Source organism: Pan paniscus, chromosome 1, assembly GCF_029289425.2.
Source record: "Pan paniscus chromosome 1, NHGRI_mPanPan1-v2.0_pri, whole genome shotgun sequence".
In the NCBI taxonomy this organism is placed as follows: domain Eukaryota; kingdom Metazoa; phylum Chordata; class Mammalia; order Primates; family Hominidae; genus Pan; species Pan paniscus.
This window is the reverse complement of record NC_073249.2, coordinates 106,738,215-106,882,393: the sequence shown is the minus strand read 5'-3', so window position 1 is coordinate 106,882,393 and position 144,179 is coordinate 106,738,215. Positions and strand designations below refer to the sequence as shown.

Sequence of the window (144,179 nt, the reverse complement as noted above, 5' to 3'; positions counted from 1 at the left end):
TGAACAAAGCAGACAAAAGACCCTGCCTCATGGAGTTTACACTCTAGACAGCAAACGAAAGGTACACTACATAGTGTATCAGATGGTGGCAAGTGTTATATAGACAATGAGGCAAGGAAAGGGGGCATGGGGCAAAAAGCAATTTTAAACAGGATGATCAGGGAAAGCCTCATCGAGAAGGTGACATTTGTGCAAAAATCTTGGGATATGAGAGAGCAGCCAGACACATATCTGAAGTAGAACATACCTGGTGTGTTCTAGGTCAGCCAGGAAGTCACTATGGAAAGAGCAGAGTGAGAAGGCAGAGAGAAGTAGGATGAGATGGAGAAAGAAACAGAGACCCAGATTATACAGGTTCTTACGAGCTTTTGGAAAGACATGGGCTTTTATTCTGATGAAGATGGGAAGGAGTGACATTATCTGATTTGCATTTTAGCAGGTTGCCCTGGTTACTGTTTGAGAATAAATGCAGAGAGTCAACGGTGGGATTAAAGAGACTAGTTTGGAGGAAAAAATCCAGGAGAGAGATGATGGTGGCCTGGACCAGATGATTGTAGCAGTGGAGGTGTTGAGAAGTGACTGGATTTTGGATGTATTATGAAGGTGGAAGAGACAACATTTGCTAATAGATTAGATGTAGAGTGAAAGGGAAAGATTCCTCAAGGGTGTTGCCAAGGTTTTGAACCTTAGCAATGGTAAGAATATCGTTGCCACTAACTGATATGAGGAAGGCAGTGGTGGCAACGTGGGTCTGGGAAAGAGGATAGGAAGTTTAATTTTGATTAAGTTTGATTAATATGATATCTATCTGCCTATCAATTTATAATTTATCTATCTATATATCTCAAGTTCAAGGAAGAGATTCATATTTACAAAGGAAAAGAGAGCAGAGAATGGAACCCTGGGGATTAGAGCAGGTTATAATCAGCGGAAGGAGACAGCAACTGTGCGGCCTGTGAGATAGCAGGAAACCAGGATTGTATAGACTCCTGAGAGTCAAGTGAAGGAAACATTTCAAGAAGTGTCAGTTATTTCAGCTGCATCAAAGGCTGCTGAGAGGTTGAGCAAGATGAGGAGTGAGAATTGATCATTGGACTAGTAACATGGAGGTCAGTGATGAGCTTGATAAGAACAATTTCAATGGACCGGGGTACGGTGACAGCTGACTACTAAGGTTTAAAGAAAACAGGAGGAAATGTAATCAGTGAATATAGACAATTCTTTTGAGTTTGTTGCAAAAGTAGGTGTAGAAAGGAGGAAGTGTAGCTGGAGGGGGCTGTCACTCAAGAGATAATTTTTTTTTTTTTTTTGAGACAGAGTCTCACACTGTTGCCCAGGCTGGAGCGCAATGGCACGATCTTGGCTCACTGCAACCTCGGCCTCCCAGGTTCAAGCAATTCTCCTGCCTCAGCCTCTCGAGTAGCTGGGATTACAGGCACCCACCACCAGGTCTGGCTAATTTTTTTTTTTTTTTTTTTTGGTATTTTTAGTAGAGACGGGGTTTCACTATGTTGGCCAGTCTGGTCTCGAACTCCTGACCTCTTGATCTGCCCACCTCACCTTCCCAAAGTGCTGGGATTACAGGCGTGAGCCACCATGCCCAGCTGAGAATTTTTTTAAATGTGGGCAGTATTATAGCATGTTTATATGCTGATGGGATGATCCAATAGCGAGGGAAATTGAAGATGTGAGATAGAGAGGGAAGACTTGTGGAGAAATGTTGAGTAGGCAAAAGGAGATTGGACTTGCAGCATGAGTGCAGAGGCTGGCCTTAGAGAGGAGCACAGGTGAGTCATCTGTAACAATACCAGGGGAAGCCAAATTTACAGGCACAGATGCAGGTAGGAGGTAGAAGCAATAGTGGGAGAGTATGGAAGATGTCTTCTCATTGTTTTCATTTTCTCAATGAAATAGGAAGCGAGACCATGGGCTGAAAGTGAGAGGAGGGGAAAAGCATTGGAGCTATGAGAAGAGACATCCCTCCCAAGGCTATTGTGAGCCTTGTGACACAAGTCCAAGACCTTGCACATAAGAGGAGGTACTTAGAAATGTGAGTGCCTTTCCCTCTAATTGAAAGAAATTATACTACTGTCTTTGTCATTGTTGTTCACAGGAATGTTTTATTTATTTCTTTGTTTATTTTTTGAGACAGGGTCTCACTCTGTCACCCGAGCTGAAGTGCAGTGGCACGATCACAGCTCACTGCCTCCTCAAACTCCTAGACTCAAGTGATTCTCCTGCCTCAGCTTCCTGGATAGCTAGGACTACAGGCATGCGCCACATGCCCAGCTAATTTTAAAATTTTTTGTAGGAACGGGGTCTCAGCTGTGTTGCCCAGGCTGATCTTGAACTCCTGGCCTCAAAGCAATCCTTCTGTTTTGGCCTCCCAAAGTGCTTGGATTACAGGCATGAGGCACCATATCCAGCCTCAGCCTTATTTCTTAAATTATATATGTTGTTTTTATTATTTATCATTATAATATTTATTTCCCAGTATATAAAACTATGGAAAATGCAGAAAAGCATAAAGAAAAAATCACTTATGCCATTTCCACAAAGGAAACAGCTATTAAGTTTGATGTATATCCTTTCAGCCCCTTTTTCTATAAATATACATTATATATATACTTTTAAAAATATTTCCTTTTTAACTTTACATTGTATTTGACTATTTTCCCACCTCATTAGGTAGTGTCCAAAAATACGATTTTTAATGTCAACACAGTATTTCATTATTCAGAAGGTACATTTATTTTAGACTTTTCTATTTTGAACATCGAAGTTAATACCAATTTTTCACATGTATAATTAACACTGCAATGGACATCCTTACAGAAATCTTTGTACTCTGATGAGTTTTTAAAAATAAACTCGTAGAAATGGAATCACTGAGCCAAAGGGTAGAGACACTTTTGAGGCTTTAAGGCTCTTGATAAGTGTTACCAAACTGCCTCCCTTCCAATGTGTGCTTCTCCCCGCAGCATGAGAGTGCCCCGACACGATCATTTTAAAGAACTTCACCAAGTCAGTGTCAATTATTGTTTTAATTTGTATTTCCTTGATGACATGAATGTAAACTTTTTTCCATATGTTTACTTCATTTGCATTTCTCTGGAATGCCTCTCTGCCAGGGAGCTTGGCTTGAAGAAAAGCCTCTCAGTGGAAATGCTTTTGAACCTGCTGGATTTGTCTGGGCTGAGCCCTTCTGGGACATTCCCCTGCACAAGGACCCCCAGCTCCAGAAAGCATGTGTGAAGGACTGTGACAAAATCCTTTGGCTAGATGACTCCTTTCCTTGTTCTTCAGGAGCCTCCTCCAGCCCCTTCTTGCCCCTAGATGGCACCTCCATATCAGGGTGACTTCAGTTACTTCTGTTTGGAATGCCAAACCCTGGAGACCAAAAGTCCTTTTCAGTATTCCACAAAGAGGATTTCATCTCATCTGCGACCTGGAAACAGGAGGTGTCAGGGGAGCAGGGATGAATCTACAAAGGGGCCGTGTGCTGTTGTCTCCTCTACCTTGCTGCGTAGGGCCTGAGCCTCCACTGGTTTCAAAATTAAATATTCCTTCTCACTCAATGGAAGGAAACTGAAACCACTGCATCGTTAGCACTGGGTTTGTAAAAATGCTTCTCCCCGGAGTATCTTTAACATTCATTTTATTTTGTTGAAACCCAGCTTGTCCTTTTTTATCCAGAGCAGCAGAGACCTTCTGAGCAGAGGCTTTAGCCAAAAAAGGAAGATATTCTGGCAAATTTCTAGGGATAGAAAAATTCCCTTTTCAAGCAGCTTATTTTGTTAGAGATGCTTTCATTCTTGCTCTGCCTCTTTTCACACACGCACATGCACACATATACACAGGCACCACCATCACCACCATCACTACCACCGCATTCATTCCTCCACACTCACCACACCACACTACAAAACACACACTACACAACATGCACATGCTCATCCATAGAACCCAGACCCCACTGTACATGCACACACCATACACACACAGCACACTTGACCTGCACAACACAGCACATTTGTACATCACACACTGTACCACACATACACACATATACCCCTCACACTCAGACCACACCACACTGCACATGAGCACACACACACCATACTCACACACAAAACACACTTGACCTACACAGCAACTCATACCACATCTCACACACAACACACGTGCGCACACACAGACACCATCACACACTTGACCCGCATAGCACACCCACATGACATCACACACACACCGTATTACTCATAGACACACTCGCCTCATCACTACCACATCCATAGCCCCCACCACATACTCACATCCCTTCTCCCCCAGCCTCTCCCCCATCCCAGCCTTCCATTCTTGCGCTTTAAAAACCAGATGTGGTTCTGTGACTTCCCTGAAGACGAAAGGGATGTACACTGCCCTGGCTATTTTTCCTGTCCCAACAGGCACTGAAGCAGCCCAGATGTCTTTCTTCCTGCTTGTGAAGGGTAGGGGGAAGAGGCAGAATATGCACAAGCCAGGGTTCTGGGATGGATCAGAGCATTAATTAAAAATTAGTGAGTCTTTCGTGAGGCAATCACTTTAGGCCAGAGCAAGCCTTGGACTGAGACCTTCTCCCTGCTTGCTCATTAAGATGGCTCATGGAACTGGCAATCTGGAATAAATTGAGTCCAGGGCAGATGGTCAGAGCTAGACAATAAGAACTTCGAAGCATCCACCCTTCTAATTTTCCTCCACATTCCTCATTTAAAGATAAAGAAATTTTAAAAATAAAGTCTCAGAGGGGAGGGATGAAGGAGCTCCAACCATCCAGCTCTGCTAATTAGAAAGAGCAAATCTAATAAAGGTTGATCATCAACTTTACAAATTATCTGTAGTCAAATTTTTATGCCGCAGTAGTTTCTCCATTCCCACCCCTCCTTCAGAGTCACTCTCCTCTCCCACCTAGCCAGAGTAGTCTCGGAGATCATGGCTATTTTTAATACCTGTCTGGAAAAACATAACTGAGAAAGCAATTCTGCTGCAAACTCTCCCAGTTAGGCCATCCACAGCCAAGTCCAGGTGACTCCCTGAGCACCTGTGCATTGGTGCTATCCATCCCACTCTGTCCTTCCATCAGCTTGGATGCTTGAAAACTATTCCCTCTTGCCTAGAGGTGTCAAGTTTGAGTTACTAATACTCAGCTATTTCAACCATTGAAACATTGCCAAGTGGCAGTAAAGGTGGTAGATCATAGTGGTTAAGATCTTGGGCTCCGGATTCAGTCTATGTTTGGATCCTGGCTAGAACACTGGGCCTATCGACCCTGAGCCTAAGGTCTCTCATGTATAAAATGGATAGTAGGATTCACTTCATAGAGAAGGTGGAGAGGAGTAAATGAGGTGATGCACAGTGCCTGGCGCATAGCAAGGCTGCAAAAAATGGCAGCTACTATTACTATGAAGGCTTCCAAAATACCTGATGGATGAGCTCACTCTTCTAGAACGTTTTGTTGCCCTGATAGTGCCCTGCAACCAGAAACACAGAGGGGAGATTTTAGCAGCATATTTTTGAAAGATGAACTGCTGTTTCTGAATTGTAGTGAGAAAACAGCAGGCTAGTTGAGAGTTTTACTCCACTTGTTCTCAGCATCAGTGATGGGGGTCATGATAATGAGTGACCACGTTGTAATCATGTCCTTGCCCTTCCCATAGTCACCCTCATGAAACCCCCTTGTCTATTTCGCTTGTTCACCCATCTGGAAAGAAGTCTCCTTCTCCTTTGTATGAAATTGGCAAGTTATTATTAGAGTAATAATACCTGTTATTACCAGCCAATCTCTCTTTCAATAGTAAATTATTATTATACACTTGGCTAAAAAAGCCTGTGCTGTTGTAATTTGTAAAGGCCAGATTAAGCAGAACAATAAAATTCGAAGTAATAATAATGACATCTTGCATTTCCACGGTACATTTATTTTTCAAGTACATAGTATGTCAGCAAGCTGCTCTCTGACCTCCCCTGGCCAAGAAATCCTGGCGTGGTGCCTTTTATTCTGTTTGGAACCCTAAGTTTTCAGGTCACATGTCCCCTTGGAAATCTCTGTGCACTGCATCCTCAGGCTCCGGTGACAGCTGTGCCAGGCAGAGCCAGACCTGGTGGGAGGAGGTGTAGGGGGAACTGTTTTTCTGCAAACAGGCACCCCTGACCCCAAAGAAGCAGCTTCTTTATTGTGGCCATTTATTATTTACAAAGCACTGCAGGTGTACACGCACTTTATGAGACACAAAGACAAGGTCCCTGCCCTGTGTACTGAAAGGTTTTATCCTGCATTTCATCTGTCTGAGCTGAGGGGTGGGAATGCAAGGCAAGCGGGCGGAAGATCCAAGAGCGATGTCTGGGACGTCAGAGTGGAAGGAAGGATTTCTAACGAGGAATTTTAAATGGGGAAAGTCAGAGCAGGTGTGTGCAACTCGCAGCATCATTCCAGGATCCAGAGGAATCTTAGTGATATCCTGTGTTCCAGCCCAGGGAAGACAAATTTTGCCCCAGTGCCTTTGAACAGTTGGACTGGAATAAGGCCAAAGACTAGGAAGAGACAACAAATGCTCTCCCAAGAGCCTCTTAAGCAGCATGTACCTCCCCTTCCCCAACTTTCCTGAAAGTTATCTTGTTTTCTTTTGTGTGGGGGAGTGACGGAGGTAGGGAGGACCATTAGTCAGTCTTTTTTTTTAAATTATTATTAATTTACTGTGTAGCTTTAAGCAGATTTGTTTTCCTTCTCAAGTAGGGTAAATTTCAGGCTTTTTCGACCCCTAATATTTAGCTACCCCCTACCACTGGGCAATTACTCTTCCTCTATCTGTATCTGTCTCAGCCAGGCCAGCCCTAATGGTGCTTCCCAATCCCTGTACGTTACAATCACCTACCTGCCTCATTCTTCCACCTACTGAGAGGCAGGCCCTGGCCTGAAAAGATAAACAAGGTCCTTGTCCCCCAGAAGCAATAGAGAAATGGAAATGAGGATGTGAAGGGCCTCACAGGGAGTCTGGGGCCAATGCTGCCCTCTCCTGCAGGAGGAGATAGGTGGTTTGGTGATATGAGCACAGATTCCTTCAGGACTTTCAGTCATTCACTTGGAATGTTCTTGGGTTCCCACCATCTAGAACAAGGGCTGAAATTCTAGGAAGGCTTAGAAATCCAGCCTTGCCCCCAGGATCGGCAAGAACTGATCACGTCCTTGGCGTGGGATTCTTCCTGCTCAGAGCTCAGGGCTTAGTCTAATACCAGGCAAGTTCTGCAGCCAGAAACAGATATAAATTTGGCTGAGTAGCATGAGTGAAAATAAAATAGATTCTGTAATGTACCAAATATGCACCAGATGGCTCTACTTCCTACCAGCCCTGTAAAGCTGGTTAACAAAGCCTACTGCCCTCCTTCATCGCCATAACGATCTTCATCATCTCTTATTAAAGCCCTCTGGTACATGGTGTTCTGCAGAGCCCTCCAAGTCTGGATATCAAGCTGAGAATATCTCCTGCCTCCCTCCTCTTTGCTTCCCAAGTGTGTCTATGGTCTGGGTCATCATTTCCTCCATAATCCTCTCTCCCCTTGCCTCACTCCATTTCCCACCACTCTCACCTGTTTTATCTCCATCCCTTCCACTTTCCAAGCCAGTGACTCTCAAAGTCTGGCCCTTACACCGCCTGCATCAGAATCATCTGGGGAGTGTGTTAATGGTGCAAATTTTTGGGAACCCTTCCACCCCTATGCTAATTCAGAGTGCCTAATAGCAGTCTGCGGGCATTTGCATTTTAACAAGTTCCCTGCTATGGAGTTTGAGAAATGCCATCCTATACGCTTTCTTTCCAACAAGAGTCAAAGACTTAGTCTTCCAGCTTCCCAGTGTAGAGTGGTACAGACCAGAAGTCAGCCCTAGAAGGGACACCAACAGTGATGTACCAGAGCTGGCTTGTACCTGATTGCAAAAGTAAAAATTTCAGGAAATTAGAAAGCTGGTTGTTAAACCATTGGTAGCTTGAAAGTTAGCCACGGAAGGAATATTTATACCACAGAAATTATCAAACACTATTAATCAAGGCTTTCACTTCTTTTTTTCACTGGAAACATTTCAATGATTATTGTTGAGCACACACTTTGGAAATTTTTTACTTCAAATGACAACAAGTTAAATAAGTGTTTGTAATATACAAAGAAAATACAACCAAAAGTAAAACTTGCTTTAAGTGTGCCTTGTGCTTAGACCAGTGTTCTCCCCCCTTAATATATCTTTATTTTTGAGCTACACAAACACACTTAAGACTTTGATCTTCATAGTATGGCATTTAGGAAATAAAAATATACTCCCACCTTAAAGAAATAAAAATGTTGTGCATGATTATATGCCAAACAAAAGAGAGAACGCTAGAATACTCCGATGGTGCAGGCATCATTAAAAAGGAAAAGAAAAAGCTTGAGATGCTCATTAATTCTCTACGTTTTAAGGAAGCAGATTGTTGACCAAGTTGCTTAAAAGCCAGAAAAATGCTTTCTTTCTTTTTTTTTTTTTAAAGAAACAGTTTACCAGCACCCCACTGGACACCAAGTATCATCCAACCCCACACCGTGATTTGCAGATGAGAGCACTGAGGCCTGGAGAGGTGAAGGAACCCATTCGAGGTCTTGTGACAAGTGAGAATAAAGTCACAGCTAGAATGATCCCTGTTCCAGTGTGCATGACAGCCCCATTCCTTTTTCATAAGTGCTTTGCACCTGTTGGGAGGTTGGTTTGGAGGAATTCTTATACATAGTTGACTTAAGTGCCTGTTACTCTGTGAGTCGGGGTTGATTGCAAACCACAGATTCTGACTCCCCCAAGCAGAAAAAAATTCAGTTAAGAGTCTCACTGAGTTCACAGAGTAGAAGAGAAAGCTAGAAACCAGACTTAAAGAATAATTGACCTAGGGCAGCTCAGGATTCCATGGGGCAGGAATTAAGGGGTGGTTTCCTTAGGGAGATGCTGCTGGGTTGAACCAACTCCAAACTCTTCTTTCCAGCCTTGCTTCACTCAGCTCAAAATAAGAAGTCCTTGAAGAGAATCTGAATGCTCTTGGGTCCCATGCTCACCTCTTAGCCAGGGCCAGACAGGTCACATTGATTAACACCCCCAAGACTGCACAGAATGGGTGAGAGGGGATTCTCCAAGTAGAAATCCTGCTCCATTACAATAAGAAGAGGAAATTGAAGCAGGTAGCCAAAAAACTACAACGGCCGTCTATGTGCTTCAACACAACAATGAGCTCCAGGGAACTTGGATCAGGATCTCCACCCTCTTACCCCTAATACCCAGTGTTACGCTTTATGGCCTGGGCACATCCTGCCTTTGTTTGCTGCTGGGATTGGGAAACCTGACTTGGGCTTTCTAATGCTTAACTGTAAGGGTTCCCAGTCATCTTCTGTTCACCCTCTGTGGCCTCTCTTATTGTACTGACTACCATCTAAAGCTAATGATCCCCAACTCCGTTCCAGACCCATAGTTTGGGTTTCCCAGTGGGCAGAGCAATTTCTCAGGTTCAACTTTCCCTTCCTTCCTGCTGCCACTGCCTTAATTCAGGTTTGCGTCATTCTCACTTGGTCTTTCACACCAGCCTCTGGACCCTGTCTCCATCTTCATTTTCTTTCCTATCCAATCCACCCTCTACATAGCACCAGGTAATCTCTTAAAAACAAAAAGATCACATTACTCTCATCCTTCAATGACATCCAATGACCATAAAAGGCTTTTGTGATCTGATCTTGACCTGTCACTCTCAGCCTATCTGCCCCTCGCTACTGACACTCAGCCTTTGCCTTTACCACATGGAGCCACTCCGCAGACCTACCAAGCCTTTCCCACTCTCATCCCTTTTCACATGCTTTTCCTCTGTGTGCAGGGCCCTTCCTCAGAAACTTTCCCCAGAAAGTTCTCAAGCATCCCTTATGATCCAGAGAATAAGATAGTAAATGCGGGCTGAATGATAACACTTTAGGTGGGTGGGACAGGTGGAGACTCCCTTGGCGAAGTTTTCTCTGACCTGCTGTGTTAGGTTTTATTTCTCTGTCCTCTGTGTTTTCACAACTCTGTTCATAAAGTTCATAAAGCCCATATTCCATTCTAATATATGCATTTGCATGTATTTTTCACCTCATCATGGACACTTATCAATGTTTTGGCCACCCAGAACCTTTTCACATCTTCCTTATGTTTGGGGAATTCTGTTTTACGAATCCCCACATCCTAACTTAGAAGGCAGGTACTCACTCTCCCACCTTCCTTGCAGCTAGGGCACAGCTGCATCAGAAGGACTCTGAATCAGAAGCTAGCACTGCAAAGCAGCGAGAACTGGGAGGAGTATGTTCTGGCTAAGATGGCTTGTATCTTCCTCAATTTCAGAAGATTCTGATGAAAGCATCTGAGGTCCCACACAGGCAGGGTCACCAAGCTGTGTGTCTGTGCTGACAGGGGGGCCAGCATAGTCTCTTCTAGACTATTCTGCAAAGTGTTTTGAGGCATTATTCCTAGCTTCATAGCTTCCCGGAGTTTTTGTGACCTAATATTCTTTAGTAAATTCTCTTTCTGCTTAGAGTAGCCAGACACGGTTTCTGATATTTGCAACTAGGAATCTTTGAGTCTGAAAGACCTTCAAGAGTAGGGCCCACAGCTTGTTTATTTCTTTATTCCCCACACAGTGCATGGCACTGAGAAGCTTCTCTCCACATGTTTGCTGAATGAATAAATGAGGTTGCTTATCAGCAGTGCTTGACTTGACTTTAAGAGCTGCAGGCTGGAGTTTAAGGGCTGACCATAATGCCTATGTTACTTGGGTCAGAAATCTGAGTCCTACATCTCATTTCAAGGAGCTCAGGAATGTTCCAAGAGAAATATTAAGCAATCTTGAAGATCATTTTAATTTTTATGTATAACTCCTTTTCTGCTTGACTTTTCCATAAGGCTCTTATACTTGGAATTTCATTTCATTTCATTTTTTAAACACCACTATGTTTCTGCCTTCTTTTTCTTTCTTCCCCACACAGATTAATGGAAGGATTAAATGAATTTCACTGCCCCAAATGTAAAACCATTTCTCAGACAGAGTGTGGGCTGCCTGTGTGCCATCTCCTCATGAGGCCTTGGAAATGATTTCTTTTCTTTGCTAGTAGCAGAGCAGAATGGTGAAGGCCTTTGATTTCATAAGGTATTTGGTAGAGTCTCACCTTACTTCCTCAAGGACAAGATAGAAAATTGTGGCCTGAATGATAATGCATTAGGTGGATGGGAGTGGTGGGAATTCCTAGGCGTCCACCAAAATCTCCTCCCCTTCTTCTGTAGGAACGGCAGTGGAGCTGGCCCCTGGCAGCTAAGCTGCCCTGCCTTTCCCACCTTCCCTATGGTGTGGCGCAACTTTGTGTCTAAGTTCTCCCCCATGTGCTTGTGAGCAGAAGTGATCCATGCCCCTGGCAGGCCAGCACATATATCTCCTCCACTTGCTCCTCTACACTCTTCTCCCGCTTCCTACTGGTGGGAATGGTGACCAGCAGAACCACTCACAAAGCCACATGCTGAAGACAGAAGAGCTGCCATCAGCCTGGGTCCCTGGCTAATGGTGGGAGGATGGACTTCTGCCAAAGTGGGGCCTCTCCAGACTTTCATGTGAGAGAAACATAAACCTGTATACCAGTTAAGCCCCAGAGGTGCTACTGAACTTACTTACTAAACATACTTTCCTTTAATGCACGGAGTTAACTGGTGTAACAGCCAGATCCAAAGAATAGTGGCCAATACTTCAACATCAGCCTGGAAGGCGAACACTAGCAGCCTGCCATGGGGCTCTGTCTTTGATGCTGACACAGGTTATTTAAGCAACAACTCAGACGAGGCTGTGGAAGATGTACTTCTCAGATTTAAAAATGACACAATGCTGAGAGGGATAGCTGGTCAAATTTTAAAAGATCTCAACAAGCTAAAAATAACAAGTGATATTTTCTAAGCATTTAATGTAAGCCAGGCTCTGGGTTAAATGCTTTCCATACATGATCTTGTTTAATACCTATGATGATCCTATGATGTAAAAATGTTATCTCCCTTTCCATGATGGGAAAACAGAAACATCAAGAGATTAAGTAACAAACTGGTAAATGATAGCACTGGGATTTGAACCCATACTCTGTGGTCCTAACCACTTTGCTTAGGGTGGTCCTGGGTCTAGGTTTGTTTGGACAGTCCTGGTTGTGTCTGTTGTCTCAAAGTGATTGTTGATAGTATTAATAGCACCTGTTTTCAATCTTAAAGCTGTCACAGTTTGTATGACAAATTATATGATCACTAGTGATTCTGCCCAGTCTAAACCCTGTAAGATAACATTCAAGACAAATCTCTATGAAGCTCCATATATCAAATGTTCAAATATGGAAAATCCAATGGAAGGGGTTTATTTTCTCTAAGATTGCATTGAGCTAATAGTATGATGAGACTTTAAAAATGGCACTGGGAATTTACATATCATCATTAACAGGTGTGGTGAGCCCAGAACCAGGTACAGATGGTTCTATTGTGCTTGGTGCTGGACAGGCTACAGCTAGACTGTTGAGATCCTTTCAAGGAACCATATTTTCAGAGAGGTGAACAATCACAAATGGAGCACATTCAGGGGATGATGTGCTGGTGCAATATCAGGAAACCAAGTCATATGAGGACTGGGTAAGGGCACAAGGGATTCTTTGCCTGGAGCCAAGCAGACGTTAGGGACATGTGAGCTGTCCTCATATATCCCAATGGCTGCCATGTGGGGGAGGGATCAGGCTGATGCCAGGGACTCCAGATGGCAGATCCAGGACTAGGTGGAATGACAAGGAAGCAGATTCCAGCTCAATTTCAGGAAGAACTTTCTAACAATCTGAGCTGTCTGACAATGTGCCCGACTTGCAAAGGATGGAGCAGCCGGTCCGTGGTTGTATTCAAGCCAAAGCAGGCTAGACCTCAATCAGAGATGTAGTAGTGATGGCACCTGCCCTAGGAATGGAGCTGAGCTAAATGACCTCTATGTTTCTTTCTCAAATCCTGTTATTCCAATAACAGTGATAAAATCAGATTGTGGACACAAGAGAGGGCACAGAATTTATTCAGTGTGTGAGTGGAAGAACCAATTACAGCCTAGATTTTTTAAAAAGCAAGTAGACGGCGCCCTAAATCTGTGCTTTGAGTGGCCCCATGGTCTGTAACAGGCTCCGAGTTACCATGGCCTGCTGAGGCAGGCTGGGGACTTGAATGAAGCTGGTTAGGGATGATTCTGTAAGTAGGACCAGGAGGTAGGGATTGCATCTCAGCAGCCAGATAGAAGAGCTCCTGGGTCTTCAGGGCCCAGGGGAGCTGAGAGAGGAATCCCTGATGTACTGTTGTATAGGAACTGGGAGAAAGAGGTAGAACCAGCATTGTAGCACCTGCCTAGAAAGAGCCAAGTGCTCATATTGCCCTCCCTGCTGGAGTTGCTAGTCCCCTGATTTCTTACCTAGAGCAAAGAAACTTATATTCACTCACAGCTAGGTGCCAGTCACTGTGCTGAGGGCTGAGGATTCAGTGGTGAATAAGGCAGAATTTAAGGTGTTTTCTTCATTGCAAGTAACGACAACAACAAGCAAACCCAATCTCATTTAAGTATAAAGGTAATTGATTGATCTGTGTAATTGACAAATCTAGAGGTAGCTCTAGTTTCAGGCAATGCTTGATCCAGTGCCTCAAATAATGCAACCAGGACTCCGTTTCTTTGTCTCCATTTCTTAGCTCTGCATGACTCCCTTGCAGGCCAGACTCCACCACCCCAACCCTCACCTCCATTGGTGAAGATGTTAAGCCCCTGAGTTGTTACTGAACTTACTGAATACACTTTCCTTTAATGCACAGGGTTAACTGGTGTAACAGCCAGATCCAAAGAATAGTGGCCACTATTGCAACATCAACCTGAAAGGGGAACACTAGCAGGATGCCACAGGGCTCTGTCTTTGATGCTGACACAGGTTATTTAAGCATAACTGGAAGAAACCTTGGCTTTCTTCCAGTATCCCAAGAGGCTACATGTGCGGCAGGGGAGAAAGAATCCAGCACTCATCTTTCCAGGCAGAGCCCTGAGGTGCAGCCTGATTGGCCTGGCCTGAGTCACATGTCAATCCTGAGCCACTGTGACAGGGAGAATGGAGGTAGGGTATGCCCATTAACTTAAGCTCTGCAGATGGAGTTGGACGTTAGCGTCAGTCGCACACAAACCACATGGCTGAAATAAAAAGGAAAGGAAATTTAGTAAACTCTTTCCAGAGGAGAGGAGGTAAGTGCTGGGCTACAGATACCCAACATGCATGGTTCCTGATCTCAGGGCGCCTCTATGAAAGTACAGGTAATTATGAAGGCAAGCTGGTGTTCTCCTGTTATACAGGAAGTCCTGGGTGCCAGTGGAGCAGGGAAGTACCTAACCCACACAGGGGGTAGTTAGAGAAGCCTTCCCTAGGTCAGGAAGTGACATTTACAGAGACCTGAGCATTAATAGGATTTAACTAGCTGATCAGAGGGAAAGAATCTTCTTGGTAGAGGCACAAGCATGAGCTAAGCCAGTAGGTGAGAGAGCATGACAAATTCAGGGACTGAAGGGAATTCAGTGTGGCAGGAGCGAGGAATACTGGGAGGCAGGTGCTCCAGACGGGTGATATTGCTGTCAACTGCGCTGACAAGGGAGAGGAGGCTGATTGGGAGCTGGAGCCTCATTTGTCCATGAGCCTGCAGCCAGTGGCAGCAATGGGGCTGAAAGCTCTGACTGGGGGAGCAGCCCTGACTCATCCTCTCACTGTCCCTCAGAGGAGGGAGGAGGACAAAGTGTGGGTGAGCATGGGTGAGAAGGGCAGAAACCTGGGCTGCTCAAGTCTCAGCAGGGTCTCTGGGTAGCCTCAAGCTAAATGTCACAGTTTTGCCTAAAGGTGGCTTGAGATTAAAGTTTCTGTTAAATTGTAGACTACTGTAGAGGTAGGCGCTGCATTAATACTTGTCACTAGATCTTGAAGTGTGAGACAGGATCGCTATCCTAGCCTGTACATTAGGATTTCCTAGGCAACAGTTTTAGAAATAGTCTTATGGTGACTATGACACTATGGTGGTGAGGCCCGTGCCCCGCGGGTGCTCCTGTGCGCAGCCTGCGCGGACAGCCACTGTCTGGGTTGCTTTATTGCTGGGGAGATAGTGTGGGCTGCAGGGTCAGAAAACTGTGGGCTTAAATCTCAGCTCTTCCATTTGTTGTGTGAGCTCGTGTGGGTTTCCTGGTCTTACCAAGCCTGGTTTTCCTCCCCTGTAAGATGAGGATAATGATAGTACCCACCTCATGGGATCTTTGTAAGGATTACATGAAATTATGTTTGTAAATTGCCTAGGATATAATAAGCCCCCCAAGTGGAAAATACTATTATTACTGTGTTACAGATGACTTCATCTTTACGTACATCCAAATGCTGTTCAGTCACTCGCTTATTCTGGTGACATCCACTGAGACTCTTTTAAGTCCCAGGCACTGGGAATAGAGCAGTGAACAAAATAGACAAAAGTCCCTCCCCTTGTCAACCTTACCTTCTAGTCAGGGAGGAGGACAAGAAGCAAACAAACAAATAGTAGACCATTTCACATAGGGATAAGTGGTATGAGGAAAATAAAGTAGAATAAATGGAGAGGGCTGAAGTACAGGTGGACAGAAAAAGCCCCATGGAGGAGGTGAGAGCTGAGCAGACCGGAGTGATGGGGAAGGAGGGCCAAGTGGGAACAGTGCACAGGGCAGGAAGAGATTCAGCATATTTGTGCAAGAGCAAGAAGGTTCCTGCGGCCAGAGTGGCGTGAGTCAAGTGGATGGTGGAATAAGCGGCAGGAGAGTGAGGCCGCAGCCAGCTAGTGAGTTGCAGGTGTCACTCTAAGGTGTGATAGAGGGTTTGGAGAGGGAAGTGATATGCTCTCGCTTATATTTTGTGAGGACCACTGTGGCTCTTATGGGGAAAATTGACAAGGGGATGTCATCCAGGTGCATATGAAGGATGTACATGCCTTTGTTCTACTCTTGGGGAGAGAGTCAACCTCCAAATGGCCTCAACCATCCTCACCTCCTGGAATTCACACCCTTCTGTAACCCCCTCCCTTCGAGTGTGGGCTGGATCTAATGAGTTGCTTCCATCCAATTTAATATGGTAAAAATGATGGATGTCACTCCTAAGATCAGATTATTGAACGTCTGACTTCTGCCTTGCTGGGTTTCTCTGTTATCAGCTGCCCCATGGAGAGGTCCAAGTTGCAAGAAACTGATACCTTCAGCTAACAGCCGGTGAGGACCTGAGGTCTGTCAACAGCCACCTGCGTGATCTCGGAGGCAGATCCTCTTCTAGCTGAGCCTGGGGATGACTGCAGTCCTGGCCAACGCCCTCATGACAGCCTTGTGTGAGAGACCCTGGGCCAAAGGGATGCAGATAAGCCACACTTGGATTCCTGACTCACTGTGAGACAACGTTTTGTTGTTTTAAGCCACTAAGTTTTGGGGTCATTTGTTCCATAGCAGCTGATAACTAATACACTTGATAAGAGTTAGTAAAAATATAAACCCTGTGTAGCCAGTCAGAAGCTTGAGAATTGCAAAAAGATCACTGCATTTTCTCCTTAGACATGTCAAGTCTCACTCACCTCCTTCAGATCTTTAACCAAAATTCATGTTCTCATCAAGGGCTTTCTTGGCCACCCATTATGAAATGGCAAACCATTTGACAGTTTCTTTCTTCAGTTTAACGTTTGTTGAGCATACACTTATGATTGGACCCAGGAATCTCAATTCCAGATATTTACTGAAGAGAAATATAAACGTATTTTTTACACACTCCTGAGCCTTCCAAGTAGCTGAGACCACAGGATGTTCACCACCACACCCTCCACACTCTCCTGCTTTATTTTTCTCTTTAACACTTGTCACCATCTAGTATACCATATATCTTATTTACTTTTTTGTTTTTGAGTCAAGGTCTTGCTCTGTCACCCAGGCTGGAGTGCAGTAGCATGATCACAGCTCACTGCAGCCTCTACCTCCTGGGCTCAAGGCTCCAACCCCAGCCTCTGGAATAACTGGGACTATAGGCACGTGCCACCATGCTATTTTTTTTTTTTACATATATAGCATTTTAACTTTTTTATTTTTATTTCTATTTTTATTATTTTTATTTATTTTCATAGATCTTTGGGGAACAGATGGTGTTTGGTTACATGATTAAGTTCTTTAGCTGTGATTTGTGAGATTTTGGTGCACCCATTATCCAAGCAGTGTACACTGTACCCAATTTGTAGTCTTTTATCCCTCACCTCCTTCTTACCCTTTCCCCCAAGTCCCTAAAGTCCATTGTATCATTCTTATACCTCTGCATCCTCATAGCTTAGCTCCCACTTATGAGTGAGAACATACGACGTTTGGTTTTCCATTCCTGAGTTACTTCACTGAGGATAATGGTCTCCAATTCCATCCAGATTGCTGCCAATGCCATTATCTCATTCCTTTTTATTCCTTTTATGCCATTATCTCATTCCTTTATTATATATAATTATATATGTAATTATATAATTATATAATTATATGTTATATAATTATATAATTACATATATTTATGTAATTATATATAATATATAATATATAATTACATATATATTTTTATATATATACACACACACACACACACACACACCACAATTTTTTTTTTTTTTTTTTTTGAGATGGAGTCTCACCCTGTCGCCCAGGCTGGAGTGCAATGGCGTGATCTCGGCTCACTGCAACCTCTGCCTCCCAGGTTCAAACGATTCTCCTGCCTCAGCCTCCTGAGTAGCTGGGATTACAGGCGTGTGCCACTATACCCAGGTAATTTTTGTATTTTTAGTAGAGATGGGGTTTCACCATGTTGGCCAGGCTGGTCTCGAACTCCTGACCTCATGATCTGCCCGCCTTGGCCTCCCAAAGTGCTGGGATTACAGGTGTGAGCCACCGCACCAGGCCATACCACAATTTCTTATCCACTCATTGATTGAAGGGTGTTTGGGCTGGTTTCATATTTTTGCAATTGCGAATTGTGCTGCTATAAACATGCGAGTGCAAGTATCTTTTTTGTATAATGACTTCTTTTCCGCTAGTTAGATACCCAGTAGCAGATGCTGGATGAAATGATAGTTCTACTTTTAGTTCTTTAAGGAAACTTCACGCTGTTTTCCATAGTGGTTGTACTAGTTGACATTCCCACCAGCAGTGTAATAGTGTTCCCTTTTCACCACATCCGCACCAACATCTATTTTTTTTTATTATGGCCATTCTTGCAGATGTAAGGTGATATCGCATTGTGGTTTTGACTTTCATTTCCCTGATCATTAGTGATGATGGGCATTTTTTCATGTTTGTTGGCCATTTGTGTATCTTCTTTTGAGAATTGTCTATTCATGTCCTTAGCTCATTTTTTGAAGGGATTTTTTTTTCTTGTTAATTTGTTTGAGCCAGCTGATTTTTATATTTTTTGTAGAGATGAAGTCTCATCTTGTTGCCCAGGTGGGCCTCAAACATCTGGGCTCAAGCAATGTGCCTGCCTCTGCCTCCCAAAGTGCTGGGATTATAGATGTGAGCCATTGCACCCGGCCAATTTACTTATTTTGTTTATTGTCTATCCCTCCCTCACCTCATCCCCTCCAGCAGGGATTTTTGACTGTTTTGATCACCACTGTGTTCCCAGTGCCTAGAATCATGCATCACATAGTAGGTGCTCAGAAACATTTGTTCCCACATCGACTGCTGTGCCTGAGCAGGCAAGGTAGGAACAAAAGGAAGGATAGAGTTGGCTGAAGACTATATTATTCTGTTCAGCAGTTCTCTACTTACACAGAGAACAAAGAGCATCAATCAAAGTGAACCACAGTGTCTGGGAGGCAGCGAGAATTCCAGAACATAGAATATGAGCAGCAAGAAAGAAAGCGCAAGAGATGAGAGAATGAAAGAGAAGCCGGAAGAAGCAATATCTGAGGGCAGGTGCTGCCACAATGAACAAAGTTGCCCTTTTGATGCATGTTGGGCTAGTGCATTTAGCCCCCTGGCTACCCTCACTGTGGCTGAATGTGATCAGTCCTTGGAGTTACTCCATGGGATAAGTGGTGTGTTTGTGGTATTATGGCAGCTCATGCATCTTTGAACTGGCTCCTGTGTTCTGTGGTATGTGCTGTATCATCTAAGCCCTCTTCCTCCCTATTTCACATGGAAAAATCAGCTCTTTCTCTTTGAGAAATAATGCAGGGGGAGAGAAGAAAAGAAAAGCGAAGCATCTTCCAATGGAGCTAGGGAGTAAAGCTTTAGATTCTTAATCTTTGGTCTTTGGGGTTTGTTGTTGTTGTTGTTTGAGACAGTTTCACTCTGTTGCCCAGGCTGGAGTGCAGTGGCATGATCTCAACTCACTGCAACCTCTGCCTCCTGGGTTCAAGTGATCCTCACACCTTAGCTTCCCAAGTAGCTGGGACCACAGGCACTCAGCACCACACCTGGCTAGTTTTTTTTTAAATTTTTTGTAGAGATAGGGTCTCACCATGTCGCCCAGGCTGGTCTTGAATTCCTGCACTCAAGCAATCCTTCTGCCTCAGCCTCCCAAAGTGCTGGGATTAGAGGTGTGAGCCACTGTGCCTAGCCTCTCTTTGGTCTTTTTTTTTTAGAGGGAGTCTTGCTCTGTCACCCATGCTGGAGTGTTGTGGTACGATCTCGGCTCACTGCAACCTCCACCTCCTGGGTTCAAGCGATTCTCCTGCCTCAGCTTCCCAATAAGTTGAGATTACAGGTGCCCGTCACCATGCCTGGCAAATTTTTGTATTTTAGGGGAGACAGGGTTTCACCATGTTGGTCAGGCTGGTCTTGAACTCCTGACCTCAAAAGATCCATCTGCCTCCGTCTCCCAAAGTGCTGGGATTACAGGCGTGAACCATCACGCCTGGCCCTCTTTGGTCTTTTGATTGATCACTGTTGGCTTCCACTTTGGGGATGGTCATGCTGACTTTTCCTCCATGAATGATCCTGGTAAATTTTTCTTTGAGCTCTTTAAAAACCAATTTCCCCATCCCACAGCATCTATTTCAGAGAAGGCTGCTGCCAGCCTATGGAGTGTGTAAATTCAAAAAGGATACTCCTTGTGTGGACACAGCTTCACCAGCACATGGGTTGGTGGGAGCTGTTGCCTTTGTGCAAAGAAAAGGCATTCCTTCCTGCAGGACTGGAATTCAGCCCCACTTGCCTCCTTGGCTGGGCACCTTTGCACAGTGTATAAACTCGTGTCCTTACATAGTGGTCTTCTAGTCAAGTTCTTTCTAGTCATCAATTGTAAACATAAAATACCTATAGAGTAAAGCTCTAAAACCAGCCAGGGCCAAAGGTGTATGTTGAATGGGGTTGTGCCAGAAGTTCTAGGATGTATTTCTAGATTTCCAAAGCGAGAAGATGAGATTCACTCCTGAAGTAATTCTCGCTACCAAAAGGAGCCAGTTTCCAGCCCAGCCCACCAGCAGAGGCAATTGAGCAGAGGCAAGCAGATGCTGATGATGGAGGAGATCAGCACATTCCAAGTAGAGAAAGGAGCCATTTTTGGGTTATAAGTAACTGACAGCAGGCATTTTGCAGAGCACTTTGGATGAGGCAACCTCCCTAGACAGCAATTGATGTGGCCTTTGTTATTTAAAAATCTGAACTTTGATAAATTACAGTTGTAGAGATTGAGAATTCTCTGCAATTAGTAACAAGATCCTTGATACAAAAAAAATCCATACGAACCCAGACCAATATGAGCCAAGAATTAGAAAGAATGGAAGATACATGTCAGCTAGACTTGGGTAACATAAAATCAACACACCCATCAATTCTTTAGTTAGGAAGGCGTGGAGGTCAATATCAGAATTCAGCAGCAATTTTCCAAGTTAACAGTACAGTAGATTTTAGGCAGTCCTCATTACATAATGTGAGACTCAGCCATTCTCAATTAACCTTTGTCTTATCTTTATTAAAGTCTAAATTAAAGAACAATTCTCAGTATTTTCATAAATGGAATCTGACTGGGAAAAGAGTCCCACCTAACTACTGCTGACAGGATCCCGGTGTCCAGAGTGGGCAGGGCAAATCTCACAGCCTCCCTTAGGGAATGCCGCCTCTGGCAGCCTTCTCCCAGGCCAGAAGGGCTGCACATTAAAGTGACACTATGCATGGCTGCTAGCCAGGCTAGCTTTCTTGTAGCAATCTGTGTGACAGAGTTTCCACCAAGTTGTCTTTTTGTGTACCTCATGGCATCAATAATCCAGCACATTCCTCCTTGTATCTTGCAGCTTACCTTGGACAATCCCTGGGAGCCCCATTGCTGCTACTGAACCAGCTCCCCATGCAGGTTCATTTTTGCTTTGTCTCACCCCTCTAGTGCCCATGGCAGTTGGGGTGGGAGGAAGGCAAGGACTAATCACATTTAAGTAAAAGCTATTTTGATTCTAAGAAGGGAGAAGGCAGAACCAAATTGCAGCATTTTTTTTTCTAGTGGTAAAATTTGTCTTCACTGCCTTGCCCATACTTCCTCTAGTCTGCCGGTAACAATCTCTTTTACTCTCATCTCCATGAACTTCCCTTTGACTACCCAAGACCCCTGGCTTTAGCCTGTTTATCTTCATAAGATTCCATGCCTCCAAATTATATCTCATCTTCCTTCCATTTTCTTATGGTAGGTGTGGGGAAAGCAATCTGATTAAACCCAAAACCCTCACCATTGAGATTGGTGAGATTTTGTTTGAATAAGCCATAAGCTCTCTGTCTCTGCCAGCAACATGAAGAGCTTTTGTGACTACTGTGGCACAATTTTTATACTCAGTACAATGTTGGCTATGAAATCTTTGCATTATTTTCTTTTTTGTGTATAATTGAAAATAAGCATTTTTAAGACTGTAATTTCAGCTGCTGCTCACTCCCTCTTCTCTTCCTCTCCCCTCTTCCTACTTCTGCTGTTCCTTTTTTGAAAGAAATTACTCCATGTAGACTTTTCTTTTGCCATTTATTCTATGTGAGAGGGGTTTTGAGTGGGGCAGAGAGACAGGTGAAGTTTAAGAAAGCAGGCATTTGTCATTACACTGGGTATAGCCATGGGAGATTTTTTTTCTGGTGTGTCCAACCTGGAAAAAGGCTTGAGCATTATTGATTTAAGGGAGGGCTTCTGCCCACAAATACCTCCTCAGTACCACTTTAAATTCCACCAAGTAACTTTTGACTTCCGGACATTCCTAGAATTAGGTTCTGGGACTAATTACTGCCTCTGTGTTCCCTCCCTTTTTTTTCTTTCATCTTAAATGACAATAACTCAGCTCAAGTTTTCTGGTCCTTTCTTTTTTTTTTCTTTCCTTTCTGTTTTTTTTCCATTTTTGAAATTTGTGGTAAAAAATGCATAACATAAAATTTCCAATCTTAACAATTTTAAGTGTACTGTTGTGCAATGAATCTGTAGAGATTTTTCATCTTGCAAAACTGAAACTCTACAATCATGGAATGATGCTAGTAATTCCTCTTTCCTCACCACCCTCGGTCCCACCCTCTAGCAACCACCATTCTACTTTCTGTTCCTAAGAGTTTGACTACTTGAAATACCTCATATAAGTTGAATCATATAGTATTTTTCTTTCTATAGCTGGATTATTTCACTTGGTATAATGTCCTCAAGGTTCATTCACACTGGAGCGTGTGTCAGAATTTCCTTCCTTTTCAAGGTTGAGTAGTATTTCATTGTATACACGTACCACATTTCTTTATTCTCCCATCCATGACATTTGGGTTGCTTCTACCTCTTGGCTATTGTAAATATGCTGCAGTGAATTTTGGTGTGCAATTAAAATATCCCGAAGGTAAAAAGAACTGAGGATAAAGCTCCACTTTGCCACAATGGAAAAAAAAAATCAACTGCCTACTGTGTCACTCACTTAGGAATCTACTTGCTAGTATGAAAGTTATTTTGCATAAAATTATCTATTAACTCAAAAAGCTTTCAGCTCTATTTAAAGCTTCACTTTAAAGTTTGACTTTGTTTTTAGTCCTTCAGAAGTTTTTATTATCTGAAAGTATTCAGAAATGTCTCCATTCATTTGAGGTTTCTAGAATATCTTATTCTTGAAAAAGGGTATCCTATAATTCACAACAATATGTGAGTGACTGTTGAACACGCTGCCTACCCAGCATTAGCTTTTAAAACCAGTGTATTTTTTACTTGGTGGAATTGGAAGTAGGTATTGAGGAGGTATTTGTGAACAGAAGTCTTCCCTTAAATCAATAATACTCAGCCCTTTTTCCATGTGGGAACACAAGAAAGAAAATCTTCCATGGCTGTGCCCAGGGTAATGACAAATGCCTGCTTGCTTTAACTTTACCTCTCTCTCCCACTCAAAAAAGTATAAAAAAGAATACAAGTGAACACAGTGTGTGTTGTTATAGGGATAGCCTTGAATTTTCTCTTGCTTATTTTTATAAAAAGATAAATCATTTGCAAACTCCAGTATTTTAACTATTAACAAAACAAGTTACTTGCAACACACCTCACAAATTATTCACCATGCCATTGTGAGCACATCGTGGTTGAGAACATTTGTCTTAAATGGTGGCATTCAGCCTATTCCACATACCTGTGTATCTAGCCTTGGAAGAGGCAATGAGAGGCGTGATTATGGTTCCCTAGCTCCTTCCTTCCAACTAGGGAAAGGCAGAAGAAGAGAAACAGAGCAGATCGGCAAGCTCCTTTGAGGAGCCAGGGGTCTCGAATGCATTGTTAGGCTGCCTGCAACTTCAGTTATTTTGAGAACCGTAAATGACAAGCCCAAGTATTCAAAGTTGGAGTCATGGGGCTCTTGAGGATGCTGAGACAGTTGAGCTAGCAGAGTGCTGTGGTTAAAACACGCACTTTTGTGTTGGACAAATGTGGCTTCAAGTCCAAGCTCTGTGATTTCCTAGTTTTGTAAACCTTGTTGAGTTATATAACCAGTCTGATCCTCCATTTTTTCATCTGTATAATGGGCTTGAAGACATTCTATTTGAGGAAATCTGATGTTTCATCTAGTGGAATCCCTTCTCTACAACTTTTCCTGTAGGTAACCCATTCCATGGGGTTCAAATGGAGCTGACATCCACTTTATTCTCCCAGTGACAAGGGCGGCATGTGACCCAGGTACATCCAATCAGAGTATTTCATCCCCCAACCACCAAGGCTGATTCAAGAAGGAGCATATGACCCAAATGGGTCAGTCAGTTCTTACTGGTGGGGCTATCAAGAAAGACAGATTCTTTTCTACTAGAGCTGCTAAAATGGGAGCATAGGAGTCTGGGGGTGTGGTTAGCTATCTAACCTACTATGTGAAACAGGCTGTCCAAAGAAGGGAGCCAAGCAGAAATAAGCAGAGGTTAACACAGAAAGAGAGAGCCCTAATGAAGTCATTTGATTTCCCGGTTCTTGCGATGTCTGAAAGCAGATACCTTTCTGGATGTCCCAGCTTTCTGAGCTAATAAATCCCCCCTCCCTTTTTTTAAACCAGTTTCAGCTCCTGACATTTGTCACCTAAAGTCTTGACTAGCATACTCCCTCAAGGTTGTTGGGGGAATAATGCCAGTAAAGGGATTTAAGGTTGAGTCATGGTGTTACATCTCCCTTCCCTAAGACAAAGTTGGGGAAGGCTGGGCCTCAGGCATCCACGCTAAAGTTGGTAGAAGCCAGAAAGCTTCTCCTTCTGGGTGTTGGGCTGGGAGAGAGGGAAAGGCAGAGCCACAGACTCTTTCCCGATCTCCCCTTGCTCCATCAATGTGCATTTGATCCCAGAAACACTTGTTCTGGAGGGCAAAGTACCACTAAGTATAGCTCTTTGAATATACAGGGTTAATTTACTTGCAAGTGTTACTTGATTTTTACATTAAACTCTACTTATGGAACTATTGAATATTAGAGCTGGGAGGTACCCTACAAGAGGAAATATCTAGATTGAACCCTTCAGTTTCACCCCCTTGTGGACAAAAGGAGCATTGGGTGAATAACCTACTCCAGGTCTTGCAGCCAACTAGCCAAGGCAGGTCTGTATCTAGTCTCCTGATTTCCAGTTCACTTCACCATTCAGCTTCATGGTCAGACTTTGTATTTTTAGCTTAGTCATCTGTCTCACCCTAAGAAAAACCAGAGAAAATCTGGCCAAAATACTTAATCCCCTTCCTCCCTTCCTTCCTTCCTTCCTTCCTTCCTTCCTTCCTTCCTTCCTTCCCTCCTTCCTTCCTTCCTTCCTTCCCTCCTTCCTTCCTAAGCAACTCTCCCATTGTCTAGGCACAGCCTATGAAAATCTCACAATTGGAGATTGTTTCCTTGCTCTTTCCCCACCTTCCTATACTTTTGGGGAAGGATAAAAGATTAAGACACTTAATAAGAATAGGTTTCTTAGACATCTTCCCTGAAGATGCCTGGAAGGGAGGTGAGAGGAATGATTCCAAAGAAGGAGAAGGGCAGAGATGGAGAGGGCTCACAGAAGGCACCCATTGTCAGCTTTGCCCCTTGGACAGGCGGAAATCCAGGCACCACCTGTATGACACGCTCTAGGACTCAAGCCCTGGCTGAACCTCTAGCTGTGGCTACTCTACTCTAGCTGGGGAGCTCCTCTATTCAGCAGTGGAATGTCAGTCATCACACCGGGGTGCCTCTCTGAAAGGAATGCACCCTCAAAACAAGCTGGGACTCTTCTCAGCCTCACATCCAGCCTTCTCCTCCCTCTCACAGAACACCCATATGGAACTGCAACCCCTAGGTGTGCTTTACTCACAGGCCAGGCAGAGTGCTGCCCTGTCCTTCTCCTGGGTGTTCTGAGTGCATGGCCAAGTCCCCACCTGATGCATGGTGGATTCTCCTTCCCCTCCCCCTCCTCCAATCTCTGCCTCTCCTCTCTTCTCTGTCCCTTTCTCCCATGGTTCTCTGGCTCAATCTTCTTCTGCTCCTCTCACTTCCCTGGCTTTTTCTCTCTTCTTCTTGGTTTCTCCCTCACTTCTTTTCTTTCCCCTTTTCATTCTTTCTCCCTCTCCTACTCTCCCCTCCTGCTCTCTACCCCTCTTGCTTCTTGTCTTGCTTACCTGGTCTAGTTGGCCCCATTATTCCTGGGAGGTTAAGTCACATGGAGGCCAATGTTCTAAAGTTAGAATTCCCAAAAGGTGATCTAGTGACCAAAATTCCAATAATTGCTAATACAGGTTTCATGTGTTTAAAAAGTTAACAAATCATGAATTATCAAATTTAGTGGGTAAGAATTGAAATTCAAACTTGGATGTGCAAGAACTGTCATATTGCCTTATTTTCTTAAAGTCAAATTGACTGAACCTGAACCTCCAACCCACTGGACTAATGGAAAATCTATCCTCAGCTGTCACTGAGGGTTCCTCTGATCCTGCCCTCCCCCTCCAGGGATATGACAATGTACTGAGGTATGACACAGAGTGGGACCCTCTGGGCTCAGGATAGAGTGGCATCAACAATGGTCTCTTGGTCCAGGCCTGCGTGACTGTGTGACGGGGAATGGTTCTGCTGAGCTTGTGCCAGGGTTGGGTTTGGGGAGCTTTGCTGAGGCTAGAGACTCAGTACCTGGTGCCCAGCTTCTTCACATGCCCCATCCGGTCCTGACAGCTCCACAGGGGCCCTTTCTGGTGCCAACTTCTCCCAGAACCCCCCAACTTCTTCTCCCTTTTCATCTTGGAGAATTTCTAACTCCTCTGTCTGCTTTTGCCTTCCAACCCCACTCTCTACCAGGCAAAAGCACTTGCCCATTTCCTCCCCCTCTGGGAGGATCGAGCAGAATTTCTCCCAATCAAAGACAGGAAGGGTGTGTCAAAAAGTGACTACGTAGATCCTACAAAACAAATCTCTCAATCAAGAGGGCACCAAAAAAAGACAGGAAACTTTCTCAGAGAGAAAATATTGGGGAACAAAAACTACAGTGAGAACAAAATGCAAAATATAATCTCAATAAATTGCCTAGTCATTATCAGAGCTGCTGCACATTGTAAACCTCCAGGAGACAGATAGAAAATAAAGCCTGTCTTGTGTGTATATGACCTGGGAACTACTTCTCTGCCCAGCATCTCAAGGATTTGTTCTACAGAACATAGCTTGGGAAATTCTGCTTTAGAAGATGGCTGTTAATAGTTCCTAGCTCTGGCCTTTGCCTCTCAGTGTGGACCACTGTGTGACATTACCTAGATGACACTTGGAAGGAGAGAAAGATGCTGGAGTGTAGTGATGAGGGCATGGGCTGAGGGTTCAAATCTGGCTTAGCTTCTCTGAAGTTCAGTTTTCCCATCTACAAAATGGGATTAGTAATAATACCTACTTAATAGGATTGTGTGAAAGTTATACAAGGTTACGTATAGGAAGCATCCAGAACAGTTTTGGAATGTAGCAGATAGTCAACAGTTGTAGTTACAGGTGTCCTTGCAAGCACTGTTATCAGTCAGCCTGAATCTGAGGGGTCTGTGAACATTGGTGTGGCCCGTCAAAGTGGGCTTCAGAGACATTTATTTGGCAGGGCTGAGGAGTGTGAATGGGGCACAGAACCTGGAAGCTGGGAGACAAGTTATTTGGAGGAAGGATGAGGGAGGAGGGGAGCAGCATCTTTTCCCAGCAGAGCTCCTCAGTGTGCTGCCTTTCCACAATTTAAAGTAGTCTGTTAAAATAAATCAAAAAAGTAATCCCATTTACAACAGCCACAAATAAAACTAAATAACTGGGAATTGACCAAAGAAGTGAAAGATCTCTATAATAAAAACTATAAAACACTCATGAAAGAAACTTGAAGAGGACACACAAAAAAACGGAAAGATAGTCCATGTTCATGGACTGGAAGAATCAATATTGTTATAATGTCCACAACACTCAGTGCAATCTACAAATTCAATGCAATCTCTATTAAAATCCCAATGACATTCTTCACAGAAATAGAAAAAACAATCCTAAAATTAACATTGGACCACAAAAGACCCCGAATAGCTGAAGCTAGCCTGAGCAAAAAGAACAAAACTGGAGGAATCACTTTACCTGACTTCAAATTATGCTACAGAGCTATAGTAACCAAAACAGCATGGTACTGGCATAAAAACAGACACATAGACCAATAGAACAGAAAAGAGAACCTGGAAACAAATCCACACACGTACAGTAAACTTATTTTTGACAAAAGTACCAAGAATATACACTGTGGAAATGACAGTCTCTTCAATAAATAGTGCTGGGAAAACTGGATATCCACATGCAGAAGAATGAAATTAGATTCCTATCTCTCACCATATACAAAAATAAAATCAAAATGGGTTAAAGACTTAAATCTAAGACCTCAAACTATGAAACTACTACAAGAAAACACTGGGGAAACTCTCCAAGACATTGATATGGGCACAAATTTCTTGAGTACTACCCAACAAGGGCAGGCAACCAAAGCAAAAATGGACAGATGGGATCACATCTAGTTAAAAAGCTTCTGCACAGCAAAGGAAGCACTCAACAAAATGAAGAGAGAACAACCCACAGAATGAGAGAAAATATTTGCAAACTACCCATCTGATATGATTTAGCTCTGTGTCCCCACCCAAATCTCATCTTGAATTGTAATTCCCATGTGTTGAGGGAGGGAGGTGATTTGATCATGGGGCAGGGGTTCCCCCGTGCTGTTCTCGTGATAGTCAGTGAGTTCTTACGAGATCTGATGGTTTTATAAGGTGGTTTTCCCTGCTCTTGCTTGCTGTTTCTCACCTGCCACCATGTAAGATGTGCCTGCTTCCCCTTCTACCATGATTGTAAGTTTCCTGCAGCCTCCTCAGCCATCTGGAACTGTGAGTCAATTAAGCCTCTTTCCTTTATAAATTACCCAGTCTCAGGGAAGTCCTTTATAGCAGGGTGAAAATGGGCTAATACACCATCTAATAAGGGATTAATAACCAGAATATATATGGAGCTGAAACAACTCTGTAGGAAAAACTTCTAATTATCCAATTAAAAAATGGGCAAAAGACTGGAATAGACATTTCTCAAAAGAAGACATACGTATGGCAAACAAGCATATGAAAAGGTGCTCAACATCACTGATCATCAGAGAAATGCAAATCGAAACTACAATGAATATCATCTCACTCAGTTTACATGACTTTTAACCAAAAATCAGGCAATTACAAATGCTGGCAAGGATGCGGAGAAAAGAAAACCTTCGTACATGGTTGGTGGAAATGTAAGTTAGTACAACCACCATGGAGAACAGTTTGGAGGTTACTCAGAAAAATGAAAATTGAGCTACTATATGATCCAGCAGTCCCACTCCTGGATATATACCTATAAGAAAGCAAATCAGTATATTGAGGAGATATCTGCACCCCTGTTTGTTGCAGCTTTGTTCACAATAGCCAAGACTTAGAAGGAACCTAAGTGTCCATCGACAGATGAATGAAGAAAATGTGATACTTATACACAATGGAGTACTAGTCAGCCATAAAAAAAAGGGATCCTGTCATTTGCAACAACATGGATGGAACTGGAGGTCATTATGTTAAGTGAAATAATCCAGGCACAGAAAGAAAACATCGCATTTTCTCACTTATTTGTGGGATCTAAAAATCAAAACAATTGAACTCATGGAGCTAGAGAGTAGACGGATGGTTCTCAGAGGCTGGGAAGGGTAGTGGAGGCTGGTGGGGAGGTGACGATGGTTAATGGGTTAAAAAATGTTAAAAAGAATGAATAAGACCTAATATTTGATAGCACAACAGGGTGACAATAGTCAATAATAATTTAATTGAAAATAACTAAAAGGATATAATTGGATTGTTTATAACACCAAGAATAAATGCTTGGGGGGATGGATACCCAATTTTCCATGATGTGATTATGATACATTGCATGCCTGTACCAAAATGTCTCATGTATCCCATAAATATATATACCTACTATGTATCCACAAAAATTAAAAAAAACAATAATAGTGTGTTAACAAGGCTGCCTCATAAGACTGATTAAACAGAATAAAAATAGGTCTTGGAGTGAATGCAAGACCCTGAGACACTGACCCATCGACTTTTATCTTGTGTTAAAACATGATTTCACTGCTGTGGAAGGCCACTGAGACATTTAGGTGAGGGTTTCTAAGGATCTGAACCAGAAAAATTGGGGGAGCAGAGAGAGATATCTCCAACATCATAGAATTAGAACCTTGCCATCACCTTGCCCGCTGGCCTGCACTGCTCCTCTTCATCCAAGGAGGATTCCACCCGGCTCGGCTTCCTCCAGGTGGACCATGCAGCTGCTCCTAGTGGCAGGAATTGGACTAAGACATGGCTCAAGGCCGGCAATGGGTAGGGATGGGGATCTTATTTATTTTAGTATCCCTTACACTTATCATGGGCCTTTTTCCTCCCTATGAGGACTTGGTGAGTCCATGCTGAATGGACAGGCATGATCCTCTGCTTCGTCATGGCTCTTGCTCCCAGGGCTGCAAGGCTGACAGACGAGGCTGGGGCAGATGTGGGCAGCTCTCACAGAACAGCTCCCACTGTCTCCTCCAACCCCTCCACAGCTGGCTAGGGAGGCTGAGAAACGCGAGAACGCCAAACCAAAGTGAAATGGCTGCTCTTGTCCTCTTCCCGCTCTCTCTCCACCCACACTGTCTCTGTCTCCTCGGTTTCTTTGCAGCTCAGATGAGTGGCAGTAGGAAGAGGATCTTGCTTCCAACATGAAACCATTTTCACAGGCACAGCTGGTGCTGTGCTTTGCCCCCTCCTAATGTTGCTCCAGGAGCAAAGTGATTTCAGCTGCGGTATTAGAAACAGGCTGTTGAGTAGTAACAGCACATTAATCTTGAGCATGTGCAGAGGTACAAGTGGCAGTTGTGAGCTGAGACGTCTTATTTGTATAGAATTGAGGTTTGTGACAGCTTCCTCCCTCCATCACTCTTCATTCACCTTTGACATGTAGAGCAATGTGGGGCTGTCTTCAACAGCTTGGCAACTATGACAGGCTCTATAAGACATAGGGTAGTGCAGGGTGGCAATGGTGTCTTGGAATCATCAAATCATGGACCCACAAGACTGTGATTTGATGAGGCTTTGGGTATGGGTCTATCCTGGAGCCACCTTTTATGGTGTGGCCCTGAAACCCAAAAGTAGAAAAACTCAGGAAGGGCATGGCACACACAGCACCAGGGCAAGGAGAATCCAGGGTTTCTGACTCCCCCCTGAGTGCTTCCCCCACCACCACTAGAATTTCTTCCCAGCACCTGTTGTAGTCTAGAATCTTTTCACCTGAAATCTATCTGCAGGAGGGATAGAGCCCAGCGAGTCAGCTCTTCCTGGGGCTGGGCTGCAATGAGTTTCCAGGAATCCAGGTCCAGAGGACTGGCCTGCTGTGGAGCATCTTGCGTGCAGCCTGTCCATGGGGCCTCACTTACTGGCTGGCAGGACCCCTTCTGTCTATTAACCCTACTCCCTCCTCACCTCTCCTCCAGTTCCCTCCTCTCCTCTCTGCCTTCAAGAAGGGACACAGCTCCACTCCTGATGGGCAGGACCAGGGCCCTGCCTCAAAAAGCAACCACTCTTAGAGCTGCAGGGAGCCTCAGAGATGATCCAGTCCAGTGATATGGGAGGACACTGAAGCCCAGGGAGACCAGTATAAAAGCCACACAGCTCAGTAGCATCCAGGCTGAGATCAGAACCCAGGACTACTGACTCAAGTCTTAGAGGCCTTCCCTCCCTACCCCACAACCTCATGGAGAAGACATAGCATACTCTAGGCAGGGTTCCTCAGAGCAGGACCTATGGACCAGTTGGCTTCAGAATCCTCTGGGAAACTGTTTAGAACTCAGGTTTCTAAGGTCAATTTCAGACCAACTAGATCAGAACTGGTGAGGTGGGGGTCCAGGAAACCACTTCTTATCTACCACTTTCTTGGAGAACCATTGGGGCATATGTCACAAGTAGTGGTGAGTGGTGTTGCAAATAATTGGTTACTAATAATACTTAAAGCATCCAATTTGGGGAGTGATTTAGTTTTTGAATAGAACAGATATAATAGCCTGGCTCTCACACACTTGAATAATGATCAGCTTCTTTGACCAGAAAAGGGAATGGCACGTGCCCCAAAGTCTGACTTTTCAGTGCACCTGTAAATGTGTCTTGCCAGTGACCTGATACTTTATTTGTGTTTAGGCCTCCCTTAAGTGAATATTTAGTGGGAGAAACTTGAGTGCACCAGCTTTGGAGACAGGCAAATCTGGGTTTGGATCCAAGCTCTACCATTCACAATCTGTTGATCAAATCTCTTGACTTCTCTCAGTTTCAGTTTCCTCATGTAAATTGGAAAGAATAGATCCTACCCCTTAGAGTTTCTATGAAGGTTAAATTAAAACATACTATTGTATGTGTTTTGGAACAAAATTAATGTGTAGGCATCCACAGCTCTCCTGTGGCCTGCAGCAGGACATTTGGCCATTGCTTTCCCCCTTTCCTCTCTGAGGAGAAACAACCCACATGGCTGGATTCTGGAAAGGAAGAACTGCATTCCCAGGGGTCTGTGCTTAACACAGTGCTTTCTTCTCAGTAAGCGCTCAATAAACAGAAGTGACAACATTACTCCCAGCCACTGCAATCTTGACCACCTCTCACCTTTCCGCAGCAGCCTTCAGTGAAGCTGGGATCCTCTCTGCCCACCCCCCACCTTCCATCACAGAAGATTCTCCCCAGTCCTGAATCCACTTTAGTGAGAACACAGGTAGGGCAGGGTGTCAGGTGGAGGCCGGCTTCGGAATAGATAAGACACACCCCTGGCCTTTGAGAAGCTTATTTTTCAGGGGAGAAGGGCTGCTAGGCCCAAACACTTATGCATCATTACTTTAATGCAATTCCACATCACTCACTGGTACATCGTCCGCTCTTCTCTAGTATGGATGGCAAAGAGATAGCAATTCCAGCAGCGTGTTTGTGGATTCCAGGGGGTTGGCAAATTTGAATCCCACAGATACTTCTCTTCTCCATTCCTGCCCCTCCAGCCTCATCTTACTCCAGAAGTGTGGTTACCTCCCGATCTAAGCCACTTAATGGGCAGCTCTTTGGCAGTTCCAATGTATCGACGTAGGCAAGTGTTCACTGATAATGACTCACAGTGAGAAACAAATTTTTCTGTTCACTGCACATGGGCCTGGTTAAGGCCTGTAGCATCTGTGATATCTCTAGAGAACATAAGCCAGGCTGGGGGCCTTTCTCAGTATGTCAACTCCTCATAAATAATGGGTGGCGGCCCAGTGGGGGCCACTGTCCTTATTAACCTACTCCCCATTGTCACTCATGGCACAATAAAGAAACATATTCCAAACTAAGAAACTGAAATAATGAGAGATCTAAATATGAGATCGATATTCCTCAAAGCACTTGGAAAGGGAGAGGCAACAATGGCCTTGTGATTGGACCAAGAGATTGGGGAGTGCCTTGGTCATACGCAAGTCCCCAGTTTTGGTTTCTGATTGCAGACCTCAGAGAGAATCCTTTTAAAAAGCAGGTGCCCCTTCTGCTCCCCATATTTTGCAGACAGTGCCTTTGACTCCTATCTGCAGCCCTCCCTCCACCTGTCAGCAAAGGAGTTCATTAGCACTTGCTTGCAAGACCCACATCAAAGATGGCTCTAGCTGCAGTTTGTAGGAATCAGGTTGCCTTTAATTATCTATGACCTCAGGGTGGGTCCTTGGGACATGGACAATTTTTTAAACTGCAGTTTATCTAGAAATGGCTGGATGACTACAGAAGACCTGTGAAATTATTAAAAACAATTTTGGTGATGGAAGTGGTGTTGGGATGAGGTTAAAGAAATGTTGAATTTTTAATCAGTCTTAGCTTATTTTTTTTTAATCCCTTGGATGTACAGAGACTCATAAGTAGGGGCGACTCAGATATGCACCTGATAACGGCAGGGAGTTGGATTTGGATTCACGTCTTGCAGAACTGACTTGTACATTTAACAGGAGACAGGGCCACCCTACTTCCAAGCAGTAAAAAGACTTCACACGGGGCTTAATTAAGTTGTACTTTTTTTTTTTTTTTTTGAGATGCCGTCTCACTCTGTTGCCCAGGCTGGAATGCAGTGGCGCGATCTTGGCTCACTGCAACCTCCTCCTCCTGGGTTCAAGTGATGTGGTGGCTCAAGCCTGTAAGTTGTACATTTTTGTTGACATTTCCTCCTCCAAGAACCAACTATATGGCTGACCTGGCCCAGCCTGCCCCTGCTGTGTCTGGAGGGAGAGTTGGGGACACATTTCAGAGGAACCAAAGCCCCCATCCACTTACCCCCACACCTTTTCTAATAACATGTCACAAATGCCCCCTGGAGAACTCGCCCTTCTGTCCTCAGCAGCCTCCATCAGGTTAAAACTTCACAAACTCCAGGAAGCTTCCCTGCTGGTCCCCTAAGCCTTGGAAGTCTGGGTTAGGTACCTCTCTTTGGTGTTTCCTTAGCACACTGAGTTCACTTTTAATGGTTGTATTTAACAAACACTTGCACTGCATAACACTTGCTAAGCACTTTTAGAAATGTTTCCTCATTGAGGGGGGCGGTTCCAAGATGGCCGAATAGGAACAGCTCGGGTCTACAGCTCCCAGCGTGAGCGACGCAGAAGACGGGTGATTTCTGCATTTCCTGCTGAGCTTGGAAGAGAGTAGTGGTTCTCCCAGCACGGAGCTTGAGATCTGAGAACAGACAGACTGCCACCTCAAGTGGGTCCCTGACCCCCGAGTAGCTTAAGTGGGAGGCACCCCCAAATAGGGGCAGACTGACACCTCACAGGGCCGGGTACCTGAGGATCCTGAATGTTAGAAGGAAAACTAACACACAGAAACGACATCCACACCAAAACCCCAACTGTACATCACCATCATCAAAGACCAAAGGTAGATAAAACCACAAAGATGGGGAAAAAACAGAGCAGAAAAAAATGAAAATTCTAAAAATCAGAGCGCCTCTCCTCCTCCAAAGGAATGCAGCTCCTCACCAGCAATGGGACAAAGCTGGAAGGAGAATGACTTTGAAGAGTTGAGAGAAGAAGGCTTCAGATGATCAAACTTCTCAGAGCTAAAGGAGGAAGTTGGAACCCAACGCAAAGAAGTTAAAAACCTTGAAAAAAGATTAGACGAATGGCTAACTAGAATAGCCAATGCAGAGAAGTCCTTAAAGGACCTGATGCAGCTGAAAACCATGGCACAAGAACTCCGTGATGAATGCACAAGCTTCAGTAGCTGATTCAATCAACTGGAAGAAAGGGTATCAGTGATGGAAGATCAAATCAATGAAATGAAGCAAGAAGAGAAGATTAGAGCAAAAAAGAATAAAAAGAAACAAACAAAGCCTCCAAGAAATATGGGACTATGTGAAAATACCAATCAGGTACATCTGATTGGTGTACCTGAAAGTGATGGGGAGAATGGAACCAAGTTGGAAAACACTCTGCAGGATATTATCCAACAGAACTTCCCCAACCTAGCAAGGCAGGCCAACATTCAAATTCAGGAAATACAGAGAATGCCACAAAGATACTCCTCGAGAAGAGCAACTCCAAGACACATAATTGTCAGATTCACCAAAGTTGAAATGAAGGAAAAAATGTTAAGGGCAGCCAGAGAGAAAGGTCGGGTTACCCACAAAGGGAAGCCCATCAGACTAAAAGCTGATCTCTCGGCAGAAACTCTACAAGCCAGAAGAGAGTGGGGGCCAATATTCAACATTCTTTAAGAAAAGAATTTTCAACCCAGAATTTCATATCCAGCCAAACTAAGCTGCATAAGTGAAGGAGAAATAAAATCCTTCACAGACAAGCAAATGCTGAGAGATTTTGTCACCACCAGGCCTGCCCTAAAAGAGCTCCTGAAGGAAGCACTAAACATGGAAAGGAACAACTGGTACTAGCCACTGCAAAAACATGCCAAATTGTAAAGACCATCGAGGCTAGGAAGAAACTGCATCAACTAACGAGCAAAATAACCAGCTAACATCATAATGACAGGATCAAATTCACACATAACAATATTAACCTTAAATGTAAATGGACTAAATGCTCCAATTAAAAGACACAGACTGGAAATTGGATAAAGAGTCAAGACCCATCAGTGTGCTGTATTCAGGAAACCCATCTCAAGTGCAGAGACACACATAGGCTCAAAATAAAGGGATGGGGGAAGATCTACCAAGCAAATGGAAAACAAAAAAAGGCAGGGGTTGCAATCCTAGTCTCTGATAAAAAAGACTTTAAACCAACAAAGATCAAAAGAGACAAAGAAGGCTATTACATAATGGTAAAGGGATCAATTCAACAAGAAGAACTAACTATCTTAAATATATATGCACCCAATACAGGAGCACCCAGATTCATAAAGCAAGTCCTTAGAGACCTACAAAGAGACTTAGACTCCAACACAATAATAATGGGAGACTTTAACACCCCACTGTCAACATTCAACAGATCAACGAGACAGAAAGTTAACAAGGATATCCAGGAATTGAACTCAGCTCTGCACCAAGCAGACCTAATAGACATCTACAGAACTCTCCACCCCAAATCAACAGAATATACATTCTTCTCAGCACCACACCACACTTATTCCAAAATTGACCACATAGTTGGAAGTAAAGCACTCCTCAGCAAATGTAAAAGAACAGAAATTATAACAAACTGTCTCTCAGACCACAGTGCAATCAAACTAGAACTCAGGATTAAGAAACTCAAAACCGCTCAACTACATGGAAACTGAACAACCTGCTCCTGAATGACTACTGGGTACATAATGAAATGTAGGCAGAAATAAAGATGTTCTTTGAAACCAACGAGAACAACACACCAGAATCTCTGGGACACATTTAAAACAGTGTGTAGAGGGAAATTTATAGCACTAAATGCCCACAAGAGAAAGCAGGAAAGATCTAAAATTGACACCCTAACATTACAATTAAAAGAACTAGAGAAGCAAGAGCAAGCACATTCAAAAGCTAGCAGAAGGCAAGAAATAACTAAGATCAGAGCAGAACTGAAAGAAATAGAGACACAAAAAACCCTTCAAAAAATTAATGAATCCAGGAGCTGGTTTTTTGAGAAGATCAACAAAATTGATAGACTGCTAGCAAGACTAATAAAGAAGAAAAGAGAGAAGAATCAAATAGACGCAATAAAAAATGATAAAGGGGTATCACCACCGATTCCACAGAAATACAAACTACCATCAGAGAATACTATAAACACCTCTACGCAAATAAACTAGAAAATCTAGAAGAAATGGATAAATTCCTCAACACATACACTCTCCCAAGACTAAACCAGGAAGAAGTTGAATCTCTGAATAGACCAATAACAGGCTCTGAAATTGAGGCAATAATTAATAGCTTACCAACCAAAAGAAGTCCAGGACCAGACTGATTCACAGCTGAATTCTACCAGAGGTACAAGGAGGAGCTGGCACCATTCCTTCTGAAACTATTCCAATCAACAGAAAAAGAGGGAATCCTCCCTAACTCATTTTATGAGGCCAGCATCATCCTGATACCAAAGTCTGGCAGAGACACAACCAAAAAAGAGAATTTTAGACCAATATCCCTGATGAACATCAATGCAAAAATCCTCAATAAAATATTGGCAAACCAAATCCAGCAGGACAACAAAAAGCTTATCCACCATGATCAAGTGGGCTTCATCCCTGGGATGCAAGGCTGGTTCAACATAAGCAAATCAATAAATGTAATCCAGCATATAAACAGAACCAACAGCAAAAACCACACGATTATCTCAATAGATGCAGAAAAGGCCTTTGACAAAATTCAACAGCCCTTCATGCTAAAAACTCTCAATAAATTAGGTATTGATGGGACGTATCTCAAAATAATAAGAGCTATTTATGACAAACCCACAGCCAATATCATACTGAATGGGCAAAAACTGGAAGCATTCCCTTTGAAAACTGGCACAAGACAGGGATGCCCTCTCTCACGACTCCTATTCAACATAGTGTTGGAAGTTCTGGCCAGGGCGATCAGGCAGGAAAAAAGAAGTAAAGGGTATTCAATTAGGAAAAGAGGAAGTCAAATTGTCCCTGTTTGCAGATGACATGATTGTATATCTAGAAAACCCCATCGTCTCAGCCCAAAATCTCCTTAAGCTGACAAGCAACTTCAGCAAAGTCTCAGAACACAAAATCAATGTGCAAAAATCGCAAGCATTCTTATACACCAATAATAGACAAACAGAGAGCCAAATCATGAGTGAACTCCCATTCACAATTGCTTCAAAGAGAATAAAATACCTAGGAATCCAACTTACAAGGGATGTAGAGGACCTCTTGAAGGAGAACTACAAACCACTGCTCAACGAAATAAAAGAGGATACAAAGAAATGGAAGAGCATTCCATGCTCATGGATAGGAAGACTCAATATCATGAAAATGGCCAGACTGCCCAAGGTAATTTATAGATTCAATGCCATCCCCATCAAGCTACCAATGACTTTCTTCACAGAATTGGAAAAAACTGCTTTAAAGTTCATATGGAACCAAAAAAGAGCCCCCATTGCCAAGTCAATCCTAAGCCAAAAGAACAAAGCCAGAGGCATCACACTACCTGACTTCAAACTATACTACAAGGCTACAGTAACCAAAACAGCATGGTACTGGTACCAAAACAGAGATATAGACCAATGGAACAGAACAGAGCCCTCAGAAATAATACCACACATCTACAGCTATCTGACCTTTGACAAACCTGACAAAAACAAGAAATGGGGAAAGGATTCCCTATTTAACAAATGGTGCTGGGAAAACTGGCTAGCCATATGTAAAAAGCTGAAACTGGATCCCTTCCTTACACCATGTACAAAAATTAATTCAAGATGGATTGAAGACTTAAATGTTAGACCTAAAACCATAAAAACCCTAGAAGAAAACCTAGGCAATACCGTTCAGGACATAGGCATGGGCAAGGACTTCATGTCTAAAACACCAAAAGCAATGGCAACAAAAGCCAAAATTGACAAATGGAATGTAATTAAACTAAAGAGGTTCTGCACAGCAAAAGAAACTACCATCAGAGTGAACAGGCAACCTACAGAATGGGAGAACATTTTTGCAATCTACTCATCTGACAAAGGGCTAATATCCAGAATCTACAAAGAACTCAAACAAATTTACAAGAAAAAAATCAAACAACCCCACCAACAAGTGGGTGAAGGATATGAACAGACACTTCTCAAAAGAAGACATTTATGCAGCCAAAAGACACATGAAAATGGCTCATCATCACTGGCCATCAGAGAAATGCAAATCAAAACCACAATGAGATACTATCTCACACCAGTTAGAATGGCCATCATTAAAAAGTCAGGAAACAACAGGTGCTGGAGAGGATGTGGAGAAATAGGAACACTTTTACACTGTTGGTGGGACTGTAAACTGGTTCAACCATTGTGGAAGACAGTGTGGCAATTCCTCACAGATCTAGAACTAGAAATGCCATTTGACCCAGCCATCCCATTACTGGGTATATACCCAAAGGATTACAAATCATGCTACTATAAAGACACATGCACACATATGTTTATTGTGGCACTATTCACAATAGCAAAGACCTGGAACCAACCCAAATGTCCAACAATGATAGACTGGATTAAGAAAATGTGGCACATATACGCCATGGAATACTATGCAACCATAAAAAATGATGAGTTCATGTCCTTTGTAGGGACATGGATGAAGCTGGAAACCATCATTCTCAGCAAACTATCTCAAGGGACAAAAAACCAAACATCGCATGTTCTCACTCATAGGTGGGAATTGAACATTGAGAACACTTGGACACAGGAAGGGGGACATCACATACCGGGGCCTGTTGTGGGGTGGCGGGAGAGGGGAGGGATAGCATTAGGAGATATACCTAATGTAAATGATGAGTTAATGGGTGCAGCACACCAACATGGCTCATGTATACATATGTAACAAACCTGCAAGTTGTGTACATGTACCCTAGAACTTAAAGTATAATAAAAAAAATTATTCCAAAAATAAACAAATAAATAAACAAACCTAGCCTGCATTAAAAGAGCTGTAGCCGTCTGTGTAATTAAAGCCTTTAATAAATCAATTATTCTTTCTGAAAAAAAAAAGAAATGTTTACTCATTGAATCCCCATAACAAACAATGAGGTAGTTGCTATTATTATGCCTATTTTATAGATAAGAAGACAAAGGCACGCAGAAGCTAGGCAACTTGTCCAAGGTCACACAGCTTGTACGTAGCAGGGCCAGAATTCAAACCGACCAATCTTGTCATAGATTCTGAGCTCTTAACCACTATGCCATACCATATCTACCATGGCGCCTAATGTTTTATAAAATACTCCTTTTATAAATTTTTCTCCCTCACAACCCTATGAACCCTGCGAGGGCTGATTTCAGTACCAAGTGCACAGTAGATGCTCCAAAGCTTCTGGGAATAACATGCCCCATGTGAAGTCCTACCCTGAGTCAGGAAGGAGCACACAGCATCCGGTCATTTTCCCTTGGCACCAAGAAGGGAGCTGTTATGGATTGAACTGTATCTCCCCAAAATTCATGTGTTGAAATTCCAAGCCCTAGTACCTTAGAATGTGGCCATACTTACAGACAAGGCTTTTATAAAACTAATAAAGTTAACTGAGATCATTATTGTGAGCCTTAATCAAATATGATCTGTCTTTATAAAAAGAGAAAATTTGGACCCAGACAGGCACACATAGAGGAAAGTTGATGTGAAGGCACACAGGGAGAAGATGGCCATCTACAAGCCAAAGAGAGAGGTCTGAAACAGATCACTCCTCACAGGCCCCAGAAGGAATCTCCCAACACCTCAATTTCGGACATCTAGCCTTTAGAACTATGAAACAATCAATTTCAGTTGTTTAAGCCACCAAGTTTGTGTGGTACTTTGTTACTGCAGCCTTAGCAAACTAATACAAGGACTTAAAATGAGTAGAGGGGCGGTAGCCTCAGGTCAGGATCAGCAAGGTTGTCTGGTGGTAAGGACTGTCCTCCTTGTCTTGTGCTGACTTGCCTGGCTCCTGCCTGCTGCCCTCTCCCCTCCCCCATCTGTAGGCTCAGCCCCATTCCTGTCCTGGGAAGAGAGAGCACAGGGACTCCTGAGCTGGCCTCTCAACAGTGCTGCTCCTGGGCTTTCTCTGTCTATGTGCCTCCGTCACAGGCACTGGACTGTTGCCAGACGATGTGTTGTCCTTCAAAGGATACCAGCTTCCGGCCACCCTGGGTTCAAACCCCAGGGCCGGCACTTACTATCTATGCAAACACGGGGAAAGTTTTCGGGTCAGCCTGAGCCTCAGTTTCTTTTCTGATAAATGAGCATAACCCTACTTGCTCATAATGGTCAGGTGCTGTTTCTCAACTGCCCATTCCCATCAGCACTTTCAATTCCTCTGAGGACACCACCTCTTTCCTATTGGAAACATTTTTGACAGGGTTATAAATGAAGGTGACCTGCCCTCCCCCAGCCAAAGGGGCCAAGAACCTTAAGTTAGGTCAACTGGACTCCTTTTTCCTGGACTTTGAATCTGGACTACAGTCACACATGGATGGAAATGACCAATGGATGGTGGCAGGTGGGTGCATGCCTGCTCCCTTTTGCCTGGTCTGAGCCCTGCCTGGATGTGTGGACTCTGTGAATGCCTTCTTCTCCCTGCCCAGTCGTCACCTCTGGACTTTGACCCAAGCCGACTTGGCACTGGGCCTCTTTGGTCTGGTTAGGTCTGACACCTTGACTCCCGTGAACTTGTACCGCTTTTCGTCTATACCACCAACCCCAAGGAGTGACCCTTACTGTGGATCCCTCTGCTCCCTGACCTGCTCTTGCTCCAGACCTCCAGTAGCCAGCATCCTGTTTTCTAGGCCTTCTCTATCCTCTCTTCCAGGAAGTGTGTCCTGCTGTGTTCTCTGAGTTCAAGGATATATGAACCGAGGGGCCCAGGGGTCAGGGGAGAGGCTGAGCAGAGGAAAACTATTGGTGCCACTATTATGTGTCTTATACATTCAAAGAAAATACAACTTAAAAGGAAAAAAACTCCCCTACATTAAAAAAAAGTTTGAAACTGTCATCTTGGACCTTTCTGAAGCCATCAGATTGTTTCTGTAGCCCTCTAGCATTCAAGAGTTCTGGTTTGTTCAGAAGTCAGTTTACTTAATATTTCCTTAGTGCCTACTCTGGAAACTTTAAGCCCTACTACCTTGCAATGTGGCCTTACTTGAAGATAAGTCTTCTGTGCCAGGCACTGTGTGGGGTGCTGGGGATTCCAGATAAGGAAACCGAGCCTTTGTCCTCAAAATGCTCAGGAGCTAGCATATTGCTCCCCAAATTTAGTGTGCATACAAATCACCCAGGGATCTTTTTAAAATGCAGATTTGTGTTGTGCAGATCTGAGTTATGGCCTGAAATTCTGCATTTCTAACAAGCTCTTAGATGATACTATTGCAAGGTTTTATAGTATTGTTCTCAAATGGAATCAGGAGCCCCAGGCTATTTCGGCCCATGCTTCAAACAATCTCAGTGCCTAGGCCGCGATGAAATCAGAGTCTCTCCTGGAAGGATCCAAGAATCTTTAATTTAAAAATAATCCTAATGATTCCAATTAAGAACAGATTCTCAATCTGTAGCCAAGATTAAGAACCACTGACCTATAGGAAGAGACAGACTATATTAGTTTTCCAGAGATAAAGTGACAAATTGCCACAAATGTAGTGACTTAAAACATCACAAATTTATTATGTTATAGTTCTGGAGCTCAGCAGTTCAGAATGGGTGTCACTAATTCACCCTCATTAAAATCAAGGTGTTAGCAGGTCTGCATTCCCTTCTGAAGTCTCTATGGGAGAATCCATTTTCTTGCCTTTTTCAGCTTCTAGAGGCTACTGCATTCTTGGCTCATGGCCCCTTCCATCTACTCTGATGGAGCCTTTATCACATTGCATCACTCTGACTCTCCCACCTTTATTTTTGATTTATAAGGACCCCGGTGATTACATTCGAACCACCCAGATAATACAGGATAATCTCTGATCTGAAGATCAGCTGATCAGTAATGTAGTATAGCATGTTTACACATTCTGGGGATTAGGATGGGGACATCTTTGGTGGGGGTAGGGGCTATTCTGCCTACCACAGATATTGAATAAGTAGCACAATGTGGTTCTGCCTTGAAGAAGATATGCACAGGTGCTGTGGCTCTTCCCCAATATTGGGAAAGGGAGAGGAAGAGGGATGAGGAAGGACTTTCTGGAGGGCACGCAGTGATGGACATACTGGCTCTAGAGAACTGGTTGTCAAATTTCCAGGAATGCTACCTAAAATAACCATTTGTTGTTTGAAATCAGCCATGGGAGGAAGATTTATGGCATGGAAATTGACAAATGTGACAAATTAGGGTTTTTTTTTTCCTTTCCCAGAGAGCCAGTTGTTAAAAATTTATCAGCACACTACTGATGAGGTGGCCCCAGAGCTGAGTCCTAAAAGAGTAAACATTAGCCAGATAGATAAGCCATTCACCTCTGAAATATGTCTGCCAGCACCAAATATAATGTAAGCTGCCACTGGACATATTCCAAATTTCAGTATCTCTAACACAGGGCTTTTCAGACTTAATGGGCACGTGAACTACCTGGAGATCTTGTTAAAATGCAGATCTGATTCAGGAGGTCTGGGGCGGGGTCTGGTAATCACAAACTCCAAGGTGATGCCCATGATGCTGGTCCAAATACCACACTTGCTTGGAGCAGCAAGGCTCTAGAGCACTGGTCTCTAAAAGTGATCATAAAACAATTCATTTGGATCAAGACGAGAAGATTCTAAAAATTTTATTCACCATATTTTATCTACCAAAAATGCCACTAATTACCATTTTTTAATGTACATTAGGAAAAATGTTTAAAAGCTCCCAATTAAACTATGGCATGCTATGGTTGTAAAATGCATTCTAATTTCAGAGGTATTAAAACATAAAAAAAAATGTCTTTGAATCAATAAAATTCAATGTTTATATTTTTATAATTACAAAAAATAAGAAAGAAATTGTACTTACCAATATTTAATATATGACCTGACACCTGAGTCCCTGCTTGTTCTATGTGTCGGATGGTTCCAAACCATGTATGATCTAGAGGGACACAGAGGCAGAAGTGGGAGACCTACACCCAGAAGGGTTAACATGGTGCTCTTTTCTATCAATGCATTTTTTCGTATTCCCATAATTTTTAATTTTTATTGAGTTAGAGATTATGTAATTTAGCTGTAACTAAACTACTCTTCATAAAATGGAAAAATGGCTTAAAAGAATCCCTGTTGTTTGAGCTTAACACCAATAATAATAAGCCTGAGTGAACGATAGGAAAGAGGTAGAACTGACATTTCTACCCCAATATGAGCTCAGCATCTGTTACATTATGCAGTAAAAAAATGACGATCCAATCAAATCTGACAAGACACTGGCCAAAAAAAATTAGAAATTATCAGAAACACCTTTTGAAATGTGAGTTTATTTTTCTTAGAGATGAATGTCACCCAAAGGACCTTGAAGAATGAGTTAATTATGGCAGTTCATGTATGTGGTTTATAAATAAATAAACACACATTGGGGAGCAGGTCTGCTCATCGTAGTCACCCTGGGGCCCATGGTAAGATGCTCGTGGAGCTGCCACCCGCTCGATGCTCTCACACCAGCAATTAAATGCTCCAGTCTGAAAGTTTCACTTTTTTTGTTTGTTTGTTTACAAGTTATTGGCCCAAACTAAATATATGGGCCCAAACACAAGGAGAACAGGAGTTGCCATCTTGGCAAACAGTATTAATAACCACGACTCCCGATTCTCACCAGGTCCCCTTTCTCCACCAATCGTGCTGTCTTCTGCCCATTTGGGGTCATGATTGTTGCCAAGCACAGACAGCCCTTGATTCTCCATGCCAGAGGAAGCTGCCTGGGTAAGCCTGTTTGGCCCAGAAAAATCTCGTCCAGGCTTTGAAATGCATTAAAATCTGAAGATTTCTAATATTCAGAGAAATTGCTAAGCTCTAACCAGATAATAAAGCCAAACTATGAAGAAATAATCTACAAGGGTTTGAACATTTGCCCAACTCTCCCAGGTCAGCAGGTCAGCCCTATTCTGTGCTAGGAAATGTCAACATCCCCTGCTAACCTTATGCCAAGAACTGAGCTAAGGAGGTCTTTTCTCATCCTTCCCATCGTGGCTGTAGTGAGCATGAAGAGTAAACAAAGCTGGTCATTATCACATGGAAGGATTATGCCGAGGAGAACCTGGAAAATAAGAACCTGAAAGCAAGGCTCATTCAGAAAAATTCCCAGTGCTGATCATGCATCTGAAGAGAATCCAGAGTTACAGAGAACATTTTCCACCTACCAAGGTTATATATACATCTTGATTTTTTAAAAGAGCACCAAGTGGTATAATAAGCACAATGAGAGAAATGATTTCTTGGTGACTCCGTAGGAATGTGTCTGAGCTGACTTTTGCATGATGCAAACCTCATTCACATCTAATACTGAATAGATGAATGGAAAACAAAAGGCAGTGTTTAATTAGGGTGTAATTATTCATCCTTAGTGGGCTCCCAGCACCATGTCCTGTTTTCATTACAGGAACATCATCTCTTCATTAGCAGCAGAAGCTGTGTCCCAATTTTACCTGCCTGGGGGCCAGTACAGTTTAGAAGGATCAGCAGCTGTGGGAAATCACCGCCATATGTCCCAGGGAGGAGATAGCAGGATGGGCAAGGAGAGGTGGCTTCTTGGAGTATCTACAGTGAGGCTACAGATGGCAGCCTCTGCAGCAGATGAACAAGGAAGCCTTTGCTGTGAGGAGTTGTGCTGTGCTGAGAATGCACCCAACTTAGCCTATTGAATTAGTACCACATCTGGTATTTTAAAATATTTTTAAAATCTAATATGGAACTTTTTCAGGGCTTAGCAACCTCCTCTGAAAAGTCCTCCCAGAAACCGCCAAGGCTGAGTTAGGTGTCTCACTCCCGCACATGCCGTGTCCTTATCCCTATTATAGCACTGTCATTGTAAGAGTGTTTGTGTAAGCATAGTTGCTCCTGCTGTCTGCCCTAGGCCATGAGCTCCCTGAGAATGGAGACTGTGTCTTGTTCAGTGCCATACCCTGGGTGTGTGAGAAGTATAACACATACTTGGTATATTTGATTGAAAGGAGGGGTGAATTGAGTGAGTCTTTTTAAGCCCTCAATTGAAAACCCTTTGAAATACCATGGAGGACATAGTGCTGGGCTGTGTAGGCTTTGCTTCTAGCAGGGATTCTTAGTTTGGATCCTTTGCACCCTGTGGAAGGGCAGTGCAGTTCATGAATGGGATTCAGGGTGGGATGTCTAAATTTGATGAAGTCAAATACAATATTTTATGTGTTTGTTCATATTTCTAAAGAGGGCACCCATAGCTTTTATCAGCTTTTCAAAATGATTCATGATCCCCAAAGCATAAGAAATTCATATGCTTGTGTAATGTTTGGGCCTTGGCCCTGGTGGAAGAAAAGGAATGGGAGTGAATTCTTGTTTTGCAGGGCAGCATCAACCATCTGCTGGAGAGACTGGGTGGTAGATAGTCACTCCCAATCCCTTAGCCTCTGCAGATCATGTGTCACTCTGCTCAATGTTTCCTAAACACAGTGAGATAAAAGTATGTCTGAATTTGAGTAACAGCCTTGAAGTACGAGCATTTTGGATTTTAGAAGGCGATTTGGCTGGAAAAGAGACATCTGAATGCAACAATTCCAAAGAAGCAATCAGGGATGTTGAGCCCAAGGCAGACAGGAACGTTGTCTTGTGATACATTAAGAATTGTGTGCAGGAGTCTCTGGAGGGTAGAACTGGGATCAATAGATGAACGTTTCCAGAAGTCAATTTCTACTCTTACAGAGAAAGAAATTTCTTCCAGCTAGACTGCTTTAAAATGGAATTGTGTGTCTTAGGAAGTAGTGAGTTCCTTGTCACTAGGGAAATTCAAGCAAAGGCTGAATGAACAGACATCAGGGATACAGTGTGGGTAAAAATTCTAAGGTTTTGAGTTTTCATTTCAGTTTCTGCTTTCCAAGTAATTCAGTTCATTTTGAAAGGCAGTTCACATTTATTAATTTGGTCCTGTAAGAGATCCCCTTTCACCAACCTCACCCACAGTTTCTACCCTTTTGTCTCCAAGTTGAAATCAAGGAAGGGCTTCTGTAGGCAAGCGGACTCAAAACACACTAATGAGATTCTGAGCAAAATCCCTCTGGATAATGTAGTGAAATATACTCTTCTAAAATATAAAACAGATAACGCAAAATAGCTTTTATTCTTTGTTTTCTTGAATATCCCAGAAGCAACCACTCTTGAAGATTGAGCTGTCGGAGTCAAAGGCTCTGAAATTAATGGAATGCAATTTTCTGCCATTTGTGATAAATTTCTGGCCCTTTTATGCATATGAAAGTCAGGCATGAACAGAAGCAAAACTACTAAACAGGAGGTTATTTTGACAAGCTTCCTCCAGCCATCCCTCTATTGTCTTTTTCCATCACAGCTTTTTGTTTTGCACTGAATAACAATAAAATAAAAAATGAGAACAAGTGAGAGAGGAAACCAATGATGCAATTTTAATGTTCAGCCAACATTGCAAACAGAATAAAAATGTTCTTCAATTTGAGACAAAGGAAGAATAATTTGGTTAAGGGCGAAAAGTATCATAGCACTTTATAGAAAGCAGGTAGTGGGAATACTGTAACTTTTCTGAGCCACACAAAGGGGTTCATCTAGAATGTTACTTTCACTTCCCATACCTGCTTAGGCATTGTTGACTAACAAGTCTGGTTCAGATCCTAGTTTCTTGGAGGCTTTGTTGAGGAAATTTCTCTTTCAGACTGGAGCGCTGTCCCTTAAGCCTAGAGGAATCCTATTCTTGCTTTTGAACTTGGCTTTATACTTCCTTTTCCCTCCGCCTGGGACTTCTGACTCCCACGCCCATCTTGTTCAGACCACCTGAACGAAAGCAGCCCATCCCCACTCTCATGGCCAGATACCATCAAGAACATCCCTTTTTCATTTTCTTCATAACACTTTTCATTATCTGATACTATCTTGTGTACTTATTTATTTACTTCCTTAATTGAAATGTGATCTCTGTAAAATCAGGGTCCTTGTCTGTCCAGTTCATAACTCACTCCCAGCACCAGGAATCACACACTACTTACCTTTCCTTGGACCTGGAGCTAGGGTCAGTGCTCTCATGCCTCTTTGCCACTCTCAGCCTATTTTTGTCCTCCTGCCCTGCAAGAATTGTTCAACTGCTTTGAAGCACAGGCTATCAGATTAGACACCGGGTGTCCTCCCTTTTTGCAATTATCTACAATCCTCCCGGACACTCCCACTTGCTGATTATTTCATCACCTGGTTTACCTGTCATGGATCTTGGTGACTTCTATAGCCATCTAAACATCCCTGGCCTTTCAGTCCCTTGGCCTGCTCACTGTCCAGTACTGTCCTCCTCCTCCTTAGCTGCTGGCTTCCATTCAGCTTTGCCTACGGTGTCATTATGCCCACAATCAGCACCTCCAAGCCACTCACTGTTACCCATTCACTCTGCATTCCTCTGCTCATGCCCACCTCCCTCTTTACCCAGCATACGCTCCCACATCCATCAATATAATCACTGCCCTGCATCATTATCATCAACTCTGTTGCCCCTGTCTCATTCTTGGCAAAATTCCAATCCTGATTAAATCTAACTCTCTGCCTGCTCTTCACCTACAATCATGTCTGGAAAAAAATACACACCCACATTGATTTGTCTCACTTTAAATTCATGACCACAGACCGCAAGTGAGCCCTTGGTGCTGTCGGGCAATGCTCCTACATTCACTCAGTTAATTCACTCTCCTGCTCTCCAAGAGGACTATCGCTTACTTTCTCCTCTCTCCTTAAACCCCCATACCTGTGATGCTCTCCTCACTCTCAGCTGATTGTCTAGCATATTATTCCACTGAGAAAATAGAAACTCCCACTGCCATAACCATCAACCTGCTGATACACTGAATCCACACAGGCTGCCTTCCTCTTGTTGCAAGGAACAAAGTGTCCATGTCTCCATCAAACACCCAAACCTTCACCTGGGCAATGGATTTCTCCCTTCTCCTATTCAAGGCCATCGATCCTGAACTAACTCCTCTTTCTTTTGCCTCATTACTTTGCCCTTCCTGTTGGATCATCCTTATCAGCATACAAACATGCTGTATCATCTGCCATATTAAAAACAAAGTTATCCCTAGACCCCACAATTGTCTCCAGTAACTGCCTGGCAGCACTGAGAGTTGCCCCTTTATAGCAAAACTCCTTGAAAAACTTGACTTTATGCTTGCTATCTCTACAACCTCACCTACTCCTCTCTCTTGCATGCTCTCTAGTCACATTTTTCTCCCAATCTCTCCATGGATAGAGTCATCATCAAGGTTCCCCCATGATCTCTATGTTGTCATATTCAGTGGTTAACTCTCAGGTTCCCTGTTACTAAACCTCTTAGCTGCTTTGGGTATGACTGGTCCTTCTTGAAACAATCATTCTACTTGGCTGCCGGGCGCCAAACTCTCCTGCTCTCCCACCTAATGGACTGCTCCTTCATAGTTATTTTGTGGATCCTCTTCTCCAGCATTTAAATTGTGCCGGTGCCAGGCTCTGTTTGTAGACCTTTTCTTCTCTCTTCTCTCTCTCTCTCTCTCTGTGTGTGTGTGTGTGTGTGTGTGTGTGTGTGTGTCTTAGTCCTTTTGGGCTACTATAACAGAACATCATTAACTAGATCGCTTATAAACAACAATAATTTGCTTCTCATAGTTCTAGAGGCTGGGAAGTCCAAGATCATGGGCTGGCAGATTCAGTGCTGGATGAGGGCTGATTTTTCATAGATGGCACCTTCTTGCTACAACCTAATATGATAAAAAGGTCTAGCTCTCTGGAACCTTTTCTATAAGGGCACTAATTCCATTCATGAAAGTGAAGCCCTTATGACCTCATTGCCTCTCAAAGGCCCTACCTCATCACCTTGGGGTTAGGATTTCAACGTATGAATTTGGTGCGTCGTGGGAGGAGACATAAACATTCAGACCATAACACCCTGGATGAGCTCATTCAGTCTTACAGATTTAAAGATCACCTCCCAGATTTTTGGCTTCAGCCCTGACCTCTTCCCTGAATTCCAAAGTTGAATATAACTTGTATCTCTGCATGGATGTCTAATAGACATCTCACACTTGACACATACAAACTGAATGCATGATTTCCATGCCACCTTCACTCCCACCAAAACCTCTCTTCCCCAGCAATCTCTAGCTCAGTGATTGGTGCCACACAATTCATCCACTTTCTCAGATCAAAAACCTGTGAGTCATTGTTGATTCCTTTGTCTCACATACACCCCACATCTAACCTATTGGCAAATTCTTTTCAGTTCTGTCTTTAAAATATACCCTCAAATCCACGAAATCTCACCACCTCTACCACCACCATCTGATCCTGGCCACTACCATCTGTCTTGGATTATTGTAGCAGTCTCCTAGTTGGTCTCTTCACTTCCACCCTTGTCCCCCTAAAAAGTATTCTCCACACAGCCAGAATGATCCTTTAAAATGTAAATCAGACCCCTCCCAGAGTTTTCCATCTCTCTTAGAGAATAAAATCCTAAGTCCTCACTGAGGTCTACAAGGCTCTATACCAACTCTGTCCAATAGAGCTTTCTGCAGTGGCATCCAATATCTGTGCTGTCCAATATGGTAGCCACTGGCCATGTGTGGCTATGAGCACTTGAAATGAGGCTACACCAACTGAGGAATTAAATTTCAAATTGTAACCCATTCTAATTAATTTAAATTTAAATAGTCACATGTGGCAACTCCCACACTGGACAACACAGCCTACATAACCTCTCCGACTTTGCCTTCTACCCCTTTCCCTTCTCTCACTTGGCTCAAGCCACATTGGTCATCCAGATGCTCCTTGAACATTTCAAGCACATTCTCATCTCATAGCCTTTGCATTTGCTCTTCTCTCTATCTAGAATTCACTTCCTCTAGGTATTCAAATGTATCACTCCTTCACTTTATTCTGGTCAAAGGCCAAAAATTTTGCCCTGACTCTGTCTCAGGGAATGTTACCATTGGTATCAATGATACCAATGATACCATTGGTACCATTGGTATCATTGGATACCAATAAAGGCATCACCTGTTACTCTCTCTTTCCTTTGCTTATGTTTTTGTTGTTGTTGACAGTTATTGCTACCTGATTGATATGGTTTGGCTCTGTGTCCCCACCCAAATCTCATCTTGAATTGTAGTCCCTCTGTGTCAAGGGAGGAAACTGTAATCCCCATGTGTTGAGGGAGGGAGGTGATTAGATCTTGGGGGCGATTTCCCCCATGCTGATCTTGTGATAGTGAGTGAGTTCTCTCAAAATCTCATGGTTTTACAAGTGTTTGACAGTTCCTTCTTCACACACTCATGCTCTCTCACCACCTTGTGAAGAAGGTGCCTGCTTCCCCTTCTGCCATGATTGTAAGTTTACTGAGGCCTCTAAAGCCATGTGGAAGTATGAGTCAATTAAACCTCCTTTGTTTATCAATTACCCATTCCTGGGTAGTATCTTTATAGCAGTGTGAGAATGAACTAATACACTGACATCATATTATAAGCTTGTTTTTTTGTTCATTATCCACCTCTCTCATTGGTTTATAAGCTTCATGAAGACAGGGAGCCTGTTTTTGCTCAGTGCTATATCTCCTGTGCTTAGTTGGTGATTTAGTTATTAGTTGAATGAATTAATTAATGAGACAGGCTCTGACCAAGGGTAAACACCTTTGCAAAGCACTGTGGGGATACAAAAGAAACCCCAGGGCAGGGACAGCCATCTAGAAGTTCACAAGAGATGACTTAACATTAGCAACAAGAATTTATGTCATGTGAAAGGGTCTGTATGAAAGGCTAGGGGCTCAATGCCAGGAGATCAAGTGTGTTGTCAGGGGGTAGACTTTGAGAGTGGTGTGGATGAGCAGGTCTGCAAAGGTTGACACTGGAGAACAAGAGGTAATGAAAGAGAAGACTTCCTGAAGAAGAGCATGTGAGGGACATGATTTGGCTGAAGAGATTTGAGCAGGGTCCCCAGGCCAGGAGAACACCTTGAGCAAGGACTTGGAGGCCACAGGCTGAACAGGAAGCCTTCTTCTCTACATACATGAGGCCTTCCTGAACAGACCCACAGATTCTCCTGGCTTACTTCGTAACACTCTCCAGCGTCCACACTAGTGAAGGTTTGACCTGTTCCCATAACATTTTACAAATGGTGTGGTATTTTTTTAAAGTTCTTGTGGGCCAGGCACGTTGGTTTCACACCTGTAATCTCAGCACTTTGGGAGACCGAAGCAGGCAGATCACCTGAGGTCAGGAGTTTGAGACCAGCCTGGCCAACATGGTGAAACCCTGTCTCTACTAAAAATATAAAAATTAGCTGGGTGTGGTGGCATGCACCTGTAATCCCAGCTACTCGGGAGGCTGAGGCAGGAGAATCGCTTGAACCTGGGAGGCAGAGGTTGCAGTGAACCGAAATTGCACCACTGCACTCCAGTCTGGGTGACAGAGCGAGAATCTGTCTCAAAATAAATAAATAAATGAATAAATAAATAAACTTTCATTGTTTTGGCTTCATCCCCATCCCTTCTCCCATGGCTTTTAATTTAAAATCACCCCTGACTGATGAGGAGCAGGGAGCTCTTTTGGGCCTTGGATCTAAGTTGTTTTCCCCAGTTCAGCAGATATTTTATCTCATTTTTATTTCCATGTCTGCTTCTGCTTTAGAATCGGGAGATGTGACTCATTGGCCCCCTCAGCAACCTCAACACCCCCAGAATCATTTCAAAATGTCACCTTTTCTGAACCTTCCTTGATTCTCAGCATATTCATGGGTTCCTCCTCTGGCTTCTGCAGCTCTTTGCACACACTTGACATGGGCTTAAGACACTGTCTCTGGACTATCACGGTACCAGACAGGAAACTTGTAGCATCTGACCTGTCTGTTCCTTGCTGGCTCCCCCAACTCTCAGTGCAGAACAGGTGCCTAATAAGCGTTTAGTCAATCCGTGATGAACAGATAGCCACAGCTACTGAGACAGGGGCAGCAGAAAGGCATTGGCAGAGCCCCAAGCCAGCTTGGTAGTGATCATGAGAGGCCTATCCCATAGGATGGCTGTTATAATATCCCAAAGAGATATCTCTGTACCCAAGGCTCCAAGCCACACCTCCAAGAAGCCTGAGCTTAAAACAGAATTTTCTGGGGCCCAGGCCCTGTCTTGGGAAAATGTAGGTTTTTCCCTCCTGTCCCCATCCCCACTCTAATGACTGCCCGTGCCTGGCTGCTGTCTAGGTTATCCCATTCGGTTACCAACTTTGGAGAGCGGAAATTAGAAGCTGCTATTAAAAACCAACCACTTTGGATCCTAATAAAAAAATGCATCAACTATAAAAAGACATTCTCAAATAACAGCACAATTTCAGTGTGGACAGGGTAATATTAGAGAATTATTGTTTTGCTGGTTTTGTCAGGGGTGATGAGTACTTGTATATAGGTAAGGCCACGTATATTTAGAGTCATACTCATTTAAAGTTTTTATCAGAAGTATGTGCAGAAGAATAGACAAGTGAAATGATATAATGTCTGGAATTTGTTTTAAAATACTTCAGGAAAATAAAGAGGTGAGAAAGACATGAAACAAGATAGGGATAATGTTGACAATTTTTGAATCTAAGTGACAGTTATATGGGATTTCATTTTATTATTCTGTGTATATTTGAAAATATTTTATTAAAAAAAAAGTCATCCTCTTGGTCTCTCCCATCTTGAAGCTGTAAACAAACAGCAGCCTCTCAGGCCCCAGAGCGTCACCCCCCCATGGAGTGCCCTGTGTTCTTTTTGTCTGAATGTGATTGTTTCTATGTATCAGTTCGATTAGAACCCACAGACCTACTAGTGTGACAGCTTTATTAATACAGTCAGATTCAGCTTTTAAAAAAAAAAGATGGATGATGTCAACAAGCTTTGAAGAATAATAAGGTGTTTTGCAAAGTCAAAGGGATTAGGGGAGCCCAGAGCAGGCCTGCCCCTAGACTAGAGCATGACCTTCATCACAGTGAGAAAATTTTCCTGCCACAGAAATAACCACACAAACCAGGGGCGTTGAAAGCAAAAGCACCAGGCCCTGGGCTTTGCCGGCTGCGAGCAGAATTTGCCCCCTACCGGGGCTAGTGCCAGAGCACAGACCACCCAGCAGTGGGAGTAATTAAACTAGCAAAGGTCACTGATTCATAATTTATGTCCCAAGGGCTCAGTTTAACCATCAGCCCCTCCTCGCCCACTAGGGCCCACCTCAGCTTCGAAGTGAAGGGGACCATCTGAAGGTTTCTAGGGCACAGCAACACCTCTTTACCTTACCTAGAGGCAGACTGCTCTCTGGAGCTGAGGGCAATTTCTGTTCTCTTGTGGTTCAGTTGGTGACCCTTAATGGGGGATTTTATCAAGGTCATACTTTTAGATTAGAGGCCACTCAGTAAGGACTTATCAAGTTCAAATAATAATCACAGAGCTATCAGTTATTGAGCATTTACTGTATGCTAGGCCTTTTACGAGTACTATCACATTCAATTCTCCTGGCAATTCTAACAGGTGCTGGTATTATCCCCATTCTACAGTTGATGAAATGGAGGTTTGGAAGTACTGTATACAGAGAGAGAGAATAAATTACACAGACACGATTTACGTCCACCTTTTTCTAACTCCAAGACCCATACTCTTAACTTCCTCTGTGTCTTGCCAATTGGAATTGTGTTGGGCTAAAAATGAGGGTCATCCAACTTTCTGAGTGACAGTTGACTGTGGTCTTCTCTTAAGTTTAAAGACTAGCTGTGGCTAGAAAGAAGGGAAGCACTCTGCCTTGCCCCAAAATCCTTTATTCTTGCTCAAGCCACTCAGCCACAGAGCACACCAGAAACATCCCCCAAAGGTAAGCTCTGAACATCCTCAAGTGTCTGTGGTGGTTGCCCTGGGACCTGACCAGCTTTGTGTTGGCCCCACCCCTAGCTGTCCCTGACATTCTGGATTTGCAGGTGGAGTCTCAGCTCCTGTCTCTGGTGCGGGTGGCCTTTAGCTTTTGTTTCTCTGGTATTGCACAAGTGACCTCTTGGCTGCTGCTGCAGAGCTTGTGGTAAATGTCAGGATGCCTCGTTCCTGCTGCTCAATTGGGGACCTCTGAGAACTAGCTCCAGTCCCCACCCGACAGGGCCAGGACCCAAGCAAGATGCCTGTGATGTGGCACCTGCTCTTTCTGTCTAGAGTGTGACGATTCTTGGATATCCAAAAACTATTTATATGAAAGGTAATTCCTTCCTCAGTCATTCTTAAGGTTCGTTTTCAATTGCCAGCCTGCCATGGCATCCGAGGAGAAATGAAGAAGAGGATTTTGTCTTCACTTGGGTGGGAGCAGCAAGAGAGGTAGCAATGCCCTGGAAGAACATGGAGGAGGCAGCAGGAGTAGTCAGCTGCTCCCCGGCGAACGGGAGGGAGTGAGGCCACTGGTTCAAGGAAGAGGATTTCCAGAGCATGGAGTCAATCAGGCAGCACCTGCTGGAGGTTCTCTGGAGGTGCCGAGTACCAGCACCGCAGAGGTCAGAGAAAGGAGAGCAAGAGGTCAGAGAAAGGAGAGCAAGAGGTCAGAGAAAGGAGAGCAAGGCCTCCCAGGAGGGTGGCTCCTGGTGCAGGAGATTGAGCTCTACGGGAAGATCTTGAAGCTTTACCTGGTAGATCTTTACAGCAGTTGTTCTCACCCTGCGGCCCAGGTTTTAGGAACTCCAGGTGAGAAGGAAGACATGCCCCTCTCCTCCTCTGTGGTCAGCAAACCTCCTCTTTGCTTTGAGACACTTAGTGGTTTTTCCCTCCTCTCCTTTGCAAGCAGGAATTGATCTACCTAAAAATGATTCCCCAACTCCCAAACTTTGAAACTCCTATCTCAGCTAATTCACCCAGTTAAACTATCTTGAGCACCTACTAGGTAACAGACAATATAGCAAGGGCTGGGAATACCAAAGTGAATAAAACAGAACTTGTGGTCTAGTCCCTGACATATCTGTCTAGGAGATGGAGAAGTAAATTAGCAATTACCGTAAAATCTGAGGGCAGTGACAACAGCAGAAATGGAGGGCTCAGGGGGCATCTAACCCAGATTAGGAAGATGGGACCCTCTCCTAAAGGAGATGCTCAAAACAAGGCAAGGCTCAATGTTGGTATCTCTGGGCCTAGCCTGTGTGGGAATGAGAGGCTCTTCAGAATTGAGGGAGGTCACCGAGGTACTTTCTTGTCTGCATGAGGGTGACAGAGGAAAGCATTGTCGAAGTTCCGCTCACAAACCCGAAGGCAGAGTGAAGCCACTGTGAGCCTCCCAGGGCACCTCACTCACCAGCTCAGTTAACAATTAGAATGGCTTTCAGAGAAAACAATGGACTTCCATTTGCTGTGCTGTTTGGCTCTAACAGTTTAATCCAATGAATAATGAAAAGCCTTTGCCATCCTCCCTACTGCCCCCAACCCTAGGTTAGCACAGCTGTGAGGAAAGTGATTGGTTTTTGTCAATTTTCATGCGCAAGAATCATAAAGAATTGGATGAGAGGCAAGCCAGGCCATCCAATCCAATCCAATCCCTACTGGGGCTGAGGCATTCATGCTCTGTGCTGTCCGTGGCTTCCCTGAGCCATGGAGCTGTGACCCTGCAGTCATGCCCACGCCTGTTCTCCTTGCAAGCATCCTCTGCATCCAAGCCCCACTTCAGCAACCTCCTGCCCCTGAGCCCTCCTCCTGAAGCCACAGGCTTCACTATTGCCCCTCCATCCTTGTCCTCCTTCCCTCATGGGCCTCTTCTGCCCACCCTCTTCCCCAGGCTGGGGAGGTTGGGCTCCATCAGCCACAGCTGACTTCTGCTCACCAGGTGAGTGGGCAACTCTACAGCCCACCATGGAGATGCCTACTCAGGAACAGAGGCCTCAGTGAGCTCCCGGCCTCCCCTACATAATTTTCTTGGCAGTTTTTAAACTCTCCATCTTACAAAGGCTGCTGAGGTGTCCGAAAAGCTCAACAGCCACCTGGGAGGAGGAGAGCCTGTCAGAGAACCTGTCAGGTGCTTCCAGGAGCAAGGCTGAAAAATCCCCCTGGGGGTGTGTGTCTGAATGTGGTCTATGTATGTGTGTCTAAGAGTGTGTGTGTAGGGAAAATAATTACTCAGAATGAAACAAAATATGTTCCCATCAAGCTTAGCTGCTGTTCCCACCAGCAGCCTAAACAAACACAGCATCGCCCACCCACAGCTCTGTTACCTAGCCCTGGCACTGGGCTGTCTCCCCACTGCTGGAGAAAATTCCACTATTACCAGGGCATTAGACAAAGGCTCTAGGGTGACAGATCACTGCTGCATACCCTGAAGGGTAAGTTGCCACCCCCACCTCCCCTGGCTACTGCCGCCGCCCTTATTTAACTTTCTTTCTTTCTTCTTATTTTTTTAGAGACAGGTCTTGCTCTGTCACTCAGGCTAGAGTACAGTGGTGAGATCATAGCTCATTGCAACCTTGAACTCCTGACCTCAGGTGATCCTCCTGCCTTAGCCTCTTAAAGCACTGGGATTACAGGCAGGAGCCACTGCTCCCAGCCCCTTGTTAACTTCCTGGTGCCCAGGTCAAGGCCAGCCTCTCCCTCCTCTTCATTGGCACCCCTTGGTTCTCTGCCCTCTCCCAGTTACCTGGGCACTTTGCTAATTTGGGAGTCTTGAGAGTCGAAATCCAATGTCTGACAGCCTCACCTGGGGCCCTCCCGTCTCCCACTACCAGCTCTGTGGTTGGGAGGGAGGGGTGTGAGAAGAATGTGTGTGAACTGGGGAGAAAAGAGCAGAGAGAGGTAGAAAGGGTGGGGAAGGAGTGGGAAGCAAACTTTGCCTACCTCATTAGCAGCACTAATTGTGCAGTAATGACTTGGTATTATTATCAGAAATTTATCCCGGAAAACAGTCAGCTGCCCCAGAAGACACATGCGTGCTTTACAGCGATGGCTTGACATGAGAAAAATCAGCAATTTCTTTAAAAAAAAATTTATGAATATATTTTTCTCCTCAATCAACACTTTTGGTAAGCAATTTATTCTAAAAAAGAAACTTTTCATGACCCCAACTCTGGAGAGCTTGCAGAGGAATATTGACTGGGTGCTTCCTGGCTTCCTGTGGCTTCACTGGAATCTCCTTGAGGGCTGGGGTTGGGCCTCCCTCTGCCTTGGCCTCTGAGGCTGGAACAAGCCCAGCTCTTGATAACAACCCAGCTGAGTAAGATGAGCATCAGAGCAGTGAACTGGGATTCCTGAAGGTCCAGGGTCCTCTCTTGCCCCTTGTCCTTTGCTCACTCCTTCCTGTGAAATGCTTATTTTTGCCTGAGCTCCCTGTGTCACAGGTATCCTGCAGCCTAGAATGAATGTGCTCCCCCATTCCTTCCAGTTCCCGACGAACTACTCTACTCACAACTCTGCTCTTCCAAGAAGCCTTCCCTGACTTGGCCCGTGGAACTGTCCTCTGGGATTCCTCCTGCACTCACACACTCACTTTGCATCGCATTACACTCACACATTCAGCCTTCTTCAAAGTGATAGACATTTGCTGTGTGTGGATCAGGTGTGAGGCGCTGAGGGTATAAAGATCAATGAGAGATAGATGCAGCTCAGCAGCTCATGGCCTAGTAATAGTCAACAGTATGGTTTGTTAAACTCTGTGACAAAAAAAACCATTGGGTGCCATGGGATGTCAAGAAAGGGAATATCTGAGTCAGCTCTGGAAGTCAGAGAACGGGATATTCTGAGTGCTTCGTTCATATCAACTCATTTAAACCACCCAGTAAACTAATGAGAGAGGTACTACTATTATCATCTCCATTTTATGGACAAGAAAACAGAGGCACAGAAAGGTTTAGTAACTTGCCCAAGGTCACACAGCTACTATGTCATTCATTCAATTGGATGGCAGATCCAAAATTTGAACCAAGCAATCTAGCTGCAAAGCCTACACATTTTTTTTTCCTCCAACTTTTGTCTTAGGTTCAAGGGGTACATACACTGGTTTATTGCATGGGTAAATTGAGTGCCTCAGGGGTTTAGTGTACAGATGATTTTATCACCCAGTTAATCAGCATAATACCCGATGTGTTGTTTTTCACTTGTCACCCTCCTCCCACTCTTTACTCTCAAATAGACCCCCGTGTCTATTGTTCCCTTCTTTGTGTCCATGTGTATTCAATGTTCAGTTTCCACTTATAAGTGAGAACACGTGGTATTTGGTTTTCTCTTCCTGTGTTAATTCGCTTAGGATTATGGCCTCCAGTTCCATCCATGTTGCTACAAAGGCCATGATCTCATTTTGTATAGCTGTGTAGTATTCCATGGTATATATGTTCCATATTTTCTTTATCCAGTCCACTGCTGATGGGAATCTAGGTTGATTCCATGTCTTCGCTTTGTGAATAGCGCATACACATGCATGTGTCTTTATGGTAGAACAATTTATATTTCTTTGGGTATATACCCAGTAATGGAATTGCTGGGTCAAATGGCAGTTCTATTTTAAGTTCTTCGAGAAATCTCCAGACTGTTTTCCACAGTGGCTAAAGTAATTTATGTTCCTACCAGCAGTGTATAAATGTTCCCTTTTCTCTGCAACCTCACCAGCATCTGTTAATTTTTGACTTTTTAATGATTGTTATTCTGACTCGCGTGAGATGGTATCTCATTGTGGTTTTTATTTGCATTTCCCTAATGATTAGTAATATTGAGTGCTTTTTTCATATGCTTGTTGGCCACCTGTATGTCTTTTGAGAAGGGTCTGTTCATATTCTTTGCCCATTTTTTAATGAGGTCGTTTTTTGCTCGTTGATTTATTTGAATTCCTTATGAATTCTGGATACTAGACCTTTGTCAGATGCATAATTTGCAAATATTTTCTCCCACTCTGTAGGTTTTCTGTTTATTCTATTGATAGTTTCTTTTACTGTGCAGAAACTCTTTAGTTTAATTAGGGTCCCAGTTGCCAATTTTTGTTTTTGTTGCAATTGCTTTTGGAGCATTTGTCATGAAGTGTTTGCCAGGGCCAATGTCTAGAATGGGTATTGCCTAGACTTTCTTTTGGGTCTTTACAGTTTTAGGTTTTGCATTTAAGTCTTTAATCTACCTTGAGTTGATTTTTGTCTATGGTGAAAGAGAAGGGTCCAGTTTCAATCTTCTGCATAAAGCTAGCCAGTTATCCCAGTACCATTTATTGAATAGGGAGTCCTTTCCCCATTGCTTGTTTATCTTGGCTTTGTCAAAGATCAGATGGTTGTAGGTGTGCAGCTTTATTTCTGGGTTCTCTAACCTGATCCGTTGGTCTTTGTGTCTGTTTTTGTACCAGTACCATGCTGTTTTAATTACTGTGGCCTTGTAGTATAGCTTCGTTGGGCAGTGTGATGCCTCCAGCTTCATACTCTTTGCTTATGATTGCTCTGGCTATTCAGGCTCTTTTTTTGGTTCCAAATGAATTTTATATATATTTTTAATTCTGTGAGAAATGTCATTAGTAGTTTGATAGGAATAGCATTGAATCTGTAAATGGCTTTAGGCACTGTGACCATTTTAACAATATTAATTCTTCCTATCCAGGTGCATGAAATGTTTTTCCATTTGTTTGTGTCAACTCTGATTTCTTTGTGCAGTATTTTGTAATTCTCCTTGTAAAGATCTTTCACCTCCCTGGTTAGCTCTATTCCTAGGTATTTTACTATTTTTATGGCTATTGTGAATGTGATTGCATTCCTGATTTGACTCTCTGGTTAGATGTTATTTGTGTATAGAAATGCTACTAATTTTTGTACATTGATCTTGTATCCTGAAACTTTGCTAAAATTGTTTATCAGATATAGGTGCCTTTGGGCAGAGACTATGAGGTTTTCTAGGTATCGTATCATATTGTCTGTGAAGAGAGATAGTTTGACTTCCCATCTTTTTATTTTGATGCCTTTTATTTCACTCTCTTGCCTGATTGTTCTGGCTAGGACTTCCAGTACTATGTTGAATAAGAGTGATGTGTATGGGCATCCTTGTCTTGTTCTGGTTCTCAACGGGAATGCTTCCAGCTTTTGCCCATTCAGTATAATGTTCAAAGCCTACAGTCTTAACCTGCGTGTGCCACTGCATCCAGTAGGAACAAGCTGGGTGATGAGGAAAAGAGGGAAGGTGTTTGGGGCAGAGGGACAAGCAGTCACAAAGTTCTAGACTCTAGAATGGAAGAGAAGAGGAACTGCAGGAACAAAATGAGCAAAAATGCAGAAGGTGGGGTGGAGAGTGAGGACAAGGGACAGGGATTACCACTCTGTGACCACCGCATAGGTGGCCCGCAGAGGATACCCAGGAGTGTCTAGAGAGAAGGCTACATAGGTGGACAAAGGCCAGATCTGGAAGGCTTTGTTTGCCATACTGGAGGGTTTCAACTTCATCTCAAAGGCCCCAAGAATTCTATGAAGGATTTTAACGGAGAGGGTGACATATTCATATTATCCCATAACATAACTGCCATGATCTGGAAGAGCGCTATTGGGTGCTGGAGCTAGGGCAAGGACAGTGATTCCAAGGATGAGGGTATCCTTACGTGTGTTATCTCATTACATACAACAAGGGGGACAAGGGTTCAAAACACTTGAGAAATAGAAACAACAGAATTCAGTCATGGATGAATGCAGATGAATAAGGGAGAGGGAAGCATCAAAGAAGGCTCTGAGATTTTTAGTTTGAGCCACTAATTTGGTTTGGTTATAGCCTTCTTTAAGGAGAGAGGTGGAGCAGGTTTGTGAAGGAAAATATAATTTCTGTCTTATATGTATTGGATTCAGAAGGTCTAGGGTCAAGTTGTTCAGAACAGGAATTTATAAATGCACATGGAGAAGCAAGGAGAGATAGATGAGTCAGAGATGCAGAATTGGAAATCCTTAGGGTGGGCGCTGGAGTGAGACTGCATGGGTTTAAATTCTGGCTCTATCATTTGGTACCTGCAAATTGAAGGCAATAATAGGATTGTTGTGAGGATCAAATTATGCAACCCATATTAAGCAAGCAGCATGGATCCTGGAAAAGAGTAAGTGCTCAGTAAATGTTTACCATTACTATTAATGTTGGCATTGTTTGGTATCTGAAGCCCTATAAATGGATAAGACCATTCAGAGAGCACTGAGATAGGAGAAAGAAAAGCTGAGAGCTGAACCCTGGAGAAAGCAGAGGGTTGACAGGAGGCAAAGGAGAAAGTAAAAGAAACAGAAAGGGAGGGAAATCCAGGGAGAATCATGTCAGAAGAGAATTTCACAGTTCATGTGGGTTGTGCAACTGCGCATCAAGGAGGTCAAAGAACTCATTTTCAGTCAATTTCACACACAGCCTCTTTACACAACTGATGGTGTGCACTCCCTCAGGACAGAGCCCATATGCTCAGGGCTCTGTACGTGGTGTGGCTGAAGGCCATTGTATACAGGAAACAGCACAGGATTGCATCCCATGTGCCTGGCCCAGACTGGGTCTTAGTAGGACCTCAATAAATGTTGAATGAGTGAACCAGTGGCATGAAAAGACAGACTTGAGCTCTGGCTCGGCCACTCGCTAGCTGTGAATCCTGAGCCAGTTATTTCTAGCCTCTCTGGGACCTCACCAGTGAAATGAGAATGATACTGTCCAATCTTGGGGTTGTTGTATGAAATGAGATAACATACGTAAGACTGTTGTGTAAACTGTGCCATGCTTTACAAAGGTAGAGAAGTATTAATAAAGGTTGGGGGCTGACTCATTAAAACCATTACTATGGCTCTAGCAAACAGCAGAAATGTATATAAGGCTTGGGGGCTGGGATAGAAAAGGATTTTTATTCTACCAAATGGATGGAAGCTGGAATTTGGTAAACAGATTTGTTCTCTCCAGGGACTCCAACACCTCAGTTCTGTAGGGGGCTTCAGTCCACTGACCCAAAGCATGCTCTGTTGATTCTTCCTACCTGAATTCTGTTGAAATCAAGAATTAAGACTTCCTAGTTTTGACAGGGCCTTTTCAGGTTTGTTGTTTTAATCAGTTTTGGCATTTTATCTGGTTTCCTTTCATTAGTGGAACAGCCAGAGACCTAAGATTGCAAACTCTCTCCAGGCTCCTTGGGGAGAGCTCCAATCTTTGGAGTCCTGGTCTTACAAGAATCTTGGCTTGGCCCTTTCCTAGAAGCAGGGCTCTGACCACAGGACACAGTCCAGGCACAGAGACACCCCAAGCTGCTCTCTGAGGAGTCCTACCTCTGTCAAGAGTGAAGCAACCAAGCACGTATGGAGCCATGAAGCTGTCTGGCCCCAACCCCGTATTTTATCAATGACACCATCTTTCCTCTAGACCAGTAACTGGGTCCAAGAGGCAACTGAAATGGCTAAGGTCAAAGAGCCAAGAGCATTGCAAAGAGGCACAGGAAAAAATCTTTCACTGCATTGTAATTTATTTCTAAATTTTTATTTATTGTAAAGGCAATTTTAAAATATTGTAACCTTTTGTAAGAAAATAAGAAAAAGTATTCACATCCCCACCATCTTTCTGCAGCATGGTGAAGAAGGAAGGAGCGCTGATCTGCTGTCTGAAGGTCTGAATTCCAGTTCTCTGCCATCTCCTCCCTTGTGGACTAGGAACCAGTCACTTAATCTCCTCATCTACTAGATGGACGATTAGGATCCACCCATTGTGCCTCTCAGTATTTTTGTAAGAATTAAATGAGATAAATTCCTTCTGGACAATTTGCAGAGACTTGCCCCATGGAAGAATACAGGTTAACCTCTGAGTAGTGTACCTGCTAAATTTTCCTCTACATTCTGAAAAAAGGAAGAAAGGGGACAGGAACCATCATTTAACACTTGCCATGGATCAGTCACAGTACCTTCACCATTTAACCCAACTCATGTAATCCTTGCCTTGTACACTGTGAAGCAGGCCCTATATGTCCCGTTTTACAAATGAGGAAGCTGAAGTTCAGAGAGCTAAAGTATAGCACCTAAAGCAATCCAGTTGGTAAATAACAGACCCAGGATTTGAACGCAGATCGGTCCAACTCCAAAGCCGTGCTGTTTCTTCTGTACAAAGTCAGTGAGAAGAGGACTATTTGGCTCCCTTCCTAGCCCTTCCACTCTGACATCATCTTCACTTCTCAGTAATGAAGACAGACCTCGACCCACCATGGTTAGGCCTAGCTCTAAAGTTGTTTGAAGGATGATACTGCCTTCTGACCTTCAACCTGTCTCTGCTTCCCCGAACTCCAGCCTGCTTTTGTCCACAAAGCCAGGCTGGATGCAGAAAACATTGTCCAGTCTTCCCAAGTCTGATGTGGAATATTGTGTGCTTGAGCAGAGAGCACAGAACAGAGATGAGACTGCTGAAATAGGGGAGGAATGGGAGAGAGGCAAATATACCCTGGTTCAGGATGTTTGAACTGCCAAGCATATTTCTTGGAATAAAAGCAAGAATGGACACTTTCAAAAAGCACCTAGGCATTGACCTTGAGCTCTGCAACGTCTTCTGCATCTTCTCAGGTAAGGAGGAATCCCTGAAAACTCTGATGATGGCTTGGGACAGCATGATTTGCAGAAGTCACCCAGCTTTGGCTAGATTTGCTATCTTGGTATGGGGGCTGAGGGAGAGAGTGTCATCTGCAGGAAATACTGATAAAGCTGTTCTGGCTGAAACCCCATAGGGAATCCATAGTACAGTTTATTCCAAATAATGATATGAAGTTATACCCTCAAATACAGGACCTCAACTTGATTCTCCATTGGCAGTAGACTAGGTTCAACTGATGTTTGTTTTTTTGAGTAAATTAACACTTCTGCAGAAGGCAGCTACATGCCTCAGTAAGCAGAGGATGGGGGAGGTGGGGAGAAGAGACCAGGGGCCCTCAGGGTTGGGTCAGAGCCTCCTTAGCTTCTATCCACGTGGCAAAGCTGTAGGTGTGCTTGTGTGTCTATTCCTCTGTGTCTCTCCCTGCACGTCAGACAATCCAGCTACAATCGTCAGACTGCTCCCTTTACATTTCTGCTGGGGACTTGGAGGGAGGAGGGAATGGGGAAAGGGCTCCCTATTTAGAAATTGCATTGAGATGGAAAGACAATATGACACATCGGCTCATGTCAAAGGAGCTCATTCTTCCCGCCTACAGCATTAGCAATTTCCTACCAAGGTTCAATTTTTTTAAAGAAATTATTATTTGGTTTTAATTTATTTTATTTGCAACATAACTCAACAAGACATTGCTGCTCAGAGCAGAGTGGGAGCCTGCCCAAGGGCAGAGACTTAAGTTGGGGGCAGGAGATGAGCGCATTGGCTATTTCCGAAGAGAGGAGGGCATAGGAGTGGGAGGCCTCTTGTTTCTGTCTCAAACCTCCTCTCATTCTGCCTCCCATTCCACCCCAGCTCCTCTTCCTGCATCTGAGAAGTCTGGTCTGGAGGTGCCCAGACTCAGGATGCTCCATGCATGGCTGTAGGCACAATGAGAACGATGGGGGAGGGGGAGCTGAAAGTGAGTTGGCCTCTGTAAAACCACCCTCAGCTTCAGAGCCAGGAAAGGCTGCCTCCCTCCTCCCTTTGCCCCAGCCTCCTCTTTTCTCCCTCATGTAAAATCCTAGAGTGTTGTTGCTGGAAGGAGCCTCAAAGAGCTCCTAATCCAACTTCACATAGGCACACTGAACCCCAGATAGGGGATGTGACAGCCTCATGGCTGCTTTGGTGCACCAGCCCTGAATCCCAGCCCTCCCAGGCCCTGTCCAATGTACTTATTTGCCACCACTCCATGCTTAACTGTCTCTGCTCCTGCTTCTCTCCTCCCCACCCCTAAACCCAAACTCAGAATGGGATTTCTCTGAAAGATAGAATTGAAGGGCAACAATTCCACTTCTTTCCACCTCTTTCCCTCTCTGGGTTTGAGTGGGACCCTGGATCCTCCCTCCCAGCTCTTGGTGGGACCCTGGGACTCTGAATTTTATCTCTTCATATGGGAAGAAGCAAAGGTGTGTTTGGGGGTTGGGTTTGCAGGGCAAAGGGGTTTGAGAGACAAAAAAGTTTCCATCATTACATGAAGAATTTTTCTGCTTTGTGGCTGGTTATGTGACCACAGTGGTATCAGCAATTGATCTGGGGGCTGGGGGAGGTAGCGGGCTAAAGAGGACAACTAGGGTGAGGCTTTATCTTAATGTCTCCTTCTGAATGTGTGTTTCTTTACCTGTACATCTGTCTCCCTGTCTGTTTCTCTGTTCTCTATTTCCTATAACTGTCTCTCTGTATCTCTGTCTCATCCTCTGTCTCTCTCATTTGTATCTGTCTCTTGCCTCTATTTCTGTCTCTGTTTCTTTCTCTCTGTCTCTCTCACACACCCTAACTCCTACAATCCAACTTCAATAGCTATTGACTGACCCAGGGGCCCTAACCTGTTTCTGCAGCCCTATCAGGGCAGCAGCTCCTTCACACTGCTAGATTGAGAAATGCCAGGTCCGGAGCTGCTGCCGGGGCGCCAGAGACGCTGCAGAAGCGCCTGCCGAGTGTGGAGGCTGAATCCGGGAACAATGAGAAATTATCTGTTAATTCTCGGTTCCTGCCACCTGCTCTGCTCCAAACAAGCTCCTTTGCCTTCAGTTTAGATGCAAATTCCCCCACTCGATGTAAGCAAAATATTGATTTCCCTGCATCACAGGTCTGGGCCCTTGGAATGGTCCTGTGTTTTTTCATTCTCTGCAAAGGCAAAACAAGGCGCTTTGTTCTGTGAATTTCCCCCAGGAACTCGCGAGGGGGAGGGAGAAATAGCAGGGGAGTGACAGAGTTGCCATAAACACGGGCAAAGAGCAGTTCTCCATTTGTATTTTACATAAACACAAACCTGCCACTTGGGAAACTGCTAATAAGCGTGTAGCCAGAGGCTCTTCTGGGTGCTGAGATGTGCATCGGGTGATGGAAAAGAAGTTAATGGGGCCTCTAGGCTCCTCAGGTGGGTTTTCAGAAGCACCAGGAAGGCGAATAGGGATGCCAGAGCCCCACTTGTTTTTGGAACAGCAACCAAACACCTCCAGCAGGAAGGTAGCCCGGATTGCACAGTATCGCCTGCGTCGTGTCTGCTTGGTCCCTGCCTGAGTTCCTAGCCTTCTGCTATCACAGGCACAGGGGTCAGGGTGGAAGCTGCGAACCTTCAACAATTGCCTCTCCCTCGTCCCCTAAACTTATGCCCACGCGATGGTAGCACCAACTGGGTCTTCAGCACCGTGGACAGAGCCAGGGAGCGCCTCACGGTGGAAAAGCCGCCTGGCTGGGCCAGGGTCCTCACAGGCCTTGCCTTAGCCCTTGGTGCCCCAGGCACTAGCTGCTAGGGGATCGCAAGTCCAAGGGCCGGTTGGCACAGATGGCGCGCAGTGGAGACCGCCAGGAGCTAAGGCTCCGAATCTCCTCCCTCCGGAACGTGAGTCACTGCCCGAGTCACTTCCAATAAGCGTGTTAATTAAGAGGCAAGACCTTTCTCCCTCGCCAGCCACTCGGGCATACACCAACCCAGCAGCTTCCAGGGGCTGCAGCTAAAGCTTCCTTCCCAGCTCCGGGAGAGCAAATGGACCTGAGTCTGGGGCTTCAGGCGAGCCCCACTCAGAAGGGGCCCCACCGCCGACAGGTGTAGATCAAGAGACTCCCGAGATAGGCCCCTGCAGGGCGCTGGTCCCCCGGCCTCCCTGACCATGGCTCACAGACTTCCAGCGCTGAGTGAGGCAGCTCGAAGCCTCTCAGCCAATCTGTTCCTGGGCCTCACTCCACAGTTTCTGAGGGGATCTCTACTTTAAGTCTAGCCTCAATCCTCCCGTTGAGCTTTCTGTCTTTCTTGTTATGCTTAGCAGAAAGATACATGATCTCTGGTGCTGTTTCACCGAAGCAAGGAGGTGGGTCGGCGGAACTGAGCGCCCTGCGCCCTCTTGAAATGACCCCCCATTCCTGTTCGCCAGAAACTTTTCCCTCCCGTTGCCATGGAGAGAGACGGCCGCTGCCTCCCGTCGCCATAGCAACATGCGGGTACCGCGGACCGCAGGATTGCGGAGCTCGGAAAGTCTTGCAGTTCGCATCGCCCGCCTGTCTTGGGGTCTTCTACCTCCGAAGCTGGGACTCGGGGGCCAGTCTAACTGCTCCCGTCAGGAACCTCGGCCAAGGTCCTCCCAGACCCTGCCTGACCGTCGCTCTTTCTGTTACGGGGTTATCTATTTCTCTGTCATTCGTGTGGCATGTGGCAGTTTACCCAGTGTTTTCACAAACACGATCTTTCTATCCCCAGGGAGTCCGTGAAGTACTTAAAATCATTACACCTCCTTTACGGAGACGAAAATTGAGGCTCAGAGACGCCCAAGGTCACACCAGGCAGTGAATGCGGAGTGGGAACCCGGACTCTTTCCTGGCCTTGCACCCTCCGAGATTCGGGACAGCCCGGCTTCCCGCCTCGAAACCCCCACCCCCCGGACTCAGGCCAGTCCCTGAGTGTAGAGGGGGCGGCCGCGAGGCGCCAGACTTGCCAGCTGCCGCGGGATGCCACGTGAGGGGCGGGGACCCTGCGGGGAAGTGATTAAAAGCAGAGCGGAGCCGCAGGGGGCCGCTGCAGGGAGGGTCTTCTTGGGGCCATCGTGCCCCGCCCCAGTGCGGCCGGGGCGCGGGTTCGAGCTGCTGCTCGGCAAGCCTGGGTGTCTAGGGCATGAGCGGAGTGTGGGGGGCCGGCGGGCCTCGGTGCCAGGAGGCGCTCGCGGTCCTCGCCTCGCTGTGCCGGGCCCGGCCGCCCCCTCTCGGGCTGGACGTGGAGACTTGTCGGAGCTTCGAGCTGCAGCCCCCAGAGCGGAGTCCCAGCGCGGCAGGCGCAGGTAACGGGAGACCCAGGGCCCCCTCCCTTCCTGGATATCCGTCCTGCGGTCTCCCTTCCCCAAAGCCCCGGTCCCAGGAGCCCCAGAACCTAGACAGAACTCCCCAGCTCGGGATTCTGGATTGGGAGCCAGCCTCGTCCAGCCCTCTGGCCCATCGCTTGCACAGCCAGGAGAGACCCGAAGGGGAGCGGGGGTGGGGGTAGAAGCCCCCGGCCCTCCTGTATTACTACTGCGGAATGCGGGGGACCCCGCAGACAGCCAGGCTCCCAGGACGGGGCACCCTCGGGGCTTCAGTTTCCCTCGCATCTCCAAGCTCGCTCTGCGGGCGATTTGCCAGGAGAGGGGTCCATGGAGAGAGCGGGAGACGAGGGGCGCCCGGCTGAGGAATAGAGCTTGCCTCCTAGCGAGTGTCGAGGTCCCCGGGTCCGTGCGTCGGTCTGTCCCTCCGTTTGTGTGTTCTCGCGGTGAACGCGGGCGGACCCCCAGTCTCTCCGGGAGAAACTTGGGTCTGCGGCTGGCACGAGGTCTTTGTGTCCGGGTGTCTCTCCGGCTGCGAGTGGTTTTCCGCGTCTCCGCTGGGGGGCGGGGGACAGGGGGCGGGGTGGGGGAGGGTATGAGGGTGTTGCGGCGTCCTTCCCCCACCCCTCTCGCCCCTATAACTCGCTCCCTCCGTCCCTCTCGGACTCGGACTCGGGGCCGGTGCGCGACTGAGCTGGCGCCTCTAGCCGACTTTGCCAAGAGGGCGCCTCCTGCCCGATCCGCGCTGACCCTGCGCGGGACGCAGCCCCAGGCGGCTGCCTAGCCGAGGCGGGAGCCCGAGCTGAGTCGAGCTCGCCGGAGCGGGTGAGTCCCGAGCCCGATCCCCGCCGGGCTGGACCCTGGCGCGCAGCTGCGGCGTCTCCGGGGAGTCGCGGCAGGGGGAATGGCGTGTCGCGCCCTGGCGGCGGGAGCTGCGGGAGGGTCGGCGACGTGGCGGCCGGCCCAGGGTATTTACCTGCTGCACCAGTGCCCGGCAGCCACGCTCGCCGGCTGCCGCGGGGCTTCTTTGTCCCGATATCTGGAGGGTCCGGGGCGGGAGGGAGTACTGGGTCGCGTCCCCTCCATGGGGGAGGGGCTGGGGGAGTGAGAGGCCTGGAGATAATGCGGAGTGGGGGTGGGGGGATCCTGCAAGGACCAGGACGCCGGGGTTCCAGGAGGCTCTGCAGGCTCCATCCCTCCTTATTCCCCCACCCCGACCCCAGTAGCGCTGGGCCTAGGAGCACTCGGGAGTTGCTCAGTGGCTCTGCACCGCTGGCGCGGGAAGGGGAGAAAGGGGCTGCCAGAGGCGGGAATTTGGTCCCTACGCGCTGCTCCAGGGACGAGAAGCCAGGGACCGGCGGTTCTGGGAGCAGGTACAGGTGGGGTAAACTCCCCAGCGGCTGCAGGTCCCAGGGTCCTGTTTTCTTTCACTTGAGGTTAAAGGTCGTATATAGAGGTAGATACCCGTGAGGAGCAGTTCGGGGGAGGGGGCGGTGGGCCAAGGGGAGGCTTGTGTGTGTGAGGGGGCTGTATCCAGCCTTGGGGTGAGTGGAGCCCACCTGAGCCCTGTGAGGGTCGTAGGAGGCGCTGCTGTCCCTAGTTGTGGCAGTGTTTAGTCAATGGTTTGATCACTGCAGCAGAAGGGACTGAGGTTAGACATAAAGAACTTTTAGAGGGTGGTACAGAGATGGAGGTTGGGGAAGTTGATTCCCTGCCTTGGAGATTCGCAGAACACATTAGCCTAACAAGTTATTATTATAAGACTCTGGTTCTCTGGTGCCATCCCCTCCTACACCGCGCATACACACCAGACACAGAATTTTCCCTATCAGGGAGTCTCTTCCTGCCTCTCCCTACTCCCCAGCTCCCTTCCATCTTTTCCACCAATGATCCATCTCCAGTGGAGCCTTAATGCTGATCCTGACCCTCAGAGCCTAGAGGGTGAGAACATACCTGTGGAGTTCCATCTGGGATGGAAGCTGACTCTCCTGTCTGTTCAGGGCAGAAATGCTGGGGGTGACGGTGGAAGTTGCTGGAAGTGGGGCAGGGCTGTATGTGTGCAGCACATCTTGGTAGGGGGAGGCACAGGTGTTCTGACTCCACAGAGATACCCATAATCTGGAATGACAGGTGCCTGGATGGTCAGGTTGAGGGTGAGAAAAGCCTGAGGGGTGAGAGTCGGCAGGCCCAGATGAATTACTATGCCTTCCCTGCAGGCTGCATCAGAAGATGAGTTCTAGTTGTTAGCTCAGGAAAACTTTAACTTTGGCTGCTGAGTCACAAGTCCCAGGAAGCCCAGGGTCCAAGCTGGGAGGCTGAAAGGGATATGGGGAGGCAGGAGCAGACCCTTTGATCATAGCAAGAGAAAGATAGTGGTTGAGAGTGGCCTTGGGATTTTGAGAATTTAGGTGACCAGAGGGTCTGGGGAGATGCCATGGAGTTCAGGACCAGGCTCCAGCTGTTCCGCCTCCCAGCCTGCTCTCTGGGTCCAGATTCTCCAACCAGCACAATGCTAGAGCTTTTCATTTGTTGCAGTTTTATGAAAAATGCAAGTGGCTAGAGCAGGCCCAGCTCTGTTTACCATTTTATGTTTTCCCTTGACTTCTTCCTGTTCTAAGTCTCTAGCTTACAGATTTCTAGTAACACCCTGAGATTGAGATTCAGACTCCACTGTCATTTGCTGAGACTCCTCTATAGGCTAGAGTCTGTGCTAGGAATTGCACAGGAAGTCTCAGTTAATCAGACCCTGACTTGGAAACACCTGTACACAAACTGTCCAAACTAAAAGCAAGTTTCCCCTTTTTCTTTAAAAACTCTGAAGCCATAGGCCTGCTATTCTCCTTAATACACCCCAAGTGAACACTAATAAGCAGTTCTCCACCTTTCATTGTGTCATTTGCCTTGTAGAAATGAATGAACTTTTTCCATAAGCCAAGCTGCAGAGGTTTAGGTATGGTCAGCATGGGTTCTGGACTTAAGGTAGCAAGCAGAGGTCCAGAAGTGCTCCAGCAAATGCAGAAACCTGACAGGAGACCTCAAGCTTCCCTGTTTTTCTTAGGCTGGCAGCCGGGAGTGGTTAACTCCAGTTTACCTGTGGCCATGAAATTTATGTGATGTTTGTCCTTCTCACTGGAAGGATGGAATTCTGCAGATTTTGCCCTTTTTGAGGAAAGGTACAATGCACAATCCTTTAGAACCCAAGGAGATGATATTCTGACTAGTGTGTTTTGAGCTTTAGAGTTCTAGAAGCAGGGTCCAGTATCTAGGAGTTGTAGAGCCCTTAGATTTATAGTTCTAGAAGTTTTCTTCTCCCTCTGACTTTGATGAGAACGTCAAGTAGGGATGGTGGTTTCAGTACGTGTCATCCCTCTAAGCTCTGTACAAAAGACATGTTCTCTTCTAACTGTCTGAAGTTTATCTTCCCTGTCCACAGAGTTAGGGGTATAACATGTGGCTGCAAATAGTGAGGAGTGGCATTGAGGCATCTGGATCAAACCAGGTTTCTTTATGGTCTGTATAGGGTTGTCTGGAGTGGGGAAAGCATGCTAAGACAAAGTCCCGTCTAAACTGGGTGGCACCCTTTCTATTCTTGCTTAGGAAAAGAAGCCTCTAAGGACTGAGTCACACTTAGGAACTGAAATCAGAGGAGTCTCTGAAAGTAGAAATAAACAGGGGCATCCAGATCTGGACCCTCCAAGTATAATGACACAACCTCATCCCTCCCTTCTTTCTTCTAGGAGCACTGAACTCTTTCTTGCTCCCCGAGGACCCAGGCAGACCCCTCCTCTCACTAGTTGCAGGTACAAACAGGGAGAGAAGCATAGAGGGAAAAGAATTTCTGGCTGTCTGCCCTCCACCTCCATCACTCCAGCCTTGATCCCACATTCAGAAGGGCCACATGCCCTGACCCCTCAGGCAGAAAGGTACAGTTACCATCCACCAAACTAATAATATTAATAATTGTTAAATTAGTGCCAATGTTCTGTTAGCTGTAACACTCCACATTAGTCTCCGATTTAGCTCTGAATCCCCTAATGATGGTGGAAGTGAGCGCCCAGTCATAAAGCTTGGTGCGGCCGTAATTAGCTTGGCATTGTCTCTCCTCATCACAGCTTTTTCAGGAGCATTAATTCCTTCTCTGTTTGGACTCTGCTAATTATCCCCATTGGTAGCTCAGGCTGGATCTCTGAAAGAAGGAAAGGAAGCAAAAGCCCTCTGCTCCCCTCCCCCCAGCCCTGAATTTTAATTACACCGGTTCTCCTAATAAACTTACAAGCCCTGGCAGAGCTTATTATTAATGGGCCACGTCTGAGCCTCAGTACAGAATAGCTCTGTTCTCCCAACACACACACACACACACACACACACACACACACACACACACGCAATCTCTCTCTCTCTCTCTCTCAGATATTCCTCAGGTACACCTTTTCCAGAGGCCACTGGTTACTTGCCTGGTGGCTGGTGGGCAACCTGAAGTGTCAGCTTTCCAGGGAAGAAGATGGGGCAGGTGGTCACCAGGCTGGTCATAATCTGAGTCTCTGGGCCTCTGTCCAGGTTCATAGGGTCAGGCCAAAAAGCGGGAGTATCCCTCCCATCCTCTCCTGAGTACAACTAAGAAATGCCTGCCCCCACTCCAACTTCTCTGTCCAGCCTGGGACTCCACAGCTCAATCTGTAGTCCTCCCAGATACCTGATTCAAGAGCCCAGATTTGGGCATCAGCAAGTCCTAGGTTCAAATCCCAGCTCTTCTCCTTAATGCACTGTACCCTTGAACAAGTTACCTGGTTAACATCTCTATGCTTAGTTTCTTTATCTTTAAGGGTGTATACCAATTTCTTAGGGAGGCTAGAAAGGTTAAATTAGATAATGTAAAGGGCATAATGCTCACTATGTATTAATAAATAAATAAATAAATAAATAAATGATATTATTAGTATTTTATGAGTGGTTCTGCCCAGAATCTCTTCTCTTCCCAGGCTAAACGCTCTTCTTCCAAGCTCCTGGGCCTCTGCATCACTTGCTCCCTGGCCTCTGGGCTGTGCTTTGTCTATGTCTCTGTCTGTGTCTGCACGAGAGCTCCTTGGCCGAGGCAGCTCCTGCTCTCCCCAGCCTGAGCACTGACCATTTCTGAGGGTCCACAACCAATTCCAGGCCCTGAAGCCAGCCTTCTCTGGCTTTGGGGTGAGTAGGGACAATGGTTCTTTCTTTTTGCTTCCTCTTCCCAGTTTATCTCTTCAATTACAATCTGTTAGCAAGAACGCCTGTTACTGTTACAAAATGGATTTTTCTGACGTGGGAGCCCATTAGAAAAATGGGAACAATAGCAAGCAATAAGAATTGCTGATGAATTCTAACACTATGGGTGGAGAAGAGGGGAGGGGGCACTAGGGCTGTCTTTGGAGAAAGAAGTGTCAGTGGTGGAAGATAAGAAAGCCCTGAGCTGCTAATTAATAACCCAGCATTTTCTGGAAGAGGAGGGAGACCATGGGCCATCACCCCAACCAGACAGTCTCATTTAAGGTGACAAGCAGATCCTACCCTGATGGCCTTGAAGGGGATCTCAACTTCCCAGGAGAGAAGAGGGGCCTGACGTCCCTCAGATTCTTTGTCCTCTGATCTGGAGTCTCCCTTCCCTGCCTCAAAGACTTAGCTTAGCTTTGTGTCTGTTCTGTATACACAGTCAACTGTTATCCTCCACCAAAAAACAAAACATGAAGAATAACAGCAGCTTACATTTTGGGGACATTCACTGTGTACCAGGGCCTGTGCTCAAAGTCTTAGCTTATTTAATATTCACAATGATTCTGCAAAGTAGGAATAATTCGAATCCTTACTAAATAAAAGAGAAAACTAAGATTTGGACAGGTTAAATAACTTGCTCAAGGTCACGCAATTAGAAAGCAATGAAGATGATACATGCTGTGCTGTCGGTCATTCTGGCACTGCCGCCCACCTGAGATGTCCATCCTGTGTCTGAGCACCTGTGAGTTCAGTTTCACAGCCAGGGCTAGAAGCCATGTGCCCCTGTACAAGGCTATGTCACTGGGGTGTGATCCCAAAGCCTAGTTCCATAGCTGTTTTCTCTCCCATGAGACTGCTGGAGAGTTGGCTACTATGGTTTACCAAATCAGGTGCCCATGAAATACTAGAGCTCCTCTGATGCCTGAATGAAAACATTTCACAATGAATATTGAGCAATAGGCTTCTTTTCCCCAAATTTCAAGAAATTTTTCAAGAACATAGGATGTTCTCAATTATAGGTTTTTCTTCCATGATCTTCTTCTTACTTCTTTGGAATTCATTCCTGTTCACCAGCTGGCTGGTGATGGTAACAACAAAACAACTGAGGAGGCAGCAAGCAAATGAGTATTAGCAGGAAAAGCCTGGAGATGTGTGATCTGAACCATAGTTTGTGTTACGTCTCAAGATACAGACGGACCTGGCTATGTCCAAAACCATTATATTATTTCTGCTAGTAAGATTGTTCTTGGTTTGTAAAGACAAGGTTAAAGCTATCTCTGTTGATTAATGTTCAATGGTTTTCAGGTGTTCTGCCCATTAAACAAATTTCAAAACTAAGGACTGTTTCAAATTGGGCTGGGCATAACTAATTCTAATAAAAATAGGTAATATTTATTATATTGCTTATTACATCTGAGGCACTATCCTCAACAGTTTTGGTCTCATTTAAACCTCACAATGACCCTCTAAGGTAGATACTATTATTACCCCCAATTTATAGATGAGGAAACTGAGGCTGAGAAGTGTTACATAGTTTGCCAAGGTCACAGTTTAAAACTAGTAGAGGTAGACTGTTAGTGAGGCCAGTCTGACTTCAGGGCAATGCTTCCTTCTCTCTAAGCTGAAGAGGAGGTAAAGAAGAAGACAGGGAAGAAGCATCCAAATACCTAGGAAGTACTTTCTCTTTTTCAGTGCTGGGCTGAGCCCTCTCTCCCTTACTGGAGGCTTACTTCTAGCTTTTCCTGAAGTGAACATGTGGTGTAAATTGGAAGAGCACTGGATCAGGACTCAGAAACTGGCAGAGTTGCCCATCAAAGTTCTAGCTGCCTCAAGGGGTCAAAGTTCAAACAAGATGTGAATGGGAAAAGGGTTTTGAAGGCTATTTGTGCACCTGTGATTTCCTAGGGGACATGTCCCAGTGGGTTGGCCCCAGCAAGCCCAGAGTGGGAAGGCACACAGCTTAGGTTATCTGGGCCTTTATGCAGCCCTTAGGCTGTACAGAAGCCTACAGCCCTTTCTAATCTCAATGTAACTTAAACTAGGAGATGAGGGATGTCTGAGTTCAAGGCCACATACAGTGATTTTAAATGAGCTGAATCTTCTACAGTCACCTCCTCCCTGCTGCCTGCTTCTGGTCTTACTAGCCTTGCTCACCAACCTTGCATCTCCTGTGAAGACAAACCCACTCAGTGTTTGAGACCTAATTCTCCTTGCACTGCCTGCCAGTGAGATGTCAAAAGCCCAGGCTCCTCTAGTCCTGCAATAAGATTCTTCAGGCATAGGATGGGCCTCCTGGTCTCATATAACCAGTATTGAGTGCTGGGTGCTGATTCCAAAAAACCATGCCCTCTGCCTCCCCTAATCACAGCTCTGAGGGAACAGCAGCTGGGGGTTACATGGAGAGGCAATCTAAATAGCAACCACACCGAGGAAAACCTCATTGTCCTGCCCCACCCCCTTCTCCTACCTCTCTTTTCATTTACGAATTCAATTATTTGTCAGGCTGAACATTTAAATGCACTCTGTGCTCTCTAGATTCCCCCTACTCCCCTTCTCATTAAAATTCTAATTATTACCAGAACAAGTAAGATGTATGATCAAAGGAAAGCAAAGCCCTAGAAACACCTTTTGTTTTGAGGTGACTCATATTGCAGAGAATGCATCCAGAACAGCTGTAACAGAGAACAGATGTGAAGGGCTAGAGATGGCCAGATATGTAGAATAAGGACACATATAGCTGTGGTGACTTTCCTGGTGAGCCCACTAGGATAAAGACCTGAAGAAAGAGTCTCCAAATTATTTAGATCATGAACTCATAACAGGTAAAAAAAAAAAAAAAAAAAAAAAAAAAAAAAAACAACTTAGTACCTCCAATATATGTTTTTTTGTTCCCAAGTTACATACATGCTCCACAGAGGTGATACTTCAGAACCAGACTGGCTGGGTTGTAGCCCAGTTTCACCACTCACTAGTTGTGTGACCTGGGAAATCTATTTAACCTTCTGTGCCACAGTTTCCACATCTGCAAAATGAGGATAATAATCATACCTTTTTCATTGGAGAGGATTAAATGAGTGAATAGATATAAAGCTCTTTGAACCTTAGACATAGTAATGTTGAATAAATTGCCTAAATCTAATAACATGCTATTATTCCTATCAACCTGCATATTAAAAATTTGATTTCTTTTAAAGATTATAAATATTAAAATGGCTTGGTTTTTTTCTCTTGTGTCCACCTGCCCCGAGCTTCACCCCACTGGAGACACCACCACATTGGAGACCTTTAGTATAGAAGTTGACTTAGAATGAGCTTTCCCGGTGTCTGGCAGTCTCCAGGTGAAGGACTACCTCCAGCTCCTTTGGCCAGGGAAAGGCTCTAATGTCCCTGTGCAGGGAGCCAGGCCTTGGGAAGGCTTGGGAAGGGGGTGGTGGTAGGTGGCTCAGGACTTGAGGATTCTCTGCTATTATTACCTATTCTCGGAGGTGATAACTGGTCTAGGCAAGTAACTTGCAGCAAAGGAATCAAAAGGCAGTGCTGGCTTCCCAGAGAGAGTGGCTGATATCCTCAACTCCTTCTTGGCCCCTGATGTGGGATCTCTTTCCCTGGAGCCTATGTGCTGTGGGAGTACCTGGATCCCCTTAGCAGGGGCCTGGGCATTCAAGCCTCGCTCAGAACTTGGCACATGGCAAGTACTCAGTAAATGTTGCTTGAACTTAATTGAAATGAGAGCTAATTACAGCCTTCTCATACATCATTCTTTCAGTCACTCATTCATTCCATGTGCCAGTTTCTATGTGAGGCCCTGAATCAGACAAAGAGGAAAAACACGTGTCATAGTAGCCTACAGTTTAACCAGAGACAGACAGGTCAGGGCAGAGGAAAGAGTGCCAGCCTGGGTGGTGGACATCTGGACCCTAGTCCAGGTTCTGTGTCTGACCAACCTGTGACTCCAAGCAAGTCCCTTCTGTGGACCACTGCTGCCATCTTTAAAGGCACAGCCTGGCCTCACTACTTGTGGGGTCATTTCTTACCTTAAATAGTAAGATTTTTAAGGCATTTGGACAGGCTAATACAGAGGCTTCAAACTTACAAGCTTTCAGGGGCCAGACAGGGAACAGGAAGTGGAGGGTTGAGCTGGTGAGGACATATCCTTACAAAGAGAGTCACCAGTTCCCACCATGTGGGAGCCCATGTTCAATTACCAAGTCATTGGTCTTTTCCAGTGAATTCAGAAGTCTGGGGTGACGATGATGATGGAATTTCTTAACGTTTCAATCATTAAGCAAGCCAAACAAAACTCTTCTGCTAGTTTGTCCACAGTAACCTTTTTGCAAACCCTGCAAAGTATGCCCTTGGTTCAGAGCCTTCTAACTTCTCTACTCCGAGCAAGAAGAGGCCTTGGGCTCAAAGGTTCATTCCCAAATTTGGAGAGGGAAGTGGGATGGGAGGTCTGCTTAATAATTTCTCACAAAGAGGGGCATCCCTCATAGGGGCATACCCCTTTCTTGGGATAATGGGCATCCCTGGGGTCAGGGGTGGGCTGGGGGTGGGGGAGTGAGAGCCCACCTCCAAACCAATCACAACATTTAAAATACCAGTTTTACAGCAAAGCTCTTGAATAGCCACAGGAATGGAGGAGGACAGCTCTAGGAATCATTTGTACACGAATACCTGGGAGATATTGTAGGTTCAGTTACAGACTACTGCAATAAAGCACATATCAAAATAAAGCAAGTCACACAAATTTTTTGGTTTCCCAGTGCATATAAAAGTTATATATATATACACACACATAAGTTATATATAACTTATATGTATATATACACATATAAGTTATATATAACTTATACACATATACATATGTATGTATGTATATATAGATATATATAACTTTTAAACTATGCTACTTTTATACTATATATGTATATATACACACATAACTTTTATACTATACTACTTTTATACTATATATACATATATGTATCTAAAACTTTTATACATATAAGTATATGTAATTTATATGTGTACACATGTAAACATATATATAACTTTGTGTAATTCTATTGTACACTTAATAGACTAAAGTATATTTTATAAAAAGAAATAGAATTATTAGAATAGCACAATAGAATTAAATAAAATATATATAGTATAAAATATACTGTAGTCTATTAAGTGTATACAGTATATACATATATGTATATATACATATATGTGAATATATACATATACACACAGTATAAAATATACTGTAATATACTGTAAATATAATGGCATCAAGAATGGTGAATCCTATTCATATGGTTTTCAATTTACTTTGCCTAGATCCATCAGAGGAATCACTATCCATGGCAGCTAAAGCCTTACAAAAAGTATACATTGTAATATATATACCTATATATATACACATATACAGTGTAAAATATACTGTAGCCTATTAAGTGTGCAATAGAATTACACCCAAAAACAATATATACACCTTAATTTTAAAAGCTTGATTGCTAAAAAATGCTAAATTGCTAAAAATGAGCCTTCAGTGAGTCTTAATCTCTTTTTGCTGGTGGAGGGTCTTGCTTCGATGTTGATGGCTGCTGACTGATCAGTTTGGTGGTTGCTGGTGGCTGGAGTGGCTGTGGCAATTTCTTAAGACAACGGTGAGTTTGCTGGGTCAATGGACTTTTCCTTTCACTAAAGATATCTCTGTAGCATGCACCGCTGTCTGATAGCATTTTATCCATAGTAGAACTTCTTTCAAAATTGGAGTCAATCCTCTCAGCCCCTGCCACTGCTTTATCAACTAAGGTTATGTAATATTCTAAGTCCTTTGTGGTCATTTCAGCAATGTTCACAGCATCTTTACCTGGAGTATATTTTATCTCAAGAAGATAAAATATTTACTCATCCACAATTTATTTACTCATCCACAAGAAGGAACTCCTCATCCATTCTTCAGGCTCCACTTCTAATTCTGGTTCTCTTGCTATTTCCACCACATCTGCAGTTATTTCCTTCACTGAGGTCTTGAACCCCTCAAAGCCATTCACGATGTTTGGAATCAACTTCTTTTAAATTTCAGTTAATGTTGATATTTTGACCTTTTCCCCTGAATTATGAATGTTCTTAATGGCATCAAGAATGGTGAATCCTATTCAGTTTTCAATTTACTTTGCCCAGATCCATCAGAGGAATCACTGTCTATGACAGCTAAAGCCTAAGATTTGAACGTTGAAATTACTCCTTGATCCATGGGCTGCAGAATGGACGTTGTTTTAGCTGGCGTGAAAACAACATTTATCTCCTTGTACATCTGCATCAGAGCCTTTGGGTGACTAGGTGCATAGTCAATGAGCAGTAATATTTTGAAAGGAATCATTTCTTCTGAGCAGTAAGTCTCAACCGTGGAATTAAAATATTCAGTAAACCATTCTTAAACAGATATGCTATTATCCAGGTTTTGTTTTTCCATTTTTAGAGCATAGGCAGAGTAGATTGAGCATAATTCTTAAGGGCCGTAGGATTTTTGGAATGGTAAATAAGCATTGGGTTCATCTTAAAGTCATCAGCTGTGTTAGCCCCTAAAAAGAGAGTCAGCCTGTCCTTTGAAATTTTGAAGCCAGGCATTGACTTCCCCTTTCTAGCTATGAAAGCCCTAGATGGCATCTTCTTCCAATATAAGGCTATTTCTTCTACTCTGAAAATCTGTTGTTTAGTGTAGTCACCTTCATCAATTATCTTAGTTAGATCTTCTGAATCACTTACTGCAGTTTCTACATCAGCACTTGCTGCTTCATCTTTGAACTTTTGCATTATGGAGAGGACTTCTTTCCTTAAACCTCAAGAACCAACCTCTGCTAGATTCAAACGTTTCTTCTGCAGCTTCCTCTCCTCTTTCAGTCTTCATAGAATGAAAGAAAGGTACTGTCTTGCTCTGGATTAGGCTTTGGCTTAAGAGAATGTTGGGGCTGGTTTGATCTTCTGTCCAGACCACTAAAGCTCTCTCCACATCAGCAATAAGACTGTTTTGCTTTCTTATCATTTGTGTGTTTGCTGGAGTAACACTTCTGATTTCCTTTAAGATCTTTTTCTTTGCATTCACAACTTGGCTGTGAGGCACAAAATGCCTCGCTTTTGGCCTGTCTTGGCTTTTGATATGCCATCCTCACTAAGCTTCATTATTTCTAGCTTTTGATTTAAAATGAGAGTCATGTGACACTTTCTTTGACCTGAACACTTAGAAGTCAAAGCAAGGTTATTAATTGGCCTAATTTCAATATTGTTGTGCCTCAGCAAATAGAGAGGCCTAAGGAGAGGAATGGCCAGCCAAGGGAGCAGCCAGAACACACACAACATTTATCAATTAGGTTGGCCATCTTACATGGATGCAGCTCAGGACGCCTCAAAACAATGACGATAGGAATATCCAAGATCACTGATCACAGATCATAGATCACCATAACAACCATAATAGTAATTTAAAAGTTTGAAATAATGTGAGAATTAACAAAACGTGACAGACAGACACAAAATGTGCACATGCTGTTGGAAAACTGGCACAGAAAGACTTGTTCAAGGCAGGGTGGCCACAAATCTTCAATTTGTAAAAAATACAGGATCTGTGAAGCACAATAAAGTGAAGCATAGCAAAATGAAGTGTGCCTGTATTTAGCTTTGAAGTGCACTGTGTAGATCAGATTCCAACTTAATAGAAGTATTTATTGAGCCTACTATGCACAGAGTTCTGGGAGTACAGAAGAACATAATCCTTGCCCTTAAAGAGATTATGCTCAATCTCATTCACTTGAAGTCAACTCAATGTTTATTGAGTTCCTGTCTTGGGCTCAGTGGGGATGGGATAAAGAAGAAAAGAGGATGAGTTAGCCAGCCTCTGCCCCCCAAGGTATCACACCCTGTTAAGGAAGTGGGCTGTAGACAAAAATGACTCTAAGTCTGGCCATAGTAGCAGCTTTAATAGAAATTCAAACAGCATCTCAACATGAATCCTTCACAAATTTGCACATTTGCTTAGGCTGCTATTTAAATTATTTTCCTTTCCCTGTGCATGTGCCAACAGCCAGTAGAGACGACAGCCCAGGTGCTCCCCAAGCTGGCTGGGGGGATAGGGGTGGGGGCGGGAGAGAGGATGATGCTGGAAGAATCAGATTGAGGTGAACACAAGGCTGTAGATACTCCACCAAGTGTACAATCAAGAGTCAACCCTGAAACCACCTCTCCCTCTGACCTGGCAGCTTTCTCATGACCATTCTTCTCTCTTCTTCCGTCTTTGTCCCCTCCGTGTGCCCCCTCCTCCAACACCCTCACCCGCTTCTCCCCACCTCTGTCTGTCTGTCCCTCCCTGCCTGGCTCATGCCGAGGGCAGGCACCTCTGTCAGCCTCCTCGCAGTTGTAGTTATTGTGTGTGGCGTGGCCCTGGTGGCAGTTTTTCTCTTTCTCTTTTGGAAGCTGTGCTGGATGCCCTGGAGGAACAAGGAGGCCTCCAGTCCCTCTTCTGCTAATCCCCCTTTGGAAGCCCTCCAGAGCCCCAGCTTCAGAGGCAACATGGCGGACAAGCTGAAGGACCCTAGCACCCTGGGCTTCCTGGAGGCGGCCGTGAAGATCAGCCACACGTCCCCAGATATCCCAGCTGAGGTGCAGATGTCGGTCAAGGAGCACATCATGCGTCACACGCGGCTGCAGCGGCAAACTACAGAGCCAGCGTCATCCACCAGGTGAGGAGTGGACCACTCCCTTCCCTGACCCCCACACCTCCACACTCCCTTAATACATCTATGGGATTCCAGCCTGTGGGGATCACAGACCAGAAATAATAACACATATCCTTTGATTGAGAAATATGTCAGATGATGTGAGCCATGATGGGTGATCAATGAGGAGGTGGGCACCAGGAAAGACTTCATGAAAGGGAAACCTTTGAGGCGGGTTGCTGTATATGTGGTGTGCACTTGGGGTGTGTGTGGGTGTGAGGGGAATGGAATAGTGGAATAGGGGAGTGTTGGATGTTTGGAAGGAAAGGCTTCAGGCAGAAGGAAGAGAACAGTAAAGGCCTAGAGATGTAAGAGTTCATGGTGTGTTTAGGGATATGTCAGTAAAGCCTGATAGCTACAGTCTCCAGTACATGGCAGATAAGGCAAGGGAATCTTAATAGTTTGAGAATCAGGATTCCTTTAAAGCCTTTCAGAGTTCCCTGCATGACAACAACTGTAAATACATACAGTATCCTTTAACTGAAAATAGCAACAAGAAAAACATAACGACAAAAACCTACCCTAAATTCAGAAGCACTTTTAAAAGATGTGGTGCAAGCATGTGTAAGGCATTGTATTTACTCAAAACTTAGGGCTCTGATGGACTCCTAGGTCCCTGCAATGGCTCTCCAGGCCCTCAGGGGACCAACCAAAGAGAACGAGGCCTGGTCTTCAGACTGGAGGCCAGGAATGAACATACTGGGGAGTCACACTGACAGTCTGTCATATGGCCTTGGGCAAGTTCCTCACCTTCCCTTAGACTCACTTTTTCCAACTGTAAAATAAGGCTGATGACTTTCATATGGCAGTTGTGAGGAGCCAATGGAAGAATCAATGTGATCGATAAGGAGAGCTAACACATATATTGCTTATGATTATGCTTGGCTCTATTCTAAGCACTTCATATGTAATCAGTTCATTTCACAGCAATCCTATGCAGCTGTTACTTTTATTATCCTCGTTTTTATGGCACAGAGAGGTTAAATAACTTTCCCAAGATCTCAGCTAGAAAGTGACAGAGCCAAAATTAACCTATGCAGGCTAACTCCAAAGCCCATGCTTTTACCACTCTGCTGCCTGCCGTATAGCAAATGCTTAACAAATGGTGATGGTGATGATGGTGATGAAGTGGGTGCCACATTGAGGATAAGAAGGGATGGTCCTTCTCTTAAGGAATCTCATGATTTAATAAGGAAACCAGAGTCATGTCTACTAGGAAGTAAACCTAGAAAGCAGGTAACAGAAAAGCAGGAAAAAGTGATTATGATAACAATGGCTAAAGTTTATTGGGCTTACTATATATCAGGCACCATTCCAACTACTTTACATATATTAAGACATGTAATGCTCACCACAACCTTGCACACAAAGTGTGTGCAGAGCAAAAGTGGGGTCAAGAAGAGGAAGGAAAAGGGGGCTCAACAAGGGATAAGATGAGCCAGGGCCTCCAGGCTCGTGTTTGCCTTCATCCCCCTTCCCCTGAGCCCTGACCACACTCCCTCTGCCCCCTCCTGCCCTCTACCAGGCACACGTCCTTCAAGCGCCACCTGCCAAGGCAGATGCATGTCTCCAGTGTAGACTATGGCAATGAGCTTCCACCAGCAGCAGAGCAGCCCACCAGCATTGGCCGCATCAAGCCTGAGCTCTACAAGCAGAAGTCGGTGGATGGGGAGGATGCCAAGTCTGAGGCCACCAAGAGCTGCGGGAAGATCAACTTCAGCCTACGCTACGATTACGAGACCGAGACCCTGATTGTGCGTATCCTGAAGGCTTTTGACCTCCCTGCCAAGGACTTTTGTGGAAGCTCTGACCCTTATGTCAAGATCTACCTCCTGCCTGACCGCAAATGCAAGCTGCAGACCCGGGTGCACCGCAAGACCCTGAACCCCACCTTTGATGAGAACTTCCACTTCCCTGTGCCCTATGAGGAGCTGGCTGACCGCAAGCTGCATCTCAGTGTCTTCGACTTTGACCGCTTCTCCCGCCATGACATGATTGGCGAGGTCATCCTGGACAACCTCTTTGAGGCCTCTGACCTGTCTCGGGAAACCTCCATCTGGAAGGATATCCAATATGCCACAAGTGTAAGTACAGCCCTGTTCCTTGGCTTCTTGAGGATTTGTGGTTCTGGGTTGGGTAGGACATGTCCCCAAACCCTCACTTCCTAGAGACAAATGGGCCTTTGCCATTTGGGATGTGAAGAGGGACTCTGGAAACTGCCCAGTGGCCCAGTCTACCCTTGCACTCTGCCCCAGGTTGGGATGGCAGAGAGCAGAGTCCCCATGTAGCTAGGAAGGGAAGGGAATTTTTATCTGTGGCTTCTGGTTGCATGTTCTGGGGTGGTTCTTTCTACTGAGAGTACTGATGTGCATTAGAAACTTGGCATAGGCAATTGAAACAGGCCATATCGATCAGACTGAACTAGGCTATGCTGCAGCAGCAAACAGTCCGAGGATTTTGTGGCTTTAGACAACCAAAGTTTATGCCTTGTTCATGTTTCATATGCTTTGCAGCTGGACTGGGGACTCTACTCCACCTTGTTACCTGGGGACCCAAGCCAACACAGGCTGCATTTAGACACGGGCCCCCACAGTTAAACATCAGGAGGAAGAGGAAGTGGCAAATCACGCACTGTTTATTAAAACTTCCACGCAGAAGTGACACATGTCACTTCCACTCCCATTAGAACAAGACACGTGGTAACTCCTAATATCAAGGGAGAAGGGGCAAAGTAATCCTACCGAGTGCCCAGAAGGAGAGCTGGACATATGTATTGAACAGCACGAATGACGACACACAGCAGAGTCCCTTTGCTTGGGCATTGTTTTCCCAGTCAGGTAAGGGAGATGGGGGAGGCCAGCCCAAAAGGAGACCTGACTAACACCTACACAGGAGGTGGGTGCTGGGCTGTTTGCAACCAGCTGGAATTAATCAGGGAAGGTTTCAAGGAGCTGGGGCTCAAGTTGGCTTTTAAGAGAAGGGAGCACAGGTTTGGCACAGAGAACTGGAGAGGACACATCTGGAGCCCTTCGGTCTGGCATAGCCCTTCGCTCCAGTCCCCTGGGTTGAGGAAGCTGTGTAGCTGCATCCTGCAGGTATAGCTAGTGTCCTCTCTCTAAGCACCCCCAGGCAACTGAGAGCTCAGTGGGGGCGTTCCTCCAAGCTCCAGTGGCCTTGCATCTGCTCTCTTGAGTGCTAACAGGTTGAGCGGCAACCTGGATATTTCCTCCACTATATCCCTGAGGAAGGGCAACCCCACTCTGTCTGCAGACTCCCGCTTGGATAGTCAATACTCAATATCTCTGTGTTGAGCCTGTGAAGAGAAGGGCTGGGAAAATCAGCCCTGCTCTGGTGTGCAAAGGGCATAAATCTTGTTTTGTTCAAAGAGAGAAAGCTTAGTGGGCTCTGCTTACACCCCAGGAAGGGTCTGGGGGACACCCCATTCTCATAGCTTGTGCTGACTTTGACCAGTCCAGCCCAATGGCTCAGTACCTCCCCCACCTTTGCTTTCCTGAAATCTCATCCCTAAGAAGAACATAAGTAGCCGGCTGGCCAGCAGGCAGACGGGGCGGGCAGACAGGGCGGATTGGAACAGCAGCTCTGTGGCAGCCCCAGGCCCGAGCGCTCCACTCCATAAATCACTCTGAAGTTTACATTTGGTGCAGCTCTTCCCTGTGGTCTCCTTAGGCTGTGGCTTCATTATGGTAACTGGACAGGTAGAGAAAAGCAGCTCAGTCCTCCTCACAGTGAGGTTGCCACCCAGGGAGAGGGGTGAGGGCCAGGGGCTGCAGGAAGCAGAGCTCAGCCCAGCCCTTCTAGGAGCCTCCTTTGCTCCTGGCCAGAGCCCACCATCTGGTGTCTTTGGCTCCAGGCATGAATGGAAGCCTCATGCCTGGGGCAGGCAGTCTGTGCCCAAGCACACTCCTCACCTGGATGCACCTTTCCATATCCAAGAACCCCGTGGCTGTCCTGCCCTTGTCCCATCCCCACTTCCCCCACCTGGCTTCTGAAAAGGGCAGATCAACCAAAGAGCATAGGACAAATCACCATCATCCTCATCATCCTCAACTAGTATCATTATAGCCCTCCTCCATCTCCTCCTCCTAAGAACACTGTGCCAGGCATGGGGTTGAGGGTGGGGCTGGGGTAGAAAACAGCTTCTTTGACCCACAGAAACTTGTCATGTAATTACAGAGACAGGAAAAGTCCATGCAGTAGCTGGTAGTGCAAAGCAGCAAATACGATCCTCTGTGTATGGTTGCAGGATCCTTAGAGTTAGGACAGCTGGTGAAGGTCTCCTTGATGATGAGAACTAAATCAGGTGGGGAAGGACAGTTATAAATAACTCGACAGGACAAGAGGAAGGGGGAGCATTCCAGCCAGTTGCAGAGGGAGTCCAGGTGCAGGAGTTTCCCAAGCTGCAGAGCCCCACCCATGCTCAGACAGCCTGTCTTACCGTCTGTCTGAGCTGGATGTTCCTTCTCAAGTGAGTCCCCTGCCACCCTCCAACCCACAGCCCCACCAGCAGGTAGAGTTCTCAGGAGCAGGCTCATCACCCTGCCAGGTAAGGACTCAAGCAAAAGAGGGGGAAGAGGTGCGAGAAGGCTGATGCTTGTACCTGTATGTGGTGCTGTCAAATTTTAATTATTTGGGGGCCAAGGAGACCCAAGTCATCACAGTCACCAGGAATGACAGAGCACTAAGCGTATATGAATTCCCATACCAGCACAATGGGGGACAGTACTGATGAGATGAGCGCAGCCAACAGCCAGCTCCCATCTCTCCCATGTGTCTGATTCCATTCCCAGAGCTGCCCTTTGGACCTGAGCTCAGGAATCTGGCAGCTTCTGAAAAACACCTGACATTTCTGCCTCTTGCCTTTGCCAACAAGGTTCTCCATGTCAGGCAGATCTGTTCCCACCTCTCTGCCTGGTGCAAACCAATCCACCTTTCAGAGCCTACCTGCCGTCATCCTCCATGTGGCCTCCTGGTCTCACAGCAGCTGCCTCTCCTATGCGTTCTCTGTATCCCCGAGTTATATCCTGAGTCATGTTCTATCTTGTAAAGTCCTCCCAATGGCTCAGGAATGGCTTGTGACCCACATTTGACTTTCTCTTGTATTTTCCCTCAGGGCTGAGTGTAAGAACCCAGTACTTTCTTGTTAAATGACCAGTGGCTTACTTAATTCAATTAAAACTATATATGGGTACCCAAGGAAAAGACTATTAAAGAAGCAGTTGGAATTGAATGGGGTTAACCTGGGAAGGCTTCTTGGAGGAGAAGCAGCTCAAGTAGTATTTAGAAAATGGCTTAGAGCCAGGCTTGGTGGGGAGAGACCCAGCCTGTGCATGCGTTCAGAGGTGAATGGGATGGTTTGTGTCTGGGGTAACCAGCCAGATCAGGTAGTCTGGACCAAAGCAGAGAGCCTGTGACCCGCATGCTGAGCAGAAGGAAAGGCACCGTGAGAAAGGGGACCTGGAGGCTGCTCTGTGCTCACCAAAGTGATGTGAATGCTGCCTGTGTTGCTCCTTGAGTTTGTGCAGGAGAGTCGGATTCGGCCCTGGCAGGTGGCACCAGGCAGGTCCCTTGTTCCCACCCCCACCCTGGTGCTTGACTTGAAGTACCAAAGCCTGAAACATTTGCATTGTTTTCTCACAGCCACAGAACCCTGAGCTCAAGGCTAGTGGAGGGGAGGTACACATCCGAGGAGTCTAGCTCTTTGTTAATTGCAAATCTTAAGCCTCAAGGGACACTCACCTCCCCAGCCCAGATTGTTCCAGAGGGAAGTCTGGGCAGCACAGCAGCTAATATGCCCCACTGGCTGGAGAGCCAGAGCAAACCGGGCCTGCAGGGCAGTCGGAGGCCTCGCGCATTGCATGGAATTAAGAAACTCAGGCCTAGGATGGAAATTTTGGGAGCTCACTGCACCCATTCCAGCCCTGGGAAGCACTGCCCTGCTGTTTCCCCCATCTCTCCTTCTGCCTGGCTTGCCCAAGAGCCCCTGATAGTCTCCTGGGCATTCCCAGAGGTTTGCCACTGTCTCTCCAACCAGAGCTTCAATTGGCTAAGATCACCATGCTCTTCCCTCCTAGCGTCTTCTGCCCCCAGTCTCATTATTTCTAAATAAAGCTGTAGATTTATCATTATAATACAGCTGCCGTCACCCGGGTTTGCTAACATCCCTAATCTTGTAGTTATTGCTACAGAGGACTCAGACCCCACCGCACACAACTATTCCTGTCGCTATTCCCTCTCCTTCACTGTGGCAGGAGATGAAGGCTGTAATTGGGGCCATAAATATGTGCTGTGCTTGGTAATGCTAATGGATTCGGCCATCTTCCTGCCTTACCAGGTCCCTACTAGTTTCGAGTATGCGTGTGTGTGTGTGCATGTGTGTTGTTTTTGGACTAGGATAGAGTGTGTGTGTGCATGCATGTGTATGTGCGTGGGCGTGCATTTGTGTGTGTGTGTGTTTTAGGGGTGATGAAGTGTTCCGTATACTTCCAGAGAGCCTGGACTGAGGGTATGCAGGGAGGAAGGGAGGCCTTAAATGGTAGAATAGCCTCTGGCCTGGAAATGAGCAAAGTTGTGCAGAAGGAGTGCAGGCTTTATTGTCAACCCAACCTGAATTGCATTCTAGCTTCCTTACTTTCTAGCTTTAAAACCTTGGGACATTATCTAAACTGTGCCTCAGGTTTGACATCAGCAAGATGGGGATTAATAATGGCTTCTAGTCCTATTGTTATTACATGTAGTAAATGAAACAGAGTACACAGCCACCCAGGACAGCACTGTCACAGAGCAGCTTGCTGAGCCCTATTCCTCTGGTGCCCTTCCTGCTGGCTTAGCCCATGTGTCACTTCTGTACCACTCCCAGGCCTGACCTTCCCCTTCAGTCCAGGTCACCTGTTCTGACTGGTTGTTGGATATTATTATTCATTTTTTATTTCTTGTCTTGGCTATGCCATGTGTTTTCTGTGTGACCTTGAAAAAGTGACTTTCCATCTCTGGGCTGCATTTTCCTCAGTATTAAACCATCTCTAGAGTCCTGTAATTCTCAGCTTCTCCCATAGAGAAGTTCTTGGCTCTCATGCTTTCACAGAACAGAGCTACCCATTCTCTGGGAGTGTGGTCTCCATAGCAGAGGCCGAAACCCCAACCCCACAGTATTAAGCCACTGGGCAGAATTTCCAGACATCCCCACTCTTCCCTTAAATGTCAGTAAGAGTCAGGCCTCTCTTCAAGCCCGTGGGGAATGTCCTCTAGGAGGTTTCTGCCACAGGGGAGGCCCCATCAACAACCCTTCTTCCTCTTTTTCCCATGAGCCACATTCCTATGCCGGCACTCAGCTCCCTCCCTTCCATCGCCTTTCTGATCCCCATTTACTGGGATGCGCACGTCATTACTTATTGAGCTCCTGCTAGCTACCAAGGGCACAACCTGCTTTGCCATGTTTCATCCTCACCACAACACTTATGGTCATCCCCTATATGTAAATAAACAAACGAAGGTTTGAGGTTAGGTGACTTACCCATTGTCACCCAAACAGAAATAATAAAGCCAAGATTTGAACTCATGATCCTTGCACCGCCAGAGGGAAGCATGGTTACATTGTTTCTTGGGACAGAAAATAAACACTGAAATTGTGCAGCTCATCAGGGGATCCAGAAGAGTGTTTTGTTCTGTTTTTTCTTTGTGGACTTGTTAGGTTCTCTCACTCATCTCAAAATCTGGTCATTTCTGGGAGTGGGTTTGGTGCTGACATTGGATTCCTTTACCCTTTCCCCCATTTCCTTTCTGTGAGCAGTGAGTTTGACATTGTTTCTTTTTAGTTTAATAGCTATTCATTGCATGCTGACTATGTGCCGGTCAGTGCATCATTGGGCACTTGTTGAATGCAGAGCCATGGGCTGGGCTATGGAAAGGAAGGTAAAGCAAGAGCCCTCCATATCAGGGTGCCCAGGCTGACAAGGACTGTAGGGGATGCCCTGTGCCCCCAAGTCCCCAAGCCCCTCATACACAAGGCACACACCTGGGGACAGACCAGTTCAGGATGCTTACAACACAATTATGCAAGCTGCTGCACTGCAAGAGATGTGCAGAAGTGTTAGGAGACATGAAGAAAAGAAATCAGAGTCAGATGAGATTGCTCTAGAAAAGCTGCTTCTAGAAAAGAAAAGTTTTAGGCCAGGCTATGTTGATGACAGTGAAGGACAGAGCATGATAAAAGAGGAAGTCAGAGGAGGGCGAGTATGTTCCTCTGTTCTCTTTGGACTTGGGGAAGGATCTAGAGAGACTTTCTCTCACATAAGATTGGGTTTCTTTTCTTTGTATAATAACTACTTGCAGAGTAATTACTATGTACCAGGCACCAGGCTGGGAATATGACTTCAACTCCAGTCCTGCCCTCAAGACCTCGCAGTCTGATGGGGGAGGCAGGAAACCAGTTCTGCTGTCTTGGGGACATGCAGGTCCCTCACTGGCCCAGCATGTTGGGGGAAGGCAGGCCTCCTGAAATGAAATTGCTTGCTTGCCTGAAAAAAATTTCAGTTGCATCCTCTTCTCACGCCCACACACTCAAGTCGAATGAGATCCCAGAGTGGCCACAAAAGGCTTTTTCAAGTAGAGCCAAAGAATCAGCTAATTGATCCACTGTGACTCATTAAATCACCCAGGGGTGAAGCCTCCCAAAGCCTCATTGACTAGCAGTTTGATGCAATGCCTTCAAAGTGTCCATCTTGGATCTCAGGTTTCTAGGTCTGTCCTGGGCAGGAGTAAGAGGTAAGCATATTGAATCTTCATCCACTAAGCAGATCTTCAACGAGCCCTCAAAGAACATACTTGGGTCCTAGAACAACTAACTGGGTATTGAAGGGGCAAACATAGTCCTTGCTTTCAAGGAACTCACAGTTGAACAGAGGTTTCAGAGCAAGTAAAAAGCTAATGAAAGGAACACAATTATTTACATTACATTAAAAGGAAAAAGGGGAGATAGAGGTGAGTATTGAAGCGAGGAGAGTGAGTGAGTGGGATAAGGGATACAGATGGCAGAAGGAGAATTCAGGAACAAGAACCGAGCTTTGGGGAACGCCCACAGCCAGGATGAAGGAGAAAGAGGGTCAGGCAGCAAAGAGCACCTAGCAGGAGGAGATCAAGAGAAAGGAAAAAGAGGAAGTCAAAGGAGGAATCACTCAGGAATTATTCATTCAGCAATGACCTGTTTGAGCAGCTGCTAAGTGCCAAGCATGGTCCTAGATGCTGAGGATGCAGCAGTCAACAAAGTCCCTGCTCTTGTGGAGCTTATGCTCTAGTGGAGGAAGGCAAATGACTAAGATAAATAGTATGTCTGAGAGTCATAAATGGCATGGAGAAGATGAAGCAGGGAAATGGGATAGGAAAGTTGGGTTGGGGAGGGTGGGTTGAAGGGAGGACAGCAGGGCAAAACAGGGTGGGCAGGGGAGACCTCCCTGAGAGGGTTCCCTTTGAGTAGACCTGAAATATGGGAGAGAACCCTGCAGATATTTGCAGGAAGAGAGGTCCAGGCAGAGAGAAAATACCCTGCAGTGGGATGGCATCTGGCATGATCAAAGAACAGGAAAGAGGCCAGGCACAGTGGCTCACTCCTGTACTCCTAGCACTTCGGGAGGCCGAGGCAGGAGGATTATGTGAGGCCAGGATTTTGAGACCAGCCCCTGGCAAAACAAGGAGACCTCATCTCTACAAAAAATTAAAAAAAAAAAAAAAGCCAGGTATGGTGTTGCATGCCTGTAATCCCAGCAACTCAGAGGCTGAGGTGAGACAATCGCTTGAGCCTGGGAGATCAAGGCTGCAGTGAGCCATGATTACACCACTGCACTGTGATCCATCAGACTGGCAACAGAGCAAGACTCTGTCAAGAAAGAAAGAAAAAGAAAGAAAGAAAGAAAGAAAGAAAGAAAGAAAGAAGAAAGAAAGAGAGAGAGAGAGAGAAAGAAAGAAAGAAAGAAAAGAAAGAAAAAAAGAAAGAAAAAAAAGAAAGAAAGAAAGAAAGAGAAAAACAAAGAACAGCAAGAGGACCAGTGAGTGTGGCAGAAGCAGAAACAGGGCTGGGGAGGGGAAAGAGTGAAAGATGAAGTGGGAGAGGTAAGAGGCAGGAGAGGTTAATATGGTTCCACAACCAAAAGTTTAAAAGGATCACTGCAGCTGATGGGCGGGGACTAGACTACTGTACACAGTCAGAGGAAAGGCAGGGAAGTCAGTGGGGATGTGATTGTCTTAAAAAAGAGATGAAAACAGGTTGAACAAGTATGGTGGTAGATATGTAAGATGTGGCTAGTCTCTGAATATATTTTGAAAGCACAGCCAGCAGTATTTGATGACAGACTGGGTGGAGGGTCTAAGGTGTAGAGAAAGAGAAGAATCAAGATTTTCAGTCCGAGCAACTTGGGATGCTGAGTTGGGAAATCTTGGAGGAAGAACCCATATGGGGAGGAAGATTAGGAGCTCAGATTTGGACATGTCATATTTGAGATACCTTTTGGACATCCAAGTGGCGATGCTACATAGGAAGCTGGATATAAAGTCTGGAGTCCAGGAGTGAGGTCTTGGCTAAAGAAACAGATTTTGGAGATGTCAGCATATAAATGGTGTCAAGAGGCATGAAACTAATTGAGATCCCAGTGGAATAAGTTTAGATAGAAAAGAGGAAAGGAACAGGATTTAACCATGAGGTACTCTAACAATTTATGTGGGGCTATGAAGAAAACCCAGCAAAGGAGACTAACAGCAGGGAAAAGAGGAAAGCCAGGAGGGTACAGTGTCTCAGGAAACAAAGGAAGTGTTTCCAGAAGGATGGGGGTAAGGCTCAGCTGTATTAGATAATATGACCAATCAAGTAAGATGCAGACTGAGAACTGGCCAGTTTGTTCAGCATCAAGGAGCTTATCATCGGCCTTGACAAGGGCCGCTTTGGTGGAACCCGAGTGGGGAAGATCAACTGTGAAACGGGGACACGGGCCGTGTTATTCTGGGGGAATTTTCTGGAGGGTGCAACTCTTGAAATGGGTTTTTAAAGGTCTAGGAAGGTTGGTTTGGCAGTATGCCAAGAGGCTGGTTCCATACATGGGCCATAGCTTAGGGAAAAGTTGGGGCTGGGACAGGGAGGTAGAGTGAGCAGCCCTGACTGAGAGCAACTCAGAGCAATTCAGGCCAAGACCACCCTTTCCATCAGAAATTTGCAGAAAGGCTCAGTATCCCTAGAATTCTGCCTTAAATTCCCAAGTGTCTGGACTCCCGCATGCAGGTCCAAGCCAGGATGGAAGCAGAGAGGGAGAGTTTTCTGAAAGAGGCCAGCAGGGCAAATCAGGGTTACACGGAAGCCCCAGTGGGTGTAAAGGTGTGCCTGAGTCTGGGGGCCTGGGTGGCCTGCCCAAACCCATGAAGACTGCTCCCCAGGCCAAACCCTGCAGCCGGAGCACTCTGAATAATGCATGAAGATGGCCAGTCCTGTGGCCCTCTTTGAGCAGTCCAAGTGAGCCCAGCAGTGGCCCTCCCAGCTGCCTGGCCCCCACCCACCTGAGTCAGAAGCCACCGGGTCCTTGGTAGGGCTGCAAGGCTCCCTTGTGTGTTTGCTGCTCAACGGGAGCTGTGCAGCTCCCCGGTTGTCTTTGCTGGAAGTTCATTTGCCCCCATGCTCCCCTGGGCCTGGTCTCATCATCCTTGTTATTCTCTGGCACCCCCTCCCTTGGGCCAATCGCTGGAAATGTCCAGTGCATCCTACTCACAGTTTATTCCTTCCACTCCTGCCAATGCAGAGATGGGTGGGACCTCTCCTTTGTACCTCTCACCAAAGAGGGGAGGAAGTGAAGAGCTTGGTTGCCTCCCTGGAAGGATTTCTTGGTCAGATGGGAACATCAAGCAAGGAGCAGCTTTTCCTGCTCCAGAATAGTAACAGCAGCCCTAACCTCAGACCTCATGTCCTATAGTGACTAGGAGGAAATTGGGGGTTGGAGGGTGCAGGGAGGGGTCCCTCCATGCTCAAAGCTCAGATCCTGAGAATGTGCCTCACTGTGTCCAGCCCCAGGTTCTAAAGCCAACAGGACCTTGACTTTTCTGGGACTGCCCAAGGGGCCAAGGCTCCTCTAGAGAAGGATTGCTGAAAATCCACCAAGAACCCAGAAAGGAAAGAGGAGAGGTGTGGGTTCCACCCTCCATCCCACGGGCAGCCTTCACTAGGGCCTCCATGGTCAATCCAGGAGTCAAGTCACACACTCCCACAGCTGAGCAGCAGCAGGCCCCTTCCACCACAGGTGAGGACTCCAAGTCCACAAACTGTTCCTGCTGCAGAGGTGACCCTTCCACACACTCTCACTTGAGCCAAAATTAGGACCTGTAGCTGTTCTTGGCTCCAGGGGGCTAAAGGTTTCCCATGTGATGCTGGAAAACAAAGCTAATGGTCCAGACAGGGCTCTGACCTGCAGTAAGCAGAGCTACTCAGCTCTGCTGGCCTTGGGTGTTCTTATTTAAGTTGTTTCTAAACTTGGCCTTTCACAAAAGATCCTTCTCTGCTGCTTCAGAAGAAATGGCCTTACAAAGCTGCCAGAGGCCCAGACAGTGGAGACAGTTCCACTTTCACTCTTGATGAGTTCCCTAGCCTCCAGACAGCCCCATTGCCCACTCAGGCCAGCTTCCTGTAGGGTACGGCTCTCACTGGCAACCAGACCGCAGCCCTGTCTTCCCTCCCTCCCTCTGCTCGCAGCCTGCTTCAGCACAGAGCTGGTGGGCAAGCCGAACCTGCCCCCGGCCAAATGTGCCCCTCATTAGTATGCTGTGCCTTTGGATGGAATAAATATCTAATCTTTCCCTTACAAGAGGATGAATGGGAAATCATTAGGCAACAAGCTCATGCATCAACAAAAAGCGATTTCTCCAACACAGATGTACTTCCCATTGCTTCCCCCCACCTTGCTCCCAGAGCATATGCACTTGCTTAGTGCTTCCACCACCTAATAACACACAGTGACATTTTCTCCTGGAGAGAGACTATTTGGTCGCAAGGAAAGCAACAGCCAAACATCCCCTCTGGGCACTGTCACAGACTTTTGAACTCCAGGATTCATCCAGGAGGAAGGGAATGCAGTTTTCTAGATCAGCAGCAATTCAGAGAGACTAGGGTCATGGGGTGTAACTATGACCAGAATAGCAACCAACTTGGGAGAATTGGAGCAGTCCCTGAGGGACTTCACATTTTCCCGTGGACCATGGTGTTATGACTCCATATTTTCATGGACTTGGGGGTGGTCAGAGCTAGAAAGAGCCTCGGAGATGACCTGGCTCAACCTCCTCCTGCCATAGATGAGCAATTTCAGACCAAAGAAGTCTCACACCTTGCTTGAGGTGGTTGGGAGTCAATGCAAATCTGGGCTCCAAATCAGGTCTCATGAGACCCAGCCCATGCCCTTCCTACTGCCTTCCTAGTCTCTGGGTTTTTATAGGAAATTCTCTTGCCTTGTTTTCACTCTTTCCTTCCCAGGCCCCTGCCCACTCACTGCCTTCATCCTGTGCCTGTGAGCCTCTCTATACTGTAGGGAAGAGGTGAAAGACAGAATTTGGAGTTAAAGGCATTAAATGTCAAAGGGCACAGAGCAAAGACCCCCTCCCCTCTCCCAAAAGTTAGTCTTTTCCATGCAAGGAAGATCTAAGACCAGAAATAGGCAAACCAACAAGCAACATCAGCAGGAAAACCAAGGAAAAAAGAGGCCATTTATCAAAGTGTTTTGATCCTGAGCCAATTAACCCCCACCCAAAATCTCCCCATGGTACATAAATATTTCTATCTTAGAAGAGGAAGGAGACAAGGTGAGCTGTAGAGTATAGGTCAGCCTTGTCCAGTTGCTAGCATATGTTTATGGTGTTTTAGTGTCAGCAGCAATACAGAAAAATTTGGTCTCTACAGCAGCCATCCTCCCCCTCCCTCCAGCCCCCACGCCACTGCCAACCCTGAGCCCATCTGGCCCTCATTCATCCTCATCAGCCATCCACTGTAGCCACATTTTCCTCTCATGTCTGAATTGACACCTACTCATTCTCCATGAATATTTAATATCTTCCTTTCTGGATAAAGTCCCTGAGACCTTGAGGGCCTCTCTAGGGCTGCACTGAAATCTGAGTAGAGAGCTTTCCATGAAGTCCACTTGGCCTTGGGATGAGGGAATTAGAGTAGAGAGACAGCCCCTGGGACAGGATGAGCCACAGCAAGATGTTCATCCATGTCTGGCCAGCACAGGCTGGCATTGCCCTCCATCTTGATGGCCTGAAAAACACCAATAATTGCTTCAAAAGACTGTCATTTTAGAGTCCTACCCTGCTGATCGTCTGGATTTGACACAACTTGGAGTTCACCAACATCCTCGACCATGGGTCGGGTTTCCCTAGGAGCTATTTTATGTTTTCTTCACAAAACCTGTGTCTGATGCACTTGAGGTGGGAGGGAACAGAGGTGAGATCAGGAATGGGTGCAAAAACAGGCCTCAGATGACAATTTATGTGCGGAATTCCAACTGCACGTTAAGCAGGGTGTCCACCAGAGCTTCTTGGCCTCCTGTGTGCCAGGCTGTAAGTGCATTGTTTATTCATTCCTCACCCCTGCCTTGCAGGGTATGTACTGGTGTTATCCCCAGTTTCCAGATGAAGCAACTCAGGCAATCTGCTCAAGGTCACCAGGCCAGTGAGCGGCAGTCCACCTGGGCCAGCCGGTTGCATGTGCTCCGAGCCCTCCCCCATGTTGCCACTCAGGAACTGGCTAACAGGGGCTCTCTCCATGCGTCCTGCCTCTTCCTGGGTTGGGGAGAGCATATATGATCATAGTCCCTTCTGCCACCAACGTTCCACCTCTTCTGAAATGTCATCCTCCTCTTGGTCTCCGATGGCTCTTCCTTCATTGACCCAGTCATGGAACACGGGCCTAGCTCCACCACACTCCAAGCAACACAAAGTGAGGAGCAGCACTTAACTGAAGGTCTGTTGTGATGGAAAGTGCCACTTCCCAGTGGCACAGCAGACTGCTGGTGGGCACCTGCCCCCAGCTCCCCACCACTCCCATCATTCTATCGTCTTCCCTCTCCCTTCCCCACAAGTTCTAGGCCTCAAATCCAAACAACCACCACACGTCCCTCTTTAAATTGCCTGACTTCTGTCCAGCCCCAGCCCCATCCCCAGGTGTAGCTCAGTTCCGGCCCCATCTTCTCACATTTAAAACCCAACAAGATTTCTAACTGAATAACTGGCCATCATTTCCAGGAGCAGTGGGGACCCTAAGATTGTTATATTGCCTTTACCAGGCTCCACCCTCCATAGAAGGTTTTTGTGGTTTCAAATGGCATTTGCTTTCTCTGTTTCCTAAGAATTGCTATGGCCATTGGCATTTCTGTGGGGCTTGTAATGCCATTTTCCTATATATGCAGAGAGAGGCCCCTCCTTAGGGCTTGGGTGGAGTTGCCACCTGAGATAGGAAGGGGGAAGCCACTTCTATCTCAACCCTCCCAGTTCTGCAAGTCTCCTGAGAATGAACCAGTCCTTCCATTCAAAATGAGGCCTTCCATTCAAAATGAGAAGGAAGCCCCAGCCAGGTGGAAGAATTGGATGGGGTCTCAGCCAGAAAAGAGACAGAGTGTTAGAGGTAAATGTCCATAAAACAGAGGATGCCACTCCACAGGGACAGGCAGAGAGCTGCCAGGGAAAGAGCTGGGGAGGGGCCTGTGCAAGTGTCCTGGCCACCTGGGGCTGGAGACCCTGAGGCAGTGTTGTTTGCTTTGTCTGTGGTTATTTCCTTTTGCTCACCCTTAGTATTTGAAGAAGTTCTTTTTTATATTACCAGGCTCTTTCAGGGATGTGATGGGAACCAGGAGCAGGGTTGGGTCTACACTTGAGTTGGAGCTTTAAAGAGAATGCAGGGACAGAACATGAAGGAGCACCTAGAACCAGAAAGAAAACCCAAAAGGAAAGACGGAGAATGTCCAGGGGGAGAGACAGAGGGTCCAGCTTCAGCCACCCTGGCCACCTGCCAGCCTTCTCCAGGGCTCCTCTCTGCTGCCCCCAAAAGGCTTTGCACTTTGTTTGAATAAAAGAGGTCCCTGCTTTGTAGAAGGAGAGGGGAGAGGACAGCCTCTTGTGCCACCCCTGCACCCACATGCATGGGAACAGCACTGGCCTGGGGCTCTTTCCCAGGGTGAGTCCATCCCTCCTCGAGCCTTTGGTTGACTCACATCTCTGTAGTGACACATTGGACCATGTGCTAGGAACAGTCCAACTTCCAGAGAGAAAAAAACAGCTCTGGTGGTGTGTCATGACAACATGATAAGCATTTCCCTTCTTGAGAAGTTGGGGACAGGGCTAGCTTTGTGACTTGAGGCACCTGCTTGAAAATGCCTCCTCCACATTGTCAGAGCCATCTCCAGCTGAGTCACTCCTGCAGGGCCCTGTGAGACACTGCCGGGAGCCCTGCCCAGCCCCTCGCAGGATCAATACGTCAGAGGAACTAGCTGAAAGTCAGCTGGAAGCAAAAAGGCAGGAAGGAGGGCATGTGGAACAGCCAAGCTCAGAGTGCCTCGCGGGCCCTGGAGAAAAGGAGGTGTGAGTCAGGATTCTAACGCTGACAAGCTGTGCTGGGCGGGCAGGGCCCGGACAGGCATTTTGAAAGTAGGGGATTAGGGCTCAAGGTGACTTTGATGGGGAAAATTTTGAGAACGAACCTTTCTTGGTGCTGCTGGGCCTTTTTGGTAGGTTTGTGGAGAAAAAGAGGCCAGGGGGAAAGGCTGGCAGTGAAGGCCTTTGTAACTCCAACTCCTGCTGAAAGGGCGTTTTTAGTGAATCCTATCCAAGTGCAGGCAGCCATCCAGCTCTTTTTAGGGAGTGGGTGTTCCCTAGGAAAGTATTCCCCCAACCCTATTTGGAGAATTTTTACCAGAGAAACTCTGGCTGCGCTCCTCTCTGCCTCCTGCAAGAATCTCAGCAGAGCCCTCTGCCACCCACCCTGAGTCTGGCCAGACCCCAGGCAGCCCCACGTGTGTGTGTGCATATGCTCATGTGCGCGCACGTGCACACACACACACACACACACAAATGTACATGCTGTGTCCATCACACGCCAGGGAAGCAGCAAAGTGCTCATTCCTGTTCCATCTTGTTTGATTGGCTTTCTGTCAACCCTCCTCCCCCTGGAGGACTCCAGTCCCCAAGAGAGGGACATTTTTTGGTTCCACTAAGAAATTCTGTTTGGAAAAGAATTTCGAGGAGACCTTGCAGCCTGAAGATGATGCGCTTAGGAATAACCTTAAGTGTGATTATAATAAAACCCAAACCACTTCCATGTCAGGTTGCATCTCTCATGTGTTGAGAAGGGAGAACAAAGATTTCACTCACAGGGAAGCTGAGGCCCTGATAATGGTGCGGCACCTTCAAGGCCACGCAGTCAGCTCTGCGCTGTCAGTCAGGATCCATGAGACCCTGCAAGGGGCATGGATCCAACGGCAGACTTGGTTCCAGGCCCCAAGAGCCTGCAGGTAAGCAAGAGTTGGAGTCAGGAGGCTGGGGCTTGAAGGTGGCTCCACTGTGTGGCCTGTCAAACCACTTCACCTCTCGCTTTCCCCCTTAGCCAAATGTGGACAAGAATCTCTACCACAGGGCTGTGACTAGGGTGCAATACAATTTCAATGAGACAAGGGCCTTCCTAGGTTCTTGCCATGGTTTATTGCTCTTGAATCTAACAACAACAATAACTAATGTGTTTATAAATAAATTTCCAAAGACATGTTCTCATTTAACCTCAATATAGGAAGATATCAGTATTTCCATTTTATAGATGGGGAAACTGAGGCAATTCCTTGAAGTCACACAGTTTTAAAATGATAGAGCAGAGAACCAAAACTGATATCATTTTCCTTACACACTATATAACTAATATATTTTACCCTTCTTTGCCTCAAGGTAAAGTATTATACTCTTATTTTAGATAATTTAGAAAATACAGAAAGCCACAAAAAATACGTTTCACTATAAGCCCATTCTCCCAAGAATACTGCAACTCCCATTTCGATGAGCCCCAGGGTCCTCCTGTTGCTTAGAAAACAATGTGAATGCAGTGAAGGGACAGGACTACCATGGAGGCTGTGAGGGGTTGATGCACTGGCTGGGTTGGGCCTGCAAATGTTCAGGATTAAGGCATTTTGGAGGAATGCTGGAAAGAAGGGAAGATGTGGAGTGAAGAACAGGAGGGAGGAGAGTGCGAGGTGTACAGGGCCAAGGCTCCAAGGAGGGATAGTGAGGACAGGCCTGAAGATCTGGCAGGCCCCAAGCCAGCCTTCTCACCAAAGACCAAGGCCACTGCCCATCTCGTATCAGCAAGTCCCTGAGCATTCTGAGATGCTAGGAGTAGGAGGGGCCGTGGTCTTCTCAGATAATGAGGTTGAGATCCTAGAAGACTCTCTGGAGAGTCCTACAACCTCACAGGGACTGCCAACCTCCCCCTGGGGTCCTTGGTGGCTATGGAGACATCGCCTGTCCCTCTCTGGCCAGTTAGCTGCCCAGTGGGCAGGGCGGTAGGGACAGCTTCAATGAAGGCCCTGCCTCTAGGCACGGACAGCGTGAGGTTTGATGCAGCTCTGTTCTCCAGCCAGGGCAGCATCAGCAGCTCCTTCAAGCCACACAACCCTGGGTGTCTTTCCAGTGACGTAGGAGGGGGTCCTAGCCAGCCACACCCTCTTTACCAATCCCTGAGTGCAGGTGCCCCAGGGGCAGGGACCCCATCTTGTTACTAATAACAACAATATTGGTAACAAGTCACCTTGACTTTATATAGCACTATTGAATTTACAGAGCCTTTTTGCACACATTGTCTCATTTAATCCTCAGCAGGTAGGAGGAATTATCCTAATTCTGTAGATAGAGAAAATTAAGCTAAGAGAGACTAAGTGAATTATCTGAGGTTGCACAGCAAGTAATAAAAACGTTTATTTATTTTGCTTGTCATTTTGTGTTGCTCCAGAAAAGATTTAGCTAACTCATAGGACATGCGACAAGATTAAAAATAAGTTTAAAACATCATTAAAGAGTAGCAAAAAAATAAGTGAAAGAATGTGAAATTCTGGAGTCCAGCGAGTCCCCTACACAACGTGCATGCCCTGCCCTCCAAACCTGCCACACGATTGACTTGAAGCATTCTGGCAGATAACACAATAAGGGAAAGATAGTCACAGAATTCAGTGTCCATTAAGTAAAGACAAACCAGAAGCTTAGGAAACACAAAGCTATTCCTGGTTCTAGGACAAGAGGAAATTTTCTACCGAGGGCATCACATAGTGAACACCATCACAAGGAGAGATCATAGTGTGGTCTTTGAATTCTGAGACCTCATCAACACCTCTATGCCCTCGGTTTTTCAACTGCAAAGTGGGGGTAATTATAAAACCTAGCTCACAAATTTGTTTTGACAAATACATGAGAATCTTTAAAAGAGATTTTTTTTTTTTTTTTTTTTTTTGAGACAGAGTCTCTCTCTGTCGCCCAGGCTGGAGTGCAGTGGCGCGATCTCGGCTCGCTGCAAGTTCCTCCTCCCAGGTTCACGCCGTTCTCCTGCCTCAGCCTCCCGAGTAGCTGGGACTACAGGTGCCTGCCACCATGCCTGGCTAATTTTTTGTATTTTTAGTAGAGACAGCGTTCCACTGTGCTAGCCAGGATGGTCTCGATCTCCTGACCTCGTGATCTGCCCGCCTCCGCCTCCCAAAGTGCTGGGATTACAGGAGTAAGCCACTGTGCCCGGCCTGAGAGAGGTTTTTAAAAACAAGTTACTGAGAGAATGTGTAAAGCCCCATCAAACCCTGCTCAGTCAGAGCTCCAGAAGCATTGGGTGAACAATTCTCAGGGACAACCTTTCAGAAAACCAAGCTGGCTTGGCATGGTGGCTGAGGTAGACCCTGGGGTCTGGCTGCCTGGATTCAAGCCATATCTCCCCACTCTTTAACGTAATATCTCCATGCTTGTTCTCTCATCTGTAAAGTGTGGGTAAAAATAACCCTTTTCCATAAGGTTGTTGTGAGGATTAAAGAAGAGAATTCACACAAATCTCAGCCAAGTGCCCATCGGCACACAGCAAGTGCTCAATGAATGCCAGCTATGTGTAGTATCTTTAAAGTTCTTCCTTATCGTCATCCAGTGTTAGAGGTAGGTAGTTCCTGGAATTTGGGACTCTCCATGTGCCCTGGAGCCCTGAACCCTGGCCTTGCATCCAGTAGGTACTCAATTTATACTTGTGGGATGGAATTGGAAAGTAAGAGAAAGGGATTCCAGCTTAGCCTGGGAGCTGGAAAACTCCAAGTAGAATCACCAGGGGCACACAGCCCTTCCAAGCCTCTGTTTTCTGATATGTGAAATGAACAGGGGCCTGTAATCTCTTGGGACCCTTGAGTTCTCACAGTGATCACCAGAGAGGGCTTTACACTTCAACTACTAACTGCAGAAGGGGCTTGGCTGGGAATTCTTTAAAGAGAGACATCAGGCCGACCCGATTCCCACCTTTATCTCTAGGAAGGACTGGGCTGGGACTGAGTTGCTGGATGCCCTGCAGAACAATGGTGTGCACGGAGGGCAGTGATCACAGAGACATAGGAGCCACCCCAGGTCCAGGAATCTGTGATTTCCCACTGCTGGACCTGGAAGAAAGGGGCCTGGGTATGCCTGGGAATGGGCTATTTCCACTCCCGTTTGGGACCCTGCCCCCTTGAGGAAGTGTTGCCTCAGCTGACACCGACAGGAGATGGCTCTGTCTGGTGTGAGAGGAGAGGCAGATGGGGGTGGGGGAGGATGGAAGAGGTGAGAGAGGAAATGCTGACTGCTGTGTGGGAAGCCAGGGAAAGCTGGGCATCGCCTGGGAGAAGGAACCTGAGCCGTGGGGACAGCCGGGGAGCAGCAGGCCCCTCTGCAGCAGCAGCAGGAGCCCCAGGGACACCCCGCCGGAGGGCCTGGCATGGCCTGCGAGCTGTGGCCTCCCCAGATGCCAGGCAGCGCCATTCCTGAGCAGGGAGGTCTCCAGGTTCATACAGTGCAAAGAGGCAGTTTCTCTAAGCCAAAGGGAGGATCTGCAAACTTCTGCTGTGGCACTCAGGCTACCCCTGGCACCAGGGCCGTCCAGTGCCTCGGCTTCTCCCTGGGCCTCCCTCCTCCCAGCCTGAGCCTCACTCTGTTTCTCCCACTCTGCACTTGGTGCCTGGAAGGGAGGAAATAACTATTAGTGTCACCTGCTTACCAATGAGAGACATTAGCTGGCTCTGGCAGAACATGCAGCCTGTAATTTTTGGAGGAGTTACAATAATGGAGCTAATTTGGCGCTTCATCATCGTGCTCCTGGGTGAGCAGGGGGAAGGGAGGCCTGGGGCCTGGTTTATAGCAACCTCCCAGCAAAGAGCTCTGTATTTCCTGGGGAATCTCTGGGATCCTGGCCCCATGCTCCCTCCTTCCTGTCCCCCTCTCCCACACCGCTTGCTTCTCCTTCCAGTGAGGCATTGTCAGGATGCAGTTTGGAGATGGCTGAAGCCAACCCACTAGCGGCCAGAGGCAGCTCCACAGCAGGATGGAACAGGAAGGGGCCCGAAAGTGTCTGAAGAGTTTGCTCTGCACTAGATCCCTGAGAGGTGTCTTCAGTGCATACACTCATTGGGTTTCACGGTTCACCCTATTCTACTAATGAGGAGGCGAGGTCATCTGGTACAATGCTCTCATTTTACGGCTGAGGATGCACAGCTCAGGGAGGCACAGTGACTTGCCCCATATCATTCTACTGATTCGCAGCAGAACCGGGATTTGAACCCAGGCCTCTGAGAGTCAGCTTAATTTTTCCCTTAAGTTCTCTTACTGGGAACATCTGAACTGGAGCCTGAGAAGACACAGGATGCCCTCCCCAGTCCTACTGATTGAAGGCGCTGCTGGGTAGGGAAGCCCAGGGCTGGGAGGGAAGAAAGAGCCAGCAAATCAGCTCAGCTTCCATGGGGCCCTGCAGGCAGGAGCTGGGGCCTCTGAAATCCAGGCTAGAAGATTTGTCATTCCCACCCTCTACCCAGGAACAACTCCAAGGCAGCTGCCTCTTCCTCCAACTTTTGCTGACTTAGACATCCATGGGGCACACCTGGCCCCTCAGCCCACCAGGCAGGCAGTGGGGACTGCACACCCAGTGGGCTTAGTGCCACCACCTGCCTCCATGTGGCAGGAGAATGAAAGGCTTACAAACAGATTGTATTCTTGCTATATGCACGTCTCGGTTTTCCTACTAGCAGCTGGCCATGCTCTCCCCGTGGTTTCCTCTTATGCCTGTAAATCAGGGCGAAAGGCACCTGCCTCACAGGTAGCCACCTCAAGCATGACAATACTGCCCATCATCAGAAAGGGTCAGAGACGTTCAGTGAGTTTTACAGTCACACAGCTGGAAAGCAGCAGGGCAGGGATTCGAACCCCAGGTTCTGTGCCCAACTCCATGCATCGCTCCTTGGAACTGTTTATACTAAAACTCCTGTAGCAGACTCATGGTTCTTCCCTTCTGGAATCATGAATCAGGAGTTCTTCGTTGATGATTAGTCGTGGGTCTAGATGAAGGCCACCAAAATGCCTAAAACATTATAAGGCCAAGGGAAGGTTCTTGGTTTTGGTGAAAAGAAGGTGGAGTCAAAACTGATACAGTCTTAGAAGGCATAACCTCTAAATTATGATGCAATAGTAGGTGGGAACTAGGAGGGAAGGCATAGATGCCCCAGGAACTGGGTCAGCCATTTGGGAGGACTTCCTGAGTTCCGGGCGGGGGTGGAACACTGGAAAAGAGGCACTGATTGTTAAGCTGAATGTGGTCTTGCTGGGAAGCTGGGACTGGATAAGTTGGCTGATCACTTGGGGCCTCTTGCTTCCTAGTGGCATGTGATGGGAGTTGCTTTGCTCTGATCCTTAAATATCCCACACCAAGGGAATGAATTTTGAGATCTGACACCTTCAACTCTCCCAAGAAGCCTGTAGAGATCACAGACCATCTCCTCACCCCTCCTCAAGACCTAAGGAAGCAAGGAAATAACAGTGAGGAATATAACTACACCTTTACAGGAGACAGGGGAAACACTTCACTGGCTCAAAACTTTTTCACATATGGGTTTCCTCCTCCCAGTCCTGGTGGCTGCTCCCCAGAGACCTCAGGTACAAAGATCTGTGCAGAGAGGGCCCGCGGTTCTTCCACTGAACTGCCAAGTTGGGGACAAGAATTTTGGCCCAGGGGTTCTGCCCCTGCTGGCCTAGCTTCTCCCCCTCCCTCCTTCCCCTGAGGCAGTGTCTGCTGCAGCAGTTTGGCACTTGGTGAGAGAATGACTTAACAGGTGACTTTCGTGAGAAATGACGGGCTGAGGCCAGGGTGCTGCACTAGCAGGTTTAAGTGAGCAGGATGTATCCTCTCATAGTCTGTAACGCAGGGTGACACCATCCATTCATCTTCTTTCAAGAGAGGCAGGTGGGGGCAGGCAGAAGGGAGGTAAATATTCTAAGTCTCAGAGCTTCCTCTCTCATGCTTCTTGCTTCCAGAACACCAAGAAATTTCACCTTCAAAACCTACACGGTCCTCGGCAGCCCTAACCCTCAATAACCAGGGACAGAAGGTGGGGTGGAGTGGGGTGGAGCATGGACAGTCCCAGAGGAGGCTGGGTGGGATGGAGGAGAAGAGCAACACCTTCAGAGTCAACAAACCTGAGTCCAAAGCCAAGCTTAGCACATGAGACCCTAGGCAAGTTATTTAACCTCTATGAGTTTCAGTACAATGTAGAGATAATTATGCTCTCCTCCCAGGCATAGAGTATGAGTAAAATGAATGTAATATGTGTTAAGAGCTGGGTGCAGTGGCTCATGCCTGTAATCCCAGCACTTTGGGAGGCCGAGGCAGGCAGATCATGAAGTCGGGAGTTTGAGACCAGCCTGGCCAACATGATAAAACCCCGTCTCCACCAAAAATACAAAAATTAGCCCGGCATGGTGGCATGCACCTGTAATCCCAGCTACTCGGGAGGCTGAGGCAGGAGAATTGCTTGAATCCAGGAAGCCGAGGTTGCAGTGAGCCGAGATCGCACCACTGCAGTTCAGCCTGGGCGACAGAGCGAGACACTCAAAAAAAAAAAAAAAAAAAAAGTGTTAAGTACCCAACATAGTGCCTACAAACTAGTAGATGCTCCATAACTGTTAGTCTCCTCCTCTCTTGACTTTGGCTTTAATCACCAAAATAAATAGATTCAAAGAAGTGGAAGAAACTTCAAAATCCTGTCCAGAGTATTCGTGTTCAATTTGTTCTTCCAACTAGACAAAAGCAATGGTTGTCAGTTCCTGAGACTTCCCTGGGGGTTGTTAAACACAGATTATTGGCCCTGCCTTCTGGTGAGGGTAGGGCCCAAGAATTTGTGTTTCTGATTAGTTCCAAGTGATGCTGATCTTATTGGTCAGGAACACATCCTTGGAGATCTATGGCAATAAGGAATATTTACAGAGTGGTGTCAGATATCTTTGAAACACTGTCTTTGCTTAATACCTAATTTTCTTAAACCCTGTAAATTTGGATAAGGCAGCTTCTTTCTAAAATATAGCTACCCAGTGTGCCATGTGGTGCACAGGAAAAAGGCAAAGGGAAGTAAGTGGTGAGGGCCAGGACCAGTCCAGCAGCCCACATGGCTTCAATCCTTCAGAACCCTTGCTTGTGCCTAAAAAAAGAGAAGAGGACTTTTATGCCTTAACTTTTGCTTGGCAGCTCTGATATTTAATGACTTCAGTTGCATTAGGACATGTTCCATGTCACAGAGATTCTAATAGGTCTGACCTGGGGCAACCTCAGAATCTCTCGCCTTATATCACGAACTGAGGCTATGTAACACTCATCTGGGAAGCCTGTCAATAATGCAAACATCCAGGCCCCCCCTCCAGAGATGATGACTCAGTAGATCTTGGGCGCAGCTCAGGAATCAAGTCTCCACCTCCCAAGCTTCTAATGCAGGGAATATTCAGCCCACCCACTGAGGAACACCTATGAGGCTCCACCCTGACACCATCTCAATAACCACAGCAACCCTCCTGGGGAGACCAGAGGCTGAGGTTAAGCAAGGGCCTACTCTTGTCACCCATTCATTTTGCCACCTTAACCAGGTGAGCCCCACAAAGCTGAGTTGCTCATTAATTCAGCAAATACTAGTCAGCATCTGTTATACACCAGGGACTGTGCTCAGTACTGAGAATACAGTGGTGAGTAAAATATGGGGTTGAGATTAGGGTGAGGCGAGTGAAGTACCCAGGGGGCAGAATGGAAGGGGACACTCACTCTTGGATACATGCATGAACCTGACAGTGAGCACTTCCTTCACTTTTGTACCTGGGCACCTGCTTTGCCTCACCCTTGTCCTGGCCCTGGCAAAACAGACCCAGATCTGTCCTTCGGGAACACAGTTGGCAGCAGAAGGAGGCGCTGGAGGAAGTGGCCTGAGATGAGTGGGTCTCTGCCATGTGAAGAGCTGGGGAAAGAATGGTCAATCAGAGGAAGAGAAAGTGCAAAGTCATGGGGCAGGAAGAGCCTGGGGCATTTGAGGAAGCCTGTGAGGAGAGCCCTGGCACGGGGGAGGCTGAAGAGTCAGCCCCGTTCATGGAGGGCCCTGTAGATCTTCATAAGTGCTTTTGTTTTTATTCCTAGTGAAAGGGGATGCCATTGGAGGTTTTAAACAAGGAGTGGTACAATCCATTTTCCATCTGGGGAAGAGCACTCTGGCTGCTGTGTGGAGAATGGGGCGGGAGAGCAAGGGAAGCAGGGAAGGCAGATAGGAGGCGGCTGTATGCTGGCAGGGGGGTAGGCTTTGGCCTCCGTGTGGCACTGGAGATGGAGAGAGGTGGGTGGACTTGAGATGGAATTTGGAGTTAGAATTATCAGGGCTTGATGATGATCTAAATCCAAAAGAGGAAGGCAGATGTCCACAAAGATGTCTCATTTCTGGCTTGAGCAACTGGGTGGATGGCTGGGCCAGGTTGGGGAAAATTAGAGGAGAATGTAAACAGAAAAGGGCAACTTTGAGCCTCTGAGAAGTTTTAGATTTCCAGCCACATGGCCATGTCATTTTGGATATATGAGTCTGGAGTCTAGAAGAGATGTCTGCGGAGGGGCCGTAAACTCAGGAGCCATGAGTGGGGAGATGGATATTAACATTATGGCTGAGTGAGGAGAGGAAAAGCTTGACAAACTTCACTGTTTAGAGGCAGGGATGGGAGAAGAGGCTGGCACAGGAGACCTGAAAGAGGCAGCCAGAGAGGTGGGAGAAGAACCGGAAGGAAGTGGAGTTGTCAAGAGCAGGGCAGTCAACTCTGTGAAAGGCTGGAAAGAGCTTCTCTATGGAGCACCTTGCCATGGCAAGACCCAGAGATTCTGGAGTGTGGGGAGCAGGAGGTGGGGAAAGATCTTAATCTTCAGGGTGACTGTCCCCAAAGAGATGATGAAGCTAAAGCCACTGTCACGCAGTGCAGGCATGTGCCTTTGGCTGAGACCAAAGCCCTGCCTATTTGGCATCCCCCTCAGGGCACTTGTTTGCAAGAAACATTCCTCAGCTGCCCCAGGAGACTCATCAGGAAACCAGGACCAAGGTATCTTCCCTCCTGCTGAGAGTCCCAGCCCCCACAGCCCTGCGAGGGGCAGAGAGCAGATCTCTCACCACGGAGATGTCTGCCCTCTCCCAAGGAGAAACTGGCAGCTATTTGACAGCCACTCGGCAAGACAACTTGTGACAAGAAATTAAGATGGATTTTCATCATTAACTTCATTAATGTACCCTTTACGACCCCCACCACCCCTGTGGTTAATGAAGATGACAGTGGAAGGACCAGATCTGAAGTGAGGTCCTCGGCTCTGGGCTCTCAGGCACAAGCACCCTACGGCACAGACTTCCTGGCTTGACCAGGCATTACTGCCATCTCTTCTAAAACTTCTCCAAACCCCACTCCTCTCAAGCTCCTTTCCACCCTCGCAGCCCCTCTTCTTCTCCACCCTCATTTTAAAAAGTCATTAGGAAGAGATCTGCACCTCCCAGTGTGTTCTGACTCACGGATATTTGCCCAAAAGTAATGGTGCATGTGAAATACTAAGCCTCTTTTCAAGGGCAGGTTCACGAAGGGGAGGCTGAGAAAAAGTTTCCTAAATAAGACCATCTGTTTCTCTGAAGATGCTCAGATGCTGAAACATTTGCTTCCCGCTGATGTGCTTTAGTCTCAATGGGTCCCTAGGACAAACCCAGACTCAAGGGTCTCACCCACGTCCTCCGTGCACCGCTGCTCCACACCGGCTTGGGGGTGCCCGCTTCTCCATGGGGCAGTCCTTAGCTCTGTGTCCACACTGCAGGGTGAAGCTGGAGTATACTGAGTTCGTATAAGGAGCCTCAATTCTGGTTGATCATTTATTCATAATGCTGCAAGGCCCTTGGGGGCAGAGAAGCACTTGAGAGTAAAAGCAGGCATGGAACTCAGAACAAACAGAACCTGCCCCAGCACCCAGCAGGAAGCCCCGAGCGTCACAACAGACACATCCCACCCTTCCACCCCAGACACCCCCAGCATTCTTGCTGAAGCCCTAGGAGCCCGGGCCTGAGGCGGAGCAGGGAATCAACTCACGTCACCCAGGCCGGTGTTCACAGCAGGGGCCCCCTCTCGGCACCCTAGGAAGGAGTGCCCACTCCCACAGCTCCTCTCTCCCAGGCGAGAGCTGAGCCAGCTGTGGGAACGTGGGGCCGGCAGAGCGTCAGTCTCCACTCTCCTCCTGCAGCCCCTCACCCGGCAGTTTAGCACATCCTGCCGGGTTCCTCTCGGAAGTCCTGACTTTGCCTTGGGGCAGTTGTAAGATTTCTCCCTTGGCCTTTACCACCCAAGGGCAATGGGAGCACAACCCCAGGCCAGACCAAGGGAGTCAGAGGAGGTGACCCAAGAGGGGGTGACAGGACAGCTGGCCTGGAAAGATCAGAGTTGTCCAGGATGGTCAGAGGGATGGAGAGGTTATTTCAGGTGGTCGAAAGAACAAGATGAAGTCATGAAGGTGGGAAAGATCTTGGAGCATTTAGTGAGGAGGTGTCATCAAGAGGCAGGATGGTGTCATGGCTGAAAGTGGGGGCTCTCAAGCTTCCGTCCACATCCTGCCTGTGCCATTTAGTAGCTGTGTGCCCTTGGGCCACTTGCATAACCTCTCCGTACTTCAGTGTCCCCAGGTAAAAAGTGGTGATAATAGTAGTAGCCATCTCGCAAGGCTTTTGTGAAGATTATATGACATCATACATATAAGCACTTAGGGCAGGACAGCACATAGTAAACACTCAATGTTATGGTTATTATGGCTGGAGTGTACGGCACCTGGGGCAGAACAGTGGAAGGTGAGGCTGGCTAGAAAGGCGAGGGCCACCCGGTGAAGAAGCTTGAATGCCATGTGATTCTGTGGATTAGTGATTTTTCATGCCGACTCCTAAAAGTTCCAAGGAGGGAGCCCAAGGGGTTGAAGGTACTCTGGGTGCCCTGTTTCTGAGCCACTCTTCAGCTGCTGTATATGATTGGGCTTTTGGATGATACTTCATTTGAAGAAGAGGCTTTCCAACTACAAAACAAGTGTGAAATGAGAAGCCACTGAAGAATTCTGAGCAGGAGACCAACCACCTGGTTACAGCAAGGAGGATGGATTGGAGGGGGTCACAGGGGGAGTTAGAAAACTGCAGGGATCTGGCAGAGATGGTGCAGGCCAGAGCTGAGGTAGTGCAGCGAGGATGGGAGGAGAGGGCCTCAGAATTTGGGGACACTAGAAGGGAGAAGCTGTGCAGCTTGGGAACTGAGTAGCTGTGGAGGCCGTAGCATCTGAACTCATGCTCACTTTCTCCCGGCCCCTGCCACCCATTCTTTACAAGCTGCTGAAGTCCCAAACTGCTGCAAGTCCTCAAAGGGCTCTGCTTTTCACGGGAAGCAAAATCCAAGCACTTCCAAGTCCTCCCCTAACCTCCCTCTTACCCTTTGCTTACTCTGGTATCACAGCCACCATCTGCTTCCCCCAGCCAGACCCACAGCACTCTTTGCTAGCCTCTCTGCTGAGAGCTCTCCTTCCATTCTTGGCTGCTCCTCCCCATCTTTCAGGACCACTATGAGTAAAGCGGCCGCACACCCACTCACTACCCTTGGTCAGGTCCCTGGCTCCCTCGCTGCCCTTGGGTACCATCTTGCTTAGTGTACTTTTGTCTTCCTCCCTTAGAATACAAGTTCCTGGAGGGCTGGGACTTTGTCTTATCATTACTATCTCTCCAGATCCTCCAACATTTAGTGGGTGTGTGACAAGTGAATGACACACATGAAAATGGTCTCTGGTGTGGGTGTCTGGGTTGAAGGTGACACAGTGGACTGAGTAGGAAGTAAAGAAGGAAGGGCAGGGGTAGAGCCAGTCTCCCATTGTCTGCAGAATCAAGGACAAACTCCCAAGTATGGGCTACGAGGCAGGCAAGGCTGGCCCTTGCCTGGGGCCCTGTTTCTAGCCTCATCTGGGAGGTCTCCGCCCCTGTCATCACCATGCTGTCAGCCACAGGGAACCTCTCATGTGCCCCGAACACTCCCTGGCCCTTCTGTGTCTTTAGGCACTGTTGATCCCTCTCCAGAGAAAAAAAGCAAAAGCCCTTGCTTACTTTTTTCTGCTAGAAATCTACTTTTACTCACCTTTCTAGATCCTATCAAATATCACCCTCTTTGGGAAGCTTAGCTTGAAATCTGGGGCTGAGTTCCTTCTTCCTTGCTCTGCATGCCCACATCTTGTCCACACCTCTATTACTGCACTGACCAAACCAAACAGTACTACCTACTGACATGCCTTTCCCTGCCCCTGTTCCAAGACCGTGAGCTCTTTATAACTGTAGTAATAATTATAATAGTTGCCAATACTTACTAAGCACCTACTCTGTGCCAGCCACTGTGCTAAGTAAGCACTTTGCACAAATTACCTCATTTAATCTCTGCGGCAACCCTAAGAGGTGGGTCCTATATTCATCCCACTGTACAGGTTAGGAAGCCAAGATTATGAAAGGTTAAGTAAGCCATACTACTCTCTTAGGAGTACTTAAGCTTTCATAGTCTTAAGAGCTGGAAGCTGGATCTGCCTGACCCCAAATCCACATTCTCAACCATTTGTTCATTAGCCAGTATTTGCTGAGCACTTACTACACATCAGGCACTGGGCTACACATGAGAGGTATAAGGATGAATAAAACCAGACCCCATTCGTGCCTTCAAAGAGCATACAATCTGATGAGAAACACAGGCATTCATCATGTAGTCCCCAGATCAACATAAAAGTTAGAGTTGTAGTGTGTGCTACGAAGAGGAGGCCTGTGTTGCTATGGGAGGAGATATCACAGGGGCTGGCTCAGCTCCAGGTATCTGGCTTCCACATCTGACTCATCTCTGTACCCCCAATACAGAGCCCCAGGCCTACAATGCGGGGTTGCTCAGTGAATGTTTCTTTAGCCATTGGAGTCCAATTGGCTTCTACCTCATCTCTCTTCCAGCCCCCCTACCCTCCCACAACCCCTGGGGAACTTAACAGCACTTCCTGCCCAGTGCTTCTGAGATCTTTTTAGGTCTCCTATGGCTTTCCTGAAAGTATAGCGGATGCTTCTCTGCTGATGATGAGAGATTCAGACAAGCCACTTAATGACTAAGAGACTAGAAGTGTTCTGTAAGAAATGGGGAAGCATTGTTCTTGCTTTGCTTAGCCTGCATTCCCAAGATGGACTCAGAGGCACTGACGCCACTCGCTGCTTATTCAGGAGGAAACATGACTGGCCTTGGAGAAGAACAAAACATTTGAGGGGCAATGGGAACTTAAAAAATGGGAGCATTTGGATTTCAAAACGAAATTGCTAGATTCCCTGAGGCAGGCGATAGACACCACTTAAGCATCCTTGGGTCGTCTCAGTTGGTGATGGCTGATAGATTTTCCAGTTGGAATCTTGGGTTCTCATGGCTGACAGGGACCTTGAGGATAGAGCATCTCATCTAGAACAACCCCTTCATTTTATAGCCCAAGGACCAGAGATGGGAAATGATTTGCTCAAGGTCTCACAGCTAATTGGGGGTAGAGGGTCTAAAGTCCAGGTCTCCTGATTCATGGTTCACTGCTCTTTCATGGGCAGCCCACAAATAGGTTCTCTTTTTCTATGCCCAGGACTATGTGACTGCATCAAGCAGAGAGAAGTGCTTTAATCAGTTGTTGCAGATGGGCCTCTGGGAAGCCAGGGAGCACAGTGTTGTGCTATAGATAGGTGAGCCTTTAAGAATCTTACTCTCCAGATGCCCTGTGCACTGCAGCCAAGGAGAATGCTACTAATATGGGCAGCAACATCAGGTGGACAAGTTGCACTAAAGGACAGATTTCTCCAGAAGCCAACATCCTGGCTTCCCCTCCCCTGCCAGCAGGTCCACCTCCTGCAAGCACTAGCCAAGACTTTCAGCCAGCTGCTACTGAGCTCAGATCTACCCTATCAGCTCCTAGGTTAGAAGTCTAGAGGGCTACGCTGGTTTCTGCTGCTTTCTGGACAGCAGTGACCTCTCCTGCACCAGAGAGCTCATTACCAGTCAGGGGCCCTAAGGCAGCCTCTCCTGACAGCAGGTGAAGATGAAAGCAATAATGTGCTAGCTGTTCTGAAGCCCCTGGTCACCCCTTGTTTTATTGAAGCCCAAAGTCTCAAACACCTCTAATGAGGATAAAAGGCTGGTAAGCCATGTGGGATCTGACTGAAACCTCCTGAGAGAGGGTAGTGCAGAGAGAGGACCTGGTGAGGGCCGAGCTGGGGCCTGGCTTTCCAGAGAGAGAGAGTGACTACCAGGAGATGCTGACCCTCTCTGTTTGTTTAGCTCTCATCTCTTATTTACTCAAAATTAACCTGTTTATTTTCCTTTATTAAATAATCCAGTCCTCCGCTGCTTGTGTGTGCAGGGGAACAGTGAACCAAGAACTGCTGACTTGCCACCAGGCACAGTGAGGGCCAGCCACTCCCCCGTGCGAAGCCTGGAGCCAGGCTTTTGTCTTCTGGCCCTGGTTTCCTCCCTGCCTCCAGGTCATAGTGGGATCTTGAGCCAGTCCTTTCACCTGGCTGCGCCCATGGATGGAGGGTGCAGTTCACTTTTGGGTGCACGGGCCACACCACACTGCAGACTCAGCACCTGCATGTCGCCAGCTGCCACGGTCCTATGAGAAAGAGCAGGGGTCCTGCAAAAACCAGGGAGGTCTGCGGGTCACTGCTCCCCTGGAGGGAGCCATCCTGACAGCAGTTCATAGAGCCTGGGGCAATGCTGTTTACCCCGAGGGACCCCTCATATCCCCAGGCAAGCCTCCCAGGTCCATAACAAATCAACTCAGACTCCCCCAAAAGAGACAGCCTGTGAAAGCGCAGGCAACTCCGCATCTGTAGGACTTGGTGGTGGGGAAATGGTGACAGTGGCCTTTTGTATGCTCCCTCTCAGAGGGGCCACAGGAGCTTCCAGAGTTCTTCCCAGGGCCCTAACTTGATCATAACACTGCGTGAAGAACCACTCCTTCCAGAGTTCTTTTACTAAAATGTGAGCACCCCTTTCTGCAAGCATTTCTGTAGCTGCTTTTGTGTCCTGCTGGGCATGCTGAAGCACAAGCAGGTGCAAGGCAAGGACCCTGTCCCAAAAGGGGCTCTCGTCACTAGATGCTGGGGGGCACAGCTGCAGGGCAAAGGGGACTTGGTGACTCCTGTGAGCTGTTCGAGGACAGGAAGCCCTGCAGGGGTGTTGGGGAGAGATGCTTACTGTGGGCTGGACCCTGGGCAAGGGTCCATGGGGGTGTGGTGTGGGGGCATGATGTAGGTATAGGAGTATCCAAGCAAAGAGGAGAAGGGGAGGCATTTTGACAAAAAGGACCAACAATATACCAGCCATGTGGAGCAGAGGGTTGGCACAGAGAAGGGAGAGAGCAGCAGGTGAGGAGGTAGGACAGGGCCCAGTTGCTGAAAGCCCCAAGTGCAAGCTAAGAAGATGAGCCTTGATCCCAGAAGCCAAACAAGGGGAACCACTGAAGGGGTTTGAGCAGTGGCAAGGATATATGAAAATCTGGCACCAAAGCACTCACTAGTCACACAGCCTTGGGCCAGTTATTTAACTTCAGCAAACACTAATTTTCTCCTGTGTGCAATAGGGATGATGAGAGAGAGAGCACCTACCTCGCAGGGCTGAGGTAAGACTCACCGAGATAATCTAGCAAAGTACTTAGCAGAGGCCTGGCACACAGTCCATGTGCAATGGGTTGGTTCCTAGTACTGTGCTCACTGAATCTAAAGAGTTTCAGTAACTTGGGGCTTGAAGGGTTATTAAGGGAAATAAAGGGGCTTCTCTTTATACCTCAGTGCCTCTGTGAGACATGGAATATTTAGCCAGATGTGATGCTGATCTGCCCCCTGCCGCAGGACCCATGCCAGGGCACAGGGCACTTGCTATGTGTCTCTCTCTTGACTAGGGGACTAGGGAGCCAGGAGATGCACCTGAGTGAGATGGGGACTCCAGCACCTTCTTTTAACTGGTTACGCCCCACTAGACCATCTGCATGTCGAGGGTGGGGACTGCATACTCTTCGCAAAGCATGGTGCCTCTGGCAGGCACTCTGTAAATACGAATGGAAACACAAATGAACAAGTGGATGGAGTGTAAGCCAAGGTGCAGAAGGGTGAGGGTTCCCTTGAGCAGCTTCCTAGGTGAGCTGGAAGGGCATTGCCCAAAAGCGGAGTGCAAGGACCACTCTCTCGAGAGTCACGAGTCCAAGCAGCTGGCAAGGCTTGTAAACCTGAGCAAGTTATTCGTCCGTGAAATGGAGGGGAAAATGCCAACAAGCCTGCCTTGCAGAGTTGCTGAGAGCCTCACAGCTGGAAGTGATCTTCACGGAGGTGCTTCACAGGAGCTGGTGTGGGATGGCTGGCTCTGTGGAGGCCACGGGGTTCTGTGTGCAGGAGGGGTGGCTGTCTCCACAGTGTGCCCAGCCCTGGCCCCAGCCAGGCCCTTCCTGGGAAGCTGGGGGTATTCACCTTCTGCTGTTCCTAGAATTTGATTTGGGGGGTGACTTTTTTCGGGGGCCTGGACAAAAAGACAAATCTAGGGCTAGGAAAAGAGAGTGGGGGTGTCAGGGCTGCCTAGAGGAGAGTGCGGTGAGCGCAGGCTCTGGAGGTAGGGGGAAACAGGGCCTTGGCTTATTCTCCAGGGGGGAACAGGGCTGTAGGAGTCTCCAGGAGAGGGTGGCTCTTTGCAAGGCGAATGGACAAAAACCCTGGTGTCACCCTCGACTCTTGTCTCCCAGAAGTCATTATCTCCTTAGAGAGGTCTTCTGTAGCTAAACATTCAACAACTGTAGCCTCCTGCTGGTCATTTTATATTCCACTTCTCTGCCTTTTGTTCTCCTTGATACTTTTGACTATCTAACTTATATACTTACCTCCTTTATTGTCCTTTGCCCTAATAAAATGTAAGCTCCACTCGTAAAGATGGCAACAATAGACGCTGGGGACTACTAGAGTCGGGAGGGAGGGAGGGGGCAAGGTTTGAAAAGCTAACTGTTGGGTGCTATGCTCACTACCTGGGTGGCAGGATCATCTGTACCCCAAACCTCAGCATCATGCAACATACCCATGTTACAAACCTCTATATGTACCCTCTGAATCTGAACCTAAAATAAAAGGTGGAATTTTTTTTAAGTTGAAATTTATTTTTTAAGTTCCATGAAAACAGGGATTTTTGTCTGTTTTGTTCTCTCCTATATCCTTAGCACTCAGATCAACACTTAGCACATAACAGGTGCTCAATAAATAGTTGTTAACTGACTGAATTACTGAATGGATGGCTGGATGGAGGGCCTCATCTGAAATCACCCTAAACGCTGACCTCTTCCTCCTCAAACCTGACTCTGGAAGCCCTATGGGAGGAAATGTCTCCATATCTTGGAGTCCCTCCTCAAACCTGTGGGAGGAGGCTTCACCGTGACGGCGCCCTCCTTCATCAAATGGAGGAAGCAACCTGGCAAGGCACTGTTTAATGCCACAGATGGGTGTGCTTACTGTCTTTGAGGTTTTCCTGTTCTCTCAGAAACTCCCAGGAATCCCTGGCCATGACAATTCTGGGGTCAGGAGAGGCAGCAGGGCATGTGCTCTGTGCTGGGTTTATTTTTAAAGGATGACCACATTTAAGGAGAAAAGAGAAAGTGGACCTGAGGCCTGGCATCAAACACTTGCCATCAGATGGGATGGAAAGTGTTTGTCTCCTTGGTTGGCTGTGATTGACAAAGAACAACTGCACTGAGGGGCCGAAGCAGAAAAGAATCATGGACCTGCTGGGAGAGGGGACAGCTGAAGTCTAGAGCATGTGTCTTGTCCAGGACGCTGTCATGACCACATGCCTGGATGGGCAGGAAGTCAAGGGGGTCAGTGACTGAGAAGGGTGGGCTGGAGGAGAACAGGAAGAGGCCACAAAGGGGCTGGTGGTTTGAGGCTGCAGCCAAGGGGCACATGGAGATCAAGTCAGGCCAAAAGCAGAACAGCAAGGACCAGGGTCAGAATGTGGTTGACATTGAGAGGGAATATTGGAAGGGACAAATTGTACTGAAGAGGCAATATTGTTTCCATTGCCTTTTATACCCTGTTACTTGCAGCATGGAGGCCAGTCCCTTAGTCTTAAAAACACAGCACTGTGTCTCCAGGAGCCTCCTCCTGACCCCAGAGCGCCCCAGCAGATGCTGCACAGGACATGAGGCCCATGGTCTGCAAGCCCCTCATCTGCCCTCTCGTGTGCTTCTTTGCAGGAAAGCGTGGACTTGGGAGAGATCATGTTCTCCCTTTGCTACCTGCCCACAGCAGGCAGGCTCACCCTCACAGTGATTAAGTGTCGGAACCTCAAGGCGATGGACATCACAGGCTATTCAGGTACCTCTCTTAACCCAAGTGGCCTGCCAGCAGCCCAGACATTAGGATTTGGAAGGCTGTTCGGGGAGAAGGAGAAAGAATTGTCAGCATTCTTAGAATAGAAGCACCAGCTCTGGACACAAACTGCCTGGATTCGAATTCCAGTTCTGCCACTTCTTTGCTGTGTAAATGATTTGGTTTTCTAGTCTGAAAAGTGGGAGTAATAATATCTTACATGGGTTGCTTTCAGGAGAAATGAGTTAATTCATGTAAATGTTCAGAATGGTGCCTTACACATATAAGCACTCAGTAGATATCATCTGTTGCTGTCATTCTTTCTCTTAGAAGATGGAGATAACAAGAAGTAAATATATAGGATTTAAAAATTAAGGATAAGTTTTCTTATTTATGTGAGGCCCCAGGACTTCCAGAAGGGTTATGTCAAGTTTGAGTGTGTAAATGTTTGCCGGTCTATGCAGGCTTATGGCAGCAATTCTGTGCACTGAGCCAAGGAAACAAATCCACTGAAAAGCAAAATGCATTTGTATTTGAGGCTTTGCTGCAGGTCTGCTGGCCTCAGCCTCAGCACCAAGAGAGCTGCTAGGTACAGCAGGAACATAGAAATATAATCTTATTCTAGCGACAGAGGAAATGCTTGTTTGGGGGCAGCTGCACAGAGACCTGCAGGATGGACGTAGTGTCAGAGGTTTGAGTCTTTCCCCACAATTCTGCAAGTTGTGGAAGGAGGTATTTGAGTTTGGAAATAACAGAGGAGTAGCTTGAGTCTTGGGAGCCTCCTTCCCTCATCAGCTCAGACTGCTCTGAGGAGTGAAATGGGGTGAAGCCTCTTGGTCTGGGCTGCACTCAGAATTGCAAATGTGGAAAAAAGCTCAGTTTGTTTCCCTAGATCCCCTGTCCTCCTGCTCAAGAGACTCTCGATGATTCAGATTACCAACGTAAAACCACTCAGGAGGTGCTTCTGAACTTAGCTGGGAATATATTAAAGATTTTTCCTCATATTTGCTTTGTATTCTTTATTTATTTGCTGGAAACCCCCTAAGTTGTGGAAGAAGGTATTTGAGTTTGGAAATAACAGAGGAGTAGCTTGAGTCTTGGGTATAATCAGTTGCTGGAAAGAGGTGATGGCCCAGCCGAAAACACCTGGGCTCAGGTGTAACCTGGTGCAGCTGGAAGAAGAGGAGGTATCAGGCCTTGAAAACTGAAGTTTCAGGACAAGGTGGTCAGGAAACCCTAGAGTAACATGTGTTTGTTGCAGCTCTGAGTCCCTCAGAGCTACCCACACACATCAGGATGTGGGGAAGAGATTAACGGACCTCTTCTGGCCTAGGAAAAGCTTAGGCAGCAGCAAGTCAGCTTCCCCTAAAATACAGCCAATGTAGATTTCATTTTAATACCAAAATAAGTGCATAACAGGGAAGAAAATTCACTGAAGACTCTCAAGGCTGATGAGGGAAATAGGATTTTGCTGCCTAAGTCTCCACACTATCTTCTCTAGTGTAATTAAATTGATGTGCTGGAGAGAAAGCCTATGGTGAAGCTGCTGAGGTCATCACAAAAGCTGCTCTCAATCAGAGGGTTTGGGGTGTGAGATTTTGTTCATGCTAAGTTCTAACCTCCCTTTCACAATTGCCCGTCTTTTTGACCTGGGTTTGGAACCTGTTATTAAACCTTGGCTTGATTCCGAAGATCCAGGGGTCTTCTTTTCATTACAAGTTTCTGTCTATTTTGTTCATTGATGTAAGCAAGTATCTGGAACAGTGGATAAAACACAGTAAGCATTCAATAAACAGATATCGAATGAATGGATGGTTGAATTTACAGCATGAGGAACCTGGCCCAAGGGTGAAGCAGTAGGGGTGTACTTGCTAGGAGCCTCTCGAACTAGATCTCCTGTTCTTGAGGATGAGTTTGAGGTTTCCCTCAGCCCAGACTTATTCGGTGTTGGACTAAGCTAGGGATTGAATGGAGCTTATTAATTGCCTATTCTTGAATTGTGTGGCATTGATGTCTAAAACCCAGGATCTTCCTATTCTCAATGATCTAAACTAGCCCTGAATCAATTCTCTAAGCCTATCTGCTAGAACCATGACACTAAAAATAGCACAAAATAATAATAAGGACCAGTATGCTACAAAGGGGTGGTGAGGGCATTCTAAATGCTGGATTTTGATTGCTCCCATGACAATGAGGCTGAAATACACTGCTGGTCTTTGTGTCCCCTCCCTCAGCTGCGTAGAGCATCATAGGCTGTTAGAGAGGAAAGGACCTCCAAGATCATCTGGGGCCAGCATTCCACTAGAAACCGCAGACTTTTGCCCCAGAAAAGCCTAGGGAACGGTCATCTGTCTGCTTGGCTTCATGGATGCTGGTGAAAGTGTTGGTTCCTGCAAGGGAAATATGTGCACTGAATTTTATAAATTTCATATCAGCCAGGCACAGTGGCTCATGCCTGTAATCCCAGCTACTCGGGAGGGTGAGGTGGAAGAATCACTTGAGCCCAGAAGTTCAAGACCAGACTGGGCAAAACAGCAAGACCTTGTCTCTTAAAAAAAAATGGATATGCCTTGTAGGGATGAACAGAGTTGGGGAAGGTTGCTAAGACATTTGCTCAGTGGCCCATGGGACAAGTGGCTCCGCCTCTATTTTTCCAAGCCTCATGATATGGAAATCTGCCCTGATGTGGGAGTGTATGGAAATAGGTAGAGCAGGGGAATGAGGCAGCACCTGAGCAACCTCAAGTCTGCAGCCACTTTGCAAGGAAAGGTACATCCTTATGGATTTTGCAAGCTGCTGTGTTAAAGACAGGTATTGGGGCTAGCTCTGCCCATCTGTCTACCTGAACCTGAATAATGTCCTTGGGCATATCCATAGAGAATGGAATCTGTGGAAACCAGAGCCTCATGCCGGTTCTCAAAACTCTTACTTCCTTTTTACTGAAAATCCCTAAGAGAGGGTCCTTTCAAATGTGTAGTTAGAGACAGCAGGTTGATTAAACACCTCATGGTCTCTCCATAAACCCAACCTCATGTCCCCATGGTTAAGGCATAGCTACTGCTGCCACATGGATTAGTCGGCAGCTCATTTAGGTGTCTACAAAAATGCCTTTCAGGCTTGGAGTTTCTGATCAGGTGTCACAGTTCTCCCTAATTTCCACCAGGGATGTGTGCCTCATCTGCCATCTGAATGATGCCAGGGAGTACAGGGCCCTAGTGGGTGCTTGATGTCCAGGAGATAGAACCATATGCCTATGAATCACAGAGCTGGGGAGCAGCTGCTTGGCTGGCACCTCCTGACAGATTCACAGGAGCCCTGGCTTCTGGGCAACAAGGTGTCTCAGCACATCAGCGTCTCGAAAGCTATTATTACCTGTGAGCCGCCCTCCCATTTCTTGAGCTGTGCAGCATAAATAACAATTATGATGGTGACCGAGACACCTGTGCTATGAGATACACTAGGTTTCACTTCACTTGGGTGAGTAGAAAATTTCAGGGTAGAAAGATGACCATGAAATACCCATTCAGAAAACTAAAGAAAACAAAAGGATGGGAGGCACATGGAAGTTCAATAAAAGCATCTCTTTGCAGGATGGAGAGAATCCAAGATCCCACTGAGAAAGGAAATGTCAACCAGCTGCCCTGAGTCTCCCCGGGCCACAGCTCCCTCATTCTCCACTGCCCAGAAGTGGGCAGGAAATGGCTTCCAGGGAAGCAGAGAGCAGGGCCACTTCACGCCTTCTAGATGCCAAATGGAAATGGGATTATTGAGACAATGGGACCCAAAATTATGTTGTCAGGTGGGGAGGACATGAACAGCATTGTGATTGTTGCTGTTCATTTCACTCTGACACATTGTGTCTCCCTGGCCATTGTTGAGTCCTATTTTTACCCCGCCCCAAAACCTTTATCCTTTGGTTTATAATTCTGGTAAAACAAAAAAGCCACTCAAAGAATAGTACTCCACATAGGTAAAAGAAATAGTGTCATTGTTCAGCCTCATCACCTTTTTGAGTCAGCCAGCGATTGACGAGCTGAGATTTAGGGCTGTGAACTGCATACCTATCGGCAGGTGTCATGTCTGATATGGGGCCAGCTTCCCCATTAGTAAAAGTCCATTAGGCGCTCTCCCAAGAATACTGAGGTAGCTAAAGACTCTGCATTTATTAAGCACAGAGTGTCCTCAGAGACAGGTGTGCTACATAAATACAAGGTGGTTTAATTATTTTAACAACCCACTGATACCATCTGATGAGCAGCAGTAGGTCTAGGGCTTCGGTCCCGTTGCTGCAAATGATGTTTGCAGACATCTGTTTAACATACCCCATTCCCTTTTCTCTGTCCCCATTGGCACAGATCCCTATGTGAAAGTGTCCTTGCTCTGTGATGGGCGGAGGCTGAAGAAGAAGAAAACAACCATAAAGAAAAACACTCTCAATCCTGTCTACAATGAGGCCATCATCTTTGACATTCCCCCGGAAAACATGGATCAAGTCAGCCTGCTCATCTCAGTCATGGACTATGATCGGTAGGTAGGCGTCCTAGAGGGACGTAATTCCACCCCTCACTCCCACTCCAGCACCAGCACAGGGCTCCTTGACCTTAGACCTTGTGATTCAGGGCTCAGCTTTAGGGTTCAGGCCTCAAATCTATCTGTACCCAAGAAGGGTGCAGGAGTTTGAGGAAGAGCATAGATTCTCCCTTAGCAAAGGTTCAAAGTTCTTTTCCCAACTGGCCTATCTCCGTCAGGGGCAGCTCTGTCCATCAGTTTCCCTGAATTCACCCCTTGCTATTCCCATTCTTCCATCTGGCACCAAGTCCTATTATCTGGCCTTTGAAATGCCCCTCTATCCTCTCTATTTCTGCTGTTGCTACTACTTTCACCCTGGGATGGCTGTGCAGCCTCCTAGCTGACCCCTGCCTCCATCAATTCCTGCCCCAATTCGGTCAACATACTAAGGACACATCTTCCTAAATGACAGCTTTCTTCCTGGACCTGCCCTTCTCAAGAACCATCAATGGCTCCTGTGATCCAGGCTTTTCCCTTGGACTCTGATGGCCTTCCCTAATCTGGACCCAGCATATCCATCCAATCGGATCTCCCCTTCCTCAGATATTTTTCGTCTCTTCCACACATCCTGCTCTTCCATCTAGGCTGGCTCAAAAACATTTTTCAACTACTCTGGTCCCCATAACTTCTTCTCTCCACTTGTCACTTTAGCTAAAGGAGAAAGAAACCATGCAATAAAGCCTCAATACAGGACTTTCAGCCCAAGTTCTCAGGCATAGTATTGACGAACATACTTAAGAGATAATTGATGTTCTTACCGAGTGAATAAATCACATTCCAGCCACTGGGGTTTTGGAGAAATGGTGCTCAGAGACTGTCCATTTATTTGCAAATACTGATGTCTCAGTGAGGTTGTAATGTGTTGGCGGGGTCAAATAAGTGAAGAGACTTAGACTGTCTCACCTCCCATACTCAGGCTATCTGCCCACCACTTCTTGAGATTCCAAACAAGTTTATAACCTTTGCTCATCTGCCTGTGTCCAGTGTCCACTGAAGGGGACTAGGCAAAGGCTTCACCGCCACTGACACCCAGAAGCCCTGCCAAGCATCTGTTTTCAGAGCTCAGAGTTCTGAGTTAGACCCATCGGGCAGAGTCCTACCATCCCCCACACTGCACCTCCTTTTCTGAGGGCATGTCTGGTAGCCAGTGCTGGGACTTTTGTTTCTCCCTCAGAGTGGGCCACAATGAGATCATAGGAGTCTGTCGTGTGGGGATCACTGCTGAAGGCCTGGGCAGGGACCACTGGAACGAGATGCTGGCATACCCCCGGAAGCCCATCGCACACTGGCACTCCTTGGTGGAGGTAAAGAAATCCTTCAAAGAGGTGGGTGAGGTCACCTGGCCCTTGGCATGTTTGCTGCATGGCAGTGTGGGCTGGAGAATGGCAGTCAGCTGCAGTGACACCCTCGGCCTTTTGTGGAAAGGTGGGCATGAGGGCCACATGCTTCTTACCCAGTGTGTAATAGGCCAAAAGGAAATGGAGGAAGAAGGTGGAGGCTGCCAACACAAAGCCCCTGGTGTTGGGCATTTTGAAAGCAACACTGAGTTCTTAATGGAAAGCAAGAACTGTGAAGAAGACTTCCCAGCAGACCACTGTGCCAGGTCTGAAATGCTTTCACAAAGCCCTTGGCCAAGTCTGTCCTTTAGGAGAAAGCCCCAAGGGGGTGAGATCAGAGCTTGGCAAGACATTCTACCCCTGTCAGAACAGTAAGTTCCCTGAGGCTCAAGCAAGGCAGTCACTTGGCAGTTTTCACTGCTTGGATAGAGATGCCAAAGAGCAGATTCCTCCTCTTATGAATGTTGGTTCTTGCCCTTGTTGGGGAAGGGAGCATGGCCTCAAGGTGTCACGCTTTCTGGCTAAAGCTGTGGAGCTGGGTTGTGTTGGGTTCTAACAGAGACGTAATGGAGACAGCACTGGACTGGGAGTCCCAAGACTTGGGCTGCAATCTTGGCCCCTCCTGACTTGCTGTATAATCTTGACCCTGTCACTTCTCCCTCAACTGCAAAGAAAATATCCCTTTGAGTAATATCTGCAAACTTCTCCACCCTCCACTGAATCCCACCGACTTAGGATCCTGTATTCTATCACCCTGGTGGTCCCCAGGCCTGCTTTTTCTCAAATGGACTGGAAGTGTGGGTGACCAAACAAGGCTTAAACCTCACTCACAATATCTCATACCTCGGTCTGTATCCTAGAAAGCTGGGTGAATATTCTGTCATCTTAACAGGCTTCAAACCTAACAAGTCTAGAGAGCTGTATAAATTGGAAATTCTACTAATACAAAATAAAGCTTTATCCCTTTCACTGCATGGCCCCTCGGCTTAAAATTGGAGTCACCTTCAAAACAGAGTCATCCCCTCCCCACACTCTATGATGCAGAGAAGTCAGGTCTGCAAACCCATAGAACCTGCCGGCTCCCTGCCCTCTCATGGAGGACAAGCCCATTTCCACCTGTTTCTGGCAGGCTGAGGTGTCTCAGGAGAGCCTGAGAGCCAAGGGGATTGGACCCATGGAAACATAGGTGATAAGGGCCTCCGTTGTTGGGGGATGGGGGACAGGCTAATTGAGTCACCTCCCCCGACAGGCAGCATGTGCTCTGTGCAGCTCCTGCCCTGTGACCTTTGGGGCGGCATCAAGAGATAAAAAGAAGCAAAGTTTCTGGCAGTTGAGGCTTCATATTTCTGTCTTGTGGGTGCCTTGATTGTCCCATAGCTGTGGAGCTTTAATGAGTGAGGCCAGTCCCTCATCTCTCAGCTCCCCCAGGGGAGCCCCTGCCCCTCTTTTCCAGAAAGACCTTTCTGCAGAGTGTGGGTGAGGAGCCCACAATACAGGAGGCACTGCTGGGCAGAACGCTAGACAACCTGCAGACAGCATCCAGCACCTCACTGAAGGCTGTGTTGGTTCAACCCAGGGAGAGGTCATGACAGCCCCATCCACCCCACAACCCCTCCTCCCCCGCTTATCATCCTTTGGAGATATTTAAGAATAGAACAAGTATACTAAACTGTTTAGGGTGGCTTAGGGGGAGGGCATGGAATGAGAGCTAAGAGGCCTCTGGTCGGCTGTAGGGCCTTAGAAAACTCACTGCCCAGCCGGGCACAGTGGCTCATGCCTGTAATCCCAGCACTTTGGGAGGCCGAGGTGGATGGATCATGAGGTCAGGAGATTGAAACCATCCTGGCTAACACGGTGAAACCCCGTCTCTACTAAAAATACAAAAAATTAGCCAGGTGTGGTAGCGGGCACCTGTAGTCCCAGCTACTCGGGAGGCTGAGGCAGGAGAATGGCGTGAACCCGGGAGGCGGAGCTTGCAGTGAGCTGAGATCGCACCACTGCACTCCAGCCTGGACAACAGAGTGAGACTCCATCTCAAAAAAAAAAAAAAGAAAAGAAAACTCACTGCCCCACTCTGGTCTTTGGGTTCCTTGGTAAAATGAGGGGATAAGCCCTTCCCATCTTTGCTTTTCTAGGAAACTCTGACCCTAAACAATGGCTGGGCCCGTGAGCCCTCATCTTGTGCTGTGACTGCCTTTCTAGTCTTCAATCCGCAATAACCCATCCCTGTTACCAGGCTGGGCCTGCCTGTGGAAAATGGAAAGTGACAGAGCAGCGGCTACAGCTGGGGGTGGTGTGTTGAGTACCACAGATGGGCCAGGACTTGGCCCCAGAATCACTCTCCTTCATGATGAATATAACCTAATTAAGCCAAATAATTGATTCCAAGTCCCTGTTTCTTTGAGAACTCTAACTCACTGGTTCAGACTACAAAAGAAAGATAAAATAGAATCAAGTCCTTGAAAATGAATATTTGATGAGACAGTAATGGGAAAGTAACAGTATATGGAAAACAAAAAGAGAATAAATTGATATCCTTTGGGTTTACTTTTTTCCTGACCTTGCAGGCCAAGCTCCCAGGAATGCCCCCTCCCCCACGCACGATCCTGCCATTTTCTGCTCAGCTGATCATTCTCTATATCAAGAAGCTAAAACTGACACTCGTCTCAGCAACCTGGGATTTCCATAGTTCACGTTTATTTAAAATTGTCACTGACACATTTAGCGCCCACAGTTTAAATATCTTTATTAAAATGCATGTAAACCCCCACAGGGCTGACATTAAGTAAGCACCTTGTGTCCACGCGATGCATTGTGCTTGGAGGCAATCCTCCCGCTCATCCTCAGAGCTCACATCCTGCCTTCTTTTCGTTCCTGTTCTGGATATTGAGCAAGAACTTTGCTCCTGAAACTTGTATCTCCCATTTGTATAATCATAAAGAAATCTCCTCCAGCTCCTGGGAAGATAAATGGCATCATATCTGCAAAGCCCTCTGTATTTATCTTGCACCTTTCTTAAGGGATTTTCAAGTGCTGTGATCATTTCTTTTTTATTAATGAGAACAGAGGGCATTATACTTGCTCACTTGTTTGGGGCTCAAAATAAGGCTGAGGGGAACAAATTAACTGAAAAGGTGTCTTTCCCTGCTGGGATTCTTTCATAAATAAAAATTCATTGAGCCATCACAAGTGGCCTTTCCCAGCTGCAGCACCAGCCCCCTTCCCTCTCAGCCCAGAGCCATGTGTCATCGTTGTTATCACACACAGAGTTGACCAGCACTTTTCTCCAAGGCATTTTATTACGGGGGCCGGGTTCAGATCATCTGCCAGAGATGTTAAATCTCTGTTGGAACGTGACCCATTTCAGAGCAACAAAAGACCTTACTGGAACACAGGCATTCTGAAACAATAATCTCCCTGTGTGCTGGGGACAGGTATGCTGCCATTTCAGAGCCACTGTAAGCCTCCTGGAATCATTCGCCTTTCCATTGTCCACAAACCCCATCTCCTCCCTTTGTTTATCTTCGTAGGAAAACTCAGACTAGCAGGGGAGCCAGTGTTCCTTCTTCATTTGTTCTAGATAAACAGTTATGCTCCCTGCTACTACTCTTTGGGCTGCTACATAAAGGAAGAAAGACACTCTGTGTAGTCCTTTTATGTTTTCTCCTCTGACCTGGCCTATCAGTCAGGTTGTTTAAGTGGCATGCTTACTCAGGGAAGAAGCCAGTGATTATAATGTACCTTTCACCAACAGTAAAGGTTGTAACAGAAAAGTAGAACTCCTAAAATGAAGGTCTGTTAAATAAGAGCATTAGTAATCATGTGTTGTCACCTTCTGGTTAAGAAACAATTGAGTCAGAAGCCACAGTGGCCTCAACAACCAGGCATTTATTTATCTAAAATATTTCACCAGGGAAACCCTCGGTTGTGATTTCATTCACGTGGATGCTGCAAGCAGAGAGACTGCCACCTGGAGTTAGGAGTAAGTACCTGGTGTGGACCCAAAGACATTAGGTTGCTTATTACCTTTTGTCTCCTTCTTCCCCTAGTGTGGCCAGATGCTGAGATAGCAGCAGGATGGAGTGGAAAGAACACTTGGTTGGGTGTTAGGAGACCTGGTTTCGGGTCCTGGCTCTGCCCCTAGCTAGCTGTGTCTTGACTTCTCTGTCTTTGTTTTCTTATTTGCAAGAACAAGAAGGTTAGACTGGATCAGCTTCCAAGCCTGCCTCCAGTGCTGACATGCTAAGATTGCTTAGGTCTAGGTCACATAATGGTGGTCATTGGTACCTGATTGTCTGGCCTTTGGTTAGTCGTAAAGATCTTCAGCTGGCCTGAACAGGGAGTCCTAAGAAGCCCATGAAGAACCGAGCCCAGAGAAGGGTAACAGAAGCTTTCCTTAGAATTGAAAGCATTAAGGTAGTTTAGTAGGTCTGGGTCCTTCCTGAACTTCGTGGGTTTCCCATCTACTCCGTAGGTGATGCTGGGTAGAAAGTGATCTATTCCTCAGGTGGCTCGGCCCTTCTAGGAATGGCTGTATTGAGGGAGAACCACATCCTCCCCCGACCCCAAACCTCCATGTATGCATGATGCATAGTAGCAGCTTCTACTCAGCCCCCTCACTCCATAGTGGAGACCCTCAACGCTCATGAGAAGCAGAAGGGGCTGCACTTCCAGGTCAGGAAGGCCATCTTGACCACCTACCTACCTCTTAACTCTGGAGCTCTGTCCTGCAGACACCTAGGACAGTACTGGGTCTCTTCAGCCCACTCCAAGGATGGGTGAGCAGTGGACACTGACTCACTTTGAAGTTATTAACATAAAGCCCCCAGGCAGGTCAAGAGTATTCATGGGGTCAGATCTTTGCTCAGTAAATATTGCTGTGGTTATGACTGCTGCAGCGATGACTGGTTAAAGAAGGATTGAATGGCTCAAGTCCACCCAGCCTCAGCCCTGTCCTTCACTCCATTACGCCTCATTACATCACCCCTTTCACAGAAGGGTTAGAGTCAGGCTGATAGGAGGCAGTCTGTGACCTAGGAGAACTGGGGAGGAGAAAGGGGTTGCAGAAGCCCAGAAGGGTCTGCTCACACCTCTACCTCTCCACAAGTCAGGTGCAAATGCCCATAGGAAGAATGAAAAACAAAGGAGACAGCTCAAAGCTAAAGCAGTATCAGATTTTTAGCTGTACTGTCAGCTCCCAGACAAATTGCTAATAATGCATGACCATGGGTTCTTGGCAGTAAGGACATATTCTGCACACTGCCTCTTTCGCTGCTAACATAATATGATTTTCAGTGTGAAAAATGGCTGAAGCACACAGAAATGGCCCAGTCAGAGCACCTCATTCTCACACACACACACACACACACAGAGAGAGAGTTAAGAAAGCTTTAATTATCTCTGCAGTAGGTCTTTTTGAAAATCAGGTATTCCAAACTAGAAGCTCTAAGCTGTTTCCCTTATGTTTTTGCATGGCTGACAGCAAAATTCAAGAAAGCTTATGAGAAGCTGGGAAAGGTGAATTCAGTGCATTGGGCCAGTTCAGTTTTGCAAGTTGAAATGTAAATTCCCTTAGCAATTAATAAACAGATTGTTCTCCTCTTTGCAGTGGCAGGGCCGAGCTGCTAGCTTCGACAGTGAGAGCTCGTGCCCATCTCCGAAACCACCTCCGACACCATGAGATGTGCAGCCAAGTAACACAAATGGGACTCAGCAATGTTCTCTTTGCACTTGTTCAACCGTCTAAACAGTGTTGTGCAGTCGCAGCGGTGGCAGCAGCGGCAGCCGTCCGTCACTCCAGAGTCTTACCTGCTCCTGTGTAGGTCAAGGCTGAGACACTTGTCATGTGGTCAGATCTGTCTTAGTCTTTTGTGTCTCCCAAGGTGATGTTTTTGTGGTTTTTCACTTTTTATGGGTCTGCTGGTAAGAAAAGGGAAAAAAAAAAAGAGTAGGAAAAGACAAAGGGTGGAAAGCCCAGAAGTTGGTTCTAGAAAATACAAGGTACAGTTTTTTGGAAAGAGGTGGATTGAGTTTCTGAAATGCTGTGTCTCCAGCAAGCTCCACAACCCTGGAAAAGGAGGAGGCGTGGTGGGACTGCGGCTGCATTTTCAGTGCCCTGCAGGAATGGGGTGAATCCATGGAAGAGCCTTTGTGAGGTGAATTACTAGTCTTTGAAGCTCTTCGCTGGCAGGACATAAACCACGCTGGGACCCTCAGTCCCGTGTTGAAATCACAAGACCTCTGAGGCGCTTGTGAGCCTTCAGCTGATGTGCAGGGTTCCTCGCTCCCCTTCCTCGCTGGCTTTCCCCATGAATTGAAAACGTCTTGATTCCTCATGGGAACTTAGTCACTTTCTTTAGGAATGATTCAGCCGAAACTAAACACGCCATATGTTTTCTGATGCGCCACAGTTAATGATCACATTTGTTTGAAAACAGGATCTTTGTCCTCAGAAATAATCTTGATTGTAAAGTAAGAGAGAAACATATGTTCTGGAATGATTTCTGCATTATACATAGCTTTATAATTCCATGAAGTATCAAGCTGCTGTTTAAAATGCCTAAACAGATTAAAGAAAAACCTAGATTAAATGTTCTTTTCCAAATGGGGAGTTTTGAAATCCAAATAGCAGTTTGAGTCCATCTTTCTATGAAGAGTATGTTTTTGATTGAAACCGAGTCAGCGTAAGCCTATTTCAGCCCCTTTGGCTCTTTGACAATATTCATCTTAAACTTTAGTTCTATAAATTACTAAGTACTTCAGTGTTGTTTGTTTCAGTGGTTGTGAGGGTTTCTTGTTTCCTTTAGATCTTTACCTTAGGCCAAACTCAGTTTAGGAAAAAAAAAATTGTTTGAACTATTCAGTGTTGTAATAGCACATTTCTGTTGAGTTAATAGTGGTCTTCCCACCAACCCCTAAAACCAGGTTGATTTGCTCAATCTCAGTTTGTATAACCCCAGTAAGCGCATGGAGGTGAGTTTCTACTTCGACTTGTGGCGACACTGTGCCAGTTTCCAGAGATGTGTGTACTACTTGCAAGAGGCAAGTCTGCTGAAGAACCCCTTCTTTTAACAGTGGAAAATCAAGAACAGAAAATCTGTTCACACACCTGTGTCTTATTCTTTATATATGTTACATGGTAGAGGAGCAGCAACCAATAAAGTATCCCTCATTTTAAACCAAGTTGTCAGATTTCTCTGCTGATAGAACTCTGCATAGTATCTTCTAGCCCTAAAAATGACCAGGTTGGGCATGAGTTAACAGGATATTGTGGCAAAAGGAATTTTCTGCTTAGAAAAGTAAATGTAGATAAACCTAAACTCCACCCTGTACTGAGCCTTAGGCTAGGGACTCATGTGTAACGATGACTTTTCTCCCCAGATATCTTGTCGTTGACAGGCCTTCCTAGTCTGGTAGTCCTGCATTTGGGTGTTCTCCTGAGAGTGAGAAAAAACCCAAGGTCATGACAAGATTCCTGGCAGGTGACAGACTTCATTATGATTCTGACTCTAGACTGACCCCATCAAGATAGTCGTTTCCATCAGTGAACAGATGCTGAAGGCCTTGCAATTACAAAGGAGACAACTGAGTTCCCTGGGTCATAAGGAGTCCAGAAATTAGTGTGAGAAGGTCCTTCTGGAAGTGAACTCAAAATTCATGTCCAGCTGTCATCGTTAAACCCTTAGGCAGGTCAGTATAACCCATTCTAACCTCTTGGAGAAGGGAGTGTGATCAATGTGAATCACAATAGTATTGCTCATCTGAGACATTCCTCTTATATCCAAGCAGCTATCTCCCATGAGTGAACATCCCAGTGGTTTCAGAAATCATTTCCTGAACAGATTCTAGCCAGCCCCCACACCACCCTGGCCAACTGCAACCGCTGCTGCTCTAGCAGTCTGGGTCAATTCCTACAGGCTTGGGAGCCCACCCCAGGGAGGCTTTTATCTCCTGCAGCCTCATCCCCAGCACCCTCAAGGTAGACTAGTCCTCAGCCTGAATCATGAATGAAACCTGAACATCTGCCAACTTCATTATCTAGCCCAGTATCTCTTCCCTCACAGAGAAGAAAAAAATGAATTACAAAGTTGATCCATTTGTTGGCTTTCTCTGGCCGGAGAAACCTCTCGGGTTGTTGCTGTGAGCTTTGATGAAGTTGTGATAACCAGGGCCATTTGCACATAGGTTTTTTTAAAAAACATGAAAAGTTCCCTTCTCCTTTATTTAGCAGTGTTTCTGGGCTGAAAGACGCCCTCCTCCCCCTCTGCGCTTACCCAGGACGTTAATTAATTGCATTGTCATTTAAAATATTATGTTGTTAATTACTCGTTTGTGTCTTCCCACCCGTGTCACAGCCTGGAGTTTTTATTCAATTAAATCTCTGTCTCTTGCCCATTTCTCTTGTCATTTTATGTTCCTGGGGTTTAGCAGTCAACACACGCACAGGACATCTCAAAGCTTTTCTTTTCAATCTTTGCGTCACATGGATAACCACTTCCCTTCTATCAGAGGTAGAGCAGAAGGGCTTGTTTGTTTTTTGTTCTGTCCAAGGAATACCTGTGTACCTCATCAGGCTGGAATCCACCTGTGTTTTGTCAGGCTTGTGGCTCGGAGATCATTTGGCGCACAGGGCTCCGCTGTTCCCTCAGCTCTTCAGCTCAACAAGCAGCCCCTGCAGATGCTGAAGCTCCCCTAGGGAAGTGGGCCACACACATCTGGGAAGTACAATGCTGTCACCCACCAGTAAAGAATCCTGCTAACCATCGTAAAACACAATTTGGCAAAGCCATGGGAAAATACTATTGCAGCCTCAAAATTTTTTTTTAAAAAAAGAACATTCTAATGTAATAGAATATCTCTCTGCTCGCCTGCAGCTTTTAATTAATTTAGAGAGCAGTCCGTAGAGAGGGGAGTGGAAGGGACCGTCCATTCCTGCACATCTGCATCTGAATGAGGGGTGCTCCACCATGAGAGGCCCAGTGAGCTGAACTGCTGAGAGCAGCACTCTACTGCCTGAAGAGGCAGCCTCCCCTTGCCAGTGGCTTCCCATCAGGTCACCCAGCAGCCAGCAGGATGCGGCAATGTGCTGGTCAGATCTAGAGCTGATAAACCAAAGGGGTCATTGTGTCTGTTAGTATGGGCTGGGCTATGCTGCAATTACAACCTGCAGATTGCAGTAGCTGAAAACCACAAAAGCCTATTTCTCATCCATGATAGGCGCCCATCACAGGTCAGCTAGGAGCCTTGCTCAGCTATCACAGGTCAGCTAGGAGCTTTGCTCATCGTATTTATTCAGGGGGACTCAGGAGGACAGAGCAGCTGACATCTCAAACACTGCTAGTTGCCACCCATAAGGGAGAAGAGCACTTGGAAGGGTCTCCTACTAGCCTAAATGCTCTAGTAACACGTCACTTTTCTTCACAGTCCATTGCCAGAACTACTGATAGAGTCTCACAAAAAAGGCTCGAGTTCCCCAGGGAAAGAAAAAACTGGAAATACTGAGTTAGCAGCACCTGGGAAGACCCACAGTGAATGTAAACAGGCCTGTGGAGACTGACAGCTACTGAACGATGGATTCAGAAACACTAACAAACACAGGCATCCATGTGTTCTATTCATTGTCAAATGACTTGCCCACAGAAAGCTTTTAGTCTAGTACAATGGCACTGAGTAACAATAGTTCCAGGTAGAAAATGGAAATGCAGTTAGGGAGGTGAAGTAAAAGGCTATGGAGGTCCAACAAAGAACATCCCAGCTCAGCAGAATGAGTGGCAGCTTCAGGTGCGAAGTGGCTCTGATCTAGGCGTTAAGGCTGAGTGGGATTTGGAAGTGTGGAAGTTGTGGGGAGGAGGCATATTGCAAACTGAGGGGCCCACACAAGTGAAGGTCCAGAGCCAGAATTCCTAGGGCTGCCACTACCCTGAATCTAGGGGGAGACAGTGAACCCCCTGAGTTCAAGTGCTACCCTGCTTGCACTAGTCAGCCCAGGCAGAGTGCAGGACTTCTGCCCATGGAGCCCTGCTGTCCCCAGCCCTGGCCCCAACCCACCAGACTCTAGACCTGGCCCCTGTGTAGCTCTTGCCAACTGCCTCCACTGGGAACTGGACCTGCTGCCCCACCCTCCATTGGTGGCTTGGCACCTGCTCCTCTGACTTTGAGACTCAGTCTAGCGGTCTCATCCCATCCACTTAACCAGCCTTTCCTCCCTGGGATTTATCAGCCAGAAGCCACTTAGGACTTTATGATCTGTGCCACATCCTGCTCTCCTTCAGGGTGAGCCCTATCCAGAGGTCTGATTCCTTAGTAGAAGGAACAGGACCAGCCTCTCCCCAGCTTTCCCTTGGCTGTTTCATAGCAGCAAGCCCATGTGGAGAGACTGGAGGTGAAGAGATGGGCAGGCAGTTGTGGCCGTCCACTCAAGAGGGAGTGTAGGACTGACCCAGACACAGGCAGAGTACCTGTACAACATGTGGTGGTCACAGCCAGATGTGGCGGTTCACACCTGTAATCCCAGCACTTTCAGAAGCCAAGGTGGGAGGATTGCCTAAGCCCAGGAGTTGGAGACCAGCCTGGGCAATATAGCAAGACCCCATCTCTATCTTTAAAAAATTTGATGGTCACAGAGGGAAAATGCAACACCACTGACAGCTGAGCTCATCTGAAAGACAGGGAGAGGAAGGGGGGTTTCCCAAGTGTTGGATGTTTTTATACCTTGGAAACTAAGTGTTCTATGCCTTCCACAGGAACCAGAAATTCAGCAGAGCAAGAAAAAGTGATGAGCCCCGTTTGGGCCAAACTGAGTTTGAGATGCTAGAGGGATGTCTAGCAGACAGCTGCAGTTCAAGACGCAGCCTGGCAGTGAGGTCAGGTGTGAGATGTTAGTTTATAGAGAAACCTTACACCACAAAGCGATGTGAAGACAGGAGGCTGACGCTGCCAAGTGAGTACAACTAAGCGAGTACAACTAGATGAGGGAGCCTAAAAAGAGGTTCTTCAGGAACCATCAGCATTTAGAGGTCAAGGGAAAAGAAAGTGACGTGAATCATGATGGAGAGGTGCCCAAGCAAAGCTGATTGATGCAAATGCTGATGAACAAAAACAGATCAATCAAGGGCTTCCTAAAATGATTCTTCATAACAAGCAAATCCAAGTTGCTTCAATATAACTCGATTCACGAAAGTCCATTTTCACCTATGTTTGCAGGGCCCCAACTCTTTTTTTGTCTCCCATCAGCTCAGCCCTCGATGTTTTGAAAAGAACTGTGTAAAATATACATCACATAAAATTTACCATTTTTAATTGTATGGTTCAAAGGCATTAAGTACATTCACGTTGTTGTGCTAACATCAACGCCATCCATCCACAAAGGTCTTTTCATCTTGCAAAACTAAAACTCTCTACCAATTAAACACTAACACCCCATTCCTCCCTTCCCCCAGCCCCTGGCCACCACCATCCTACTTTCTGTCTTTATGAATTTGACTCCTCTAAGTACTTCATATGAGTGGAATACACAGACTTTTTCTTTCATGGCTGGCTTATTTTACGTAGCATCATGTCCTCAACAGATGTCGTAGTATATGTCAGAATTTCCTTCTGTTCTAAGGCGGAATAATATTCCATTGTATGGATATGCCACATGTTGTTTATCCATTCACTCACCAATGGCTATTTGGGTGGGTTCCATGTTTTAGCTTTTATGAATGATGCTACTATTATTGTACACTATAGGTGTGCAAACATCTCTTTGAGACCCTGCTTTCAATTCTTTTAGGTGTATACCCAGAAATAGAATTGCTGGACTATACAGTAATTCTGTTTTTAATTTTTTTGAGGAATCACCATACTGTTTTCCATAGCAGCTGCACTATTTTATTACATTCCCATCAACACTGCACAAGAATTCCAATATCTCCACATCTTCACCAACCCTTGCTTTTATGATAGTAGCCATCCTAATGGGTGTGAAGTAGTATCTCATTGCGGTTTTGATTTGCATTTTCCTAATGGTTAGAGATGTTGACCATCTTTTCATGTGCTTAGTGGCCACTTGTGTGTCTTCTTTGGAAAAAATGTTGATTTAAGCCCTTTGCCCATTTCGAACTGGGTTGTTTTTGTTGCTATTGTTGAGTTGTAGGAGTTTCTCTAAATATTCTGGACATTAATCTTTTATCAGATATGTGATTTGAAAACATTATCTCCTATTCTATGGACTGCATTTTAACACTGTTGACCATGTTCTTTGAGGCACAAAAGCTTTTGATTCTGATGAAGTCCAATTTGTCTTTTTTCTTCTGTTGCTTGCACCTTTGTATCCAGTAAATCATCACCAAATTCAATGTCATGAAGATTTCCTCTGTTTTCTTCTAAGAGTTGTATAGGTTTAGCTCTTTACATTTAGGCCTTTGATCCATTTTGAGTTAGTTTTTCCATATACTGTAAGGTAAGGGTCCAAATTTATTCTTTTGCTTGTGGGTATCCAGTTTTCCCATCATCATTTGTTGAAAAGACTGTCCTTTCTCCCATTGAATGGTCCTGATACTCTTGTCAAAAATCATCTGACCATATATGCAAGGGTTTATTACTAAACTCTCTGTTCTAATTATTTGGTCTATATGTTTGTCTTCATGCCAGTTCCATACTGTTTTGATTACTGTAGCTTCGAAGTAAGCTTTGAAATCAGGAAGAATGAGTCCTTCAACTTTGTTCTTTTTCAAAATTGTTTTGGCTATGTAGGGTTCCCTGAGATTCCATATGAATTTTGGAATGAATTTTTCAATTTCTTTAAAAAACATCATTGGCATTTTCATAGAAATTGCCTTGAATCTGTGGGTTACTTTGGGTAACATTGGCAGGAACCCAACTCTTGAAGACACTATAATCACTCCACAAGGTGCCATTTGCTGACATTCTGTCCATAAATCCACCTCTGCTCTGAGAACCCTCCTGATATACACATGTTGTGATCCTTGACAGAACCAAGTACATGTGGAAGTCAAACCTAGCTAACCAGACCTTTTACACTAAACTCAACTCTTACCAATTCCCTGTGAAAGTCATCTCCCACAACTGCAAGTGTCCTGGCCCAATTCCTAACCCGACAACAGAACTCAATCCTGAAGCCCAGCTTCTCTCTCCTGCGCTACCTCAGCCCCAGAATGCTCAAGAACTTCAACTGGGCTTACTCACATTATGGCAGGCTCACCTCTTTTTCTACATACACATGGGTATTTACCCATCTATTCACTCAAAACACATGTGTTGAGCATCTAATGTATATCAGGTATCATGTTAGAGATGAGGACATGCAAATTTAATAATAATAATAACTAACATATACTAAGCAGTTACTATATGCCAGGCATTGTTCTAAGTGCTTTACATGCAAAATCTCATCTAATTCTCCCTCCAGCCCTAAGAGGGTAAAGAGCTTGCCCAAGATCATGAAACTGAACCCAGGTAATTAAATCCCAGAGCTCACATGCTTAAGCATGATGCTAAACTGCCTTCTAATAAAACATAGCTCTTTAAGGAGCTCACAATTCAGAGGAGACAAACGAAGAAATAGAAAATTACTCTGTAATATGGTAAAAGCAAACCTTGAGAAATATCTGAGATTTAAGACATCCTAGAGAAGGATTACCTAACCCAGACAACTATGCATATCCCTTCATGGTGTACCCCTAAATGTACCTTCTGAAACCCCAGCCTCATCCCTTCCAGGAGAGGGTCCCGTGATGGCCTCTTTGAGAACCATCAGTCATCCATACTAATTTGATCCCCCATATCAATTACTCCTCCAGGAGCAGCTAAAGAGTTGTGGGATCTGCCTATCAAACCCAACCCTAGCCAGTAACCCCAAATGACAATGATGTAAATGATGGACAATGCAAGGAAGAATGAAGTCAGTATAACTTCACAGCTCTACTGAAAAGCAGTGTTGAGCTTCAAAAAGGCAGGAGAGCTCATCACGCTGTTACAATATGCAGCTCCAGACAAAACCTGAGCCATGAGACTTGACGAAAAGGGAAATTTGGTGATGAGCTGATGAGCTGCCACAGGAGAGGGCAGACAATACGGAGGGTTCAGAGGAACCCTGCAAACTCAGGCACTCCCACAGGCTAGCTCAGCTCTCCTGCCTCCTTGCATCTCTTTCCTTTCAGTACCACAGTTGTGAATCACCTCCTGCAGCAATCTCACCTGAGGGCAACCAACTCACAGTAAATTAGTACTGGGGAAAGGAATGGAGGAGATATGTGACTCTTTTCCCTGAGGTGGCTCTTTTTTCCACACAGTTTGGGGAAGTTTGGTGACACATCAGAGATTATCCAGAGATACACAGAGCACCAATGTGGGCAGATGCCCCAGGCTTTCGTGAGCCATGTAGCATTTCTGCTTTTCTCTGTGGCTTCACCTTACAGTCTGTACCTAGGCTAGGCCTGTGGGAACATTTCAGGCTGGAGCAATAAGGAATGAAACCTGGGGCTAGAAATTCTGTTTGTGGAAATGTGAGTCCCTGAGATGACAGAGGACTTGCTAATCACAGTTGAAAGGGCTATGGCCCTTTGTACCATGGTCTTTCATCTCTCTGGAAAAATTACCAACAATGACACACAGCAGTTAAAATGGATTGTGAAATCAAAGAGCCAGACAAACTTCACACATTGTCTTCCTTAAATTACTAAGAACTTTCTTTGCCGAATGATCCAAATATACCTGACTTACTGTGCAGAGAGATTCCTCATCTGCTTCCTAGATGCTAACCTGTAGCTGTCCTCCTGCACCTGGCTCTCCCTCTCCCTGACAAGGAAGTAAGGGCCAGAGGGGGGTGTGAAATTGTATTCTTCAGTTTATTTAATCCCTGTGGCTACCTAGCATGTGAAGATAGATTTGCCTCTTTGACACCAATACATTTGGTAAGCTCAAGAGCCTAGAGGCAGAAGACCTGGGTTAAATTCTGGCTCCTTGAGCCTCCCCAGTCTGCCCTGGATGGATCACTTATCCTCTCTGAGCCTCACTTCCCTCATCTGTAAAACAGGGGGATGACAACTTTCATGGCAGTGGTCAGGCTCGGCTTCTGACCCCATTGTGAGAGCATCCTGCAGCCTAGCTGCCTGGACAGTCTCCTCTTTCTCTGAAGGCCCCTACTCAGCCTTTACAACCGGGTAACTTGTGCTGCTCTTAAGCCTGGAGAGGGTGGCAGGAAGCACAGAGGGGGGTGTAAGGAATAAATCAAGTGGCTGGGTAATTAATTTAGAATAACTTAAGCACTGAATGCGGAAGAGAAACAAAAGTGATGACATTTAATGAATGTGTCAGTTGATATCTCACTCATTCCAGCTGTCTTTTAAAATGTCAAATATCCCCTTCCTTTTCCTTGCAGCTGGAAGGTACATGCTAAAAACAACAATTCTGTCCCAGTAGGTTAGCACAGGCACATAATTCAGAAGCAGGACGTCCTAGAGGCTGTAGGAACAGGAGACTATGCCCATCACCCTAGACAGCTGGACGCTGCAGCTGCTCCTTGCGCCCCACACCAGGCCACTCTCCTAGCTCTTCAGCTACCTTCTTGCTATCAACCGTAAAAAAACACACAAGACGTCGATGCCAAGAGAAAGACAGTCAGTGTGCTTTAGGGTCCTTTCCCCTGTTTGTGTCTCTTCAAACTTCTCAGGGCTTGAAAGTTTTCGAGAGAAAACCTTAGCTGAACTCCAGGGAGAGAGAAAGCCAGGAGACGGTTGCTCCAGAGAACTCCAGGCTCAGGCATTTCCATTCTGAGCTGATTGGCCCTTGGCTCAGTCTTCTATAAATACCAGATACTGCTTCAGAGACAAACCAGGGGAACAAGCCAGCTGGATTTTCACTTTGGGGGAAAATGTCAAGCCAAGCGGCACCAAACACTTTTCATCTCAAACTCCAACCCTTACCCCCTAAAGGGAGCTTCCTCACTTTCAGCCACAGCTGAGCAGCCGCCTCTTCAACCTCACAGGGTGCTGAGCTACAAGGAGGAAGAGCCGCTAAAGAGCAAGCAAAAAACTGGCCGGTGGTCAGACAACCCAGAAGCAGAAGTGACCTCGGCAGTCCGAAAAGTTCCAGCAACCCGAGCTTATTGACCCGAGAGCAGCTTCTGGCTTGAGGAGCAGAGAGGGCCGTGGTCTTCTAGGCCATCTGGGGAGAGGCGCAGAGTGAGCTAGTGTGGGACAACTATGAACAGCTCAGCTTTGGCCAAGCACAGCCGTTCAGGGAAGACACAGTGACAGGTCAGAGCAGAGGCCACCCTTCCACTGTCCAGTTTAGAGCCAGGTTGTGCCGGGAGTCCATACCAGCCCCTCAGACAAAGGTGGAGCTCCACTGCCTCAGTGCTCCCCTACTGAAGGAGCAGAGCCCAACCATGCCGACGTTCACCCCTGCTGACCTGCTCACCGATGCTCAAAGTCAATGGCTTATTAAAGGACGTGTTGCCAACCCATATTCTCCTCGGCTGCCAAAGTGCCTCCGGCAGCCAATCAGCCCCTCCCTCCTGGAGGTTCTCTCCTTTTCTGACTCTGGGATCCTGCATGGGATCCAACTTTGCTGCCATCCTGACTATTCTGCACACCTCCTCACAGTGAGAAGGCTCCTCCAGCCCTCCACCCTCTCCCAGCACACTCTTACCCCCCCTCACCTCCACCTCCACTTCACCCACTGCCTCCACGCCAGGGCTGATCTGCGTCCCCAGCTACCATTATTCTTCTGAGCACCAGGCCCAAATTGTCACCTGCCGTTAGACAAGGCCCTGAGATATCCTGCCACAACCTAAACCCTACATATCCTTCAGAGCTGCTCCTCAGCCTCTGCAGACTTCAGCAGCATTGTCCCATCAGTTTAACCCTTGACTCCCCTCTCTCCCTCAATCCACCAGCGTGTCCCATTTACTTATTCTGTGTTGTCTCCTTCTTCTTATCTCACTGCCCCACTCTCTCTGGGCCCTCACTACTTCCCACTACTGTTATCTCTCCTACTAGAATTTCAACTTCTCACCCTCCTCTATGCCAATTGAGAGATTAAAAACTCTAATACCTTCTGGGGCTAAGCAGGTGTAAATGTGTGAGGCTGTAAAACAAACGTAGAGTTGTAGGTTGTGGGAACTGGAAGGTGAAAGCTCTATTTAAAGACATTCAAATGCAAATTAAAAAAAAAAAAAGGCTGGGCACAGTGGCTCATGCCTGTAATCCCAGTACTTTGGGAGGCCAAGGTGGGTGGATCACTTGAGGTCAGGAGTTCGAGATCAGCCTGACCAACATGGTGAAATCACGTCTCTACTAAAAATAAAAATAAAAAAAAATAGCCGGATGTGGTGGCAGGCGCCTGTAGTCCCAGCTACTTGGGAGGCTGAGGCAGGAGAATCACTTGAACCCAGGAGGTGGAGGTTACAATGAGCCGAGATCGTGCCATTGCACAACAGCCTGGGCAACAAGAGCAAAACTCCGTCTGAAAAAAAATTTTTTTAATTTAAAAATTTTTTTTGAAAAGCTAACACTGTTGGCCAAACTAATCAGATTCAGCCCCTGGACAACTGCTTCTGAACCCCTAAAAAGCTGTTCTCCACTTCCCTAGTAATTTATTCATCCTAAAACCTTTGCCAGGCATCCCACTATTACTCATAATTTTTTACTAACTCCCCTTTTGCCCACAGAAGGAGAAAGGAATGATTAATGTTTGCATAGAGCTTTAAAAATTACCAAGCACTTTGCCTTACATGAAACTGACAATGCATTAATCTGGTGTTCAAAACACTTCTTGGGTCTTCAGCACCCGTTTCTATGGCCAAATGCAACACCCTCCTCTCACCATGCTTTGTTTATACTCTGTGTCTTCAGGATACCCTCCCTAGTCTCAGGAAACCTAATCCCACTTATTCTTGGGGCCTAACTACAGCCTCTCCTGAAAAGCCTTCCAGAAGAGCCCTGCAGGGGATAGTGCTTTTCCCTCCCATACCTTGAGCCGGTGCTGGGCACACTCCCTTATTAGAAGCTGGTGTCCTATTTCTTTCGTGCCCTTTCTCGCCTGGCTCCCTCCCGCTGCCCTGCAAATCCAGGTGCCCCATCATGGGGAGCCTGTCAGAGAGGAGGCACCTACAGCCAAGAGGGGAGGACACACGAGCCAAAACCAGAGTCAAGTACCCAGATTCAGAATACCCAGCATGAGATTCAGAAAACAGTTAACATAGTAACCCCACAAACGTGGTCTGTGATGGACAATGCAAGAAAGAAGTCTTGGTGTGATTTAACAGGACGCTCTCCATCAGCGTCTCAAACTTTACTGTGCATTTGAGCCACCTAGAAAGCTTGTTAAAAATGTAAATTGCTACCCACAGAAGTTCTGATGCACTAGATTGGAGCCTAGGAATCTGCACTTCAACAAGCTGGCTGGTGTTTCTGATGCATAACAAAGTCCAGGCACATGCATCAAGGAACATTAAGCCCAGAATTAGAGATTTGGCTTTACCTGGCATGGGATGGTTGTTCCTAAGTTGAGAAGACCCTGACCCAGACACAGCTCATAGGGGGATTGTGTTCCTCTGTGATGGGACTTGTGTGTCTACTTAGGTCTGTTCATGAACAGTTTGGGGGTGTGACTATGTCCCTCTCTGGCATTTGGCTGGCAGCCCCATGAGCAACACACTGCCAGACTTGCTCAGGAGGGGGTGTTAGCAAAGGCACCCCCTCTGCGAGCCTTGCCCGGTGCCCTGAAGGTCACCCCACACCAATGCTACTGTAATTCAGTCCCCACTACAGCAGGGTGAAACATCTGCTTCCCATGACCACAGAGCAAAAGCAGAAGCAGACAGGTTGATCATGACTGAGAGCATCTGTTTTAAACCAGGCTAACTGCAGGTTGGGCAGAAGCAGGGCAGGAGGCAGTGGTGGAGCGCTGCCCTGGCCTGGGCGCCTCTTCACACCCCTCTCCCTAACCCAATCTTTTCTTTCCTATAGTCAGCAACACTTTCCTAAGCACTGAAGGACAGATACAGGAGAATGTTAGGAAATAGACTCTAGATTATTGGGGTCTCATCAGGGCA

General features: G+C 46.3%; 1 protein-coding gene across 8 annotated transcripts; it reads left to right on the top strand.

The window, feature by feature from the left end:
* Positions 1–63,807: 63,807 nt before the first annotated feature.
* On the top strand, positions 63,808–133,513 carry SYT6 (synaptotagmin 6). Of its 8 annotated transcripts, none has more exons than XR_004664561.3 (8): positions 63,808–69,193; positions 82,836–83,184; positions 84,746–85,304; positions 119,099–119,219; positions 123,569–123,740; positions 124,957–125,086; positions 129,033–129,101; positions 130,728–133,513. XR_004664561.3 is itself a non-coding variant. In XM_055114217.2 (8 exons), the coding sequence occupies exons 3-8, from the start codon at positions 82,928–82,930 to the stop codon at positions 130,797–130,799; spliced, it is 1,332 nt and encodes a 443-aa protein (XP_054970192.2). In that variant the 5' UTR covers positions 69,789–70,036; positions 80,025–80,112; positions 82,919–82,927; the 3' UTR covers positions 130,800–133,513. The 8 variants fall into 8 exon arrangements, 6 of the variants coding, with proteins under 6 accessions (XP_034786046.3, XP_034786056.3, XP_054970192.2 ...); XR_004664560.3 differs by having other exon boundaries at positions 124,957–125,107; XM_055114217.2 differs by lacking the exons at positions 63,808–69,193; positions 129,033–129,101 and adding exons at positions 69,789–70,036; positions 80,025–80,112 and having other exon boundaries at positions 82,919–83,184; positions 124,957–125,107.
* Positions 133,514–144,179: the final 10,666 nt, after the last annotated feature.

Excerpts from the sequence above, each read along its gene's own strand:
- SYT6 (XM_034930155.3), top strand. The coding sequence starts at position 69,031 with ATGAGCGGAGTGTGGGGGGCCGGCGGGCCTCGGTGCCAGGAGGCGCTC. Across the intron at positions 119,220-123,568 it reads GGACATCACAGGCTATTCAG|ATCCCTATGTGAAAGTGTCC; the intron begins GTACCTCTCTTA and ends CCATTGGCACAG. Across the intron at positions 125,108-130,727 it reads TAAAGAAATCCTTCAAAGAG|TGGCAGGGCCGAGCTGCTAG; the intron begins GTGGGTGAGGTC and ends TCCTCTTTGCAG.